The 144,179-nt window shown below is 46.7% G+C and overlaps 1 protein-coding gene across 2 annotated transcripts; it reads right to left on the minus strand.

Annotated features, from left to right (window-relative positions):
* Positions 1-14,489: 14,489 nt before the first annotated feature.
* Positions 14,490-94,553, minus strand: BRD7 (bromodomain containing 7). Of its 2 annotated transcripts, none has more exons than XM_073576177.1 (16): positions 94,283-94,553; positions 89,647-89,849; positions 83,742-83,871; positions 82,144-82,198; positions 54,773-54,917; positions 53,854-53,964; positions 53,607-53,779; positions 43,548-43,671; positions 43,237-43,303; positions 42,362-42,469; positions 21,936-22,071; positions 18,704-18,815; positions 18,467-18,584; positions 17,805-17,948; positions 14,730-14,873; positions 14,490-14,631 (listed from the first exon to the last, which is right to left on the minus strand). In XM_073576177.1, exons 1-16 carry the CDS (start codon positions 94,488-94,490, stop codon positions 14,570-14,572), a joined length of 2,040 nt encoding a protein of 679 aa, XP_073432278.1. In that variant the 5' UTR covers positions 94,491-94,553; the 3' UTR covers positions 14,490-14,569. The 2 variants fall into 2 exon arrangements, with proteins under 2 accessions (XP_073432278.1, XP_073432277.1); XM_073576176.1 differs by having other exon boundaries at positions 43,237-43,309; positions 94,283-94,551.
* Between the last annotated feature and the right edge of the window lie 49,626 nt (positions 94,554-144,179).

Raw genomic sequence — 144,179 nt, forward strand, 5'->3', positions numbered from 1 at the left:
GTCAGTGCGGGCAAGCAGGAGACTGTGCGTGCACACAAGGCCAAGTTAGAAATTTGAAAAGGCTGCCATTGTGGTGCGCAGAGGGCGCCTCCATCTGTGTGTGACGCTGTCCTGCCTGTACCAGCGTCAGTGAACACTCACAAATTCCAGCAGGATACTCTCCTCTTCACCGCTGTGATGCTGGACATTGGAGTCACCTCAGCTCTTCATCCCTCCATCTCAGGGACTCGGGCGAGTTCCAATATGACAAGTTTTTGTGCTGTATATACAGCTGTTGCACCTATAGAATGTACACTGCTCAAAAAAAAAAAGGGAACACTAAGATACCACATCGTAGATATTACTGAATGAAATATTGCAGCTGGAAATCTTTATTCATTATATAGTGGAAGGTGTTGAGAACAAGAAAACCTAAAAATTATCAATGTAAATCAATATCACATGGAGGTCTGGATTTGGAAGGATACTCAAAATCAAAGTGGAAAAGATGGATTTTTGGTTCTTACCGTAAAATCTCTTTCTTGGAGCCTTCATTGGGGGACACAGAATACCATGGGTGTATGCTGCTGCTAGGAGGCTGACACTATGCAAAACAAGAACATTAGCTCCTCCCCGGCAGTATACACCCACCGACAGACACTAGGCACCTCAGTTGGTGCAAAAGCAGTAGGAGAAGCAACGGAAACTCTCTAAACATATGTACCAACCCAACAGGGGACTCAAAGACCCAACACGGTACAATTTAAACAGGGAGGGTGCTGTGTCCCCCAATGAAGGCTCCAAGAAAGAGATTTTACTGTAAGAACCAAAAATCCATCTTTCTTTATCGCCTTATTGGGGGACACAGAATACCATGGGACGTTCCAAAGCAGTCCCAAGGGCGGGAACAGCAATAAGGAACGAAAGAACAGGAAAGGCTTAGGTCGGCCGGTGCGCCACCGCCGCCTGCAGAACCTTCCTACCAACAACCGCATCAGACGAGGCCTGGGTATGAACCCTGTAGAACCTCGCAAATGTGTGCAAGGACGACCAGGTCGCGGCCCTGCAAAGTTGCAGAGCCGAAGCCTGGTGTCGAACGGCCCACGAAGCTGCCACAGCCCGGGTGGAGTGAGCTCTCACTCCCGGAGGGGGCCGTTTTTCCTGAAGTCGGTATGCTTCCTGAATGGTAGAACGAATCCAGCGAGCAATCGTGGATTTGGATGCCGGAAGCCCTTTCCTGTGACCTTCAGAGATGACCAGCAATGAATCGGATTGACGAAGTGAAGCGGTCCTAGCGAGGTAGACACGCAAGGCTCTAACAACATCCAGCTTGTGGAGTGACCTCTCAAGAGGGTGAGAAGGAGCCGGACAAAACAATGGAAGAACGATATCCTCGTTGATGTGAAAGGAGGAAACCACCTTTGGCAGGAAGGAAGGAACGGGCCTGAGGACGACTTTATCCTGATGGAGCACCAGATAAGGAGAACGGCATGACAAGGCCGCTAACTCAGAAACTCTTCTGATGGATGTAATGGCGATCAAAAAGGTCACCTTCCATGACAAAAGCGACAAAGGAATGTCCTGGATGGGCTCAAACGGCGCCTTTTGGAGAGCGCCAAGAACAAGATTGAGATCCCACGGTTCTATTGGTGAATGATGAGGAGGAGCCACATGAGCGACTCCTTGGAGGAACGTCTTAACCTGCGGTAAGGAAGCGAGCTCTCTTTGAAAGAGGATAGACAAGGCAGAAACCTGGCCTTTCAGGGTACTGAGAGACAGACCCGAATCTAAGCCAGACTGGAGAAAACCCAGTATGGACGGGATGGAAAAAGCCATTGGAAAAACTTTTTTATCGTCGCACCAACGGAAAAAAGCCTTCCAACACCTGTGGTAAATGCGGGAAGAGGCTGGCTTCCTGGCTTTGATCATCGTCTGAATCACCTGGCTGGAAAAACCTGATTCTCTTAGAATTGCGGCCTCAATGGCCATGCCGTTAAATTTAGAGACCGAGAATTCTCATGGTAAAGGGGGCCTTGCGAGAGAAGATCCGGACGGACTGGAAGTCTCCAGGGAACGTCCGCGAGCATGTTCACCAGTTCCGCATACCAAGGCCGTCTCGGCCAGTCTGGAGCCACAAGAATTACTGGAACGCCTTCCGATTTTATCTTCTTGACCACTCTTGGGATCAAGGCAAGAGGTGGAAAAAGATAAGGGAGTTGGAACTGGGACCACGGAATTACTAGGGCATCGCAAGCGACGGCTAGAGGATCCCTGGACCTGGCTACGAAGCGCGGAACCTTGTGGTTCATCCGAGATGCCATGAGGTCGACGTCCGGAGACCCCCAGCGCTTGCATATCTGATCGAAGACTGAGGGATGGAGAGACCATTCGCCTGACGCTAGGCCTTGACGACTCAGAAAGTCGGCTGCCCAGTTTTCCACCCCTGGAATGTGTACGGCGGAGATTGCTGGGACGAAACGTTCCGCCCAGCGCAGAATCCTGGCCACGTCTGACATGACTTGGTGGCTGCGCGTGCCGCCCTGATGGTTTATGTACGCCACAGCCGTGGCGTTGTCCGACTGAATGCGGATCAGCTTGCCGACGAGAAGGGGTTGCCAGCGAAGAAGGGCCAGAAAGATTGCTCTGATCTCGAGCAGATTGATAGGAAGAAGAGCTTCCTGAGGGTTCCAGTGTCCTTGAGCCGTCCTCTGATGAAAAACCGCTCCCCAACCCAGGAGGCTGGCGTCGGTGGTGATGACTTGCCACCGAAGAGGGAGGAAGGACCTCCCTTGGAGGACTGATGTAGGCATCGTCCACCAAGTGAGGGATTGCCTCACTTTGAGGGGGAGAAGGATTGGCCGGTCTAAGGACCTCGTCGTCTTGTCCCAGGCTGAAAGGAGGGACAGCTGAAGAGGACGAAGGTGGAACTGTGCAAAGGGCACTGCTTCCACGGAAGCTACCATCTTCCCCAGAATTTTCATGCAGACTCGAAGGGGAATGGGCATTGGTCGTTTGAGGGCTCGAATCCCCTTGAACAGAGCCGCAAATTTCTCCCTCGGAAGAAACACCCGGGCCAGGTACGTGTCGAACTCCATGCCTAAAAAGGTTAGACGCTGAGTGGGGCTGAGGACGGACTTTTCTTTGTTGACTAACCATCCGAGACGGTCGAGAGTATCCAGAGTTATCTGAAGACTTAGGAGACAGTCTTGACGGGACGAGCCCTTGATTAAGAGATCGTCCAGATAAGGAATGATGAGAATCCCTCTGGATCGAAGGATGGCCATGACCGTCGCCATCACTTTCGTGAAAACACGGGGAGCGGAGGCTAGGCCGAAAGGGAGAGCCGTGAACTGGTAATGATCGTCCTGAATCGCAAATCTGAGATATTTCTGATGTTGCAAGCAAACAGGGATGTGAAGATAGGCATCCCGTATGTCCACAGAGCAGAGGAATTCTCCGGGTTCCATTGAGGCTATTACCGATCGAAGAGAATCCATTTTGAAGTGAAGAATCTTCACGTGGCGATTGAGCAATTTGAGGTCCAGGATTGGCCGCAGGGAACCGTCTTTCTTCGGGACTACGAAGAGGTTTGAGTAGAACCCTGAAAACCGTTCGTCTGAGGGAACGGGAACAATCACTCCGGCGGAAAGAAGGGAGGAGACGGCCTGAAAGAATCCTGGAATGTGGGACTGATGTCTTGGCGGACGAGAAAGGAAAAAACGCCTGTCTGGCGGGGAAGAAAATTCGATCTTGTAACCGGATGCGATGATTTCTCTGACCCAAGCGTCGTCGACAACCGACAGCCAAGCGTCCACGAAAAAGGAAAGTCTGCCTCCCACCCTGGAAAAATTTCCAGGTGGGGGTGCCCCTTCACTTGGAGGCAAACCTACCGAAACGGGCACCTGAGGACCTGGAGTATTGTCCTCTAGATCTCCAGCGGGGAGCGGGCTTGTAAGAAGGTTTCTTCTGCTCTCGCTCCCTAGAAGCGGAAGGACGATCTCTCTGTGGACGAGAACGGACGAAAGGGCCGAAAACCCTTTCTATTAAAGAAGCGTCTTGGTCGAGACTGGGGGAGAGAAGTACTTTTACCCTCAGTGGCATCGGAAATTATTTGATCCAGTTTGGCCCCAAAGAGCCTAGAACCATGGAAGGGCAGATTGGTGAGCGACTTTTTTGAGGTGGTATCCGCATTCCATGACTTTAGCCAAAGAACTCGGCGTACAGCTACTATATTGCTGTTAGCCCTAGCTACACAACCGGCCGCATCTAAGGAGGCGGCTAAAAGGTATTTACCCGCGTGATTAATTTGATCTGCCAGATCTGCCAGCTCATCCTGGGGAGCTGCCGCTAAGATGCCCCTGCGAAGAATCTTTGCCCAAGCCGAAATGACTTTAGCTACCCAGGAGGAAGCGAAAATAGGGCAGAGGGAGGCACCGGAGGCCTCAAAGATAGACTTCGCCAAAGATTCTAACTGCCTGTCCGTCGGATCCTTAAGCGATGCACCGTCTGGAAGGGACAGAACTGTCTTAGAGGCTATGCGAGAAACGGGAGGGTCCACTTCAGGGGCTTTGGTCCATTTAGAAAGCAAATCAGCCTCAAATCGGTACAGAACATCCAAATACCTGCGGCCGGAAAAACGTTGCTCAGGGTGCTCCCAATGTTTGGCTAGAGTAGTATCAAACTCGTAGTGGTTTGGAAAAGTTTTAGATGGAGTATTTGACCGTTTAAATGGGACAGAACATTCCTGAGGAAGGGGCTTGTCCTGCTTAATCTCCAGGGTTTGGAAGATGGCTGAAAGTTGACTATCGACCATACTTCGTGTTTTAGACATGTCATCTGCTTCTGAACTAGATCCTGATTGTGGATCGTCGTCTGACCCAAGGTCGTCCACTGAAGGAGACGGACCCCTGGGTGAAGCAGACGGGCCTAGCGAACTGGAAGACGAGCCCGATAGGAGACGCTTCCTGGACATCCTATTCGGCCTGTCCCTCTGAAGGTCGCGGTCAGGAGCGGACGACTCACCCTGAGAGGCGGTCGGAGCAGCGGTGGCTGAAGATAGCTGAGGCAAACGTTCTAGGACCTGGACCAGGGACTGAGAAACTTTGGTCAGATCGGATACCGACTGAGACATGGCTACGGCCCATTCTGGGAGAGGAGAAGTGCCCCCATCACGGGGATCTGTGTGCTCCTGAGAGGCCGACATAGCTGAAGGACTGCAGGACGGGCAGAAAGGAGATGGCTGACCTGAAGCCCACTTCCTTTTACAGCGCGCACAGGCGTAATGAGTAGCGGTGGGCCCGAAACAGAGATCCCCTGCAGGGTTGGGCATAAGGAAAACTGCGCTGAATGTCCGTGGAAATTGGGGAAAGAACTGCGGAGGAGGGCTAATATCTCTGCATAGAGCAGAGCCTACCTAGTTCCAGCAAGCAGCAGAAACGCTGAAGTGTCCCCCAAGCAGCGCAGAAAGCAGGACCGAAGAAACAGGAAATGCCTGATGAGGTGAGCGGTGGGCGGAGCTTAGCGGCTGAGCCGCAATTGGAGCAGAGATGAAGGAAGGGGATGAGGAGCCCTGTGATGGGCTAGAAAAGGCGCGAGGAAAGCGCGCTCAGAAAGAGGAGGAGGCGCTCTGAGAGCGGGCAACAAAGTGAAAGTGAAAGAAAAAAGCAGCGCTGCAGTCCCGTGATTAAAACGCCCAGGAGGAGAAGAGAAAGTCCCTGTAATGGAGGTACTGGCGCGCAGGAGAGCTGTGGGAAAACATGGCCAGCTATGAAAACAGGGAGAGAAAAAACCCCTGTATTCAGCCTTGTAATATGAGTGGAGAGGCGCGCGGCTGGTGAGAGCGGCGCCCGACAGGCAGGGTGAGGGGCGGGAAATTCAAATCCTGGTGATGTCCAGTTACCCACCAATGTGCCTTTTGGGGATGCTGCGGGCTGGAGGGATCGTTCAGGCACCTACCTGAAGTCCCTGAAGAGGATGACCACAGGGGCCTCTCACTAGGGTAGTGGCCGCTGTCCTCTGTACCCGCTTTCTGTAGAAGACGGCATTAACCTCTTGATGGCGAGGGGAATCTTGCGATCGCCGTCTTCCTCTCAGCCCTGTCCCGAGAGAGGGGTGAGGAGGGGGATTTTTGGCAAGGACCAGCCACCTGTCCGCATCCCATAGCACCCGGAGGTGATATGGGACAAAGTCCTGCCAGCGCACTGAGAGTTGCGATGTGGGATCACCACACTGCTCGCTCAGCCGCCTGATATGGGAAATCAGAGTGAATTTTCACAGTTTCCCGACTTGAATCTGCAAAATAAAAGACAAGAGAATTAAAAAGTTCACACTAGAACACCTAAAGAAAGAAAAGGTTAATTGCGGATCTGGGAAGATCCCGGTCCGCCTCCTACAGACACTAAGCACAAACTGAGGTGCCTAGTGCCTGTCGGTGGGTGTATACTGCCGGGGAGGAGCTAATGTTCTTGTTTTGCATAGTGTCAGCCTCCTAGCAGCAGCATACACCCATGGTATTCTGTGTCCCCCAATAAGGCGATAAAGAAATCAAATTACAGGCTGATCCAACTTCAGTGGAAATGCCTCAAGACAAGGAAATGATGCTCAGTAGTGTGTGTGGCCTCCATGTGCCTGTTTGACCTCCCTTTGATACCTGGGCATGCTCTTGATGAGGCAGCGGATGGTCTCCTGAGGGATCTCCTCCCAGACCTGGACTAAAGCATCCGCCGACTCCTGGACAGTGTGTGGTGCAACGTGACAATGGTGGATGGAGCGAGACATGATGTCCCAGAAATGTTCAATCGGGGAACATGTCTGGGGAACGGGTGGGCCAGTCCAGTCCATAGCTTCAATGTCTTCATCTTGCAGGAACCGCTGACACACTCCAGCCACATGAGATCTGGCATTGTCCTGCATTAGGAGGAACCCAGGGCCAGCATATGGTTTCACAAGGGGTCTGAGGATCTTATGTCGATAGCTACTGGCAGTCAGGCTACCTCAGGCGAGCACATGGAGGGCTGAGTGGCCCTCCAAAGAAATGCCACCCCACACCATTACTGACCCACTGCCAAACTGGTCATGCTGAAGAATGTTGCAGGCAGCAGATTGCTCTCCACGGCATCTTCAGACTCTTGTCACGTCTGTCACATGTGCTCTGTGTGAACCTGCTTTCATCTGTGAAGAGCAGAGGGCGCCAGTGGTAAATTTGCCAATCCTGGTGTTCTGTGGCAAATGCTAAGGGTCCTGCACGGTGTTGGGCTGTGAGCACAACCCCCATCTGTGGACGACGGGCACTCAGACCATCCTCATGGAGTCTGTTTCTAACCATTTGTGCAGACACATGCTCATTTGTGGGCTGCTGGAGGTCATTTTGCAGGGCTCTGGCAGTGCTCCTCCTGTTCCTCCTTGCACAAAGGTAGAGGTAGCAGTCCTGCTGCTGGGTTGTTGCCCTCCTACGGCCCTATCCACATCTCCTGGTGTACTGGCCTGTCTCCTGGTAGTGCCTCCAGCCTCTGGACACTACGCTGACAGACACAGCAAACCTTGCCACAGCTCGCATTGATGTGCCATCCTGGATGAGCTGCACTACCTGAGCCACTTGTGTGGGTTGTAGAGTCCGTCTCATGCTACCACGAATGTGAAAGAACAACCAACATTCAGAAGTGACCAAAACATCAGCCAGAAAGCATTGGTACTGATATCTGTGGTCCCACCTGCAGAACCACTTCTTTATCGAGGGTGTCTTGATAACAGATAGAAATGATTGGCAATTCCATTTGCACAACAGCATGTGAAATTGATTGTCAGGCAGTGTTGCTTCCTAACTGGACAGTTTGATTTACTTGGAGGTATATTCTGTTGTTTAAGTGTTATCTTTATTTTTTTGAGCAGTGTATATACACTGCTGTATATCTATTATGTAGGTGATCTTGTGATTATATACAGCAGTAGCAGCCAGTATCACCTATATTGTACAGTGCTGTGCTAATTAATTGGGACAAAGCATTTTTTAAAGTACAATTGTAAGTTGGTTACCAGTCAGTGATTCAAACCAGTTTTAACTGCTTTGAACAGGCACTCACACCGGTTCAAAGCAGTTCAAACTGGTTTGAATCACTGACTGGTAACCAACTTACTTTAAAAAAAAAAAATAAAATTGCTTTGTCCCAATTAATTTGCACAGCATTGTATATACAGCAGACTATATATGTTTTCTAGGTGACACTGCGGTCTGTGTGTGTGTGTGTGTGTACGTACACACACACGCTGAAGAGCCCAGCGCTGCCCGGGCATAGTAACTGGTTAGTTATAGCAAATTATAATTATCCTCCATCCCATAGTCCTGTGCCCATATACCCATCATACACCCTCCATCCCATAGTCAACCATTATGACATCATAATGAGTGGCGGAGCTTGCAACCTACTATGACATCAGCGCCGTCATGGCAACCATTATGACATCATAATGAGGGGCAGGGCTTGATACACACTTTTTCCCCATTATGTAGATAGGTGCAAAATTGTTTGGTGAATTGGAACACGCGGGGTTAAAATTTTGCCTCACAACATAGCTTAGGACGCTCTCGGGGTCCAGACGTGTGACTGTGCCAAATTTTGTGGCTGTAGCTGCGACGGTGCGGATGCAAATCCCGGACACACACACATACATACACACACACTTGAGCTTTATATATTAGATATATTTTTTTTCTTCCATTGTATGTTTCGTTTTCTCACCTTAGTGTATTAGCATCAAGTGTCCATGTGGACTTGATTAGATTCTGTGGCCTTTTCCCTTGTAATTAATCCCCTTCTGTGTCTGTGATTGGTGTTGCTGCTGTCCCTCCCTCCTGAGCACACCTGGCCTATTACATGTGAACTTAGCTATAAATGTGAGGTTGTAGGTCTGTCTCCAGAAGGATGTCTCTGTAAGGATGCTGCAGAAATAATACCAGAAAGATACAGAAGGTACGAAAAAAGACATCACCAATGAACAACTTTTCAATTACTCCCCTCCAACCGACAGCACATTATGATTACTAAACCTTTTACAGTTTGGCATTTATTAGTCCTCACTCTCCTTCGCTAGCCCCAGAAACTTCAAACCACAAAAGCATCTCCCTTTCCCTCACCACCTGACCTCCTCTGCTGACCTTCTCCTCAACCTCAAAGCTATCCTTAACAAAAAAAACCAAAAATAAACAGACACTCTCCCTCTCTCTGCTGCCAACATACCTCCCCGTAAGACCCCCTCGTACCGTTCCCTATCTAATATGAACTAACTCCAACATTTAAACCATGCCCTTGATGCCTACCCCCCTCTCTCTAGAGCACTCAGGAATGCCTGCTCCTTCAGCAATAAGCTTCATGTGATTCATTACCTTTTTATCGCAATCTTGCCTCCCTCACAGAAACATGGATGACACCCTCTGACATCACCTCCCCTGTGCACTGTGCTACAGCGGCCTCCACTTCACCCACACTCCTCACCCCAGCCACAGAGATGGTGGAGAAGTGGGTCTTCTCCTTTCTACTAACTGCACCTTTAACCCAATCCCACCTCTATCTTCCCTTATCCTCTTTTGAACTCCACTGTGTCCTCATCTACTCTCCCTCCAACCAGCCTTCATATACCAGCCTCTGGCCCTGCCCACTGCTTTTATTGACCAATTCGATACCTGGCTTCTTCACTTTCTTTCCACTGACATTCCCACTATCAGCATGGGTGACTTCAACATCACCACTGATACCCTTCAGTCAACAACCTCCAAACTTCATCTCCCTCCCCCCCCCCCCCTGTATCAGTCTGTGATTTAGTTTGCTTACTGTAAGTGATATCTGTAATTTGTATGTAACGCCTTCTCAGGTGCTGCACCATGGAATCAATGGTGCTATATAAAAAAATAACTCCTGTCCCTTACTTCATCCTTTGGACTTCCACAGTGGTCCTTCACAGAAACCCACACAGACATACATTAGACCCGATCTTCACCCACCTCTGCTCTCTATATAACTTCACAACCTCCCCTCTCCCCGACCACCATCTACTCACTTTCTCATCCCTGTCCTCCTCACCTGTCACCCATATCCAGCAACACACGCGCACCCCTAGACACTTGCACACTATCTGACTCTATTCTACCACTGTCCTCCATATCTTCACACCACAACACAGACAGTACCACTACTTTCTACAATGCCACTCTCGCATCAGCTAGTTACACGGTCACCCATCTCATTAATGGCAGAGTGTGACACATCAATAGAAACCCTGACACAATAACATCGAGTAAAAGCTCCAGCCAGTGGCCAGAGTTGCAGAGCGACATTGGAAGAAAACAAATTTGTCAGATGATTTCACTACATTCAAACAGGCAACACTCACTTTCAAATCTGCCCTCACCTCTGCTAAACAGGCCTACTTCACAACCCTCATATCTGCCCTATCCTACAACCCAAAACAAACAGTTATTGAAAACTTTTAACTCCATCCTCCGCCCACCACTGCCCCTTCCGACCTCCCTATCTCCACTGAGAACTTTGCCACCCACTTCAAAAATAAGATCGACTAAACAAGGCAAGTCTTCATTGTTCAACCACCACAACCCCTTTGTACACCAGACCAATGCCCAAACCCCATAACCTCCCTCTCCCAACATCACCGAAGGGGAGCTTGCTCATCTTCTCTCCACATCACACCTCATCACTTGTGCACTTGACCCCATCCCACCTCCTCCCCAACCTCACCACCATTCTTATCCCATCCCTAACCCACCTCTTCAAACTATCACTAACTTCTGGTACCTTCTCCTCTACTTTCAAATATGCCACAATCACAACTATCCTCAAAAAGCCAACCCTACCGCTATGTCCAGCTATCACCCCATATTTTTGCTCTCATTTGCTACCAAACTCCTTGAGCAGCATGTCCATGCTGAACTTTCCTCACAATTTGCATCTAACTCGCTCTTCAACAACCTAAAATCTGGCTTCCATCCCCACCATTCCCACTGAGACTGCCCTGACCAAACTTACTGACAACTTACAGCCAAAGCTAACAGATAATTCTCTATACTCCTCATTCTAGACCTGTCCTCTGCCTTCGACACAGTTGACCACTGCCTCCTACTACAGATCCTCTCTTCCTTTGGTGTCAAAGACTTTGCCCTATCCTGGCTCTCCTCATACCTTACCAACCGCACATTTAGCATTTCCTACTCTCACACTACCTCCTCATCCCACCCTCTCTTCAGGTCCGTCAAGGCTCTGTTCTAGGACCCGTTCTCTTCTCAATCTATACCCTTGGCCTGGGACAACTCAAAGTCCTATGGCTTCCCGTTCCATCTATATGCTGATGACACTCAGATCTACCTCTCTGCTGTCCAGAATTCACAGAGTGTCCATCAGTCATACCCACCTTCTCCTCTCGCTTCCTCAAACTCAATGTGGACAAATCGGTATATCTTTGTACCGTGTCAGCCAGTAGATAGAAAAATATTCAGAATTGAGAGTCCTCAGTGGTTGATACCTTTTAATGGCTAACTGAAAAGATGGTAACACATTGCAAGCTTTCGAGACTACTCAGGTCTCTTCTTCAGGCTAGACTAATACAAAATCTGAAGAGTCACATATTTATGCACAATACAACACAGAAAAAAATGCAATGGATAAGACAAGTGACGTGAAGCAGAACTATCAATATGGGAGAGGGAGAAACATAAATATTGGACCAGTACATAGATAAGGAGTCCGGATGTTTTATAGTCCTCTGATTGGGGTCTCCTAATGTGTTGTGATGCCCCCACCAGGTGTTGAAAGCAAATTCCTTAATTGATGTAAAAAGACATAAATCCATGCGATACATTCATTCCAGCACTGAGAGTGTCAAAGGTCGTCATAAATTTATACTCCCAAACACGTCTCTCTCTCTCTGAGATGTGAAGTTACCTTTCAATACCAGTAATTTCATATCCATGTTGCTGTGATCAGGGATTCAAAAATGTTTTGCCACAGGTAGATCCATTCTTTTTTCTCTTATTGTGTGACGATGAGCATTCATCCTTGTTCTAAGCTTTTGCCCTGTCTCCCCCACATACAGACCCCCAGTTGGACATTTAGTACAACTAATTAAGTACACCACATTAGATGTGATGCAGCTGAAAGTACCTGGGATCTTGTAGTCCTGATGTGAGTTGGGGATCTTTATCTTGTCCGTGGTCATTATAAATGGACAAGTTTTACATTTTTTCTGGTTGCAAGGAAAGGTTCCTGCAGCTGTTGGAGAGGACAAGGAGCTTCTGACAATGATGCTTCTTAGATTTGGGGGCTGCCTAAAACACAGCAGTGGGGGGTCTGGAAAAATGGATTGTAATCAGGCATCTTTTTGTAGTAAAGGTTGTAATTTCCGTGCAGCTCCCTTTAGCACTTCCAGATTTGGGTTGTAGGTGACTACTAGAGGCACCCGGTTATTTTCTTCTTTAGCTTTGTAATGTAGCTGGTGATTCCTTGACATTATGGTGGCTTTTGTAATTTGGTTTTCAATTGTTCTGGGATGGTAGCCCTGATTCAAAAAGGTCTTTTTGAGGCGACCAAGGTCCCAGGTACTTTCAGCTGCATTACATCTAATGTGGTGTACTTAATTATTTGTACTAAATGTCCAACTGGGGGTCTGTATGTGGGGGAGACAGGGCAAAAGCTTAGAACAAGGATGAATGCTCATCGTCACACAATGAGAAAAAAAGAATGGCTCTACCTGTGGCAAAACATTTTTGTATCCCTGATCACAGCACATGGATATGAAATTACTGGTATTGAAAGTTAACTTCACATCTCAGAGAGACAGACGTGTTTGGGAGTATAAATTTATGACGACCTTTGACACTCTCAGTGCTGGAATGAATGTGTCGCATGGATTTATGTCTTTTTACATCAATTAAGGAATTTGCTTTCAACACCTGGTGGGGGCATCACAACACATTAGGAGACCCCAATCAGGGGACTATAAAACATCCGGACTCCTTATCTATGTACTGTTCCAATATTTATGTTTCTCCCTCTCCCATATTGATAGTTCTGCTTCACGTCACTTGTCTTATCCATTGCATTTTTTCTGTGATGTATTGTGCATAAATATGTGACTCTTCAGATTTTGTATTAGTCTAGCCTGAAGAAGAGACCTGAGTAGTCTCGAAAGCTTGCAATGTGTTACCTTTTAATGGCTAACTGAAAAGATGTTATCAACCACTGAGGACTCTCAATTCTGTGAACAAATCTGAACTCATCATCTTTTCTCCATCTCGCATCACCTATAGAATATATATACAGCAGTCTAAACAATATACAGGGGATACTGCAAATGCTGTTTTCACGTGATATAGGCAACACTTTTATATACTGTATTTTGCAAGTTATAAGACGCACCCAAAAATTTAAGAAAAATAGTGGTGCTTCTTATAATCCATGTGTCATATTGCAAGAGTGGAGCGTTGCTGCAGACCCCTGGCTGGGATGAGGGGGTGTTCCGATGTGCGCCACTGCGGCTGAATATGTCTGCGGTGCGGGGGGCTCCACCGGCATTTTGTGAAAGCCGTGAGGCCCCACCACGCAAATCCATTACTGCGATACGTTGTCCTCCGAGAAAATAGCCACCGGCGGCAGCATACGTTTAGATTAAGATCTCGGCAACAAGATCTCGGGTGCCGAGTTCTCAATCTGAGCGTGCGCCGCTCCCAGCAGCCATTTTCCCGCAAGCCACCAAATCGCAGTAATGGATATGCAGGGGCTCCAGGCTTTCACAAAATACCGGCAGTCTCCCCCCCCTCAGCCAATTTTCACCTGCAGCGGTGCACATCGGAACACCCCCTCAATCCTGGCCTGCAGCAACACGCCACTCTTGTCGCCTCCAGCAGTGACCCTGGGACCCTGCTCCATATCCGCATTATAAGACGCACCCCCATTTCCCCAAAAAAATTTTAGGGGAAAAAAGTGCGTCTTATAATCCAAAAAATACGGTAGTTTGATCCGAGTGTTGTCAGAGTCATCTGTTTTTCTCATAAGTGCAGAAGAAAAAAAAAAGTTTGCCTCCTATGTGACAGTTTGTGAAAGTTGGATGTTAGAGTGTGACTCGCATTGCTAGTTTTGGTCTGATGTTCGGATCAGAATTAGATACGTCTCTGTGATTTTCTGTGAACTGTCAAATATAACAGGCATGTGAGTGGGCCCCATAGCACTCTTACAATAAGATAGGCTATCACAGGTATATGAACATCAGCTGCCCGAATTAGGCCTAAGGCTCGGTTCACATGCATATAGTGCTCTGCGCTGGGCAGAGTGTGGGAAGTTACCCTTGAATCCCCCAAAAAACACAATTTGGATGGAACTCATCAAGGAAGCCGCCCACTTTTTTTGTAACTTGTGACAATCTCCCATGTAGCGCTCAGCAAAGAGCACAGGATAAATGGGATATGACCCCAATTTGCACTTCCCATACTTAACTCAAACTAAAGATAAAAATTTATCAAAACCATGGACCCGTTTTTATTGGTATTAAAAGATACATATTAATTTACAATTTTGTGCAGTTTTCTTCAGATTTACGTCACCATTGGTGGGCACTCATTTCCAGTGCTACAAAACATGGTGCCATCTTGAGGACCTGTTGGAGGGGAAAAAAAAAACAAACAAAAAACAGTGTATAGACAAACATGGCTGATGTGTTGGATATGTCAATATTTGTATATTTTGTTGATGTACCTGAGGTCAGATTCACCACCATCTCTTCTGTGCTGACGTAAGGGGAGATGATGCCCATTGCCTTTCGAATGCCAAGAACACTAACAATGTCTCCTGGATGCACCTGCTGGGCTAATGCCTTCAGGTTTTCATGAACTTTATCCGCTGTTACCAAAAACAAAGTGTGAGGACGTGATTACATTTATAAAACCTACTTTTAGGGACTTTGACTGTCCATTAGGTAACACACATTTATGCCGTTTCAGAGCCAAAGCAAACGTGTGTGATCCGAATCTACAAGTAAAAATACATTTACATGAACCGACCAGTGGCACGATACGAAAATGATACCGATCGGCGGTTGTTTACGCGGAAATAGGCACTGAAAAGATGAGCAGTGAGCGATCGTTCAGAGCACATACGCTGCCAAAACTGTCAGCCGCACAAGTCCTGTTTCCACAGGTCGATGCACTGTCGAAAACCATGATCACCCAGTGAACGAGAGTTTTGCTTGTTTATTGAATGACTGGCAGCCTGTTTACAAGGAAAGATATTCATAAACTAGCATTTAGCAATGCTCACTCATGATCATCTTATAAATGGCCCATTATCATGATGGATCCCACCACTGCCATGTAACATGCGTCACTTTTTCATTCTCTAATGCAAGTTTCCAAGATGCTCTGTGTGCGATAGACCTTCAGTTATTAGATTGCCAATCTAGAGGCTATAAAAAAAGTGCACTCTACTTTCATAACCAGTGATGGCTGGGGAACAAAAACTGCTCTAAAAAGTTAGGACAACGAGGTGTCTCCCTTCTGAGCAACTTACTGTCTGCTGTCAAGCCTGATCCATCAACAGTTACACGAGCAGGAGGGATTACAGTAAGAGGGGTCCGTGCCTCCAAACCTGACGGCTTTCTGGCCTTTACAGAGGTCACTCACTTAACTGCTATGAAAATGGAGCACGCTAGTCAACATTCTATCCACCTGTCACTTTCAGGGCTTGTTTCTAACGTCGTCTTCTAGTAAATTACCCATGTATTTATCTTCTGCACTCATCACTATAACCCAGCTGTCACACGGCTTTGTCATGTATAAAAGTACAGACAGAATGCATTAATACAATGCAATTCATTGGGGGATATAAGAAGTCAGAAGCACATAAGGCCGCCAGCTTAGGCCTCTTTCACACTTCCGTTTTTTACAATCAGTCAAAATCCGCCAGGTTTTGAAAAAAAACGGAGCCGCAATTTTTTTTTGCGGATCCGTTTTTTTCCCCATTGACTTTCATTATTGGCGGATTTTGACGGATTGCCGTCCGTTGCATCCGTTTTTGTGCGGATCCTCCATAATGTTGCTGTCCGTCAACATCCTCAAAGATTTCCAAACGGTGCTTGCAACGTTTTTTTTTTGCCGGCGGATCCTCCAGACACTGATTTAACCCGAAATTCTGTATGGGTGCCGGAGGAAAAAAAAAATCTCTCTCTCTTCCTTTAAATTTCCTCATTTTGCGGATCCCTCAAAAAACAGATCCTGTGGCATCCGTTCACATCAGTTAAGAACGGATCCGCTTGTCCGCCTTTTTGGCGGATTTTAACTGACACAAAAAACTGAAGTATGAAAGAGGCCTTAGCCAGCACAGGACGTGCCCCCTGCTCTTCTGCGTTTCCAATGGGGCGGTCGGGTAAGAGGATCAAAAAGTGGAAGAATAGCATGAGTATCACGTGCTATACAGCACTGTGTATTTATGTTACATTTTCATTCACACAGATACGCTTTAACATCACTGGTGACTTTACAGTATTGAGAACAGCTCAGGAGCCAAGAGGGAGGCGAGCAGATAACTAATGTATAAGAATCAATGGGCTGGAGAGAGCCAACTGGGAAGCTAGGAGTTAACTTCCCTCCCAGAATGTAACTACAGAGCATGTCAGGGTCTGGTGGCTGAGCTCCTTGAAAAGCAGCTGTACACTATGCAAGATAAAAGCTCAACCAGCAGGAGAACAACAGATTACATTAAAAGAAGCAAGTTTGCAGATGACTTGCTATTTCTGTCTCACTAATGCAATTTAATAACCTTAGAATAATCTTTTAAGTATTTGTAGTGAAAGATATATGCTGGGGAGGAAGAATAGAGCACAGTAGGGCTTTATCCACATTAAAGTCCAAGTAAGTATCAGATTGTGCTGACCTGATAAAAACTACATACCAGCATAAAGACTTTCAATCAGCTGCTGCAGATCCACGGGTTACGGTGTAACCATGAAAAGTCTGGGACAGAAGACTTCTATCACAATAATTAGTAGTGTACAGAGCATCTTGCAAATTTGCACTTGAGAAAAGAGTGAAATTAGTGCATAGTTACATGCCCATATAGCGCTCTAAATATGAATTGTTCAAAATATCACTAATACTTTTTCTGAACAGTTAAAATTAATCCAGGAAACTACTGAAAAACATCTATAAATATATGATTCAAAATGAAAATTAGAGCGAAAATCAGAAGGCTACACCAAAAGTGTGTCCAAACACCTACCTGAGAAAAGCCTGTCCTGATATAACCATGTAATAAAAAAATAGTGTGCTTTCTAGTCAGTGCTTTGTTTTTTTGTTTTTGTTCCTAATACGGAGCACCAAATCTACTGCAGACATAAGCTGGCCACCAAAGAATGCAGCAAGCTTCCTCTAAAGTCAATAACAATATGCCGAAGGCTCCTAAGTAGGGAAAAGCAAACCCGTGGAAGGTCGCCTGCTGGCACCAATCTGAAGAGAGTAGTCCAAAGTTTCGTTCAGGACTTTACCCGAACCCCATGAAATCTATGGAGACATAAACTTTGAAGCTAGAAAATTCTAGGTCGCTCTTCTCTAAAGTCCGCTATTAAGGCCGCCACGTCCCGCTACAAAAGGCCGCCTTTTCTTCCTACAGAACTTGGCGCTCTGAATCAGAAAAACCAACGTCAACCACTATAAAACTATATTAAGAAACAAATCAGCAGGAGATTTTGCACTTCTACACGTCAGAATGATAGCAGGCAGAGATTCCCTTTAAGCCATTTCAGGACATTGAAGTGCCAGGAATAATCTTAACCCTTACCGATCTGGAGTTCCTTGGTTGATGGCGCCAGGAGACACACCATGTTAGGAGGAGGCTTTGTACTCAAACGATCGTTCTGCACCTCTTGCAGCTCCCGTATCAAAACCGTGGTTTCATCCAGTTTCTTCTGAAACTTTTCTGCTTCTGCAAAAATATTTGACCAATCCGAAATAGTTTAGTCACTTAATAGCATCTGTGGTTCACGAAAAATAGTGAAGCAGGGGGCATGTATCACTATTGAAGGCATTTTCCACCGTCTTCTCATCACACTTGAGCCATACGGTTATTATAAAATATAGTAAATCTAATCATACATAAGAAAACAAACAAAAAAAAACAACCTAGCACTCACCATTTAGGATAATCACAAAATAAGACAGGACTACTCTTCCATTAACGCAAAAAAAAAGTGCAGTGTGACTAATAAGAGTGATGAATGACTACAGCGGACTGGTCTGCCATATTCATCAGTGGAGCATTTTTCTGGCTGAATGTTTTTTGAAGCTTCACGTTTTGCTTCTATTAGTCAAAGGCCACAATATTTTTGTACCATTGGGGCCAATGGTAGAGCGGAGCCTTCTCTATAAACAAGCAAAGTCCGCTGACACATCCTATAGAATAGCCAGTACAGAAACATTTTAGAACTTTTCCAGTGTAATTACCTTCATTGTCAAATGTCTCATCAAACATATCGAGACCGAGCACAGACTTCAGACTGGCGAACTGCTCAGACGTGCTCCTCTCCGGCTTTGCTACTTGTCCACTCGTAGTTGTCTTTACCTTACAAAATAAATAAATCTATGAACCCACAAGAAAACTATAAATGAAGCTGTAAAGTAACTCTTGTGTTCTGAATGATGGCCTACAGGGCACAGGGATGTACTTATTATCATACTTACTGTATTCTGGTCCCGCTGACTTCTGGAATACTGTCCGCCACTAAAGGCATCCAGCATGCAGTCCGCCATGCCATAAGGTTGGGTTTTTGACATCTCCAAGAAGTCTTGCATGCTAATAAAATAAAGATAACTATTTTTTTGATACATTTTCTTGCAATTGGGATAATACAGGGGATGTTCAGAAGTAAAATACTGACGTCCTTCCCTCAGGATCAGAAACCCAGTGATCACCAGATACCTGTTCCCACACTGTAGCTGGGACTTCACACCTCTGTACACGGTGTACTGACAGTCTCAGGTGCTGCCGCTCAGCTCCCATTCACTTCAATAAGAAGTATGTCGCATTATCTGAGAGCGGCCCCTGCACCGTGTACAGAGCTGATGTGTTCTGACGTCCAGTGGCCGTGGACGTGACCCTGGACATTCACTTCCTAAATCCAAAATTAAAGGTGTTGTCCAGGATTAGAAAGATAATGGAGTTGAACTAGAATCCCATACACAACCGACGGTCGGGGGGTGGTGCAGTTTCTGAAGGAAACAAACAGCCATGTTTGTCTAATTTTATACAACCACCTTTAGCAACATCCTAAATAGCCTTCATTAAAATGTTCCTACCGTTTTGTCGCTGAACAACGTGATGATGTGTATTCTACCAAAAGTGACCACTGCAGCCAATCCCTAGCCTCAGCTGGTTACCACTGAGTGACTGGCTGTTGTGGTTACATGTGAGCGGACGCCTCATTACTGCAGATAACAGTGATGGATTGCAACTACAGGAGAGTACTTTTATTATTTTATCCGATTTTGATCTTTTGGGCAAACCCCTTTAAATAAAAGCTAACCACCAACATATCTATTGGGAGTCTGAGATCCGCCTACTATCTCATTAAAGCCTGGTTTGCTTTCACATTCAATTTCATGTCACTTGAAATACTTTTGTTACAGTCACTGACATATATGCTTAAAGGAATATCTAAGCCTTTATAAGAATTGAAATTCCCTTTTTCACCACAGTATCGTTATTCCGTTTGTACAACCAAGCATTGCAGAGTTGACTAGCAGGGCTGAGCTGGGTTTAATACCTGCTGTTAACAGATCGGTGATGGGAAACTGCAAAGGCCGCTCTGTTGATACATATGGCAGAAGATAATGCAATGCTGCTCTGTTGGTGCACATGGCAGAGGATCAACTCTGCTTCCTGATTAATCCACCTTTCTCCTTGCTACTTTATCACATATGCCAATCCCTTCACTGGCTCTCATTTCTCCAACAAATCCTGTAAAACTACTAACAATGACTTACAAGGAAATCCAAAATCTGTCCTCTCTCTAAACTGACCTCCCGATAACGTTCTACAGTCCTCGTTATTGTATGTTCCTCAACAAGTCGTCTCCAAGATTTTTCCTTCTTCAATTCAGCTCCCCAACATGTCCCATTGTCTTCCACGACCGAAACCGTCAGACGTAACCAAAAACTCTTCAGAAAATTCTACATCTAGCAATATTTCCACTACCAATGAGCTGCCGCAACCCTCCGGCCTACTGTCTCCTCCCCGATTACCCTGCAGACTGTCAGCCATGAGGGCAGGGTCCTCTCTCGCTCTGCACCAGTCAGTCGCTGTTGGTTCGTTCACTGTATTTTGTGTCTGTTTTCTATGCAAGCCCTTGTCACATGTACAGCATCCTGGGAGTAATGGAGCTTTAAAAATAAATAATGCCAACATACTGCGCAGCACTTTAATGAATAAAATAAAGAGATGAACACCAATTGATTGGCTACTGCTCCAACATCAGAGTGAGAAACCTCAAAAAATATTTTTAGGTATGCAGCAACTGGGTGACATGTGTCATAATATCCACCCGTCAGGCTACCTAGGGTAGGCCCCGGAGGAACTGTATAGACCGTGCTGTACAGGCATTTCCATATCCAGAGGTGCAAAACATGCAGCCGCGAGGACTTGAACATATTATTCGAGCATGCCAAAGACACTCTGTTAGCACCCGAGCATGCTCAGATAACACCTTATCCCAGCACGTTTCTCGAGATTTCCAAGCATGCTCAGGTGTTTGAGTATTTTGGATGTGCTCGGAGATTAGTTTGTGTCTCCGCAGCTGCATGATTTGCGGCTGCTAGACAGCCTGAATACATGTGGGGATTCCCTAACAAACAGGCAATCCCCCACGTGTATTCAGGCTGTCTAGCAGCTGCAAATCATGCAGAGACACAAACTAAATCTCCGAGCACGCCCAAAATACTCGGAGGAAATCTAGAATAACGAGTATACTTACTCATCACTAATTATAAGTGCTATTGACACGTTCATGTTTTTTTCAAGGGTCGTATGTCTGTGCAAATGCATGTCCAATTTTTTTTTGTCAACATGGATGAATACAAGTCTATGGGTCTATGAAAAACAAGCACAGCACATCTATGGCACTTGTGTGCCGTGTTCAACTTTGCAAAGTATACGAGAAGCTTTGTAATTTATTAAATTATCCATCTGTAAAAAACACGACACTGATGGTAAAAACGGACACAGGCCATACACTGATAACACACCGGCCCAAAACACTGGATTTCAACACGCATGTCAAAAAAATAGTACTGGTGTTAATCAGACAATGCATGGGGCCTTACACCGATCTGTTCTGCAGCTTACAAGCCAGCTATGTGGCACTCCAGAAGCCACTGATTATGTCTCCGGTTGCTACTGGAACCATCAGCTCCCCACAATTGTGCTGCAGGGAACTGATGGGAATGACAGTGGATGCGATCTCGCTCTGCGACACACTACTTGCAGCGGTCGCTATGGACTGTGGGATGTAAAAAAATGAATTGAGTGCTGCAAAAAATGACAGCTCTCCACTCCCTGTGCGATATCTCTCTCTGGAAATGGAACACCGTCAGGCAGCAGAGCCTCAGGATCCTAGAATAAATCACTTGTTTTCGTGTTCTACTGGAAAGTGACACGTCAATCGGGACATGAAAAAGCAGCCAGTGTCTTACCCCAACACCTAGAACAAAATGAACTCTTGGGACGCATATAAAATATTTATGTACCTCATTATTTTAATCTTCCTGGCTTCTTTTTTATTCCTTTCATTCATGGTCCTCTTCAAAATTTTGGAAACTTTGAATGGTTATGTTCATTCATGTAGCATGAGATTCCTTATTACGTAGAACCCCCCACCCACCGAAAAAAATAGAAAAAAAAAAAAAATCACAACTCTACCTGAAGGTGTCCTGAAGTTTGGGGTCTTCTCCATACGTTGTGTATATAAGGTCAGAGTCATCCTTACTGATGTTTGCAAACGTTGAGTCGTATGAAGGGGCGTAAGAGGTAAATGGTCCGTAGTTCAAGTATAAAACTAAAGAGGAATCACACAGAATTTCCTTAGATTCACAATATTTAGTCTCACAACCTCTGAAAGTAAAAGCTACAAGCAGCGGAATTCTAAGGCCCCTTTTACCGTAATACATAGCAAAAGCTCAAATCTTATTTCTTTAGGTCTAAATCTGTGAAACCTAAAAGGTGAGCTCTTCCTGGCCACCAGAAAGAGGCCAAACTATTCAGAATATAAATAGGAAGGAATTTTCAGTAATTATACTACAATATACTGGGGAAAAAAGGAAAAAAAAACAAAAACAAAGTTTTCTGCTGTCAAGTAATCTGATACTTTATCTTTATTCCTATTTTGTCTCAAACTGCAAATGAAACAGATTAATACAGTTGGGTCCAGAAATATTTGGCCAGTGACACAAGTTGTCATTTTAACTGTTTAAGCACATACTGATTAACAAAATATAGTTACGATATAGTTGTATATAATTTGAGGTTATTCACATCCTAATTGGAGGTTTAGGAATTACAGCTCTTTAATATGTATCAGACTATTTTCCAAGGGACCAGAAGTAATTGGACAATTATCTCAAAAGTTCATTAAAGGAGCTGCATTGACTATTCCGTCATTAACCCATCATCAATTAAGAAGGTAAAAAGGTCTGGGGCTGATTCCAGGTTCGGCATTTGCATTCTGTTGCTGTGAACTCACAGCATGTGGTTAAAGGAGCTCGCCGTGGAAGAGAAACAGACCATCACTGGGCTGAAAAAGAAGAAATACAGCCCATGATATTGGAATGGAGCTCTGGTCGGTGCTTTTAGGACTAATTTTAGGTCCCAAAGAGAGGCTCAAAGCTGAGGACATACATATACCAGAACATTTGACTGCTCTGAAAAAAAAAAAAAAAAAAAAAGGCCCTCAGCGCCGCAGCTCAGCTTGGAATTTTAGGGTGCTCTATTTAACCCTTTCTCCCACCCTCTTTATACAAACTCCAGAATAGGAGTTCAAGGTACCAGGTTGTTTTCTATAAGTTCTGACCTTGAAACGTTTAAGAATTTTTCCCATATTCTAGCATAAAGTTCGGTTGTGATTTTTTCCTGGCGTTCATAAGGGTGGAGATTAGATTTTCTGAGCATCCTCTAGCAGCTAGAAGTTTCCGCTCAAAGCAAAGCTGTCAAATGGAGACCCCTCACGTTGGGATGTAGTATGGGCACCTGGGATCTCCGGAAGTACCCACAGATATCCCACGGCCAATCGGCGTAGCCAGGTGAACCAGATTCTCCTGAGCCACAATGGGGCTACTAGTATCACTTGAGCATGGTCTTTCCTGACCTTCCTTAGCACTATCGGTATGCATGAACTAGTTCTCCAGGACATCTGTGTAGGAGGGCGTCTACTCCGTAGGGAAGGTCTTTCGGTTTTAAAGGAGAAGAATTTTCAGATTTTTCTGTTTGTTTTGCTTGCAAATACACGGGTATTACATACCTGGTAATGTGTTTTTTCATGAGACATGACGGCACCACGAGAGAGGGGATCCGCCCAGCGAGGACAGGAAACCTTCAAGATAAAAGGGGCGGCTCCTCTCTCCGCATCAGTTGTTTTACAGAGCACGAGAGGAACTCCGCAGGTTAGTGGACACATAAATAATACATATTTTATACTGCTAAATTTCCCACACCAAGGGAGTGTATAATACTAACAAAACACCCAACTAATGACGTGATCAAATAGGGCGGGAATATAAGGGTGCCGTCATGTCTCATGAAAAAACACATTACCAGGTATGTAATACCCGTGTTTTTCCATGGTACATGACGGCACCACGAGAGAGTTACAGAGATTTGTATTCTCTTTAGGGGGGGATCACTGCCTGTAACACTCTTCTCCCAAATGTGAGATCAGAGGCAGCAGATAGGTCTAATCTGTAATGTCTGAAAAAGGTAGATGGAGAGGACCAAGTGGCCGCCTTACAGATTTGGTCGATGGAGACGTCAGCTCTCTCCACCCAGGACGTTGCCATGGCCCTCGTGGAGTGGGCTTTTAGGCCCTCTGGAACAGCCCTGCCTGCACTACCATATGCTAACATGATGGCATCTCTCACCCATCTAGCTATAGTCTGCTTAGAGGCTTTAAGGCCTTTTCTTGCCCCCTGGTATGAGACAAATAAGGCCCTCTGTTTTCTCCAAGGTCTTGTCATGTCTAAATACTGTAGGATACATCTCCTAACGTCTAAGCAATGAAGTCTCTCCTCCTTCTGTTTACCGGGGTTAGGACAAAAAGATGGTAGGACTATCTCCTCAGCCCTGTGGAATTTCGACACTACCTTAGGGAGGTATGCTGGGTCTAATTTTAACACAACTCTATTGTCCATGACCTGAGTGTATTGCGGGTCTGCTGATAGTGCGTGTAAGTCCCTAACCGTACGGGCCGATGTGAGTGCCACTAATAAAGCTGTCTTTAAAGTTAACACTTTATCTGATGTTGCATTTAGTGGTTCAAATGGACTCTCTGTCAGAGATGATAGAACCAAATCTAGATCCCAGGGAGGAGGCATAGGAGACGGGACAGAGTCAGCTCTAGTACAGGCCCGGATAAATCTGGCCACCCATCTATTGTTTGCCAGGTCATAGTTGAATAAGTCTGCCAGGGTTGAAACGTGAACTTTGAGGGTGCTGACAGCTAACCCCAACTCTAAGCCCTTCTGCAGAAACTCCCGTACTGCCCCTATCAGTACTTCTCCCTCCTGTATCGGGCCTGATGTAGATAAAAATTTTCTCCATATCCTTCCATAAATTTTGGTAGTCACTGGTTTTCTGCTACTGAGTAAGGTGGATATTAACCTCGCTGAGAAACCTTTTTTCTCTAACAGTGACCTTTCAAATTCCAGGCTGTTAAATACAGCGTGGACTTCGGAGGGTAACTGAAGGGACCCTGTGTTAGCAGGTCGTGGTCCTCTGGGAGCACCCATGGGTCCGCCACCGACATCACTCTCAGCCAGTAGAACCACGGTCTTTTCGGCCAAAAGGGAGCTATCATAATTACTCTGGCTTGGTCCTCCCTGATCTTCCTCAGAACTGCTGGAATGAGGCACACTGGAGGGAAGGCATACATGAGACCTGGTGTCCACTTCATCCTGAAGGCGTCTACTGCCAACGGCCAGTCTGCTGGACTTGGGGAGCAAAATTTTTGAACCTTCTTGTTGGTTTTTGAGGCGAAGAGATCTATGATGGGTTTCCCCCACATATGCACAATCCGTTGAAAAATGGACTATCTTAGGCGCCATTCTCCTTGCCTCAGGTGGTTCCTGCTCAGAAAGTCTGCCTTCAGGTTGTCTACGCCTCGAATATGCAGGGTCGATGATGAAAAGAACTGGTGTTCTGCTAGATTCATGATCCTTTTTGCTATTCGCATCAGGGACCGAGAACGGGTGCCCCCCTGGTGGCTCACATATGCGACTGCTGTACGGTTGTCTGATAGGACTCTCACATGATGTCCTCTTAGGTGTGTCAACAATCCCTCCAGCGCTCTTTCGATGGCTAGTAGCTCCCACTCGTTTGAGGATAATTTCTTTCCTCCTGGAGCCAGGGATCCTAGAGCCACCGTGTGTCTAGATGGGCTCCCCAGCCCCATGGACTGGTGTCCGTTGTGACTACTCTGGAGGCTGTGTATGTCCAGGGCACTCCTCTTGGAGAGGACTCTATCTGTAACCACCACTTGAGTGACTGGAGTACAGGGTCCGGGAGGGTGAGCTTCTGCTTTAACTGCCCCTAAAGCCTCAGGTCGTTTTGTAGAACACACCACTGAAGTTCTCTTGTGTGAAACTGTGCCTATTTTACTGCTGATATGCAGGAAGTTAGGGACCCCAACACTGACATGGCCCTTCTCAGAGTTTTTTTTTTTTTTAATGTTGCCATGATTAGATTTTTGATCTTCTCTTTTTTCTCCTCTGGGAGGCGACACTCCTGTACCACCGAGTCCAATGTTAGGCCCAAAAAATTTTGGATCATTGCTGGTACCAGTTTAGATTTTTTGAGGTTCAGTTGCCAACCCAGGGTCTGTAGTGTCTCCATCACTATTTTGACTTGTTCTTGACAGTGAGAGAAATTTCTTCCCACTATCAAGAAGTCGTCCAGATATGGTATCACCAGAGTGTCTTTTTCCCTGAGATGGGCTGTGACCTCTGCAATTAATTTTGTGAAGACTCGGGGAGCTATCGCTACACCAAAGGGAAGAGCCCTGTATTGAAAGTGACGCCACTGAGACCTTATCTGAACCGCCACTCAGATATTTGCGGTCTTGTTGCCGGATCGTGACATGATAGTAAGCATCCTTGAGATCCAGGACTGCCATGTAGCACTGAGGATAAAGGAGCTTCACCACTGACCTTATCGCTTCCATCTTGAATGATGGAACTATCAGATATTTGTTAAGGCCTTTCAAATTTATAATCGTCCTCCAGGAATTGTCTGGCTTTTTTCTAAGAAATAGGGGGGAGTAAAAACCTTCTCTTTTTCCGGAATTTCTTCCAGGACCTGTTTTTCTAGAAGTGATAATACTTCTCCTTCCAGACTTTATTGTTTTTCTTGAGATGACTGTACTGGAGTCTGCATGTATCTTCGTGGCGGCCAGTGGTGAAATCTTAATTCCAGACCCGACCCTACTATTTGTCGGATCCAGGTACTGGATGAGATCCTCTCCCAGGCTGGGAGGAAGTGAGAGAGCCTTCCCCCCACCTGAGAAGGACCGTCACTGGGAGGGTTTTTTTGGTGTCTTTGGAGGGCTTGTCGAAATAGAAGCCTCTCCCACCTCTGGCTCGCTTGTCAGAATTGTTTCTGTCTCGATCCCTGTACTGCTGTCTTCTGAATTTTCGGCCCTTCTGAAAGGAGCGCCAAAAGGCCTGAAATGGCTGTTTTGGGAAATTCTTCTTTTTGTCGCCGGCTTTCTCCAACACGTCATCCAATGGCGGTCCAAACAGGAAATTTCCCTCACATGGCAGAGAGCAGAGTTTCATCTTTGCCTGAGTGTCCCCCGGCCAGCATTTGAGCATACTGCCCGGCGTCCTACATTGGTTAAGGCCGCTGACTTTGTTGCTAGCCTGGCTGAATCTCCTGAAGCCTCAGCAAGAAAGAATGCCACTGCTCTGATGGCCAGTAATGCTTCCAGAATAGATTCCTCTGTTTGCTCTAGCTGGTCTTCCAGGTTTTCCACCCATATTTTCAGGGACCTAGCCACAAAAGTGGCTGTGATGGCGGGCCTTAGTGCCCCAGCCGAGACCTCCCAGGCCATCTTAAGACAATTGTCTGTCTTTCAGTCCAGAGGTTCTTTTAGAGAACCTAAATCCTCAAAGGGTAGGGAGGATTTCCTGGCGAGTTTTGATATCACTACATCAATTTTTTTTTTTGGAGCTCTATCCCAGGATGAGGATGCCTCTTCCTCAAAGGGGTACCTCCTTTTTAGGGAATTGATTATCTGGGACTTCTCTGGATTTTCCCATTCCCGTTTTATGAGTCCTTCCAGTTGTTCATTAATAGGGAAGGCTCTACGTTTTTTTCTTTTGTAGTCCACTAAACATGAGTTCCTGAGCTGTCTTTTCTGCTCGCTCATCTACCAGCTATCCGTATCCGCTGATTGTAATGCCCTCACTAATTTGCAAACCTCTGTTTGAATTAGGGATCTCAGACTGTCAGAGAATGAGGGTGTCTCTTCCGATACTATCTTGTTAATACAATCCTGGCACAATCTTTTATTCCAGGATGCTCCTAAGGGACTATTGCATAAAGGACATTCTTTTATTTTTATTTTTTTTACTCTTCTTAGGGACCTCCTATACTCCACCTCGCCCAAGTATGTAAAATAGGGGAGAGAGGAGACAAGAGAGAGAGAAAGAGAACAGACATTAGAGTGCTGGACTTTCTCGAAGTTCACTCACCACTAGGACGCTTCACAGAACGGATACCGGATCTGGAGGCTGCCTGGTCTTGTCACTGTCTCCCAAAGAGACTAGGGACCCCTCCTTTTTGCGGCGACGATCCGTCCGTGTGCTGCCCGAGTGGCTCCCACTGCTGCTGCAGCGTGTCTGGCTCTTCTCCTCTGAGCGCAACCGCCTCTCCTTCGCCTCCTGGTGCAGCTGCAAGTGCTCTGGCGAAGGGCTCTCCATTTTATAAACTGCTCAACTGCTGCTGTTTTGTGATGAGAGCAGTCACATCTAACCAAATAATGGTGTGGTGACGCCTGCCAGCACTTCCCTTCCTGGTTATGCCCCCATGCCTGCGCACTATAGCTGGGCTATGCGCACACCCGGCAATCACATCCGGTGCGTGCTCTCCCCCCCTTCGGTTGCATGCGCGCTCTCTTCCAGTGCCCATGCTCCCTTCAGGCGTAAGCACAGCCGAAGCACGCACCAGGCGATGCGCGTTCCCCTGACCCGTGCACCCTTCACTTCCGGTGCGCGTCAGGGGTCACTTCCGGTATGCGCCTGGAATGCTTCCCGTGCGTACTTGCGGTCTGTTCTCGGTGTTCCGACGCCATGGACCTCCCGAGCAGCTCTCTTATAGCGCAGTTTATCAGCCATACCTTGCACTGCCACCACTGTTTCAGTGTACCGTATCAGAGAGACCCGCTGTCGCCCGTCAAACCTGCCAACTGGTCTTACCGGGAGAAGCAACTGCACTACCACCACTGACAACGGGTACTGGATCGGAGAGCCCCGCTATCGCCCGTCATACCTGTAGTCCAGCCTTACCAGGTGAAGCATCTCCACTGCCACCACTGAAATCAGGTAATTCCTCATCAGGGCCATTTCTGTAGTGCCTGTCTCAACAGGGAGGGTACCCACATAGCCTCCGTGGAGCTTTAATTCTGCCTTGACACCGATGTGTCTCACAGGCTGCATGGCCACTATATGTCGTCAGGGATGGAGCACGGAAAGTGGCCTCCGTGGACTTCTATGGGGCAAGTTTTGGTCATTTTGGAGGGTACACGAACCATGGTCTCCGAGGCATCATTACTTCACCCTGGCAATTGCCTCACGGGCTGTGGCCATGCACTCGCTCAGGGGGGACATAGGAATATATGGCCCCCTGAGGCGACTACCGGTACCTGGTGACGGGTGTAGCAGACCAGTGCCTGCCAGTAATCACCCGACCCAAGCCCAGGCATCCTCTTCTTTCTTCTAGAATCTTCAAGAGCTTTTCATCTTGAGGGTTCCCCATCGAGGACAGGAAACCAACTGATGCGGAGAGAGGAGCCGCCCCTTTTATCTTGAAGGTTTCCTGTCCTCGCTGGGCGGATCCCCTCTCTCGTGGTGCCGTCATGTACCATGGAAAAAAGTATATTTGTGGCCTCCCCCAGCGATCTGTGACCTTTTGGAATACCCCTGGATTTAATGACCACTCGTTCTGGTCTATCAGGTGATGACTGAGGTAATGTGCCTCTGAGTTCCCTTCCCCTTTTAGGAAGCATGTCGATATTGATCTTAAAAGTGGTTTTCCCATGAACAAAAGTTACGGTAATTTTAATCAACAGATCTTGGAATAATAACAACTTCTTCTACAATTGGATGTGTTTAAATAAAATGTTCCTGTGCTGAGATAATCTTACAAATGTGCCGCTGCTGTGTAATGGCTGTGTCTGACCGTGCAGGAACATGGCCTGATCATACCAGAGCACCTGGGTGGGGGGGTGGACGCAAAAGAGAATACAGACATTACAACATGGGATCACAGCTGATTCTTTGAGGCAAGACAGTGTTTATAAAAAAAAAAAAAAAAAAAAAAAAAAGCCGTGAAATGTTTTACCTCACAAAAATAATCAACTGTGATCCCCTGCTGTAATGTGTGTATATTCTCCTTTGCTTCCTCCCCTGCCCATGAGCTGTAGTATGATCAGACCATGTTCCTGCATGGTCACACACGACCATTACACAGCAGGGGCACATTTATAAGATTATCTCAGCACAGGAACACATCAATTGTGGAAATTATTATTATTCCAAGATTTATTGATTAAAATTAACTTTTGTTTGTGGGAAAACCCCATTAAGTTTACTTTGGCTAAGGTAATTAACCCACTCGCTTCGGTCAGGAGATCTCTGGACCTCGTGATTCCTGTATTGTTGTCTGACAATTTTTACATGGTGCCCTGTTACATCTGGTGGGATTTCTACCAGAGCAAGTCTGATGGCTGCTAGTTCCTTACTGTTGGAAGAAGATTCTTTCAGTTTTTGAGGCCACCTCCCTTGAAGGATTTTACCGTCCGTGTGTACTCCCCAGCCAAAAAAGATTGGGTCTGTGATGACTACTTTGGGATTCCTAATGTCCCATGGAACCCTCGCCAACCCCGAGAGAGATTTCTTTTGAATTGCCACCATTTTAGAGAGTCTTTTGAGATGTTTTTGTCCCGATGCCCCTCGGATTTTTCTTTCTGTCTCAAAATTTCCCGCTGGTTTTCTGAAGTGGGGTTGTGGGGCGAGTCACCACAGGGATGCATGATGTTGTTAGGGTCCCCAGGATTGACATACAGTTGTGCTCAAAAGTTTACACAACTGTATGTCGACTCGACCATGCAGCCCATTTTTCTTCAAGTGCCTCCTTATTGTGCATCTTGAGTTTTCAGAGAGTCCAGTATTTCAGCTGATGTTATTTGTGGGTTATTCTTTGTATCTCGAACAATTTTCCAGGCATTTGTCACAGGTGAGGATGTTACGTTTAGTAGCCATTCAAACCCATTTGTGTCAACTTCTGCGCACGTTATCAGGCAAAAATCACCAGGGTATGTGAACTTTTGATCAGGGTCATTTGGATGTTTTGGGTTGTCATTATAATTTAAAAAGAGAAAACACAGTAGTCTGACAGTAAATGGCTTCACCCAACCACTAACCATGAGTGGAGAATAAGATTTGGTGTTATCATTCATATTCTCTGAAAAAAGGCCTTGAAAGCAAAAATTCTACCAGGGTGTGTAAACTATTGAGCACAACTGTAGCCTTTGTTAGGGTGGTCACTGAGTTTTTGCTTAATTTGTGCACTAACTTGCACACTTATTTTTTTCTCTGGAAGAAAAGAGGTTTGGCTTTCGGAATTTAACAAAATTCCCAGGAATATTTGGAAGGAAGTACATATTAGTTTGTATAGTTTGTATGTTCTCCCCGTGTTTGCGTGGGTTTCCTCCGGGTACTCCGGTTTCCTCCCACATTCTAAAGACATACTGATAGGGAATTTAGATTGTGAGCCCCATCGGGGACAGTGATGATAATGTGTGCAAACTGTAAAGCGCTGCGGAATATGTTAGCGCTATATAAAAATAAAGATTATTATTATTATTATTATGATATTAGGAAGTTTATTAGCTTCCCCAAAGAACACAGCATCTCCTTGACTTGCTTTACTGCTTGATTGCAATCTGCTTCTGATTTCCTTCCAAATCAGGGACGCACAGAGCCATACCAGGCCGTGCCCCTGGTATTCCATCAGAGGGACGAAGAGCGCCCTGCCAGTCCATGCCCTGGAACGTATGTCATCCAATGTGCCAGTTTCCAGAGATGCACTGCGTTACCCAGAAGGGACATCAGACGCTCTGCCGAGTTCCGGGGAAACATCACACAAAACCAGGCCTTGCCCCCGCAACGTACATCACACTCTCTGCCGGCTGCCAGGGATGCACTGTGCCCAGCCAGGTAGTGCTCCCGAGAAAGATGTCCCTGCTTCTTCCTGTGCTCAACCGCCGTCAGGGACCTTTGGATGCCGATCCACGTTGGTGATGCTGGGACCTTGGCCTCAGATAAGACTTCATCACTCCCCGGTAGCACCAGGGAGCTGTAGAGTCTCCCTCAAGGACAGGAATCCACTGAAGTGTAATGGAGTACTCTGTCTTTTAAAGCTGAAGGGTTTCCCTTCCTTGGGGCAGATCCTCTCTTTCCATGGTGCTGTCATGGAGAATGGGAAAAAAAATACCTTCACAGCATCCACCCAAGTGAAGAACACTCTCCAGGAAGTAGGTGTTTCAGGATCCAAGTCTACCATAAAGAGAAGACTTCATGAGAGCAAATACAGAGGGTTCACCACAAGGTGCAAACCATTCATCAGCCTTGAAAATAGAAAGCCTAGATCAGACTTTGCCAAAAAAACATCTTAAGAAACCATCCAGTTCTGGAAATGCATTATTTGGAAAGATGAAACTAAGATCAACCTGTACTAGAATGATGGGAAAATGAAAGTCTGGAGAAGGTCTGGAATGGCTCATCATCCAAAGCACAGCACATCCTGTGTAACACATGGTGGAGGCAATGTGATGGCTGGGCATGCATGGCTTCCAATGGCATTGGGGCACTAGTGTTTATTGATGATGTGACTGAACACAGAAGCAGCCGGAGGGAATGTGAAGTGTATAGGGCGATACTCTCTGCTCAGATTCTGCTAAATGTAGCAGGTTGATTGGACGGCGCATCACAAGACAGATTGACAATGACCCAAAACATACTGCGACAGTATCCCAGGAGAAGGCAAAGAAGTGGAATATTCGACAATGGCTGAATCAATCCCCAGATCTCAGTCCCATCAAAAAGCACTTCACGTGTTGGAGACTAAAATTAAAAGATATTCCCATCTCCAAGACCCTATCCCAATATGTAGAAGATGTAATATTAGCAAATACCTCCAATTACAAATGTAGTATAGTTTTTCTGATTCACCATGTCTCTTTCCTCATGTGCAGGCATTGAAGGATCTTAGGTATCCATGATTACGACCACTAGCAACTAGCTGTCACTATATCAGTGGTCGTAACCATGAATACCTAAGGTCCTGCACATGAGGAACGAGACATAGCGAATCAGAAAACAGGATTTTTTGGGTTGCTTGCCGTAAAATCTGTTTCTCGGAGCCTTCATTGGGGGACACAGAGACCATGGGTGTATGCTGCTGCCACTAGGAGGCTGACACTATGCACAAAAAAGGTTAGCTCCTCCTCCGCCGTATACACCCCACCGACCGGCAGGAAATTCCTCAGTTAGTGAGAAAGCAGTAGGAGAAGTAACGGAATAGATTGAAAACAGAACGAACAACTCAACTGTAACCAATCGACAAACATAAGAACAGGAGTTGTAGAACATGGGAGGGTGCTGTGTCCCCCAATGAAGGCTCCGAGAAACAGATTTTACGGTAAGCAACCCAAAAAATCCTGTTTTCTCGTTCGCCTTATTGGGGGACACAGAGACCATGGGACGTCCCAAAGCAGTCCCTGGGGTGGGAAACAAACTTCCATCAGGCCAGTGGACTCACCACCGCGGCCTGCAGAATCCTTCTACCTAGGCTGGCGTCCGCCGAAGCGTTGGTGTGGACCCTGTAGAATTTCACAAAAGTGTGAACCGAAGACCACGTTGCAGCTTTGCAAAGCTGCAGCGCGGAAGCTCTGTGGCGCACCGCCAAGGAGGCACCCACCGCCCGGGTAGAGTGCGCTCTGATCCCTGAAGGAGCTGCACGATGCTTGACCCGGTATGCCTCCAAAATTGCCGATCTGATCCAGCGAGCAATAGTGGCCTTTGAGGCTGGGTGACCTTTCCTTGCACCGTCTGGAATGATAAACAGAGTCTGACTTCCGCAAGGAAGATGTCCTGGCTAGATAGACTCTCAATGCCCTGACCAGGTCCAGCTTGTTCAAGGATCGCTCCCGAGGATGAGCTGGGCTCTGGCAGAAGGATGGCAGAACAATGTCCTCATTGAGGTGAAACGAAGATACCACCTTCGGACCTGAGAGATGAAAACCGTGCGATCTGTAGTGATCGGACGCCCTGCTGCAGGGAAAGAATCTTGTCTTGTGGGAGAAAAACCCTTGACCGACGAGTGTCGAAAAGAAGGCCCAGAAACACAAGGCGTTGAGTAGGGATCAGACAGGACTTTTTCCGGTTGACGATCCACCCAAAACTGGACAGGGTGTCTAGAACGATCGCCACACTTAGGCGGGCCTGATGAAAGGAGGGAGCCTTGATCAGAATATCGTCGAGATACGGAAAAAGAACAAGACCTCTGATCCTCAACAAGGCCATCAACGCCGCCATAATCTTCGTGAAGACCCTGGGAGCGGTGGCGAGCCCAAAAGGGAGCGCGAAGAACTGATAATGTTCGTGGTGAATCGCAAACCACAGGAACTTCGGATGTCCGGGAAATATGGGCACGTGTAGATAGGCATCTTGGATGTCTATGGAACACATGAATTCCTGCTCCTCCATGGAGGCAATCACCGAGCGAACCGACTCCATCCGGAAGTGGCGGAGGCGAACTCTCTTGTTGAGTAACTTGAGATCCAAGATGGGTCGAACCGCCCCGTCCTTTTTCGGCACCACAAACAGGTTTGAATAAAACCCTGTGAATCGTTCCGATTCGGGAACGAGCACAATCACCCCGGAGCTGAGGAGAGAGGCGATGGCCGAACCCCGGGATCAAGGCAGGATCCCGTGGCGGACGGGATGGAAGAAGCGATCCCGTGGAAGAGAAACGAACTCTATTTTGTATCCTGTCGATACAACCTCTCTGACCCAAGCGTCCTCTACTGAGGCGAACCAGACGTCGCTGAAGAAAAGAAGTCGACCTCCCAATTGGAAGGGACCCACGGAAGACCGATGATAGTCATGCGGACGTAGACCGTCCAGATCTAGATCTGGGTGGTCTTCCCTGGGAAGAGTGGGACCGCCAGGACGGAGTGGGCCTGAAGGAGACCTCCTTTCTTTCCTGACGTGCTTGTGGCCTTTGCTGGTTGGAAGGGTTTTCCGCCGCATTGAAACGGCGGAAAGACCGAAAGGGACGGAACTGACGCCTTGGAGGAGGTCTGCGAGGCTTGGATTGGGGGAGAAGAGAACTCGTACCTCCGGTAGCGTCCTTAATAATCTGGTCCAATTGGGACCCAAAGAGACGCACTCCTTGAAAAGGCAGATTAGTCAGAGACTTTTTAGAGGACAAGTCCGCCTGCCAGGCCTTGAGCCAAATTGTACGTCGGATTGCCACGATGTTGCTTGACGCCTGAACCGCGCAAGATGCGGCATCCAAGGAAGCAGAAAGCAGATAATCCCCCGCATGGGAAATCTGATTGGCGAGATCGGCCAAATGCTCCGGTTGTGCCTTATCCAGAATGCCCTGCCGAAGGTCCTCTGCCCAAGCGGATATAGCCTTTGCTGCCCAAGATGAAGCAAAGACTGGACATACCGCCGCAGATGCCGCCTCAAAGGCAGACTTTGCTAGGGATTCTATGATTCTGTCATTAGAATCTTTTAGAGACGCTACACCCGACAGCGGAAGAACAGTATTATTAGAGAGTCTGGATACGGGAGGGTCCACTGAAGGAGAAGCGGCCCAGTTGTCCGTGAGCTCTTTAGCGAACGGATACAGCACGCCGAGACGCTTTCCTCTTTGAAAGCGTCTAGTCGGATCTTCCCTTTCCTTGGTAAAAATCTTCCCAAACTCGGAATGAAAGGGAAACACCCTGGAAGGTGTTTCCGCCCGTCTGAACGAAACCTCCTGATCTGAGGATTTCGCAGGGGCGTCAGTGATGTCGAAGGTATGGTGAATCGCGGCAATGAGGTTCTGCACCGTAACCTTCATGTTCGCATCCTGATCCGAATCCAGCTCTAAGACCCCTTCAGATTCCGAAAGCGCTTCACCTGACTCGGGAGAGGAGGCCCGAGAGGGAGACTGCTGGGGAGTATGGGGTGAGGTAGGGCGAGGAGAGGACTCCGCCTGGAGATCCTGCCTGGGTCTCTTGCGACTGACACTGGCTGGCTCAGATGGGACGTCCTGGGACGTGCTAGGTCCCGCAGAAGCTCCCAAGGGCAACTTATCCAGAACGGCTACTAGGGACTGAGACACCTTGGTGAGGTCTGCCACCGACTGTGATAGGGAGGAGGCCCAACCCGGCAAGGGGGGCTCACTCACCCCTGGGGCTATGGATGGCTCCTGAGCGGCGTCGGGCTGGATTGGATTGCTACAGTCCAGGCAGAGGGGAGAGGACTGACCCCTGAGGTAGTGCCGGAAGGTTGGGGGACAGAGGGCGGAGAAGGGTCAGTCTGCCGTGCAGAGCTACTCACGGTCCGGTGTCCCAAAAGCGATGCTGCTCGACCTGTCCGGGGATGCAGATCAGGGAGAAGTCCGGCTGGCCGTCCCAAAGAGGCAAAAAGCTGCTTGCAGAAACTGCTCAGGGGCTGGGGAGCCTCTCCAGCTGCGTCCGGCTGGCAGGCTGTGAAGATGGCGCCTGCCTGTAGAAAAGTGCGGGTCCCGGGGAAGGGCGGAGCTCCTCGCAGGGTTAATAATTGCTGCCCTCTAGCCATAATATGCTGGGCAGGAGAGGGAAAGGCGGGGGGAGGGCCTGGGGAGAGCGGGAGAGAAGCCCGCTTAGTAGAAAGGGGCGGAGGGCGTGGCCGCGACGCTGCGGTAGGCCCGAACACAAGCCGGGGCCTAAATTATTTGCGGCGGCCGCCTGTCAGCAGCCGGTCGGCGCGGAAGACGCGTCGCAACACCAGGCCGCGTCCCTGCCCAGAACTGCCCGACTCCAGCGCTACCCCTGCCGAGATGGAAAAAAGTGGGGGGAAGCGCAGAACGAGGCCCGTGAAGACCCGGGGCCTGCATGGATGCGGTGACCGTGGGGGGATGCGGGGCGTGCAGGGACCCTAACGTGGTCCCCCTGGCGACCGCTCCAAGAGAAAACGCCGGGGGAAGACTGACATACTCACCCAGGCAGGGGGCCTTACAATAAAGGTACCTGAAAATCCCACGCTGTCTGTCTCTATGAAATCCGCGCCTCATCCAACCTTCAGTCTCTGGTAGGCGAGAGGGTGGGAGGCGGGGTGCAAGGACCGTCCGTGCGGCTGGCACCTACTTGTGCGAGGCTCCTGGTCCTGCTGCGGAGACCTATGAGGATACGGGGTGGCAGTACACGCCGTACTCATAGTCTCTTTGTGGGAGTACGGATGTGACTGTTCACTCCGTATCCCTCCGGACCCTGCAAAGAAACGACGCACACTGAGGTAGATATGGGTCTAATAAAAGACCCGTGTCCACCTCCTACTGACACTAAGCTAAACTGAGGAATTTCCTGCCGGTCGGTGGGGTGTATACGGCGGAGGAGGAGCTAACCTTTTTTGTGCATAGTGTCAGCAGCGTACACCCATGGTCTCTGTGTCCCCCAATAAGGCGAACGAGAAAACTATACTACATTTCTAATTGGAGGTACTTTCTATTATTACTACACCTACTATATATTGGGATAGGATCTTAGAATGAGAATACCCCTTTAACCCCTTCACCTCCAAGGGTGGTTTGCACGTTCATGACCGGGCCAATTTTTACAATTGTGACCACTGTCCCTTTATGAGGTAATAACTCTGGAACGCTTCCATGGATCCCAGTGATTCTGACATTGTTTTCTCGTGACATATTGTACTTCATGTTAGTGGTAAAATTTCATTCAAATAACTTGCGTTTATTTGTGAGAAAAACGGAAATTTGGCGAAAATTTTGAAAATTTCGCAATTTTCCAACTTTGAATTTTTATGCCCTTAAATCACAGAGATACGGCACACAAAAAACTTGATAACTAACATTTCCCACATGTTTACTTTACATCAGCACAATTTTGGAACCAAAATTTTTGTTAGGAAGTTATAAGGGTTAAAAGTTGACCAGCGATTTCTCATTTTTACAACACCATTTTATTTTTAGGACCACATCACATTTGAAGCCACTTTGAGGGGTCTATATGATAGAAAATACCCAAAAGTGACACCATTCTAAAAACTGCACCCCTTAAAGTGCTCAAAACCACATTCAAGAAGTTTATTAACCCTTTAGGTGCGTCACAGGAATTTTTTTGAATATTTAAAAAAAAATGAACATCTAACTTTTTTTCATAAAAAAAATACTTCAGGTTCAATTTTTTTTATTTTACCAAGGGTAACAGGAGAAATTGGACTGAAAAAGTTATTGTGCAATTTGTCCTGAGTTTGCAGATACCTGATATGTGGGGGGGAACCACTGTTTCGGTGCATGGCAGAGCTCAGAATGGAAGGAGCGCCGTTTGACTTTTTCAATGCAAAATTGGCTGGAATTCATATTGGACGCCATGTCACGTTTGGAGAGTCCCTGATGTACCTAAACAGTGGAAACCCCCTTTTAGTGACCCCATTTTGGAAACTAGACCCCCCCAAGGAACTTATCTAGATATGTGGTGAGAACTTTGAACCCACAAGGGCTTTACAGAAGTTTATAACGTACAGCGGTACAATTAAAAAATCATATTTTTTCCACAAAAATGATCTTTTCACCCCAATTTTTATTTTCCCAAGGGTAACAGGACCCTAAAAGTTATTGTGCAATTTGTCCTGAGTACGCTGATACCCCACATGTGGGGGTAAACCACTATTTGGGCGCATGGCAGAGCTCGGAAGGGAAGCAGCGCCATTTGACGTTTTTGGCTGGAATTGAGATTGGACACCATGTCGCGTTTGGAAAACCCCTGATGTACCAAAACAGTGGAAACCCCCCACAAATGACACCATTTTGGAAACTAGACCCCCTAAGGAACTTATCTAGATGTGTGGTGAGAACTTTGAACCCCCATGGGCTTCACAGAAGTTTATAACATAAAGCCATACAATTAAAAAATCATATTTTTTCCACAAAAATGATCTTTTCACCCTCAATTCTTATTTTTCCAAGGGTAACAGGACCCTAAAAGTTATTGTGCAATTTGTCCTGAGTACGCTGATACCCCACATGTGGGGGTAAATCACTATTTGGGCGCATGGCAGAGCTCGGAAGGGAAGCAGCGCCATTTGACGTTTTTGGCTGGAATTGAGATCGGACACCATGTCGCGTTTGGAAAACTCCTGATGTACCAAAACAGTGGAAACCCCCCACAAATGACACCATTTTGGAAACTAGACCCCCTAAGGAACTTATCTAGATGTGTGGTGAGCACTTTGACCCCCCCAGTGCTTCACAGAAGTTTATAAAGCCCGGGCGTGAAAATAAAAAATTCGTATTTTTTCCACAAACATGATCTTCTAGTCACCATTTTTTTATTTTCCAAAGGGTACCAGGAGAAATTGGACCCCAAAAGTTGTTGTCCAATTTGTCCTGAGTATGCTGATACCCCATATGTGGGAGAAAACTACTGTATGGGCACACGTCGGGGCTCGGAAGGGAAGTAGTGACGTTTTGGAATGCAGACTTTGATAAAATGGTCTGCGGGTGTCATGTTGCCTTTGGAGAGCCCCTAATGTACCTAAGCAGTGGAAACCCCCCACAAATGACACCATTTTGTAAACTAGACCCCCCAAGGAACTTATCTAGATGTGTGGTGAGCACTTTGAACCCCCCAGTGCTTCACAGAAGTTTATAACGTCCGGGCGTGAAAATAAAAAATTCGTATTTTTTCCACAAACATGATCTTCTAGTCACCATTTTTTTATTTTCCCAAGGGTACCAGGAGAAATTGGACCCCAAAAGTTGTTGTCCAATTTGTCCTGAGTATGCTGATACCCCATATGTGGGAGAAAACTACTGTATGGGCACACGTCGGGGCTCGGAAGGGAAGTAGTGACGTTTTGGAATGCAGACTTTGATGGAATGGTCTGCGGGTGTCATGTGCGTTTGGAGAGCCCCTGATGTACCTAAACTATTTAAACTCCCCACAAGTGACCCCATTTTGGACACTAGACCCCCCACGGAACTTATCTAGATGTGTGGTGAGCACTTTGAACCCCCAAGTGCTTCACAGAAGTTTATAACACTCGGACGTGAAAATAAAAAAAATCATTTTTTTCCACAAAAATGATATTTTTGCCCCCAATTTTTTATTTTCCTAAGGGTAACAGGAGAAATTGGACCCCAAAAATTGTTTTGCAATTTGTCCTGAGTAGGCTGATACCCTACATGTGGGGGTAAAACACTGTTTGGGCGCATGGCAGAGCTTGGAAGGGAAGGAGCACCATTTGACTTTTTCAACTCAGAATTGGCTGGAATTGAGATCAGACGCCATGTTGCATTTGGAGAGGCCCTGATGTGCCCAAACAGTGGAAACCCCCCAATTATAACTCCAACCCTAACCCCAACACACCCCTAATCCTAATCTGAGCCCTAACCCTAGCCCTAACCCTAATGGGAAAATGGAGATAAATACTTTTTTTTTTAATTTTATTATTTTTCCCTAACTAAGTGGGTGATAACGGGGGGTTTGATTTACTATTTATGGCGGTTTTTATATTTGGCAGCTGTCGCACGCTAAAAGACGCTTTTTATTGTAAAAATAGTTTTTGCATCACCACATATTGAGAGCTATAATTTTTCCGTATTTTGACCCACCGAGTCATGTGAGGTCTTATTTTTTGCGGGACGAGTTGATGTTTTTATTGGTACCATTTTCGGGCATGTGACATTTTTTGATCGCTTTTTATTCCTATTTTTGGGACGCAGAATGAACAAAAACCAGCGTTTCATGAATTTCTTTTGGGGGGGGGGGTGCGTTTACACCGTTCCGCGTGCGGTAAAATTGATAAAGCGGTTTTATTCTTTGTGTCAGTACGGTTACAGCGATACCTCATTTAGGTCGTTTTTTTATGTTTTTGTCGGTTTTATGCAATGAAAATTATTTTATATAAAAAATAATTATTTTTGCATCGCTTTATTCTGCGAGCTATAACTTTTTTATTTTTTCGCTGATGATGCTGTGTGGCGGCTCGTTTTTTGCGGGACAAGATGACGTTTTAAGCGGTACCATGGATATTTATATGCGTCTTTTTGATCGCGCGTTATTACACTTTTTGTTTGGCGGTATGATAATAAATCATTTTTTGCTTCGTTTTTTATTTTTATTTTTTAAGGGGTTCGCTAAAGGGGTTAACTAATGGGACAGTTTTATAGGGCGGGTCATTACGGACGCGGCGATACCTAATGTGTACTTTTATTGTTTTTTTTTTTATTATTTCCAAAAAATGGATTTATTGGGGGAATATTTTTTTTTTTTTTCTAATTTATTTGGCGATTTTTTTTTTTTATTATTTTAACAGTTTTTTTTATTTTTTTTTTTACTTTATTAAATAGTCCCAGGTGGGACATCACTGTCCTGTGACAGATCGCTGATCTGTCACATCACAGATCACTTTGACAGATCAGCGATCTGACACAGGCACTGCAGAAGGCTTCCTCATGCCTGCGCTTTGCAGGCACTGAGGAAGCCAGCTTCCTCAGGCCCCCGTCGCCATCTTGGATTCGGGGGCCTGGAGGAAAGGAGCCCCCCGCAGCAGCGCTGCACATTGCGCTGCCGTGGGGGGCTCAGGGAAGCACGGAGGGAGCCCCCTCCCTGCCGATGCTTCCCTTTAACCCCCGGTACACCACGATCATGTTTGATCGCGGTGTGCAAGGGGTTAACGTGTCGGGGGCGTTCCGTGACCGCCCCTGACACATTGTGCCGGGTGTCAGCTGTGATAATCAGCTGACACCCGGCCGCGATCAGCGGCGCTCACCACGTGGGCGCCGCTGATCGCGCTAGACGTACTATCCCGTCCATGGGCATAGGGGCCCAGGTCCATGGACGGGATAGTACGTCGGATGGCAGAAAGGGGTTAAAGCAGAAAGACCCACAAACAAGCAACAACTGAAGTCAGCTGTAGTGAACACGTGGCAAAACATCACAAAGAAGGAAACTCAGCATTTGGTGACGTCCATGGCTTCCAGACTTCAGGCAGTCATTGCCGGCAAAAAATTATCTTGAAAGTATTACAAATTAACATTTTATTTATGGTAAAGGTAATTTCTCCTACTACTTTTAAGCACCTGAAATGAAGAGGCTTTGTAGAAAAATGGTTGCAATTCCTAAACGTGTCACAGAATATTTTTCTTCAGCCCCTTTAATTAAACTTGAAAGTTTCCACTTCAATTACAACGGAGTTGTTTCATTTTAAAATTAAAAAAAAAAAAAGAAAAAAAAAAAAAGTGTACGGCACAGCGAAATCACCAAGATTCTGTCACTGGCCAAATATTTCTGGACCCAACTGTATAGAAAGAAATGTTCCACGTAAGTCCTAGGAACCAAGTCCTGATTACAGTGGAAAAGCATGGAGTAGAAAAAAAAAAAAGATAAAAAATGATATAATAAAGTCGCCCCAATAGCCTTTTTGTTCCAATCTAAGGGAATAAGAATTCAATAATGATTTAAACTACATATCTTTAATGACGACCTATAGACTTGCTGGCTTATGGTTTTAAAACTAGGACAAAGTGCAGGTGAAATAACGTAACGTTGGGGCTTGTACATGCCGGTGGGGCAGAGAGCTTACTTGGAGTGACTTTGTTGCGTTTATCCTCCTTGAAGCCTTGAAGCGAGTTCACTCCTGACTGCAGCCGACCAGCTGATGACCCCAGGATGGCCGTGCCCTGCCCGGAGTCTACAGGAAACAAGGTGGAAAAACTGACCTAAGGCAGCGCTTCTATACAGAAAATCATTAGGATCCTCCCTAGAACATCAGCTCCATGGAGCAATCACTGAAAAGCTTCAAACACCTCCTTTTCCCAAAATTCTCCAGTCTGCTTGAACATTTAGTATAATTTATGGTGTTGCGGGGTCTAAATGGAGCAAAGCCTTAACACAGCTTGTTCAGCTGACAGCTAGGCTTCACGACCCCCGCAGACACTGAAGAGCTGGAGAGCGCACTATTCTCCTAGGGGAGAAGGTAGAAAGACATGTAGCAGAGGCTTCTCCTCCTTGAGAAGGAACGGATGGGGCATGTTAAAATTCATACACTGGTCCATGAATTGGGGTTACTACTCTGATGTGACGAGTGTTCTATAGTCTCCATGTCTAGAGAAGATTAATTTCACCTAATGATTAGTGAGGAGCGAGCATACTCGACGCTCTCCAAGTATTTGCATGTGCGTGCTAATTTAGTTTCTGTCTCCATAGCTGCATGATTTACGGCTGCGAGACAGCCTGAATACATGTGGGGATTTCCTAACAAACAGGCATTCCTCACATGTATTCAGGCTGTCTAGCAGCCGCAAATGATGCAGCTACGGCGACAAACTAAATCTCCGAGCGCGCCAAAATACTTGGAGATCACCCGAGCATGCTCAGGAAATCTTGAGTAATGAGTATACTCGCTCATCACTACTAATGATCAACATTTCCATTTATTAGGCTATAGGGTGCACATACCGAATGCAGTTTCTGTGGGATTCAGCAGGGCCAGGGTTGTCGATCCATCGGCTTTCCTTCTCTCAAACTCAAACTAAAAAGAATTAGACATTTCTATTTTACTTACATGACTGCGGTGGGTTTATTTTTTTTTTTTACAGGTTTACGCTGACTTTTTTTTGACAATCATGTCTGAGAATAGCCAACGACGGTCAGCAACACTTTCTACAAAATATAGGTGCATTACCGAATGTGAATCTGCATGATAATGAGGAGGGTTTCTCCTGAAGTGGAGGCAGGACCTGCAGAGTTCACGCGATTATAGTCCTTACCTGACTAGAGATCCATCTCTTTGATAATTTGCCAAAAGAGTCTCTAATGATTTGGTCAATTTGCTCCTGATTCTTTTCTCCATTTCCATCATTTTGTTTGTCCTCCTGCTGTTCTTTTTCTTTTCTATACGGAGTGTGAAATAAAAAAACAGCTAAAAATAAATCAATTAAAAGCAGCAGATTTTACAGTTATTTACATTCCAATACCATCTGTACATGGAAGGATTAGTGGGGATTAATAGGAGGTACACATGCCAGCTTAGTTATGGTACCGTTACACTTAGCGATGTACCAGCGATCCCGACCACGATATGATGCGGTCAGAATTGCTGGTGCATCGCTAAGTGGTCGCTAGTGAGCTGCCACACAGGCAGATTTCACCAGCGACATAGCAGCGGTCAGGGATTGCTACTTACCTGTTAGACAAGGCGATCCTGACGTCCTCCCGCCCGCGTCCACGCGTCGCTCGTCGCCACAGCAGGAAGCTGACGACGAGAAACGGCCCAGGACGTTCTCGCGCGATCAGCGATAACCAGCGGGGGAGACAGTCGGAGGTAAGGATCACACATAGCGATATCACTAGCAATATCGCTACTGCGTCACAAAAACCGGTGACGTTATAGCGATATTGCTATGTGTAACGGGCCCTTTAGAAGCACTCGTGTACATTAATGCATTTGGCAAATCTGAATTCCTGAACACCTGGAGAAAGGTAAGTGATGCAATTATGGTTTCCTGGAGCCGATACCAGGTTTTTACAGCTCTCAAACATACTTGCAGCAGTCTGACAAATTCTCCTCCTATTGGTGGCTACATACATTGATTCACAGCATTCATCTTGCAGGTTATTCCTTTAGGCTTGTCTACAAACCCCATGTTTCACCAGTGTAGCATCACATGACCCTCTATATTTCCCCACCTAAACTAAAACGTTATAAATATACAGTTTGGGAATCTAAACTGTGATCTCCTACATTATAACTGTGTGACAGGCACTGTGCAGTCATCATCTTTATCTGTGATATTAGCTTCTACCCCGCCTCTCCATAGAAAACTTCAGCGGTACAGTCCATACAATTGTATCATACATAAACTTATATTGATTGAGATAGTGACGCCATTCAGAGTAAATAAAAGGATAGGAATTTGCAGTGAGCCACCAAGTGATTACATGACTATACGGGAGACACGTATACCATTTATTTCCATATAGAATTAAACGTTAAATGGAAATACTAGCTTGAATTATAAACACTGGGTTACTAGTGACAATATATAATGATACAAAAAAAAACTCTGGAGTACAACTTGTGATTTGCATTATATTGTTCTTTTGACATCTTTTCTTTGATTGGACACACTATTTGACTGCTATTATATTTGCATGTATGTCTGTGAGCTGTGTGCCCCACCAAAGGGATTGTGTTACGGTTTATTAGTAGTAGTCAGGGTCATATGACCTTTTTTTAGTGGTGGCCCCCTTTTCTTACAAGTACATTAGTGGAACAATTTCTAAATGCCGTGATCTGGTCTTTGGCCTAAGAAAGACCACAGTCTCAGAACACGTTTCCATGCTTTTTACACTAGTGCAGTCTCTTTCCACGTGTCACTCTGTAATGTCTTTACTGTCTGCACACGTCCCCTCTGCATTTACATGCTGCCCCCTGGAGGCTCACACTGGTGTATAACACGGCCGGGTGCCATCGGATGTTTGATCACATAGCACTCGGCCCCATGTTATACTAAGAGCCAGTGCAGAACAGCGATTACTTTCTTATGCCGAGTCAGCATGAGAGAAGTCACAGCATCATGCGGGTGCATCCCAGACTCCGCTCATTCAAACCCATACAAGCCTATGGGCGCATGTGAAACATCGGGCTGCACTCTGAAGTCAGTCCAGTGCAGTCCGACATACGCAGAGACAGGTAACGGAGGAGATAGAGAAATTACTTTCTCCGTCTCCTCCTCCGCTGTGGAGCACAGAGAACTGACACTTGGATAACGCTCACAGCAGAGCAGGAGCCGAGGGTCATTAGCTCATCGCATCTGATGCCATAGGCTAGAGGGATTCCTGCAAAAGTAGGAAGAGCAAAACCAAGACTAACCCAAACCAAGGGAGGGCGCAGCAACCCCAATGAAGGCTACGAGAAAGACGCTATAGAGTGTACAAAAATCTTTATTTCTAGGTTGCTTAATTGGGGGGACATAGAAACCATGGGACATCCTAAAACTGTCCCAGGGGTGGGAAGACTAATACCAGTACTGCAGAAGACGACTAGCAATCCCCCTGGTCACTACCGCTTGTAGCACCCTTCTGCTAAGGCCTGTTTCACACTTCCGTTTCTGACAGTCAAGATCCGCCGAATTGGACAAAAAACGGATCCGCCATTTTTCTTTACGGATCTGTTTTTTTCCCCCACTGACTTTCATTATTGGCGGATTTTGACTGATGTTGATCCGTTGCGTCCGTATTTTTGCGGATCCGCCAAAATTTGGGCGTCCGCAAAGATTTCAGAACGGACCATGCAACGTTTTTTTTGGCCTACGGATCCGGCAGACACTGATTTAACCCGCAATTCTCTCTGGGTGCCGGATGAAAAATCTCTCTCTCTCTCATCACCTGAGTCAGTAGCTGCTCCCGCCTGCATCATCGCCCGATCTGCTGCTCCCGCCTGCATCATCGCCCGATCTGCTGCTCCCGCCTGCATCATCGCCCGCGATTCGCCCGATCTGCTCCCGCGACATCTGCTGCTGCTCCCGCGATTTGCCCGATCTGCTCCTGCGACATCTGCTACCGCGATTCGCCTGATCTGCTCCCGCGCAGATTTTGTCATGCTGCTCCAGGATTGACGCGGTATGTCTCTTTAAAATTTCACCATCGGCGGATCCGTACATCCGCCGATCTGCTCACACACGTTCCTGTCAGTCCGCCTGCGGATCCATTTTCCTCTATTTTGGCGGATCTAGACTGACAGGAAAAACTGAAGTGTGAAACAGGCCTAAGACTTGCACCCATACACCAAAGGTAAGAGCTCCACAACAATGTAGATAAAAGCTCAGGAAGCTGCACTATGGAATAAGGACACCTGGAGGTGCAAGACCCGGGAGACTCCTACCAGAACGGAGAGGTGCCCTGGCAGGGGCATTCTAGCTTAGCCCGATCTTCCACATTGGCAGCTTGAATCCAGGGGACAATTGTAGCCTTACAGGCGGTCTGACCGCTGCCAGAGCAACATAGGGATGACCCACAAGGCAGCCAAATGACTGAATGGAGCAGTGATTGACAGGTAGAGCTCTGAGTACACCAGATTGTGCACGAATCTCTCAGGCAGAGGCGAACTAACCAAAGGAAAGATTGCCAATTTTTTTTTTCAGATTGAACTCTGACCAATATTATTCAACGGGGCAGTGCTGTTCAGCGTTATTTTTCTCATACCTATTCGAAATGAGAAAGTAAAAAAAAAAAAAAAAAAACATGCCATGATGTGCAGTGCAAGTCGGTGTTACGTGTTACAAAACCACTTAGCACCCAGAATATGTTGTGCAGTTATATGTATGTATAATAGGTTCTATGTGAAATGCATGTCCCTAATGCATCAGCCCACAGGCTGCGCCCCTGGGCAGAGGGGACACGATATTCTCCTTTTGTCCGCCCTCCCCCCTCCTTTATAATTCCCACAGTAAACATCGGCAGGCTCCGGCCACCTGCGGCTTTTGTAATGCATGTCTGGCCTGCCGCTTTTCTATTGGCCTGCCCTCTGTATCTGTGTGATATATTCTGTGTCCTGTGAGTAAAGTGTTGTCAGACTGGAAATACGTGGAGAAGCAGTGATCTTTTACATGCGCCCATGTAACCAAGGAATTCCAGCCAGCGTCATTCATTCAGACTCCAGCCAATGCAGAGCGGACCTCCGAAAACACGGGGTGGTACTGAAAGAGGTACTTCAGCTTGGTAGACCCCGTTACACTGGCGGCAGACAGCGGGATTTGATACCCCTTCTACAGGAGGAAAGGAATGAATGGAAAATAACTACCAGAAGTTAAAGAGGACTACATTAAAAGATCTGGTGGAAGCCCGAGGGTTGATCGCCAGCAACAAAACAAAAGCGGATTTGATAGCAGACATCATGGAACATGACCGTGCAGCGCCCCCCAATGTGAACGTGGAGGAGACCGAATTCCAGAGGGAGGTAAAGAAAAGACTGGCGCTCTATGGCCTAAACCCTGCAGTAGAGATCATACGAGAGGTGATGGCTGATGTGCGTACTGATCTGAAGGAAAAGATGGCCGAGCGGACCAGGATAGAGCTAGCCAAGACGGAGATGGCAGAGCGGACCAAAGTGGAGCTGGCCAAGATGGAGTTTTGAGAGCGGAGAGAGGAGAGCCAGCGAGCAGGGGGAGCTCTGGCCTTCGACCAGGTACCTTCAACAGTAAGCCACAAAAAGATCCAGTATAATGCCTTCTGACAATTGGGGGAGGCAGAGGAAGACATTGATGGCTTTCTGCAGGACTTTGAGCGGCAGTGTGCCCTTCATCAAGTTGAAGCCGGAGGAACGGGTTCAGATTCTGGCCAGCAAGCTGACAGGCCGGGCAGCGGACGCCTATCGCACGGTACCTGATGAGGACTGTATGGACTATGAGCGGATCAAAGAAGTGATCTTGGCCCGGTATGCGCTGACACCAGAGGCCTACCGCCAAAAGTTCCGCGGACTTATAAAACGCGTAACCGATACCCACTTTGAATGGGCCTGTAAATTACGGCGGTCACTGCTACAGTGGGTACAAGGGAGCCAAGCAACCACTAAGGAGGACGTCCTCCAGCTCTTCCTGTTAGAACGATTCTTTAATGGACTAAACACCGAGACACAGGAATGGCTTCGGGACAGGCGGCCAACGACTCTTGAGGAAGCCGCTCGTCTGGCCGATGAACATCATGATGCCAGGAGGCCGCAGTTGTCTGGATCAAAGGTGGTCACTAGGGGCCCGCCCATGGACCTGGAGGGCCCCAAACCACCGAAGATTGTAGGGGGACCAACTAGAAACCCGGCCTACCACAGTCCCCCTGGGGCGCGATGCCACACCTGCCGTCAGCTGGGCCACCTGCAAAGACAATGTCCCAACCGGACTCAGCATACCCAGTGGCCAAAGGCGAGAACAGCTACCTTCAGCCGGGCTGCTGTACACTGCTACCAAGGCGAAGCTGACCCGGCATTGGGGGCTACGTCTAACCAAGGGGTGGAAGAGATGGAGGAAGTGCTGCATGAAGTAGACCCAGTGCAGGCAGCCCGGGCAGATAATCGACAACAGCATCGACAGGTCGTGTGGATTAATGGGAAACGTATGCAGGGACTAAGATTCCGGGGCAACTTTGACCCTTGTGAAGCCTCATCTTGTCCGGCACCAAGAGAAGATGGACCGGACAGTGGCAGTCCGTGTAGCAGGGGGAGCTATACATCGACTACCCACTGCCAGGATTCACCTGAACTGGGGAGTCGGGGATGGCCTTGTTGAGGTCGGCTTGATGGAGGATTTGCCTGCAGACGTCTTGCTGGGAAATGACTTGGGGCCCATGTTGTCTGCATTCTCGGCGGCCCCTCTGGCTGAGACCTATCCTGTGACCACCCGGAGACCAGCTCGAGCTGCGGAGGCGGAATCACACTCAGAGGAGGCCCAATCCCAGCCCTGCACGTATTCCCATAGTCAGACACATTTCTTGGGCCACCCCAGATGAATTTAAGATGGAGTTACTTGAGGATCCTTCATTAGAGGGATATCGTGGGAAGGCACAGGAGGGGAGAGGAGTACTGGAAGGGGAACAGTTTGTATGGGAGCAGGGACTCCTCTACCGGATCACAGAGCAGCACCACACAGGGACGAGCCCCACTATAAAACAACAGCTGGTAGTTCCCAAGAAGTATAGGCAGGAGTTACTGCGAATCTCTCATGATATACCCTTGGCCGGGCACTTCGGCGTCAGTCGCACCAGGCATCCTCTGACACAAAACTTCTTTTGGCCAGGGGTAACCTATGATGTTCATCAGTACTGCCAGACCTGTGACAGTTGTCAGCGCATTGGCAAGAGGGGGGGGATCGATGCAAGGCCAAATTACGCCCCCTCCCCATTGTGGAGGAACCATTTAGCCGAGTAGCGGTTGATCTGATAGGGCCGTTAGCCAAACCCAGTCCATCAGGGAAAAAGTATATATTGACAGTGGTAGATTATGCCACATGGTATCCAGAGGCGGTTGCGTTACCTAACATACTGGCAGAGACGGTGGCGGCCGCCCTGCTCCAGGTTTTCTCACGGGTTGGATTTCCCCGGGTGATTATCTCGGACCAGGGTACCCAGTTTACAGCAGAGGTGACCAACCAACTGTGGAAGCTGTGCGGCGTAAAGTCCATTAGAAGCGCCCTGTACCACCCGCAAACCAATGGGTTGTGTGAACGCTTTAACGGCACATTAAAACAGCTTATTGGGACTTTTACCAGGACCTACAGGGACTGGGAGAAATTCTTGCCACACCTCCTGTTTGCCTATCGGGAGGTGCCCCAAGAATCCACGGGGTTCTCCCCGTTCGAGCTGGTATGCGGGAGACGGGTAAGGGGCCCCTAGACTTAGTGCTGGAACACTGGGAAGGGGAGGGCCTCATAGAAGGGGTACCTATTGTACCCTATGTGCTGGAATTCCGGGACCGCCTACAGGAGCTGACCCAGGTTGTACGTGAAAACCTGCAGGCGACACAGCGGCGCCAGCGCGTATGGTACGATCGGAGGGCCAGAGAGCGCACTTTGGAAATAGGACAGAAGGTCCTGGTGTTAGAGCCCACTAAGCAGAATAAGTTTCAAGCTGCATGGCAGGGGCCCTACCAGGTAGTGGGGAAAATAGCCGACACAACCTATAATGTCGCCGATTGTGACGACCCCAGGGTTATCCGCATGTTCCACGTGAATATGCTGAAGCCCTACCGGGAGCGCCCTGAAGAGGTAGTGGCCATCTGTGCATCTGAAGCAGAGGATTTAGCTGGACTTCCCTTGCCGGATGTCTTAGGGGAAAGGACTCAGTCTAAAACATGGGACCAGGTACACTTGGGTGAAGACCTAGGCCCCCGGGAGAGACAGCAGGCGGAGGCGTTGTTGAGGCTGCGACAGAGGATGTTTTCAGAGAGACCGGGGTACACTCGCCTGGCACAACACAAGGTTGAGACCCAGTATCAGACCCCCCTGCGACAAAACCTCTTCCGTGTCCCTGAGTCGGTACGAGAGGGGATGCGACAAGAGATACAAGAGATGTTGTGTTTAGGGGTCATTGAAGAGTCAGATAGTCCCTGGGCATCCCCCGTAGTGTTCGTGCCCAAGAAGGATGGGACTACACGGTTTTGTGTAGACTATCGTAAGCTCAATGAGAAAACAGTGACGGATGCATACCCCATGCCGCGTGTGGATGAGTTGTTAGACCGGCTGGCGGGGGCAAAGTATTTGACCACCATCAATCTATGCAAAGGCTACTGGCAGATTCCCCTTAGTCCTGACTCTATTCCCAAGTCGGCATTTGTCACCCCGTTCGGCTTATTCCAATTTCGAATTATGCCATTCGGGATGAAGAATGCCCCGGCGACCTTCCAAAGGCTGGCTGACCGGCTTCTGGATGGTCTCCAGGACTATGCTTGTGCCTACCTGGACGACATCGCCATCTACAGTGCGACATGGGAAGAGCATCTAAATCACCTAGAGACAGTATTGGACAGGATCCACCAGGCCGGAATCACCCTGAACCCAAACAAGTGTCACGTGGGCAAAACAGAGGTTCAGTATTTAGGGCATTGGGTGGGAAGTGGGAAACAGCAACCAGAACCAGCCAAGATTGAGGCCATAGCCAAATGGCCCATCCCACGCACTAAAACCCAGGTCATGGTGTTTCTAGGGACAGTGGGGTATTACAGGAAATTAGTTCCCAATTACAGCAGCGTAGCCAAGCCCCTCACTGATCTGACCCGTAAGAACCAACCCCGCCAGGTAACCTGGACCTCAGAGTGTGGGAAGCCTTCCGCCAACTAAAGGACGCCATCACCAATACCCCTGTATTGACCGCACCCGATCCAACTAAACGTTTCCTTGTTCACACAGACGCTTCTGTTTGGATTGGGGGCAGTACTGAGCCAAGTCGGGCCGGACGGCCAAGAACACCCGGTAGCTTACCTGAGTCGGAAACTACTGCCCCGTGAAGTAAGTTATGCGGCCATTGAGAAGGAGTGCCTGGCGGTAGTATGGGCACTGAAGAAGTTGCAACCACATTTGTATGGACGACAGTTTTCCCTCCTAACGGACCATAATCCCCTAGTCTGGCTTAATCGGGTCTCCGGAGACAACGCCAGATTGCTGCGGTGGAGTTTAGAACTACAACCTCTGGACTTCACCATCCACCACAGACCCGGCAAACAAAATGGTAACGCCGATGGACTAAGTCGGCAAACGGAACTTGTACCAACCCCATAAACTTCGGTCATCCCCAAACCGATTCGTTAAGGATCAGACTGTGTATGCCAATCGCGTCGCTGAAAAGGGGAGCCGTGTTACAGAACCACTCAGCACCCAGAATATGTTGTGCAGTTATATGTATGTATAATAGGTTCTATGTGAGATGCATGACCCTAATGCATCAGCCCACAGGCTGCACCCCTGGGCAGAGGGGACACGATATTCTCCTTTTGTCCGCCCTCCCCCCTCCTTTGTAATTCCCACAGTAAACATCGGCAGGCTCCGGCCACCTGCGGCTTTTGTAATGCATGTTTGGCCTGCTGATTTTCTATTGGCCTGCCCTCTGTATCTGTGTGATATATTCTGTGTCCTGTGAGTAAAGTGTTGTCAGACTGGAAATATGTGGAGAAGCAGTGATCTTTTATATGCGCCCATGTAACCAAGGCATTCCAGCCAGCGTCATTCATTCAGTCTCCAGCCAACGCAGAGCGGACCTTCGAAAACACGGGGTGGTACTGAAAGAGGTACCCCAGCCTGGATAGACCCTGTTACAGTCGGATGCCACTCACCCATTCAAGTCTATGGGTGTGTGAAAACATCAGACTGCAGTTGGAGGACATCAGAGTGTAATCCAATTTCTATGGAGCACAGAATGGAGAAATTTTGCCATCTTCTCATCACTCGTGCTATGATTCTGTCATCCAAGAGAATCGGATCACGCTATGGTGATTGGCGTGTCACTTACATAATCAGAGACTCTCGCATGAAGGAATCTACACTCGTGTGACCGTAGCCCAAGAATAAATGAGGCGGACAAATGCTATACCACTCTGCGTGGGAGAAGAGAGCAAGACGAGAGCGCCCCCCTCGGAGCCTCACTAAAGGGGGTGAAAAAAACAAAACAAAACACCCTACTGGAAAGCCAAAATGGACAGAGATCACTGATAATCAGGAAAGGAGAGAACTATACGGCGTCCTGAATATCTAGGTGTCAGCTGCCGAGGTGTAGCCTAATAGGGAGGAGTCGGATTTTCTCTAGGATGTACTTTTAGGCTGTGTGCCCACGTAGCGTTTTTAAGCGTTTCTGCAGCGCTTTTAGACAAGCGATTCTGCTGCAGAAACGCTTAAGGAAAGCATCCAATTGATGGCCAATGGTGCATTTTTAACCGATGTGGAAACGCTTAGCGATTAAAAACACAGCATGTTCATTCATTTTGCGGAATCACACGCGATTCCGCATATCATCACTTATATGGGCAAAAACGCTTAGGAAAACGCATGCAAAAACGCTTGACAAACGCGAGTCAAAAAACGCATGCGTTTTCCCGGGAGCAGGGTGTGCGATTCTGCTCAGGTTTATTCTGCTTTGGAATCGCTACGTGGGCAGATAGCCTTACAGCCTCCAGGCGGCAGCCTATAAACCCATGATCCTTCGTCTCCCAATAAAGTGACCGAGAAACAAAAACTGGCTAAAAAAAAAAAAAATCGCCCGGACATTCCATTTACCAAATAAGTGTTTTACACAACCTTGATACAAACATAACTACGTATGACAGTGTATGATACCATCTAAGTCACACATACCTTTTCAGGTCTTTGGAAGGACTTCGTAATGCCTTTATATCACTGGGGTCCATCGATTGCTCCGCCAGCGCTTCTGCCACCTCGGGATTACCCTGCGAGTCTCCCTTGTCCTTCCCGCTGCACTGAAGATCTGCCATGAACTCGATGCTCTGCTTCAGGCTCTGTATCCTCTCCTGTAACAGCCGGAGCAGATGGATGGTTATATGGCTACACTATTACCCACGCTCCGGAAAAATACACTTCTTACCTGACTGAGGATTTTCATTCCGGAGTTCAGCAATTTTTTGGCAGCCTTGAAGTAAATGGTTCCCGGCTTGTTGTAAATCATCGCATTGTGGCAAATTTGTTTGAAAGCTTCCTAAGAGGAGAAGAAATGGGCGTTAATGTAAAATGTCAGCTAATAAAGGTGCTGGTAGATCTAAAGAGCGGGGACACTTACGACACCTTATTCAAGGGCTGTGCCCGTATCTCCACTAAGCCTTAACTTTCAGAGCAGAGTTGCAATATCAGATCAAGTTCCCGGGCAAGACAGAACCACGAGAGGGTGGCGGATGGCGTGACATCTATTGTCAGTCTTTTCGTAAAAAAAAAAAAAAAAAATGCAGACTGTAAAAGTCTAACTGCATGCAACTGTTGACCATCACTATCCGTCAGCATTTGTGTCCCTTGTCCATTATTGAGTGCATATATTTACTGCGTTACTTTTTTCCCGATCCCACTATCCGTACTTTACTAGACTCCTACCTCCTGTATTTCTGTTCTTGAGCAGGCACTTTGACATTAGCAGCAATAGAATAAGTCATTGTACAGGGAAGCAGCGAACGTTAACATCACCTACTGCGAATGGTGGCTCCTGTATGATCTGTATACAGAGGTGCCGGCTTTCCTGATCATCGCGTCTTTGATGATAGACTACTGAAGTCTTCTGTACTAAACAGGAAATGTGAGTCTAGTAGAAGGCTTTGTGGTCAATGGAAAAACGTGCAGAGATTAGTCTCTGCCAGAGTTTCGAAGAGATTTAAATTCATATTTTCTTTTGTATTTTTTTTTTGGCAAATAGGTGGAGAACAGCAGGTCCTGCAGAGCTGAAACCCGGTGTAAATCCTTCCATACACAGAGGCTCGGTGGTCTTCACAGTAAGATGCTATGGCTGATCGTTGTCATACCTTAAGTTCTTCTATGGATTCAAACTCTCCGCTCCTAATCTTCTCCTTCATTGTACTGAAGTCCATCGGGTTCTTAATAATCATGGAATATCCAGGTGCAATGAAGTCCGTAACAGGGAATGCAAAAAAAGAGCTGGGGTCCTTTCTGGAAATTGCAAAGATACACAGACAAGTAACTAAAATATGGATAATATAAACATTAAATGATGATTTTACAAGTCCTTGATGACTCAAAAGGTAATGAGGATTGGCAGAGATGCACACCAAAGCGATACTCCAGGGACTACAAGATACCACCTCTTCACAGATGAAAGTCAAGAGAAAAGTTAAGTTACATCCGCTTTGAATGCCATGATTTTATATATCAGGACTAGAAATGACCAAATCAATTTACAGGGCTCTGGTCCATAGACCACGCGAGTCAAAATGCCAGCCTCAGCTGTCAGCCTTAGTAAGGCTGGTTATCAAGAATAGAAGGGTCCCTACACCGTATTTTTTAATTATTAGCGGCAGCAATAGTTCCATCAGCTGACGTCAGTGACCGGAGGTAAACTTTTTACCTCCGATCACAGTTGCGGGCTCACGCTGTTATTTGACAGCGTGGGAACCACTGTTCTCTGACCGGCGTTAATGATTTTACCGCCGATCAGAAGCAGTGCTTGTCACACCGAACTGTAACACGGACTTCCTGGTGAAGTCCGTGTTTGGTGTCTGTGCCAGAAGAATAGATGTTCGGTATGGATGCAGAACTTCACTGTTCGGGTTCGCCCATCTCTAGTCAGCAGTAAGAGTGATCACTTCTATAAAAGCAGAAGTTTAGGCAGTTTGCTGGTCTACAGAATTCAGTAGTGTTCAGAAAATACTATGAAGTCCTCTTTATATCTTTATTAGGGATGAGTGAACATGCTCAGTGATACTCTGTCAACACTCGAATATCACCGTGCTCGATACTCGGCGAGTAACAGGCGGTGCTCGATGTAAAACTCAAATCCCTGCATCGCATCTTTGGTGCCTGTTACGCAGCCAATAAGCATGCGGGGATGGCCTGTGAGTCAGTCACTAATGCTGTAGCCATCTTGGTTGTGGATTTACTGTGACTGGCAGGCTGTGTAACATTAGCAGAGGTTATAAAAGGACAGGCATCGCTCGGCACTGACGCCATTGCACAGCTCTGTGACTCTTCGTATTGGGGGAGAGAGTGCTTGTCTAGGCCTGTGTGTGCACAGTCTAACGAATCAGCGGCCTGTAGTGCAGATACTGGTGCTGAAGCTGAGCCGTCATACAACCAGCCCTTCTAAGGGCTAATCGTTTGTATCACATACAATCTGCATTCAGCCTAGGGAGGAAGGGAGAGTCGCAGGAGTAGGGAGAGTGACAGAATCCAGTCTATCAGGGATTAGGATTGTGCAGTCCCCGTTGGCAAATATGTAGCTGCAGTTTTTTTTTTGTTGGTGCTGGAAAAACTGAATATATTTTGATCCATCAAGTATTACATACTTTAACCCCTTTGAGACGAAGCCCATTTTCACCTCAATGACCTGGCCAATTTTTACAATTCTGACAACTGTAACTTTATGAGGTAATGACTCTAGAATGCTTCAACAGATCCCATTGACTCGGAGTCTGTTTTCTTGTGACATACTGTACTTTATGATGTCGGTAAAATTTATTCGATAGGACTTGCGTTTATTTGTGAAAAAAATGGAAATTTGGCAAAAATTTAGAAAATTTCCCAATTTTCAAACTTTTATAAATCAGTCATATCACACAAAATACTTAATAAATAACATTTCCCACATGTCTGTTATACATCAGCACAATTTTGGAAACAATTTTTTTTTTGTTAGGGAGTTATAAGGGTTAAAGTTGACGAGCAATTTCTCATTTTTTTCAAAATTTTACAAAGCCAATTTTTTTATTTTTAGGGACTACATCACATTTGAAGTCACTTTGGGGGGGCCTATATGACAGAAAATACCCAAAAGTGACACCATTCTAAAAACTGCACCCCTCTAGGTGCTCAAAACCACATATAAGAAGTGTATTAACCCTTCAGGTGCTTCACAGGAGCAGAAGGAACGTGGAAGGAAAAAATGAACATTTAACTTTTTAGTCACAAAAATGATCATTTGGCAAATTTTTTTCCACAAGGGTCAAAGGAGAAAATGGACTGCTAAAGTTGTTGTGTAATTTCTCCTGAGTACACAGATACCCCATATGTGGGAGAAAACCACTGTTTGGGCGCATGGCAGAGCTCGGAAGGGAAGGAGCGCCTTTTCACTTTTTCAACGGAAAATTGGCTGGAATTGAGAGTAGACGCCATGTCGTGTTTGAAAAGCCTCTGATGTGCCTAAACATTGGAAACACCCCCAGAAGTGACCTCATTTTAGAAACTAGACCCTTCATGGAACTTATCTTGCTGTGTGGTGAGCACTTTGAACTCCCAGGTGCTTCACAGAAGTTTAGATCACAGAGCCATGAAAAAAAAAAAACAAAACAAAACAAAAAAACAAACAAACACATTTTTCCCCCAAAAAAGATCTTTCAGCAATTTTTTTTTTATTTTCACAAGTGTAAAAGGAGAAAATGGACCGCTAAAGTTGTGCAATTTCTCCTGAGTACGTCGATACGTGGGGGAAAACCACTGTTTGGGCGCACGGCGGGGCTCAGAAAGGAGGAAGTGACGTTTTGGATTGCAGACGTTGATGGAATGGTCTGCGGGCATCATGTTGCCTTTGGAGAGCCCCAGATGTCCCTAAACAGTGGAAATTCCCCACAAATGACCCCATTTTGGAAACTAGACCCCTGAAGGAATTTATCTAGCGGCAAAGTTTTATAGTAATGATTATAATGCTTTTGGTTTTACTGGTGTATGAATTTATAATGTGGTGTTATGTGCAAGATATAGGAGGTGCATCAGATTATAAAAGTGTGTCGTGTCAACAGGGTATAAACTAACTTTATTAATTTGTGGACGTGTGGTACGCGTTGAAGCAATCCTTAATGGAAAGGCCAGGTTTAAACTGGGTCCTTTCAGATTCTCCTCTTGGAACATACTCTACACATTTTTTTTCTCTCTCTTTTTCAACTTTGTTATCCTACAAACAAAAAATAAGGTTAAACGTGTAAGATATTAATTTGTATTTCTCTGATGACTTTTAATCTTGTCATGTGAGCTTTCTGATGAGCCTGAACTTTGACACTGGGTGTCATCTGAGCCATTGGGCGTCGTTTTCAAATGCTGATGTGTACTTAAACCCTGTATGCCTATGGCTCTTGTACAATATTTGTGGTATGTCCTGATGAAGGGGTCACCTGAACCCTGAAACGCGTAGAATAAACCACGCTAAAACCTCTACAATATTTGGAATTCTTCTTGCAGCAGCGCAGGGATGATCCTTCCTACCTAAGTGTATGCTTCAACCAGAACCTGCACTGACCTGTGGATCTGCACCAGCCGCCATTAATATATGTCTTTCCTTCACTCTCACCAGGTGAGTAGCTTTCTTGGTGGGCAACTCTATTTAACGTTTGATAAGACCCTATTAGCGCTTTTGTGTCTCCCTCTTTTCTCTGACATACTTTGGTTTTTCGAATGGCACTGTATGGTTGGAGGACCTGATCTGAGAGATCTACACTCCCATGTATCGATTGTAATAAAAGACACAATCTGGCTTTGGGACTTGTGTTGTGGTCCCACAAACAGTGACAAGGGAGCTGTTATCACAGTGCATAGTGGTCAAGGTCAGGACATCCCTTTTGTCCATATACTTGACCACCAGCATTTAGTCTCCCAATTAGCGGCTTAGGGAGGTCTCGCTGATTTTTTCGCACGGTGCCACATGCAGATGTACCTCTGGCAGAGAGGGTCTTGAAGAGCAGGATGCTGGTGTAAAAGTTATCAATGTACAGGTGATAACCCTTATCCAGCAGTGGGTGCAGCAATTCCCACACAATTTTCCCACTCACCCCCAGGACAGGGGGCATTCAGGCGGGTTAATTTTACTGAGCAGGTATTGTCGTAATTTTAGCCTCCCTTTGAAATGAACCAGAGATTCATCAATAGCTATATCCCTATGGGGTGTGTACGCCTGAGCAAATTTTCTGCTGAAGTGGTCAACCACTGGCCGAATTTTATATAGATGATCAAAGTTTGGATCGTCTCGTTGAGGACTCTGTGCATTATCACTATAATGCAAAAACTTATGGATCGCTTCAAATTGTGTCCTTTTCATGGCCATGAGGAATACCGGTGTACTCCAGTATTGCCGAAGCTTCGGTATTCGGATTATGCCCATATGCAGCACAATTCCCCAAAATGTCATAATTTCTGCTGCAGTTACAGGGGTCCATCTGGCGTATGATGACGTGGGATTTTGGGTGAAAAAATTGATGGGCATACAGGTTTGTCTGGGCCACCATAAGATTTATTATTTCATCAGACACCAGGGAGACACAGCAGAGGCAGGGGTACACTGTTGAAGGTGTGGGCCAATTTCATGACACCGGCCCAGGGCCTGATGACAGGGTATTTGTGAAAAGGAGGGAAACGTTATTAAAGATGGTCAAGCAATACTTGGCCGACCAAATGAGCATACCCTCTAATTCCTCTGCGACTCACCTATTGGGTCTCAAAGCTGGACACCTGGCATGAGTGGTCCCTCTATGCCTTGGAGGTGTTGTGCTGCCCTGCCGCTAGCATCATGTCTGAGCGGGTTTTTAGTGCCGCTGGGTGGGGTCATAACAAACAGGTGCTTTCACCTGTCAGAGAATGCAGACATGCTCATTCTCATAAAAATGAACAAAGCCTGGATTAGCCCACACTTTTCGACACCACCAGATGACTGCACCACGTAAAAGGTTTGTAATATTCAATATTTCAATGAGGCCTACCAGTTGTTGCCTTTCAGGAGTCTATGGATGACCTGAAAATCATTTATGCCTGGCTTAGCACTTTCTGCAAAGCCTTTAATACTGTATAATTACATCAACTACACTTTCAAAATATTTTGTTCAAAATGCTATGGATTCAACAACTCATCCGTACAACACAGTTAGGCTGCGTTCACATGTTGCGGTTTTTTCGCGTTTTCGTGGCAGTTTCTAACGTGCGATTTTGCCGCAAAGATGCAAAAAAACAGCACCCCATGCAATCCTATGGGATTCCGCAATGCTGTGCTAATGCTGCGGATTTTCCCGCGGCGGAATCGCATCGCGGAAAAATACGCAGCATGCTCATTATTTTGCAGAATTGCGGCGATTCCGCCCACATAGGATTGCATTGTTCCGCTTACTTTCTGCATGTGGCTGTGCCCACCATGCGAAAAGTAAGCAGAACATTTGCGGATGGTACCCACGGTCCGGAGGAGAGGAGACTGTCTTCCGGGTACCATATCCCTGTAAAAAATAGAATTTAAAAAAAAAAAAAAAAAATCGTGTTATAGTCACCTTCCGATGTACCTCGCAGCCTTCCCGGGCTTCAGCGATGCATTGCGATAATGACCGTTGCTGACGTTGCAGTCTCGCGAGACCACTACGCCATCAAAGGTCATTGTCGCAATGCATCACTGGGAACGGGACCTGCCGGAGCATCGCGAAGCCATGGGGACGCTGCGAGGGACATCGGAAGGTGAATATAACCAGATTTTTTTTTTTATTTTTAATTATTTTTAACATTAGATCTTTTTACTACTGAAGCTGCATAGGCAGCCTCAATAGTAAAAAGTTGGTCACACTAGTCAAACACTATTGTTTGACGAGTGTGACCAACCTGTCAATTAGTTCTCCAAGCGATGCTACATATCGCTTGGAAAACACTAGCATTCTGCAAGCTAATTACGTTTGCAAATCGCTAGTTTTTCCTTGTGAAAAATCGCAGGAATTTCAAATGAGATTTTCCCGCAGAATGGAATTCCGGAATTCCCGCGGTAACTTCCGCAACGTGTGAACTTAGCCTTATTGTTGCATAACGGTGGTATGTAAAACATACAAAAAGTGTAGAAAAATATTTCAGAATTAGATTACTCATCCATACAGTATTGCGTGCTTTGTGTCCCAGTTTGGTGGTATATAACAATAGAAAAAAAGTGTTTGAAAATTTTGCTCGTTTCTTCAAGTTTCTTACCCATAAACTATTCCGTGTTCTGGGGTACTTTTCAGATAAATAAGACTAACACAAACAAACAAAAAATAATAAAGTTTAAAAATTTTGCTGCGTTACATTTCTCAGCCATGCAGTATTACATGTTACTGGTTACATTTCGCTGGTATATAACCATTCAAAAACTTTCAGAATTTTATCGGTATTATTTTTCTCACCCATAGACTATTCCGTGGTTGGTCTGTACATTTCCTTGGTATATAACCCTTAAAAGTGCATATCCTTTATAAGTCTAGGAGACCAATACAGGACAATTAACAGAATGTGCATGGAGCCTCCTTTATGTCTAATACAGGGTGGATCAAACCTTTATTTTTTAAATAACAAAAATAATTTTGGTATAAATTATTTCTGAAATCCTTTTAAAAGTTGCCTTATATACAAGTCATTATACTGTAAAAAAAAAAAAAAAATGCTTTTCCTGTAAAATACAATTTCTCGTCAGTTTGGAATGTTTTATTATCAATCCTTAACCCCTTCACGACCAATGACGCCACCAGGGCTGTGGAGTCGGAGTCGGTGCTCATTTTGGTGGAGTTGGTATAAAATGGACCGACTCCTAAAATATATAATAAATTGGGTACAGTAGTTCAATGCAGAATGTGCTGAATATTTTTTCATAGGAATTTGGGAAAGTTATGAAATGTCCTATAAATGACTATTCCTGATCTAAGGCTACATTCACACACAGCGTTTTTCCTGCGTTTTTTGAGGATACGTTTTTCAGTTGCAAAACCAGATCAGCTTTTTAAAAAACTGCATCACCTGAAAGGTTTTTGAGCTCATAGATAATGTTTTCAATATCAGAAGCAGATTAGAAATCTGCTCTATCTATCCATTTATCCATATCTGTCTATCCATATCGTATCTGTACCAAAAAGAATGAAAACCGGGTAGCACACAGACTAACACTCCTTCTTTTTAGCATTAGTCAGGGACACCTCATAGCTGCCCAAAAGGAGGCCCAGGACAGGCACTGCTCATCTTCAGTAACATCAACTGATAGTTGGAATAAATAGACTGCATTCACCACATCTTCTTAAGGTGCAGGCTTTATTTTCAAGTGTAGGGGTGTGAAGTATGAGGTTCTGCAGCAGCTGAGGTGTGCAGTATGAAATTCTGCGGAACAGTATGAGATTTTGCCCCCCCCCCCCCCAGGTTTGATCCTGGCCACGCCCATAGTGTGAATGTAGCCTGAGGCTCTAGGCTTTGTCTTAGCCGAGATAAGTCATAGTGTGTGTGTGTGTGTATATATATACACATATACACACACACACACACATATATACACACACACACACACACACACACACACACACACACAGTACAGACTAAAAGTTTGGACACCTTCTCAATCAAAGCGTTTTCTTTATTTTCATGACTATGAAAATTGTAGATTCACTCTGAAGGCATCAAAAGTCTTAGTTACTCACCGGTTAACGGTATTTTTCGGAGTCCATGACAGCACCACCTGAGAGAGGGGATCCGCCCTTTAGGAACAGGAAACCTACAGATACAAAAGGGTGGCACCTCTCCCACGCATCAGTTGGATTACAGAGCACAAGAGGACTTCCAAGGTTAATGCATGATTTATGTACAGTATTCTTTACAATTATAACTTTTATCACCAGTGAGCATATGCAAGAAAAAAGACGTGCACACCCCAATTAAACTATAAGGGAGGGAATATACGGGTGCTGTCATGGACTCCGAAAAATACCGTTAACCGGTGAGTAACTAAGACTTTATTCGGTCGTCCATGACAGCACCACCTGAGAGATTTACAGAGAGTAATATCAGCTTTAGGGAGGGACTACAGCCTGCAGCACCCTTATACCAAAAGAGAGGTCTGCAGAAGCACCCAAGTCTAGCCTATAATGACTATAAAAGGTGCTCGGAGAGGACCAAGTGGCCGCCTTACATATCTGGTCGATGGAGACTTCTGATCTTTCGGCCCATGAGGTTGCCATTGCCCTGGTAGAATGCGCCCTCAGCTTTCCGGGTGGCGACCTGCCCTTTGATGTGTATGCTATTGCAATCGCCTCTCTAATCCATCTGGCTAGTGTATTTTTTGATGCTCTACAACCTTTCCTGGGGCCTTGATGAGAGATAAATAGGGCATTATCTTTCTTCCAGGGATCGGTGACTGACAGATATTCTATGAGGCCTCTCCTGAGATCCAGGGTGTGTAGTTTCCTTTCTTTTTCGTTAGTTGGATTAGGGAGGAAGGATGGCAGAACTATCTCCTGTGTCCTATGGAAACTAGAAACTACCTTTGGCAAGTACGCTGGATCAGGTCTAAGTATTACCCTATCCTCTTTAAACTGTAAATAAGGAGGACACCTAGATAAGGCCTGAATATCGCTTATTCTGCGAGCTGATGTTAGAGCTACCAGGAAGGCTACCTTGAGGGACAGGTTTTTTAGGGAAGCCGACGAGATAGGTTCGAATGGAGTCTCTGTCATAGCAGTGAGGACTAGGTTCAAGTCCCACGGCATAAACCTATCCTTCATTATTGGCCTGGATCTACCTGCTGCCTTAATGAATCTGCTTATCCAATAATTACCAGCAATGTTACAGCTAAACAGAGCCCCCAAGGCTGACACTTGTACTTTAAGGGTACTGGTAGAGAGTCCCATGTCTAGACCTTTTTGTAGGAACTCTAATATCTGCATTATAGGTGCTGAATCCCCAGCGATTACTTCTGAGTTTTGAAGGAATTTTTTCCAAATTCTAACGTAAATTTTGGTGGTAATGATTTTCCTACTCTTAAGTAGGGTGTTAATTAGGTCTGCGGAGAAACCCTTCTCTTCTAATAATGACCGTTCAAACTCCACGCCGTCAGATGAAGGACAGCCACCTGAGGATGGAAGACTGGGCCCTGGGACAGGAGATCCGGGATGTCCGGCAGAACCCAAGGATCGGACACCGACATGGTCCTGAGGCATGAGAACCATGCTCTCCTGGGCCAAAATGGAGCGATGACTATAACCCTCGCTCTGTCTTTCCTGATTTTCCTCATCACCAGGGGTAGAAGAGATAGGGGAGGGAAGGCGTAGGCTAGTTTGAAGTTCCAGTTTATCAGGAAGGCATCTACCGCCAGAGGATTTTCTCTGGGATTCAGGGAGCAGAATTGTTTCAATTGCGTGTTGTCTCTGGTGGCGAATAGGTCTACCTCTGGATATCCCCACTTTTGAACAATCAGATTGAATATGGAGGTGTTTAAAGACCATTCCCCTTGCTTTAGCCGATTGCGGCTTAAAAAGTCTGCCGTGATGTTGTCTTTTCCTTTTATATGCAATGCTGTTAAAGATAGGAAGTATTGTTCTGCTAGCTGGAACAACCGCTCTGCTACAAACATCAGGGGTCTGGAACGGGTCCCGCCTTGGTGATTGATGTATGCCGCGGTGACCCGATTGTCGGAGAACACTCGCACGTGATGGCCCTGTAGGTACACAAGCTTTTTAGCCGCCTGTTCTACCGCTGTCAATTCTTTTAGGTTAGATGACATTCTTAACTGATGATGTTGCCATTGGTCCTGGACTAAAATTTCACCCATATGAGCTCCCCAACCGTAAGGACTAGCATCCGTGGTGACTATGCGGGTTACGTTATACTCCCAGGGTACCCCTTTTGATAAGTTATCTTTGTCTAACCACCACTCTAGGGACTCCCTTGTGTCACGGGATAAGGTTAGCTGACCCTCCAAGTAACCTCCAAGGACTTTTTGATGTAATAAGACCTCGCTCTGTAGTTTCCTTGCATGAAACTGGGCCCACTGGACTGCCGGGATACAGGCTGAAAGAGAGCCTAGAAGGGACATGGCTTTTCTGAGGGACATGGTGGGGTTATTGGAGGCGTTCAGGATCTGATAATGGAGGCGAACAAGCTTGTCCGGAGGCAGACGGCATTCCTGTTTTTCAGAATCCAGGGTTAGGCCCAGAAATTGTTGGACTTTCATTGGCTGCAACCGGGACTTTTTGACGTTCAGCAACCATCCTAACCGTTCTAGGGCAGACATTGCCTTTTGTAGCTGTTGTAAACAATGGTTCGCCGTTTTATCTACAATAAGAAAATCGTCCAGGTAGGGAATCACCAGAATGTTCGATTCACGTAGATGGGCCATGACCTCCGCTATTACTTTAGTAAATACTCGGGAAGCGACTGCCACTCCAAAAGGGAGGGCCGCATATTGGAAATGTCGAATTGACCCATCCAACTGAGGAACCGCTGATGGCCTGCATGGATGGGTATATGGTAGTATGCGTCTTTTAGATCTAACACCACCATGAAGCAGTTTTGGAACAGCAATTTTATTGCAGGCTTAATCGTTTCCATTTTAAAGGGACGTATGACCAAAAACTTGTTGAGGGCCTTAAGGTTAATTATTGTCCTAAAGGAGCTGTCCGGTTTGCGGACCAGGAACAGAGGGGAGTAGAATCCCTTCCCCCATTCTTCCTCTGGAACCTCTATCAGGACTTTCTTAGCGCACAGGTTATGAACCTCGGCTTCCAGGGCAGCTTGTTCTGCAGCAGACGACCTGAGTGGGGTGATTTTAAATTGATCAAGGGGAACCCTAGAAAACTCTAGTCGTAGTCCCACGGCTATTATCCCCAATATCCAGCTGCTATTGGAGATCAGAGACCAGGATGGGTAGAAGGCAGCTAGTCTCCCTCCTACTGGGGCAACTAGTCATTGGGGCGGCTTCTTCGTATCCCGAGCTGGACCTTCCTGGCGCCCTCCCCCAAACATGAATCCTGTACCTTTCCTTTTTTTGTCATCCCATCTGCCCTGATCTCTGGACGGCCTTCTCCGGAAAAATCCTTTCCTGGCAAAGGGACGTCTGTAAGAGGGGTTCGGGAGACTGGGAAATTTCTTTTTGTCATCTCCAGCTTTCTCCAACAATTCGTCCAAGACGGGGCCGAATAGGTACTCCCCCTTGCAGGGAATGGAACAGAGACGGGACCGGGCTTGAATATCTCCTGGCCAGCATTTTAACCAGAGCGCTCTTCGCGCTGCATTAGACAGACCTGCGGCTTTAGCCGCCATTCTTGCAGAGTCTGCAGAGGCATCGGCTAAAAACGCCGCGGCATTTTGAATGATGGGCAAATTTTTCCGAATAGATGATCTTGAAGCTCCATCTCTTAGTTCGGAATCTAGCTGATCTAGCCAGACCATCATAGATCTGGCTGTACAGGTGGCAGCTACCGCTGGTCTTAACGCGCCTGCTGACATCTCCCATGTCCCTTTAAGGAAAGAATCCGCTTTTTTATCTAACGGATCCTTCAGGGAGGCCATATCGTCAAACGGTATGGCGGATTTTTTAGATGCTTTGGCTACTGCTGCATCTAGTTTCGGGGCTTTATCCCATCTGTTTACTACCGGGTTATCAAAGGGGTATCTCCGCTTAAAGGCTGGTGGCATGGAGCCCCTTTTCTCCGGTCTCTTCCATTCTCTATCAATTAGGCTCTGAACCTTTTCGTTCAATGGAAAAGCTTTACGTTTTTTGGGGTCCAACCCCCCGAACATTATGTCCTGTGCTGAGAGTTCCCGTTTTTTTTCCGCTACCCCCATGGTGGACCGTATAGCTTTCAATAATCTGTCCATCTGATCTAAGGGGAAGCAGAACCGGCTAGAGTCTTCATCCGAGGAAGACGACGAGGAGGCCGAGGAGTCCGAGGAATTGTCCCCCTTCCCAGGGGCGACTGAGGCCTCCGAGCCTGAACCACTAGCCTCTCTTCTCCTAGAAGGTTCTCTTTGAGGTAAAGCTTTCATTTCTGCCCTGATCATGTCTCTCAGGTTTGAAGTGAAGTCAGGTGTCTCTTCCGCTACCTGCATAAACGGGGGAGAGTATAAGGGCCTGACAATCTACCCCTGGACTCCCTGTCCTTAATAACTCCTACCGTCTGCCGTATGCATGGCTGGCATAACTTTTTAGGGTGGCCATCTGGTAGGGGGGAACTACAGAGGGCACATTCCCTGTGTTTCTGTTTTCCAGTAACCTTCTTCCCCTGAAAAAGAACATAAGGGAACACTGCATCAGGGTATATTCACGGAGATCTCTTACCCATGCAGATGAGGCAGGTACCGGATCACGGAGGGAGGCAGGGGGGTCCTTTCTGGAGGAACTTTCGCGGCTCTGGTCGCTAGTTCGTCTCTGTTTCTTCTGCTGGCTACTCGAATTGGCCTGTTTCTGCGGCCGCTCCTGCGCTTCGTCCTGCTGCACTAAGGGGGCTTCCAACGTATCCATTGCTGGGGCCTTCAGAAGCACCCCAGCGGCGTCCCCATCTGCCTTATATGGCCTCCTGTCCGGGTCAGCAGGCAACCTGCCATAGCACCACCCACCCGGCTTTGCGTTCCCTCCCCCATGCTCCGGCCCCCCTTGCGCCGGGTCGCCGCGCGACCCCCGGACCGGCATGCACCCGCGGCGCGCGCCGGAGGTCGGCCGGCACCCGACTTCCGGTATCGGCGCTATCGCTCCGCCCCTTCCGCCGCTCACAGAGCCCTGCGGGAGCGCGCGCGAAGGAGCCGCGCAGCCCTGCCCGGAGTGCCAGCCCCCCCCCCCCCCCGCCCGCCGCCATGAGCCCGGCCAGGGGACAGCACCGACCGGAAGGACCGGGCCTGGGGAAGCGCACCGGGGCATACATACCAGGCGCTGGCTTTGGAGACGGCATCCACCGGACCCCTGCTCCACCTGCTTCGTCCACTGCCGTGGTGACCTACCCGGCCCCACCGTGGCGCTTCCAGGGACCCCGCACTGACCGAGGTAGGAGACCCCCTCGCTACCTGGGTCGGTCAGCCGGCCTGGGTATTCAATGAAGATTCCATGACGGACGATCTGTAGAGAGTCCTGTCCTCTAGGAACAGGAAACCAACTGATGCATGGGAGAGGTGCCACCCTTTTGTATCTGTAGGTTTCCTGTTCCTAAAGGGCGGATCCCCTCTCTCAGGTGGTGCTGTCATGGACGACCGAATAAACAATAAATTAACACATGTGGAATTATATAATTAACAAAAAAGTGTGAAACAACTGAAAATACTGTATGTCTTATATTCTAGGTTCTTCAAAGTAACCACCTTTTGCTTTGATTTCTGCTTTGCACACTCTTGGCATTCTCTTGATGAGCTTCAAGAGGTAGTCACTGGAAATGGTTTTCACTTCACAGGTTTAATAAGTAGGATTTCTTGCCTTATAAATGAGGTTGGGACCATCAGTTGTGTTGTGCAGAAGTCTGGTGAATACACAGCTGATAGTCCTACTGAATAGACTGTTAGAATTTGTATTATGGCAAGAAAAAAAGCAGCTGAGTAAAGAAAAACGAGTGGCCATCATTACTTTAACCCCTTACCTACAATTGACGTAATATTCCGTCCATGTGACCCTGGACCTAATTACCATGGACGGAATATTACGTCACCGCGATCAGCGGCGCCCACGTGGTGAGCGCCGCTGATCGTGGCCGAGTGTCAGCTAATTATCATAGCTGACACCCGGCACAATGTGTCAGGGGCGGTCACGGACCGCCCCCGACACGTTAACCCCTTGCACACCTCGATCAAACACGATCGCGGTGTACCGGGTGTTAAAGGGAAGCATCGGCAGGGATGGGGCTCCCTCCTTGCTTCCCTGAGCCCCCCACGGCAGCGCAATGTGCAGCGCTGCTGCGGGGGACTCCTTTCCTGCAGGTCCCCGGATCCAATATGGCGACGGGGACCTCCGGGGGCCTGCAGAAAGCTGGCTTCCTCAGTGCCTGCAAAGCGCAGGCATGAGGAAGCCTGTGCAGTGCCTGTGACAGATCGCCTGTCACAGTGATCTGTGATGTGACAGATCAGCGATCTGTCACAGGACAGTTATGTCCCCCCTGGGACATTGTAATAAAGTAAAAAAAAAATTAATTATATATATATATATATATATATATATATATATATATATATATATATATATATATATATATATTATATCCCAATAAATTCATTTTTTGGAAATTAAAAAAAAAAAAAAAACACAATAAAAGTACACATATTTGGTATCGCCGCGTCCGTAACGACCCGCCCTATAAAACTGTCCTGATAGTTAACCCCTTAAGCGAACCCCTTAAAAAATAAAAAAAAAACGAAGCAAAAAATAATGATTTATTATCATACCGCCGAACAAAAAGTGCAATAACGCGCGATCAAAAAGACGCATATAAATATCCATGGTACCACTGAAAACGTCATCTTGTCCCGCAAAAAACGAGCTGCCACACAGCATCATCAGCAAAAAAAATAAAAAAGTTATAGCTCGCAGAATAAAGTGATGCAAAAATAATTATTTTTTATATAAAATTGTTTTCATTGCATAAAAGCGCCAAAACATAAAAAAAAACGACCTAAATGAGGTATCGCTGTAACAGTACTGACCCGAAGAATAAAACTGCCTTATAAATTTTACCGCACCCGGAACGGCGTAAACGCACCACCCAAAAGAAATTCATGAAACGCTGGTTTTTGTAAATTCTGCGTCCCAAAAAACGAAATAAAAAGTGATCAAAAAATGTCACATGCCCGAACAGGATACCAATAAAAGCGTCAACTCGTCCCGCAAAAAATAAGACCTCACATGACTCGGTGGGTCAAAATATGGAAAAATTATAGCTCTCAATATGTGGTGATACAAAAGCTATTTTTACAATAAAAAGCGTCTTTTAGCGTGCGACAGCCGCCAAACAAAAACCGCCATAAATAGTAAATCAAACCCCCCCGTTATCACCCCCTTAGTTAGGGAAAAATAATAAAATTAAAAAAATGTATTTATTTCCATTTTCCCATTAGGGTTAGGGCTAGGGTTAGAATTGGGGGTTTCCACTATTTGCGCACATCAGGTGCTCTCTAAACGCAACATGGCGTCTGATCTCAATTCCAGCCAATTCTGCGTTGAAAAAGTCAAATGGTGCTCCTTCCCTTCTTCCAAGCTCTGCCATGCACCCAAACAGTGTTTTACCCCCTCATGTGGGGTATCAGCCTACTCAGGACAATTTGCAAAACAACTTTTGGGGTCCTATTTCTCCTGTTGCCCTTAGGAAAATAAAAATTTGGGGGCAAAAATATCATTTTTGTGGAAAAAAAATATTTTTTTATTTTCACGCCTGGGCGTTATAAACTTCTGTGAAGCACTTGGGGGTTCAAAGTTCTCACCACACATCTAGATAAGTTCCTTAGGGGGTCTAGTTTCCAAAATGGTGTCATTTGTGGGGGGTTTCCACTGTTTTGGTACATCAGGGGTTTTCCAATCGCGACATGATGTCCGATCTCAATTCCAGCCAAAAACGTCAAATGGCGCTGCTTCCCTTCCGAGCTCTGCCATGCGCCCAAATAATGGTTTACCCCCACATGTGGGGTATCAGCGTACTCAGGACAAATTGCACAATAACTTTTAGGGTCCTGTTACCCTTGGGAAAATAAAAATTGGGGTGAAAAGATCATTTTTGTGGAAAAAATATGATTTTTTAATTGTACCGCTGTACGTTATAAACTTCTGTAAAGCCCTTGTGGGTTCAAAGTTCTCACCACATATCTAGATAAGTTCCTTGGGGGGGGTCTAGTTTCCAAAATGGGGTCACTTGTAGGGGGTTTCCACTGTTTAGGTACATCAGGGACTCTCCAAACATGACATGGCATCCGATCTGAATTCCAGCCAATTTTGCATTGAAAAAGTCAAACGGCGCTCCTTCCATTCTGAGCTCTGCCATGCGCCGAAACAGTCGTTCCCCCACACATACCAGGTATCAGCGTACTCAGGACAAATTGCACAATAACTTTTCCAGTCCAATTTCTCCTGTTACCCTTGGTAAAAAAAATTGAACCTGAAGTATTTTTTTTGTGAAAAAAAGTTAGATGTTCATTTTTTTTTTAAATATTCAAAAAAATTCCTGTGACGCACCTAAAGGGTTAATAAACTTCTTGAATGTGGTTTTGAGCACTTTAAGGGGTGCAGTTTTTAGAATGGTGTCACTTTTGGGTATTTTCTATCATATAGACCCCTCAAAGTGGCTTCAAATGTGATGTGGTCCTAAAAATAAAATGGTGTTGTAAAAATGAGAAATCGCTGGTCAACTTTTAACCCTTATAACTTCCTAACAAAAAAAAATTTTGGTTCCAAAATTGTGCTGATGTAAAGTAAACATGTGGGAAATGTTAGTTATCAATTTTTTTGTGTGCCGTATCTCTGTGATTTAAGGGCATAAAAATTCAAAGTTGGAAAATTGCGAAATTTTTTACAAAATTTTTGCCAAATTTCCATTTTTCTCACAAATAAACGCAAGTTATTTGAATGAAATTTTACCACTAACATGAAGTACAATATGTCACGAGAAAACAATGTCAGACTCACCGGGATCCATGCAAGCGTTTCAGAGTTATTACCTCATAAAGGGACAGTGGTCAGAATTGTAAAAATTGGCCCGGGAGTTAACGTGCAAACCACCCTTGGTAGTGAAGGGGTTAAGAAATGAAGGTTAGTCAGTCCGAAAAATTGGGAAAACTTTGAAAGCTTCCCCAAGTGCATTGGCAAAACCCATCAAGCGCTACAAAGAAACTGGCTCACATGAGGACCGCCCCAGGAAAGGAAGACCAAGAGTCACCTCTGCTGCGGAGGATAAGTTCATCCTAGTCACCAGCCTCAGAAATCACAGGTTAACAGCAGCTCAGAATAGAGACCAGGTCAATCCCACACAGAGTTCTAGCAGCAGACACATCTCTACAACAACTGTTAAGAGGAGACTTTGTGCAGCAGGCCTTCATGGTAAAATAGCTGCTAGGAAACCACTGCTAAGGACAGGCAACAAGCAGAAGAGACTTGTTTGGGCTAGAGAACACAAGGAATGGACATTAGACCAGTGGAAATCTGTGCTTTGGTCTGATGAGTCCAAATTTGAGATCTTTGGTTCCAACCACCATGTCTTTGTGCGACGCAGAAAAGGTGAATGGATGGACTCTACATGCCTGGTTCCCACCGTGAAGCATGGAGGAGGAGGTGTGATGGTGTGGGGGTGCTTTGCTGGTGACACTGTTGGGGATTTATTCAAAATTGAAGGCATACAGAACCAGCATGGCTACCACAGCATCTTGCAGCGGCATGCTATTCCATCCGGTTTGTGTTTAGTTGGACCATCATTTATTTTTCAACAGGACAATGGCCTCAAACACACCTCCAGGCTGTGTAAGGGCTATTTGACCAAGGAGGACAGTGATGGGGTGCTACACCAGATGACCTGGCCTCCACAGTCACCAGACCTGAACCCAATCGAGATGGTTTGGGGTGAGCTGGACCGCAGAGTGAAGGCAAACGGGCCAACAAGTGCTAAGCATCTCTGGGAACTCCTTCAAGACTGTTGGAAGACCATTTCTGGTGACTACCACTTGAAACTCATCAAGAGAATGCCAAGAGTGTGCAAAGCAGTAATCAAAGCAAAAGGTGGCTACTTTGAAGAATCTAGAATATAAGACATATTTTCAGTTGTTTCACACTTTAAATTATATAATTCCACATGTGTTAATTCTTTGTTTTGATGCCTTCACTCAGAATGAATCTACAATTTTCATAGTCATGAAAATAAAGAAAACTCTTTGAATGAGAAGGTGTGTCCAAACTTTGGTCTGTACTGTATACATGTACATGTATACAGTGTATTACATATTTACAATTTATTACAGTTTTTTGTGTTCTAAAGTTGTATTCCAATAAATAGATATTATGTTCTATCTAAATATCTTGATTATTGGATCATAGAAATGATTAAATGTCTGATGTTCACATTGTACTACAATAAATTTTTCACTTAAATATAAGCAATATACATATGTGGGAGTCGGAGTCGTGGAGTCGGGAGTTGGAGTCGGTGTAAAGGAAATTGAGGAATCGGAGTCGCAGGTTTGGCTTACCGACTCCACAGCCCTGGACGCCACATAGGCGTCATGAAAACCTGTGCCAATCTAACCAGTGACGCCTATGTGGAGTAATGACTAGAGTTGAGCGACTTTGGTCGGATCGGGTTTCATGAAACAAAATTTGAGTCGGATGAAACTGGTCCGACTAGGGCAAAAAAAAAGTCGGAGTTTCGTCCGAAACCCAACCCCAATGCAAGTCAATGGGGAATAAAAGTCGGTATTGAGTGGATGGGGTCGGGTTTCGGACGAAACTCCGACTTTTTTTTGCCCTAGTCGGACCAGTTTCATCCGACTCAATTTTTGTTTCATGAAACCCGATCCGACCAAAGTCGCTCAACTCTAGTCATGACTTTAAAGCCCCCGTGGGTCGGGTGACCGGGGTAACTAAAAGGTCACCCGACCCGCAGATACAGGGGGCTTTGTTCTTCACCACAGGGGGCGTGGCTTCGCCCCCACGTGGCTACGATCGCTCTGATTCACTTTTAACAGCCAATCAGAGCGATAGTAATATTTCATCAATGAAAATTGATGAAATATTACAATCCAGCCATAGCCGATGCTGCAGTAGCATCGGTCATGGCTGGAAACAGTAATGTGACCCCCCCACACCGGCTGGCGGGGGTGATGTGCCACCACTGTCATCATCAGCTCCCCCCGCCTCCCTCCGCAGTCCGATCACCCCCCCTCCCACCCCCTGGTGCCTACAGAGTGCCGCTTTCGCTCCCGGTGTCTCGCAGTCCCGGATCATGGGCGCCGCCATCTTGGAAAATGGCGGACGCATGCGCAGTGCGCCCGTCCGAATCTGCCGGCTGCAGATTCGGTTCATTCATTTTGATCACGCTCACAGTGATCAAAATGAAATGAAAAGTAAATAAAACCCCCCTCTATCACCCCCCATAGGTAGGCACATATAATAAAATAAATAAAATATTTTTATTTTTTCATTAGGGTTAGGGCTAGGGTTAGGGTTGGAATTAGGGTTAGGGTTGGAATAAGGGTTACAATTAGGGTTAGAGTTGGAATTATGGTTAAGATTAGGGTTAGGCTTGTGGTTAGGGTTATAGTTAGGGTTGGGATTAGGGTTAGGGGTGTGTTGGGATTAGAATTGAGGGGTTTCCACTGTTTAGGCACATCAGTGGGTCTCCAAACGCGACATGGTGCCACCATTGATTCCAGCCAATTTTGCGTTCAAAAAGTCAAACTGTGCTCCCTCCCTTCCAAGCCCCGATGTATGCCCAAACAGTGGTTTTCCCCAACATATGGGGTATCAGCATACTCAGGACAAATTGCACAACAACTTTGGGTGTCTAATTTCTCCTGTTACCCTTGGGAAAATAAAAAATTGGGGGCTAAAAAATTATTGTTGTGGAAAAAAAATGTTTTTTTATTTTCACGGCTCTGCGTTATAAACTTCTGTGAAGCACTTGGGGGTTCAAAGTGCTCACCAGACATCTAGGTAAGTTCCTTGGAAGGTCTAGTTTCCAAAATGGGGTCACTTGTGAGGGGTTTCTACTGTTCAGGCACATCAGGGGCTCTGTAAACGTAACAACGACCGCAGACCATTCCATCAAAGTCTGCATTTCAAAATGTCACTACTTCCATTTCGAGCCCTGACGTGTGCCCAGACAATGGTTCTCCCCCACATATGGGGTATCACCGTACTCAGGACAAATTGGACAACAACTTTTGGGGTCTAATTTCTCCTCTTACCCTTGTGAAAATAAAAAAAATTGCGAGCTAAAAAATCATTTTTTGAAGAAAAAAAAAGATTTTTTATTTTCACAGCTTTGCGTTATAAACTTCTGTGAAGCACTTAGGGGTTCAAAGTGCTCACCATACATCTAGATAAGTTCCTTTGGGGGTCTATTTTCCAAAATGGGGTCACTTGTGGGGGTTTCCACAGTTGAGTCACATCAGGGGCTCTGCAAAAGAAACATGACGCCCACAGACCATTCCATCAAGTCGGCATTTCAACACCTCACTACTTCCCTTCCAAGCCCCGACGTTTGCCCAAACAGTGGTTCACCCCATATATGGGGTACCAGCATGCTCAGGACAAACTTAACAACTTTTGGGGTCCAATTTATCCTGTTACCCTTATGGAAAAAAAAATTGTGGGCTAAAAATCATTTTTTGGAGGAAAAAAATGATTTTTTATTTTCACGGCTCTGCGTTATAAACTTCTGTGAAGCACTTGGGGGTTCAAGGTGCTCCCCACACATCTAGATAAGATCCTTTGGGAGTCTAGTTTCCAAAATGGGGTCACTTGTGGGGGGTTTCCACAGTTTAGCCACATCAGGGGCTCTGCAAAGGCAACATGACGCTCACAGACTATTCCATCTAAGTCAGCATTTCAAAATGTCACTACTTACCTTCCGAGCCCCGACGTGTGCCCAAACAGTGGTCCCCCCCACATATTGGGTACCAGCGTACTCAGGACAAACTGGACAACAATATTAGGGGTCCAATTTATCCTGTTACCCTTGTGAAAATAAAAAATTGTGGACTAAAAAAATAATTGAGGAAAATTTTTATTTATTTTTTTTTTTTTTTAAATTTTCACGGCTCTGCTTTATTAACTTCTGTGAAGCACCTGGGGGTTCAAAGTGCTCACTACACATCTAGATAAGTTCCTTAGGGGGTCTAGTTTCCAAAATGGTGTAATTTGTGGGCGAGCTCCAATGTTTAGGCACACAGGGGCTCTCCAAACATGACATGGTGTCCGCTAACGACTGGAGCTAATTTTCCTTTCAAAAAGTCAAATGGCGCTCCTTCCCTTCTGAGCCCTGCCGTGCGCCCAAACAGTGGTTCCTCCCCACATATAGGGTACCAGCGTACTCAGGACAAACTGGACAACTTTTGTGGTCCAAATTCTCCTGTTACCCTTGTGAAAATAAAAAATAGTGTGCTAAAAAAATCATTTTTGAGGAAAAAAAATGATTTTTTTATTTTCACTGCTCTGCGTTATAAACTTTTGTGAAGCACTTGGAGGTTCAAAGTGCTCCCTACACATCTAGATAAGTTCCTTAAGGGGTCTAGTTTCCAAAATGGGGTCACTTGTGGGGGGGTTTTCACTGTTTAGGCACACAGGGGCTCTCCAAACGTGACATGGCATCCGATAACGATTGGAGCTAATTTTCCATTCAAAAAGTCAAACGGCGCTCCTTTCCTTCCGAACCCTGCCGTGCGCCCAAACAGTGGTTTATGATGACATACGAGGTATCGGTGTACTCAGGAAACATTGCCTCACAAATTTTAGGATCCATTTTATCCTGCTACCCATGTGAAAATGGAAAAACTGAGGCTAAAAGAAAATTTGTGTGAAAAAAAAGTACTTTTTTTTTACGGATCAATTTGTGAAGCACCTGGGGGTTCAAAGTGATCACTATGCATCTAGATAAGTTCCTTGGGGCGGTCTAGTTTCCAAAATGGGGTCACTTGTGGGGGAGCTCCAATGTTTAGGCACACAGGGGCTCTCCAAACGCGACATGGCAACCGCTAAATATTCCAGCATATTTTCCATTCAAAAAGTCAAATGGCGCTCCTTCCCTTCCGAGCCCTGCCGTGCGCCCAAACAGTGGTTTATGACCACATATGAGGTATCGGTGTACTCAGGAGAAATTGTCCAACAAATTTTAGGATCCATTTTATCCTGTTGCCCATGTGAAAATGAAAAAAAATTAATGATAAAAGAAAATTTTTGTTGGAAAAATTAAAACGTCCATTTTTTCCTTCCACATTGCCTTAGCTGCTGTGAAGCACCTGAAGGGTTAATAATCTTATTGAATGTAGTTTTGAGTAGCTTGAGGGGTGCAGTTTTTAGAATGTTGTCACTTTTGGGTATTTTCTGCCATATAGACCCCTCAAAGTGACTTCAAATGTGAGGTGGTCCCAAAAATAACAAAAATGGTTTAGTAATTTTTGTTTCCAAAATGAGAAATCACTGGTCAACTTTTAACCCTTATAACTTCCTAACAAAAAAAAATTTTGTTTCCAAAATTGTGCTGATGTAAAGTAGACATGTGGGAAATGTTATTTAGTAACTATTTTGTGTCACATAACTCTCTGGTTTAACAGAATAAAAATTCAAAATTTGAAAATTGAGAAATTTTCAAAATTTTTGCCAAATTTCAGATTTTTTTCACAAATAAACAAAAAATATTGACCTAAATTTACCACTAACAAGTTAAACAAGTGGAGTAAAAGTGTGACACCATTGCTCTCAGCAGTGATCTAAGAGTCAGAGATGGTTCCAGGGGTCTTCCTCATGCTGTTCTCCTTCCACACAGCACTTTTCCCATCCATTTGAACATTTTCACTGTTCCCCAGACCTCCTTGTAGGGTCTGACAAAAAAAATGCACGGATTTCCCATTGACTCCCATTATACTTGTTACTCGAAACGAGAATGTGAGTATTGGGAATAGCTCGATTCGAGCAACGAGCATCCGGGCATGATAGTGCTCACTCATCCCTAATCTTTACATAAAGTCAAATGTTGAGGTCATCAATCCAAAAGCTAAAGTGTGGCCGAAACAGGGTCATGCTACCGGACAGCGATTCCAAGCACAGCAGCAAATCTACATCAGAATAGCTGAGAAAGAGAACAATGAAGGTGTGGCAACGGCCCAGACACTGCTAACGCCAATGTTGTGGCAGTGTCTTAAGCGAGCGGCGCATGTACGAATGTACACAAACCTCAATGAACTTAACCCCCTTTCAACCCCCAAATCACCATTTAACAGCAGTCATTAAGGGGCCTTATCTCTTATTTTATTGTGCCGAGGAACCAGTGTTTTGTGCCCTGATAAGTAAAAATGCCGCAGGTGTCGGCTGTAGAGTACAGCTGATATCCTGCCGTCGCAGGTGTCGGCTGTAGAGTACAGCTGATATCCTGCCGCCGCAGGTGTCGGCTGTAGAGTACAGCTGATATCCTGCCGCCGCAGGTGTCGGCTGTAGAGTACAGCTAATATCCTGCCGCCGCAGGTGTCGGCTGTAGAGTACAGCTGATATCCTGCCGCCCAGGTGTCGGCTGTAGAGTACAGCTGATATCCTGCCGCATCGATCCAGAGCGGTTATAGAACCAGTCAGGGCTCCTTTTTAAACCTGTCCGCATGACGCAACCTAGAGACACATAATGATATAAAATGTTGTGACCCACCTGTGGTGTCAATATGGTCACTGCTCCCCTCGAAGTCATTCAGAGATGTATATGGGGGTTGGGTTCTGCTGTTCTGGAACCTCAGGGGCTCTCTCAGTTTAACATGGCACACTCCAACCATTCCAGCAAAATCTGAACTCCTCTTCCCTTCTGAGCTTTGCACTGTGCCTCAAAAGGAGTTTTCGACCACATATTGCGGACCAACTTTTAACCCTTCTAAGTTTCTAACAAACTAAATGATAAAACTTAATGCTGAAGTACACATATGGTAAATGTAATTAACGATTTTGTCTGACCACGCTCTGATTTAATATCATAAAAATTAAAAGTTTGAAAATTGAAAAATTTCTCACATTTTTGCTAAATTTCCGATATTTTCACAAGTAAATCCAAGTCATATCAAACAAATGTTACCACTAACATGAAATACAACATGTTATGAGCAAGTCTCGTGATTACTGGGATCCGTTGAAGCGTTTGAGTTATTACCTCACTCAAAGTGACACTGGTCAGAACTGTAAAATTTGGCCTGGTCAGGAGGGTGAAAACAGGCTCAGGGAGGGGTTAAAGATAAAAGCGAAGTTGGTAAGTTGCCTATTTTTCAGCAATTTATTTTGATTAAGTAAAAAAAAAAAGCAAAACAATGACTTAAATTTACTGCTAACAAAGTACAATATGTCATGAAAAAAACTTTTAAAGGGTTTATTTTTCCCACGAACAAAAGTTGATTTTAATCAATAGATCTTGGAATAATAATAACTTCCACAATTGGATGTGTTTAAATAAAATGTTCCTGTGCTGAGATAATCTTATAAATGTGCCCCTGCTCTGTACTGTGTAATGGTCGTGTCTGACCATACAGGAACTTGGTCTGATCATACCACATCTCCGGGGCGGGGGGGAAAGCAAAAAAGAGAATATACAGACATATGACAGCAGGGGATCACAACTGTTTTTTTTTTGTGAGGTAAAACATTTGCCCGTTTTTAAACAAAGTTTTACTTCAAAGAAAGAATTACCATATTTTTCGCTTTATAAGACGCACTTTTGTTCCCCCAAATTTTGGGGGAAAGTGGGGGGTGCGTCTTATAAAGCGAATCTGTGTGCTGCTGTGCTATAGAGTGGGGGGGGGGCGGCTCTGGCATGGAGTCAGGGGGCTGGATGGGGCTGCAGAGACAGAGGGAGATCCTGTGCTCCCGCTCATTAGGCTCATGTAATATTCACTGCACCCGCTGTCCATCACCTCGGTGCTGAAACAGTGCCGCGGTGCATATTACATGTGCCTGCACTCACCCCCAGTCACTATAGACACTTACCTAGTGATGATCGCTCCTGCTCCCAGCTCCCCCGTGGCTTTCCTGTGTCTAGTCTGCTGTCATCCTCCTCCTGCAGGCAGGGTGAGCAGCAGCAGCAGCTCATTCAGAAAGCTCATCGCTTCAGGACTTTGCATGATGTGACCATAGGACCTGCGGTCACATGACTCCCAGTGTGCACTGCAAGTCACATGACCGCAGCTGAGCAGCTCCTATTGGTTACATCATGGAAGGTCCTGTAGCTACAATGAGCTGCTTGAATGAGCAGCAGCTGCGTGTGTCCTGCAGGAGGAGGATGACTCAGCACAGACACAGGTAAGCCACAGGGGAGCTGGGAGCAGGAGCCATCATCAGTAGGTGAGTTAACTGTTTATTATTTTAGCATGTGCTTGCCAGCAGGGTGGAAATATAGGGACAGGGGCCATGTGTGACAGCAGGGGGAAATATAGGGATGGGGGGACAATGTGTGCCATCAGGGGGGAATATATGAACAATGGGCTATGTGTGCCAGCAGGGGGGAATAAAGGGATGGGAGGGGGCAATATGTGCCAGCAGGGGGGGAATATATGGAGGAGGGGACAATGTGTGCCAGCAGGGGGGAATATATGGAGGGGGGGGGACAATGTGTGCCAGCAGGGGGGGAATATATGGAGGGGGGGGACAATGTGTGCCAGCAGGGGGGGATTATAGGACTGGGGGGACAATGTGTGCCAGCAGGGGGGGATTATAGGACTGGGGGGGACAATGTGTGCCAGCAGGGGGGGATTATAGGACTGGGGGGGACAATGTGTGCCAGCAGGGGGGGGATTATAGGACTGGGGGGGACAATGTGTGCCAGCAGGGGGGGATTATAGGACTGGGGGGGACAATGTGTGCCAGCAGGGGGGGATTATAGGACTGGGGGGGACAATTTGTGCCAGCAGGGGGGGATTATAGGACCGGGGTGACAATGTGTGCCAGCAGGGGGGGATTATAGGACCGGGGTGACAATGTGTGCCAGCAGGGGGGATTACAGGACCGGGGTGACAATGTGTGCCAGCAGGGGGGAACATAGGGACGGGGGGGCTGTGTGAATGCCAGCAGGGGAGAATATAGGGACAGGGGGACAATGTGTGCCAGCAGGGGAAATATAGGGACGGGGGGCCGTGTGTGTACCAGCAGGGAGGCATATAGAGGGGGGCCATGTGAGTGCCAGCAGGGGGGCATATAGTGACTGGGGGATAGGATGGGGGGCTATGTGCCAGCACAAGGGGGCCATGTGCCAGGATGGGGGTTATATAGATACCAGGATGAGGGACATATATATGATTTGTAAGACGGACACTGGCATTATAAGACACACCTCTATTTAACATAAAAAAAAATTTTTTTCTCTTTTTCTTCACCAAATTTGGGGGTGCGTCTTATAATCAGGTGCGTCTTATAAAGCGAAAAATACAGTATTTGCGATCATATGGTTTAATGTCAGTACAGTTTTTTTTCTCCCCCCTGTAAGTACAGAAAATGATTAACATTGCTGCTAAAGGGGCGGGGTAGAGAGGCGCAGCAAGCTATTGAGTCATTATGTGTACTTTTTTTTTGCATATTCGCCTCGTCTTTGGTAAATAAGGACAGGGGGTAATTTCTCATGTATTGTTCATCTGAGGTTTTATTTACCCAATTTAAGATCTTTGAAGGACCAGATGTTTTTCATGTTTTGATATATAAAACCATTACATTTTATATACTGTATTTTTCGGACTATAAGATGCACACTGGACAACAGAAAATAGGAAAAAAATATTAATATTAAAATTACCCGTGTGATGTAAAGATCTTGGTGGTCTGTGTTTGGTGCTCTAGGGTAGAAAAGGGGGATAATGATCGATTCTGAAGTGGTAGAAGTGTATGGGGGGGCTGCACAAAAACAATAAAGGGCCTTATATACTGTCCAACTGTGAGCTAAGGCCCCAGTACCGTTTACCTTGGTTGTATTGTACCACAGTTCATAAACAGCAGAAGTCTATGTTGTGGAATCAGCTGTGTGAATGGCATCTTACACGTGTAATGGCTCTCATTTATGCAATTTACACTCCTTATAAATAATGTAGCAGACGGCATTTTAATCTCCACACTATAAAGGCTACTGATTGTAGACTTTATATTACGCTGTCCTGTGTTACACTCCTGACCACACAGACACGTGGGCCAACCAGAGCGGCATCACATCTGTAGCCCATATGCTGCACAGAGGCACAAGTGGAAATGGCTTTTTTTGGGAGGCCAAGACTCTCCTGCCAAGTAGCTTCTTATCCAAGTGTGACAGTTATTCTTCTGCATCCTGTGCAGCAGAGATTCATTGTAGTAACCCTCATGAGGACGTCAGCTTCATGTAACCTGCTCCAGGAGCTGCACCAACTACACAGACAGAGAGAACCATGCAGCCGCTCCACTATCCCAGTGCATAGGAATGCTCTACCCTATGATTTAGGGAAGCAGCTGGGTGGTCCGGCACTGACTGTGGACTATAAGACACAGACATTTTAGTAACACGCTATCTAGTTAAAAGGGGTGTCTTATAGTCAGAAAAATACGGTACTTTGATTATATTGCACCAACATATTCTGTAGTGTTTTACAGGCAATATGTCTCCCTACTGGGGATCACAACCTGCGTTCCCTGTAAGCATGTGTTTTGTCTGGGAGGATGGCAGACCCCCGCTACTTGTGGCGTACATTTTATTATTCATTTATATAGCATCATTAATTCCATGGTGCTGTACATGAGACAGGGTTACATCAAAATACAATATATGCAGGGTAATCTCACCTTTGTAGCTGCCTCACCAGCTGATTCAATGCTTCCTGCAGTGGAGTTTGGTCTTCTGTATGTAATATAAGAGCAGAATATATCTTGATAAAGCGAGCCTCACGATCATCATGTTTTTAATTTATATTTGAGAAGTGGAATATACTATACATATACGCCAGCAATATACAGGTACAGTGCACTCACCCCCTGCAATCAGACCTATGATATATGGGACGGAGTCAACAAATGAAGAATTCTATTGCACATCCACCATAGAAGAAATGAAGCATTACACAAATAAAAACAAAAAAAAAAAAATCAAGGGGCTGTAAATAATATACATGGACACTGGTTCATACAGAGTGAGTAGAACCCAGTGGTGTTTATTAAAGACATCGGAGGCTTACCTGTGGTATATGCTGCTGAGATCCGAGAGGTGGTAGAAACGTTACCATTCTGGTTCTTTTACCGCATGGATGGCTATGGGTTTGTCCAAAACCAATATTGATTTTCAAACTAAAATGTCTGTTTATTTTAATAAGAACAGTTTTTCTAACATAGGTTGATTAAAAAGTCCCCACATTTTTATCTCTATTCCAACTGCTTTATTGTACTTTTTTACCTAATTATAATTTTCACCAAAGTGCACCGTCAGTGGGCACTGCAAGGCGATATCCTGGAGAACAGAGACCATCTCCTTACAATGCGCACTGACAGTGCACTCTGCTGCTGACTCATCACTTATAGTTAGAGTCGGCGAGGGAGAGCACTGTCACTGTGCGCTGAGAAGAATATTGCACAATAAGAAGGGAGCTCGTACAGAGCACAGGTCGGAATTGACAACCAATGCATGCTCAGTAGAGCAGGGACTAGCCGCCCCCAGACGTCACTGATGACGCTTTGCTTCAGAATGGGGACAGAGGCTGTGGCAGTGACGGCAAGACACTGCTCCCCGATGACGTCCCCTTTTGGTAGATTCTTGAACGAAAAGTCATCAAAACAGAAATTGGAAAAAAAAAAAAAAATAAAGCATTTAGATTAGGGAGGGAAAGGTAGGGACTTTTTGATTAAACCATATTAGAAAAACTACTAACATTTAGGATGAAAATCAATATTAGTTTCGGTCCACCCTTTTAAGCAGAAAAAAATAGTTATGAGAGCTGCTTTTATTGGGGAAATATTGGTGGATTTCACAGTTGTTGGCAATGGTGTTATTTGTGGAAGGACATTTCTAACGCTGCCATTATCCCCTATTATCAGGCACATCGCTAACGCATGCCATAATCGGCATGGGCTAGCGATGAGCCATCATTCTGTGACGGAGCCTCGGACGCGGGCTGCAGCGTCTGAGGCTCTGTCACCGCTAGCGCAGATGAAGCATCTGCGCTAGCGGTATAGCATAACACGATCAAGTTATGCTATAGTGTTAACGCAGCCCGTCAAAGCTATGCGTTGAACGGGCTGGGCTGCCTTAACGCAGTATGAACCTGGCCTAACATAATAGATGCAGCATTGTTGGATACCCTAATAACCATCCAAGAAAGCAATCAGCACTACGGCAAAACAGATCCTGCGATAATTAGGGGGGAGGGGGTAGTCTGAGAGGGTTTTCTTACCTTCTGGTTTTGCCAAGGAGGATTCTGGAACAGCTACGGCTGGTACATCAGCTCCAAGTGGTGAATGAAGGGTGCGATCCTTATTCTTGTCACTTTCATGGGAGGTTTTATCCTTTTTCTTTTTATCGTCCTGAAAATATGAAAACCCCCCAAAGACCCTGTATTTAGCAGTAAGTAAATGTTCTAACTTGCGCACACGGAAGAACGTGTTATCACTGAGCGGTTATCGCCTAAAAATGCGCCACATAGACAAGCATGGAGACCAGCAGGCAGGCGTCCATACCGACCCATCTCTGTTGTCTGCGTAATTCACAAGCTTCACGTTTGCTTCAGATTTTCACTAAGGAATCCAAAAATACCAGCCAAAAATTACGTCCCGTATAGCAGGTCAATACTGGAGCACACTTTATGTAGAGGAGTTTTTACATCCGTCTGTCTGTGCAGTTACCACCATGTTTGAGACAACCTCAGATTTCTTGTGGCGGAATTATCCATTGAGCAAATATTGGCTTCTACAGCCGGTGAATGTTCGCTCTCCCAATTCACCATGAATTAGGTCTCCGGAGGTCAGACATTATCTGGACACCAGAGACACACTACAAGTCACAATGATTCGTTGCTGGAACCTAGTCTAAAACCAGAAAGGTGTCTCCTACACCGGCCGGGAGAATGAGGGTACCATGATAGAGTTCTGCCAGAGGCATTATGCTGACGCAATGACAAGCAGATCCCAAAAAACTGTGGATAAGCTGCTAAATATTTCCTATGTGGGAGCAAACACCAGTAGTGAACAATTTACAGGGTTTGTCCACTATCTTACAAGTTAAACTTACTGGACCTAGGGTGGTGTAAAGAGAAAAAAAAACAAAAAAAAAAAACCCATTGTCGGGGCTCCCGTAGATGTTAATATTTGGAAAGCAAATGGTGGCATTTGTGTATAATCTGAAGCATTTACGCAATTGATCCTGCCCAATTTTTTGGTCTCAGGGGCACATGGTCATACTGCACAGGGAACGCTCTAAAAACTAAAGGGGTATTATATCCTGTGACATTAGTGGAATACTATAAATGTCTGACAGAATTTGTACCTACTTCCAGGACTCTTCCCTCCACTCTAATGATGCGTTAACACTGCTTTGTGACGAGGATTTAGAAACTTTGAACATTTCTCAGTAAAACTAATAGGAAGCCTAAATAGCATTTAAAGTAAATTCTTTATATGCATTTGCAGCAAAACCAACCTCTAAATCCTTCCAAAAAATCTGTGTGAATAGGTCCTGGAGGAAGAAGTCGAGTGTTCCCATGGATCTCTACCACACATGCTTTTTGGTTAAAGGATTCAAAACTTCCATAAACTCCAGTGGAGCCACAGACATGAAGACCACCTGTCCAATTCACATCCTACTTTCTGGAACTCAACGGGTGTCGAGACCCCTGATGTAGGAGGCATCCAGAGATGTCTGCACAGGGCACCATTACTACTTGCCAGCAGGGGCTCCTCGGCTGCTGCCACTCCTCTTCTGTGTGAGGCTGCCCACATACAGTGGGTACAGAAAGTATTCAGACCCCTTTAAATGTTTCACTCTTTGTTTCATTACAGCCATTTTGTATATTCAAAAAACTTCATTTTCTTCTCATTAATGCGCACTCTGCACTCCATCTTGACAGAAAAAAACAAATGTAGAAATTTTGCAAATTTATTAAAGAAAAAAAAAAAAACAGGATTTTTGGGTTGCTTACCGTAAAATCTGTTTCTCGGAGCCTTCATTGGGGGACACAGAGACCATGGGTGTATGCTGCTGCCACTAGGAGGCTGACACTATGCACAAAAAAAGGTTAGCTCCTCCCCCGCAGTGTACACCCCACCGACCAGCAGAGAATTCCTCAGTTAGTGAGAAAGCAGTAGGAGAAGTAACAGAATAGATTGAAAACAGAACAAACAACTCAACTGTAACCAATCAACCAAAGTAAGAACAGGAGTTGTAGAACATGGGAGGGTGCTGTGTCCCCCAATGAAGGCTCCGAGAAACAGATTTTACGGTAAGCAACCCAAAAATCCTGTTTTCTCGTTCGCCTAATTGGGGGACACAGTGACCATGGGACGTCCCAAAGCAGTCCCTGGGGTGGGAAACAAACTTCCATCAGGCCAGTGGACTCACCACCGCTGCCTGCAAGATCCTTCTAACTAGGCTGGTGTCCGCCGAAGCGTAGGTGTGGACCTTGCAGAATTTCACAAACGTGTGAACCGAAGACCAGGTTGCAGCTTTGCAAAGCTGCAGCGCGGAGGCTCTGTGGTGTACCGCCCAGGAAGCACCCACTGCCCGGGTAGAGTGCGCTCTGATCCCCGGAGGGGCCACTCGATGCTTAACCCGGTAGGCCTCCAAAATTGCCGATCTGATCCAGCGAGCAATAGTAGCTTTGGAAGCCGGGTAACCTTTCCGCGCCCCGTCTGGAATGACGAAAAGAGAGTTTGTCTTTCGCAAGGAAGTCGTCCTAGACAGACTCTCATCGCCCTGACCAGATCCAGCTTGTTCAGGGACCGCTCCCGAGGGTGAGTTGGACTCGGACAGAAGGACGGCAGAACAATATCCTCATTGAGGTGAAAGGAGGACACCACCTGCGGAAGAAAAGAGGGCGGAGGCCGCAGAACTACCTTGTCCTGGTGAAGTACCAAGAAAGGAGAGCGGCAAGAAAGAGCCGCCAATTCTGACACGCGCCGGATGGAAGTGATGGCCACCAGAAAAGCTACCTTCCAAGAAAGGAGAGAAAGTGAAACATCCCTGAGAGGTTCAAAAGGAGAACCTTGCAGAACCTCAAGAACCAGATTAAGATCCCATGGATCCACGGTCGCTCGATACGAGGAGCCTTGTGAGCCACGCCCTGAAGAAAGGTTTTGACCTGAGGGCGGGAGGCCAACGTCTTCTGAAACAAAATGGACAGCGCCGAAACTTGACCCTTCAAGGAAATGAGAGCAAGCCCTGCATCCAGCCCTGCCTGAAGAAACGCCAGAACGGAAGGGAGCGAAAAGCACATGGGCGCGATGTTATTGGCCTCACACCAAGTGAAATAGGCCTTCCAAGTACGGTAGTAAATTTTGGAAGATGATGGCTTCCTGGCTCGGATCATGGTATGAATTACTCGACCGGAGAATCCTGCTCGTTTCAAAACCTCGGTCTCAACAGCCATGCCGTTAAATTGAGCGGCCGAGAATTGGGGTGGCAAATCGGGCCTTGAGACAGATCTGCCTGTCTGGAAGCTTCCAGGGGGCATCCGCGAGAAGGTTGACAATGTCCGCGAACCAAGACCTTCTGGGCCAATTCGGGGCGATGAGAATGACTGGAATTCCTTCTGCTTTGATCTTCTTCAACAGCTTGGGAAGAAGAGGTAGGGGAGGAAACAGATAGAGGAGCTCAAACTGCGACCAAGGAACGGCCAGAGCGTCAGCGCCCACTGCGAGGGGATCTCGAGCCCTGGATACAAACTGTGGGACTTTCCTGTTGAGGCGAGAAGCTAGCAGATCTACGTCCGGGGTTCCCCAACGACGGCAGAGCTGAAGAAATACCTCCGGATGTAGGGACCACTCTCCTGCCGCGAGACCCTCGCGGCTGAGAAGATCGGCGGCCCCGTTGTCTACGCCGGGAATGTGTACCGCAGAGATTGTCGGTACCGAAATCTCTGCCCACCGAAGGATCTTGGACACTTCTGCCAGGGCTGAGACACTCCGTGTCCCTCCTTGGCGGTTGACATATGCCACCGCTGTGGCATTGTCTGTCTGAGGAATTCCCTGCCGGTCGGTGGGGTGTACACTGCGGAGGAGGAGCTAACCTTTTTTTGTGCATAGTGTCAGCCTCCTAGTGGCAGCAGCATACACCCATGGTCTCTGTGTCCCCCAATAAGGCGAACGAGAAAATGAAATCTCACATGGTCATAAGTATTCAGACCCTTTGCTCAGACACTCATATTAACGTCACATGCTGTCCCTTTTCTTGTGATCCTTCTTGAGATGGTTCTACTCCTTCACTGGAGTTCAGCTGTGTTTAATTAAACTGATAGGACTTGATTTGGAAAGGCACACACCTGTCTATACAAGACCTCACAGTGCATGTCAGACCAAATGAGAATCATAAGGTCAAAGGAACTGGCCAAGGAGCTCAGAGACAGAATTGTGGCAAAGCACAGATCTGGCCAAGGTTACAAAAGAATTTCTGCAGTACTCAAGGCTCCTAAGAGCACAGTGGTCTCCATAATCCTTAAATGGAAGAAGTTTGGGACCACCAGAAGTCTTCCTAGACCTGGTCGTCCAGCCAAACTGAGCAATCGTGGGAGAAAATCCTTGGTGAGAGTGGTAAAGAAGAACCCCAAGATCACTGTGGCTGAGCTCCACAGATGCAGTAGGGAGATGGGAGAAAGTTCAACAAAGTCAACTATAACTGCGGTCCTCCACCAGTCGGTGTCAGACATATGATAGCCCGCATAGAGTTTGCTAAAAGCACATAAAGGACTCCCAGACTATGAGAAGTAAGATTCTCTGGTCTGACGAGATGAAGATAGAATTATCACCAAAAAGTTCTAAGCATTGTGTGTGGAGAAAACCAGGCACTACTCATCACCTGCCCAATACAATCCCAACAGTGAAACATGGTGGTGGCAGCATCATGCTATGGGGGGTGTTTTTCAGCTGCAGGGACAGGACGACTGGTTTTAATTGAAGGAAATATGAATGCGGCCAAGTACAGAGATATCCTGGATGAAAACCTCTTTGCTCTGGACCTCAGACTTGGCTGAACGTTCACCTTCCAACAAGACAATGACCCTAAGCACACAGCTAAAATAACAAAGGAGTGGCTTCAGAACAACTCTGTGACCATTTTTGACTGGCCCAGCCAGAGCCCTGACCTAAACCCAATTGAGCATCTCTGGGAGACTTGAAAATGGCTGTCCACCAACGTTCAGCATCCAACCTGATGGAACTGGAGAGGATCTGCAAGGAAGAATGGCAGAGGATTCCCAAATCCAGGGGTGAAAAACTTGTGGCATCATTCCCAAGAAGACTCATGGCTGTATTAGCGCAAAAGGTGCTTCTACTTAATACTGAGCAAAGGGTCTGAATACTTATGACCATGTGAGATTTCAACTTTTCTTTTTTAATTATTTGCAAAAATATCTACATTTGTTTTTTTTCAGTCAACATGGGGTGCAAAGTGTACATTAAAGAGGAAAAAAATGAACTTTTTTGAATTTACCAAATGGCTGCAATGAAACAGAGTAAAAAATGTAAAGGGGTCTGAATACTTTCCGTACCCACATTTAGTTAACCTGTTAGACCAGCATTTTTCCGTCCATATGGTTGGTGGTCATACAGAATGGCATACCACCACGTGCCCCCAGGCTGCGGTTCCTGCGCCCCTGCCTTACAGTATGCACACTTAGCTTAGATGCCAGGATTTCCCGAGCGTTACAATGGCAGCATTGTGCAGATTTTACCAGCAAAATCTTATCCTCACAATGTAGAGAATATCTACAGCGAGTATTGACCAATGCTGCTGGATTGCAATCCACGGCCTACAAGGTTAAACACGAGGCAGAAATCCGTGACACAGTCTGCAGCAGTTCTTGCTGCTGCGATTTTCCTGTATGATTGCAGATCAGAACATCTGGTAAGTAGTGATGAGTGAACATGCTCAGGTAAGGTGTCATCCGCCATGCTCAGGTGATAAACGAGTGTCCTGGGCGTGCTCGAAAATTATGTTCGAGTCCCCATGCTCCGATAACACCTTATCCCAGCACGCTCACTCATCACTAGCGATTGGTCGTCATATTGCGAAGACTTCAGTTATTAGCGGATCCTTCAATGCTCCATAGCACAAGATTTGGTTTTACAATGATCCAATAGAACGTCACCCACCTTTTTCTTCTTCTTCTCCTCTCCAGGAGCGGCTACTTTCTCGTTTTTCTTTTTTTTCTTCTTCTTCTTATCCTTATGCTTTTCATGGTCAGACTTGTCTTCATGGAAGCCTTGTGGAAGGGTGGCAGCTCGGGCTGTGGAAAGCTCCTTCACCTCCCCAGTGCCCACTTTCAAGACCAGCTTTAAAGGTTTTTCCACGTATTCTGAAAATTACACCAAAAGGAGAATGAAAATGATATGTAGCAGTAAGAAATCTCCACCGTTATACCCAAAATGGTTCTGTGCTCCTATTCATAACAGCCATGATGAAGTGTCTGCAAAGAAGCACCGGAGCTTGTACTACACGGCTGTCTAGGGTCTCTCTTGGTCACAAAAAGGGTCCACGTATGGGAGATCGCCCACTTTTTTTTTTTTTGTACAATTATATTCACTGCTAACAAATTAGGACATTGTGTGCTGAACATTGCAAAGGATAAGGGAAGCCTTGTAATTTATTCATCCATCTGTGAAAAACACTGACGGCAACAGCGGAGGCGCAGACCAGAGAAATATGTAAAAAATGTAGTCTGTGGCTGCCAAGTGATGAAGCAACATCACATGTAATCCATTCAGAGCAGAATAAAAGTTGTGTTTTAGAGATGGACGGACCCCTTGATGTTCAGGTCTGGCTGAACAGTTAAAAAAAAATAAATATATATATATATATATATATATATATATATATATATATATATATTTGGGTACCAGAACCCCATTCACTTGAATGGGAGCCCAAACATCTAGTGTTTGCCACGCTGTTAAGTGCATGACAGCACGGCAAACACCACTTCTGACAGCCGCAGTTCTCATGCTGTCAAATGACAGTGTGAGCCTGCAGCTGTGATCGGAGGTAAAAGGTTTACTTCCGGTCACTGGTGTCAGGCTGATGGGACTACTGCTCCCCTCAGCCAACACCTGCTGGTGCTAATAATATTGATAGCCGGAGCGGCTGATGGGAGTACTAATCAGCCCATGTAAATAATTTAAAAAAAAACAAAAACCTGGCGTGGGTTCTCCTGTATTTCTGATAACCAGCCAGGCAAAACTCACAGCAGGGGGCTGCAACCCTCAGCTTTAGCAAGGCTGGTTATCAAGAATAGAGGGGTCCCCACTCCGATTTTTAAAATTACGGTACTTAACTAAATTAAAAAAAAAAAAAAATGTTGTGGGGCCCTCCCATTTTTGACAACCAGTGAAGATAAAGCAGACAGCTGGGGGCTGGTGTTCTCAGTCAGGTAAGGGGTCATGGATATTGCTCTCCCGCAGCCTAATAATAGCAGCCCGCAGCCGCCCAAAAAAGAAGCATTATTAGATGCACCAATTCTGGCACTTTGCCCGGCTCTTCCCACTTGCTCTGTAGTGGTGGCAAGTGAGGTTCATATTTGTGGGGTTGATGTCACCTTTGTATTATCCGGTGACATCAAGCCCATGGATTAGTAATAGAGTGGCGTCTATATAAAATTTTATGGTAAATAAAGACACAGCCAGAATAAGGCTGTGTGCACACGATGCAGATTTGCAGCGGTTCCGCAGCGGATTTTACCGCGCAGAAACGTTGCATTTCTGCATTATGATGTACAGTAGCCTTAAAATCAATGTAAAAAAAAAAAAATGCTGTGCAGACGCTGCGGATTTTTCCGAACGGTTTTCCCGCGGTACAAAATCCGCAGCATGTTACTTCTTTTGTGCGGTTTTCCATCCCCCCTGTCACCAAATCCGCAGGGGGAAAACCGCACAAAAACCGCATGAAAAATGGAAGAAATCCGCAGGAAAAATGCAGGTCATCTGACCTGCGGTTTTCTTCCATTCTGCACGGAAAAATCCGCAGGGCTCAAAACTCCGTCTGCACTCAGCCTAAAGTCTTTTATTTGAATATTTGAAATAATACAAAACACACTTTTCTACTTTTGTTTAAAAATAACAAATACAGTTATACTCACCTAATGCCCATTCCATTGAATCCCTTGTCTTCTGTAATAAATAGAAAACGAAAAACAACAATATCCCTCACCTGCCCATCCTTCTGTCCCACGCTGTAAATAATAATAAAAAAAAATGGAGTGGGGACCCCTCTACTCTTGATAACCAGCCTTGCTGAAGCTGATGGTTGCAGCCCCCCAGCTGTCAGTTTTGCCTGGCTGGTTCTCCAAAAAATACAGGGGAACCCACGCCATTTTTTCTTTTCTTTTTTTTATTTATTTATTTACAGCACAGGCTGATGAATACTGCCATCAGTTGCTCCTGCTCTCACTGTTATTAGCGGCAGCAGGCATAGGCTGATGGGAGCAGCAGTCCCATCAGCCAGCTGAGCGCTCACACTGTCATTTGACAGTGTAGGAACCACGGCTCTGGCCGGCGAGGATGATTTTACCACCAATCAGAAGCAGTGTTTGCCTCTCAGTAGAAATTCTCCACAAACACGGAGGGCTTAGGGAGAACATTAGTCTAATCAGAGAGGACATGCAGAAAATAAGCCACAGTCAGCAAGTTGGAAGAAACCGTGAGTTATGTTGACGACCAAATTCCGACAAAGATTTCAGACAGGTCGTCAGAACATCGGTGTCCTTCCCAACAAGGCTGATGACCGAGAATAATAACATATGTTCAGTCGGGGTTCCTGAAAAAGCGGAGGGTCGGAATTCAGTTGATTTTTTGAGTCCTGGCTGACTACAATGTTCAGTAAGGACTCCAACGCAATTCTATGCTATAAAAGAGTTCACAGAGTTCCTACACGTCCTGTGCCACCGGGGGCGCCACCGAGGTCTGTACTCATCAAATTGCTGCACTTTATATATAGAGACATTATCAAAGGAAGCAAGCATCAGTTCTCAGAAACGGACATGGGGCCTAATAACCAAAGAGGAAACAGACCCTAAAAAGTTACTTTTACTGATATCTGAAAAGTATTTAAGACTTAGAAATCCTAAAACACATCAGACAAGAGGCATCGTAGGGAAAATAGCACTGATGGAGGGGCTCCCCCACACGGCTCACAGAGGGGCCCCCCACAGACACACGGCTCACAGGGGGGCTCCCCCACACACACACGGCTAACAGGGGGGCTCCCCCACACACACACGGCTAACAGGGGGGCTCCCCCACACACACACGGCTAACAGGGGGGCTCCCCCACACACACACGGCTAACAGGGGGGCTCCCCCACACACACACACGGCTAACAGGGGGGCTCCCCCACACACACACACGGCTAACAGGGGGGCTCCCCCACAGACACACGGCTAACAGGGGGGCTCCCCCACAGACACACGGCTAACAGGGGGGCTCCCCCACAGACACACGGCTAACAGGGGGGCTCCCCCACAGACACACGGCTAACAGGGGGGCTCCCCCACAGACACACGGCTAACAGGGGGGCTCCCCCCCACACGGCTAACAGGAGGGCTCCCACCCACAGACACACGGCTAACAGGGGGGCTCCCCCCCACACGGCTAACAGGAGGGCTCCCACCCACAGACACGGCTAACAGGGGGGCTCCCCCCCCCCACAGACACACGGCTAACAGGGGGGCTCCCCCCCCCACACGGCTAACAGGGGGGCTCCCCCCCCCACACGGCTAACAGGGGGGCTCCCCCACACACACACGGCTAACAGGGGGGCTCCCCCACACACACACGGCTAACAGGGGGGCTCCCCCACACACACACGGCTAACAGGGGGGCTCCCCCACACACACACGGCTAACAGGGGGGCTCCCCCACACACACACGGCTAACAGGGGGGCTCCCCCACACACACACGGCTAACAGGGGGGCTCCCCCACACACACACGGCTAACAGGGGGGCTCCCCCACACACACACGGCTAACAGGGGGGCTCCCCCACACACACACGGCTAACAGGGGGGCTCCCCCACACACACACGGCTAACAGGGGGGCTCCCCCACACACACACGGCTAACAGGGGGGCTCCCCCACACACACACGGCTAACAGGGGGGCTCCCCCACACACACACGGCTAACAGGGGGGCTCCCCCACACACACACGGCTAACAGGGGGGCTCCCCCACACACACACGGCTAACAGGGGGGCTCCCCCACAGACACACGGCTAACAGGGGGGCTCCCCCACAGACACACGGCTAACAGGGGGGCTCCCCCCCACACGGCTAACAGGAGGGCTCCCACCCACAGACACACGGCTAACAGGGGGGCTCCCCCCCCACAGACACACGGCTAACAGGGGGGCTCCCCCCCCCACAGACACACGGCTAACAGGGGGGCTCCCCCCCCACAGACACACGGCTAACAGGGGGGCTCCCCCCCCACAGACACACGGCTAACAGGGGGGCTCCCCCCCCACAGACACACGGCTAACAGGGGGGCTCCCCCCCCCACAGACACACGGCTAACAGGGGGGCTCCCCACCCCCCACACAAGGCTAACAGGGGGGCTCCCCACCCCCCACACAAGGCTAACAGGGGGGCTCCCCCCCCACACGGCTAACAGGGGGGCTCCCCCACATGCTGGGGTGAATGGCTGCCCTCCGCCACCGGCTGCACACAACCAGACACGTCTCCTAGGACTCCCCCGCTGATCCCCAGATGCTGGGAGTTGTAGTCCGCCCCGCACTCACGGCTCTCCGCTCTCTCCGCCTTCCCCTCGTGCTTCTCGCCTTTGTGTTTCTTATGCTTCTTGCCCATCTCTTCTCCCGCCGCCGCCGCCCCCCCCTTCAAGATCTTCCTCCGTATCCCGGTGATGACGTCACGCCGCCGCACTGACAACTCTTTTTGTTTTGCTTGATTTAGTTTCGGTTCGGCGGAGGAAACCATAGAGACGTTCATTGATGCCGGAACAAAAGTCAACTGCAGAATAAGTGTGGAATGCTAAGCGCTCCCCCTGCCGACAGCAAAGAGTACTGCAGCTTAGTGACACGAGCGCTCCCCCTGCAGACAACAAGCAGTATTGCAGCTCAGTGACACGAGCTCTCCCCCTGCCGACAACAAGGAGTACTGCAGCTTAATGACAAGCGCTCCCCCTGCCGACAACAAGGAGTACTGCAGCTCAGTGACAAGAGCTCTCCTCCTGCCGACAACAAGGAGTACTGCATCTCAGTGACACGTGCTCTCCCCCTGCCGACAACAAGGAGTACTGCAGCTTAATGACAAGCGCTCCCCCTGCCGACAACAAGGAGTACTGCAGCTCAGTGACAAGAGCTCTCCCCCTGCCGATAACAAGGAGTACTGCAGCTCAGTGACACGAGCTCTCCCCCTGCCGACAACAAGGAGTACTGCAGCTCAGTAACACGAGCTCTCCCCCTGGCGACAACAAGGAGTACTGCAGCTTAATGACACAAGCGCTCCCCCTGCCAACAACAAGGAGTACTGCAGCTCAGTCACACGTGCCCGCACCCCCTGCTGACAGCAAGGAGTACTGCAGCTTAGTGACCCGAGAGCTCCCCCTGCCGACTATAAGCAGCTTAGTGACCTGAGCGCTCCCCCTGCCGACCACAAGGAGTACTACAGCTTAGTGACCTGAGCGCTCCCCCTGCCGACCACAAGGAGTACTGCAGCTTAGTGACCTGAGCGCTCCCCCTGCCGACCACAAGGAGTACTACAGCTTAGTGACCTGAGCGCTCCGCCTGCCGACCACAAGGAGTACTACAGCTTAGTGACCTGAGTGCTCCCCCTGCCAACCACAAGGAGTACTGCAGCTTAGTGACCTGAGCGCAGCTTAGTGACCTGAGCGCTCCGCCTGCCGACCACAAGGAGTACTACAGTTTAGTGACCTGAGCGCTTCCCCTGCCAACCACAAGGAGTACTGCAGCTTAGTGACCTGAGTGCTCCCCCTGCCAACCACAAGGAGTACTGCAGCTTAGTGACCTGAGTGCTCCCCCTGCCGACCACAAGGAGTACTACAGCTTAGTGACCTGAGCGCTTCCCCTGCCAACCACAAGGAGTACTGCAGCTTAGTGACCTGAGTGCTCCCCCTGCCAACCACAAGGAGTACTGCAGCTTAGTGACCTGAGTGCTCCCCCTGCCAACCACAAGGAGTACTGCAGCTTAGTGACCTGAGCGCTCCCCCTGCCGACCACAAGGAGTACTACAGCTTAGTGACCTGAGCGCTCCGCCTGCCGACCACAAGGAGTACTACAGCTTAGTGACCTGAGTGCTCCCCCTGCCAACCACAAGGAGTACTGCAGCTTAGTGACCTGAGCGCAGCTTAGTGACCTGAGCGCTCCGCCTGCCGACCACAAGGAGTACTACAGCTTAGTGACCTGAGTGCTCCCCCTGCCGACCACAAGGAGTACTACAGTTTAGTGACCTGAGCGCTTCCCCTGCCAACCACAAGGAGTACTGCAGCTTAGTGACCTGAGTGCTCCCCCTGCCAACCACAAGGAGTACTACAGCTTAGTGACCTGAGTGCTCCCCCTGCCAACCACAAGGAGTACTGCAGCTTAGTGACCTGAGCGCAGCTTAGTGACCTGAGCGCTCCGCCTGCCGACCACAAGGAGTACTACAGCTTAGTGACCTGAGTGCTCCCCCTGCCAACCACAAGGAGTACTGCAGCATAGTGACCTGAGTGCAGCTTAGTGACCTGAGCGCTCCCCCTGCCGACTACAAGGAGTACTACAGCTTAGTGACCTGAGCGCTCCCCCTGCCGACCACAAGGAGTACTACAGCATAGTGACCTGAGCGCAGCTTAGTGACCTGAGCGCAGCTTAGTGACCTGAGCGGTCCCCCTGCCGACTACAAGGAGTACTACAGCTTAGTGACCTGAGCGCTCCCCCTGCCGACCACAAGGAGTACTGCAGCTTAGTGACCTGAGCGCAGCTTAGTGACCTGAGCGGTCCCCCTGCCGACCACAAGGAGTACTGCAGCTTAGTGACCTGAGCGCAGCTTAGTGACCTGAGCGCTCCTCCTGCCGACCACAAGGAGTACTGCAGCTTAGTGACCCGAGCGCTCCCCCTGCCGACCACAAGGAGTATTACAGCTTAGTGACCTGAGCGCTCCGCCTGCCGACCACAAGGAGTACTGCAGCTTAGTGACCTGAGCGCTCCCCCTGCCGACCACAAGGAGTACTACAGCTTAGTGACCTGAGCGCTCCCCCTGCCAACCACAAGGAGTACTACAGCTTAGTGACCTGAGCGCTCCGCCTGCCGACCACAAGGAGTACTACAGCTTAGTGACCTGAGTGCTCCCCCTGCCAACCACAAGGAGTACTGCAGCTTAGTGACCTGAGTGCTCCCCCTGCCGACCACAAGGAGTACTACAGCTTAGTGACCTGAGCGCTCCGCCTGCCAACCACAAGGAGTACTGCAGCTTAGTGACCTGAGTGCTCCCCCTGCCGACCACAAGGAGTACTACAGGTTAGTGACCTGAGCGCTCCGCCTGCCGACCACAAGGAGTACTACAGCTTAGTGACCTGAGTGCTCCCCCTGCCGACCACAAGGAGTACTACAGTTTAGTGACCTGAGCGCTTCCCCTGCCAACCACAAGGAGTACTACAGCATAGTGACCTGAGTGCAGCTTAGTGACCTGAGCGCTCCCCCTGCCGACTACAAGGAGTACTACAGCTTAGTGACCTGAGCGCTCCCCCTGCCGACCACAAGGAGTACTGCAGCTTAGTGGCCTGAGCGCAGCTTAGTGACCTGAGCGGTCCCCCTGCCGACCACAAGGAGTACTACAGCTTAGTGACCTGAGCGCTCCGCCTGCCGACCACAAGGAGTACTACAGCTTAGTGACCTGAGTGCTCCCCCTGCCAACCACAAGGAGTACTACAGCATAGTGACCTGAGTGCAGCTTAGTGACCTGAGCGCTCCCCCTGCCGACTACAAGGAGTACTACAGCTTAGTGACCTGAGCGCTCCGCCTGCCGACCACAAGGTGTACTACAGCTTAGTGACCTGAGTGCTCCCCCTGCCAACCACAAGGAGTACTGCAGCTTAGTGACCTGAGTGCTCCCCCTGCCGACCACAAGGAGTACTGCAGCTTAGTGACCTGAGCGCAGATTAGTGACCTGAGCGCTCCGCCTGCCGACCACAAGGAGTACTACAGCTTAGTGACCTGAGTGCTCCCCCTGCCGACCAAAAGGAGTACTACAGTTTAGTGACCTGAGCGCTTCCCCTGCCAACCACAAGGAGTACTGCAGCATAGTGACCTGAGTGCAGCTTAGTGACATGAGCGCTCCGCCTGCCGACCACAAGGAATACTACAGCTTAGTGACCTGAGCACTCCCCCTGCCGACCACAAGGAGTACTACAGCTTAGTGACCTGAGCGCTCCCCCTGCCGACCACAAGGAGTACTACAGCTTAGTGACCTGAGCGCTCCCCCTGCCGACCACAAGGAGTACTACAGCTTAGTGACCTGAGTGCTCCCCCTGCCGACCACAAGGAGTACTGCAGCTTAGTGACCTGAGCGCAGCTTAGTGACCTGAGCGCTCCGGCTGCCGACCACAAGGAGTACTACAGCTTAGTGACCTGAGTGCTCCCCCCTGCCGACCACAAGGAGTACTACAGCTTAGTGACCTGAGCGCTCCCCCTGCCAACCACAAGGAGTACTACAGCTTAGTGACCTGAGTGCAGCTTAGTGACCTGAGCGCTCCGCCTGCCGACCACAAGGAGTACTACAGCTTAGTGACCTGAGCGCTCCCCCTGCCGACCACAAGGAGTACTGCAGCTTAGTGACCTGAGCGCTCCCCCTGCCGACCACAAGGAGTTCTACAGCTTAGTGACCTGAGCGCTCCCCCTGCCAACCACAAGGAGTACTACAGCTTAGTGACCTGAGCGCTCTGCCTGCCGACCACAAGGAGTACTGCAGCTTAGTGACCTGAGCGCTCCCCCTGCCGACCACAAGGAGTTCTACAGCTTAGTGACCTGAGCGCTCCCCCTGCCAACCACAAGGAGTACTACAGCTTAGTGACCTGAGCGCTCCGCCTGCCAACCACAAGGAGTACTGCAGCTTAGTGACCTGAGAGCAGCTTATTGACCTGAGCACTCCCCCTGCCGACTACAAGGAGTACTACAGCTTAGTGACCTGAGCGCTCTGCCTGCCGACCACAAGGAGTACTACAGCTTAGTGACCTGAGCGCTCCGCCTGCCGACCACAAGGAGTACTACAGCTTAGTGACCTGAGCGCTCCCCCTGCCGACCACAAGGCGTACTACAGCTTAGTGACCTGAGCGCTCCCCCTGCCAACCACAAGGAGTACTGCAGCTGTGACCTGAGCGCAGCTTAGTGACCTGAGCGCTCTGCCTGCCGACCACAAGGAGTACTACAGCTTAGTGACCTGAGCGCTCCCCCTGCCGACCACAAGGAGTACTACAGCTTAGTGACCTGAGCACTCCCCTGCCGACCACAAGGAGTACTACAGCTTAGTGACCTGAACGCTCCCCCTGCCGACCACAAGGAGTACTACAGCTTAGTGACCTGAGTGCTCCCCCTGCCAACCACAAGGAGTACTACAGCTTAGTGACCTGAGCGCTCCCCCTGCCGACCACAAGGAGTACTACAGGTTAGTGACCTGAGCGCTCCCCCTGCCGACCACAAGGAGTACTGCAGCTTAGTGACCTTAGCGCTCCCCCTGCCGACTACAAGGAGTACTGCAGCTTAAGGCCCCATCACACACAGCGAGATCGAAACTGAAACACAGAGAAACACAGTACAACAAACGTGAAAAAATACTCTGCTGTAAAAAAATAATAGTAAAAAAAAAAAAAATGTATAAAGCCGTTTTACACAGCGTGTCCACATCAGACATTACCTCCCTGAATCCTGATCATATAGGGACTGTTCACATGGTCAGGTTTTAAATACATTGGATAGGACTGCTCTGATGGGTACACCTTGGCGTTTGGTAGCGCGGCTTTGTATACATTTTTTGCAAAAAACGTATCAGCTAAATACCCTGTTTTGTTATCATCTTTTTACTAGCACTTGCTGTTTATTGTTAGATTTTTTTTTACAGCAGAGTATTTTTCCACGTTTGTTGTACTGTGTTTCTCTGTGTTTTTATTAGCACACTTGCAAGATGGTTCCCAGCCAAGTGCTGGGAGTCATCCTGTATAAAAGAATCCCTCTCCCTTATGAAGTCACCAAGCAATTAGTTGAGTCATTAGGTAGTTAGTGTTCTACCAGTGCAGTTATGAGGTCCCCTGGTCCTGGTGCGGCCAGTGTCCTGAACCGGAATCCCTGGTCCCAGTGCAACCAGTCCTGTTCCCAAAGTCCCCTAGTCCCAGTGCAGTCAGTTCCTGAACATTGTGCCCTGGTCTGGGAGTGGCTAGTCCTGAATCCGAAGTGCCCTGGTCCCGTTACGGCTAGACCTGTTCCCAAAGTATCAAAAAGAGGATGAAGAGGAATTAATACCATAAAATCCCCAAAAAAATTATTTAATATATATTTAAAATTCACATTAATTATAAAATTGGGGACAACAAAATGCAAATGAACCCGGTCATGGAGGCTGCAGTGATTAAAAAAAATGCATAAAAATAGTGGACTTTGCGCAAAAAATTTTTTTTTTATACATGAAAAATCTCTAGATGATAAAACAGTCTAAATATAAAGTGCTAGCAAGTGCATACATAGCCGGAGCAACAGGCTTATTTGAGACCGTAGAACATAAATAAGTGGTTACATAGAGAAAAGGATAATTTGCACAACCTGTATACAAATCATTTAGTAAGGTCCCAGCTATACTTCCCCAAAAGATGAATGTAAAGTGCCCTCAATTATTTTAGCCCAAATATGCAGATAAGGCGTGCTCAAAAGGTGCACCGGTAAATTAAGTAAAGGTGGGACACAGGGTGAATGGGAAAATAAGAGGATATAATTGCTGGATCTAAAGTGTCATACCTCCAATGGTCCTTGTAAATAACCTCCCTTCTTATTTAAAAGACACTGGGGATGCTTTGAAAAAGATTGAAGGAATATCAATAGATAATGATATTTGGTTGGTAACTATGGACGTTGCGTCTTTATACACTTCAATTTGGGAACAATCCATTTTTTTCACAAATCCAGTGGCATATATCGAGGGGGCCCTACTATGGGCCCAATATATAGATGACATTTTGCTCATATGGCAGGGCTCAGAACAGGACCTCTTCGCTTTTGTGAATATTCTAAACGATAACAAGTTAAACATCAAATTGACGTGTAAATACAGTCAAACTAATATTGATTACCTGGACATTGTGATTTCAAAGAGTAGCAATGGCATCCTGGAGACCAATGTCTTCCGAAAAGAAACCGCGTTGAACTCCTTGCTCCATGCTAAATCATCACATCCTCTACCTCTCATTAACGGAATTCCCACTGGCCAATTCCTGAGAGCTAAAAGAATTTGTTCCAACGAGCAAGTGACGCGCCCCAGAGGCCGTGGGATCCTCGGCGCCTAGCCCGTTATCTTCAATGGGAAATATCACAGTGGCAGTGACCCAGTCCGTGGCCTCAGGTGGTCATGTAAAAGGGGTAGAATTGAATGGGGATAAAGTCTATGAAGTGATTCGTGACGCCACCTGTGGTTCTGGTCAGGTTGACCAGCGCTGCAGTGTTGCTTCTCTGGGACAGATGTTGGGTGCAGCTGAGATGTTGAAGCCCTCCACAGGTAGAGCTGTAGTCCCAGGGCAGAAGAGATGAGTGCGTAGATGGTGAGGTAGTGTGGAGAGGAAGATGTAGCAGTGCTGGATGAGTGGTGCAGAAAGAATGCGGAGGACAGAGTGGCATGTAGTTCAATGGGCTTTACTCACAGTTCTGCTATACACACAGAGGCCCGCTTCAGTGCTGCGTCCTCCAGGTGATGGGTCCAGCCAACTTCCAGATAAGATGAAATGCACCTTTCCAGCTTTCCCTGTCAGTGTGTGCCTTTCCTGGCCGTCTCCACAAAAATGCTGCTTTTCCCGCCTGACTTCCACTCCGGCACCTCACAGTTATCGTTCTGGGCCAGCAGCTGCGAATCCTGTTCAGATAACACCTCACCGTTTCTGTGATTCTATATAGCCACCTTTCCGGTCAGACTAACTGTGGTAGGGGCGATGGTCCATAAAGTAACCAAAGCTATCGGCTTGCTAGTGGCACCCAAAGGAATGCGATCTAGGCTAGGGGCCGTTCCCTTTGCGACCAGTTTCTCCCTCCACCCGACCTGTAGTCAGCGTGGATAAGGGACCCAAGGGGAGTTCACTCCAGCCGTGTCCCAGAAGAACCTTCTTTCCTAGGGAGCTTCCATTGCATTCCAATCCGTCCAGCAGCCTCTAAGCAGTAGAGCTGCTGCAGACACGTAATTCTTTTTTCTCTCCCTCAGAGGGATCTGATCTCATTCTCTATCCTGCTCCCGCTCTAAGCTAAGCTCCGCCCACCTCCCAGCACTCTTCGTGTTCCAAGCAGGGAGCCATAAAGGGTGCTCTGCTACACTACTGGTGTGTGTGGGATGTGGGTGTTGGAATCTGGTCGGGTGCACTCACCTTACCTGGTTGTGGGATACCACACCTCTGGGTGAGGTGCAGTACCTCTGTGGCGACTGGACCCTCAGGGGTGCCACACAATCATTTTTTGAACAAGCTAATCTTCTATCGAACAGATTCAAGGAACGCGGTTACTCAGAAAGAAGCATTAAAAAAGGATTCAGGAGAGCAAAAATGGCACAAAGAACCGATTTGCTGCAACCAACCATCAAATCAACAAATGAATCCAAGGTACGATTCATTTCAACTTATAATTATTAATGGAGGGAAATGAAAAACATTTTGAAAAAATACTCGCCTATTCTTCAAATGGATCGAACATTCGTGAAACATATCTGATTATCCGTCAATTACTTACAGGCGATCACCTAACCTTCAAGACCAACTTGTGCACAGCTGTTATTCTAGGCCTCAATTGAACAAAGCTTTTGGAACTAAGGGGCCCAGATAGGGATTTTACCCTTGTGGAACTTGTTTAGCTTGCGCTAAGGCTGGTTTCACATTTGCGTTTTTTTGCGCTGGAAAAAAACGCATACGTGCGCATGCGTTTTTTCCCCTATATTTAACATGGGTGCGCATACCTGCGCGCTGGCAAGCGCACGTATGCGATTTTCATGCGCTGCGTTTTTTTGGGGTGTGCGTTTGTATTTTACAGACGCAGCATGTTGCATTTTTTGGCCCTGCAAAAAAGCGCATGCGCACGTATGCGCACGTTTTGCGCTAAAAATGGCCATTATAGCCTATGGATGCGCATACGTGCGCACTGGCATGCGCATGTATGCGTTTTTTTAGCGCTGCGTTTTTTTGGTAGTGTCCACTTGTTGTACTAGTTATAATCTTCTAAAGTCAAAAAAAAAAAGTCTATATAAAGGAGGTGCCTGCCAAAACTCTGCCACTACTACACTGACAGATTGGAGAGCAGACAGTCAACAAGGAACCCATCTTCTATCAGCGAAGAATGTGAGTATATTACATTATATGCCTGTCCTTTTAAATTATGTATGTACTAATGATTTTTATTATTTTTACATGCAGTATGTCTTCAGAATCCGAGTATTCCCCATCGCGGCAGGAATTGGCGCAAGCAGACCGTGAGGTGATTATTTTCGTGCATCTGGTAAGTATATCTGCTGCTTCTCCAAATCTCTTACGTTTTTTTCAACTTTAAGACATCGTCATCATCATCTTCTTCTGCGGACGGGACTAGTGAGGGCGAAGAGCAGGAGCAGCGAAGCCAAGTCCCGGTGGTGATACGGAATGTATGTATCAAATGATTTGTAATGTTCTTTATTTTTTATCTTCTATTTTTACTCTTTTTTATGTTTCTTTTTTTGTAACTTTTTATTCAATTTAAATTTGATTATTCTAATGAATGTGTTTTGTCTAGGTTCCACAACGGGATGAAGACGTCTACCTGGATAATGAGCAGCTCATCAGCCTGGTCCAGGAGTGTTTGCCGTTGTGGGACAGCCGTGACCGGCTGCACAAGGACATTGTGGTGACCCGGCGGCTATGGAATGAGGTGGCCGCAGCGTTGATGGATGGCTGGGACAGCGCCACAGCATCCTCCAAAAAGGCGTTTAGTGAGTATTTCCCTGCTCTGTATTGTGCCGCAGTGACTGTTGTCCTTGACGGCACTGTTGGGTTTCGTGCTAGGCATATTCTAGCAGGAAACCCAACAGTGTCATCGGGGTCTACAGTGACTGCTTTGAGTATTGTATTGCTACATTGTGCCGCAGTGACTGTTGTCCTTGACGGCACTGTTGGGTTTCGTGCTAGGTGTATTCTAGCAGGAAACCCAACAGTGTCATCGGGGTCTACAGTGACTGCTTTGAGTATTGTATTGCTACATTGTGCCGCAGTGACTGTTGTCCTTGACGGCACTGTTGGGTTTCGTGCTAGGTGTATTCTAGCAGGAAACCCAACAGTGTCATCGGGGTCTACTGTGACTGCTTTGAGTATTGTATTGCTACATTGTGCCGCAGTGACTGTTGTCCTTGACGGCACTGTTGGGTTTCGTGCTAGGTGTATTCTAGCAGGAAACCCAACAGTGTCATCGGGGTCTACAGTGACTGCTTTGAGTATTGTATTGCTATATTGTGCCGCAGTGACTGTTGTCCTTGACGGCACTGTTTTTTTTTTAACAACAGTGGACAAAGTCCGAACACGTTGGCGTTCGATCAAGGACCGCTTCAACAGTGATGTTCGTGCTGAGGGCCAGGTTCGCAGTGGATCTGCGTCAAGGACCAGAACTAGATACCGTCACTATCACGCGTTGCAGTTCCTAAGACCGGTCCTTGCCACGAGATCGTAAGTATTATAAATTTTGGGTTTTTATTTTTATTAATCTGTGTTTTTCTAATCCACAGCTGATGCTTCTTGTAAAGGCATGGTAGTAATGATTTTCCTTTCTTCCACAGCACCTGGAGCAGCACCCTGCAACCTGGCCCTGGAGCGGTCCTTCCTCGGACGTCCTCTGACCCGTCCCAGCCATCCGACAACCAGGAAGCACCTTGCAGGTCAGCCACACACACAGCTGGTGACCAGGAAGCTGGGCCATCAGGTGTTCCCCTGTCCCAGGTCTCTGCCACTGGTTATGCGGGCACTACCCGCCAGCGGCAGAGGGCCTTGGACAGGAATGTCTTGCCCGAGTTTATGCATTTGAGCGAGGCCTTTAATTCCAGCCTCAAGTCACTGTCCGACAGAGTTGAAAGCGGTTTTGCACTCATGGAACGTGGTTTTAACCACTTTGAACACCGCTTCAATTCTGTAGAACAGCGCCTTGACCGTCTGGAGGCCGACCTCAACAGACCAGCACACCATTTTTTTAGTAAGATTGAAAAGGGCATGGCGGAACACCTTAGTCCTGAGCAACAGCTGAATGTGCTGCAGGCCTGCAACAATGCTTTCTTGCAGGCTATGCAGCATAATCGGTACGGTCAGCAGTCAGTGGTGTCATTTCCACCTGTGCCACCATTGACTCGCTTCACCTCACTACCGACTTGTGCTGCATACCACTGCACGGACACCTCTATTCAAAGCCAGGACACCCACCGTTACACCACCACAAGTCTGAGTGCAGCTGGTCACTTCACCGACACCACCATGGCAAGCGCTGCTCCTGTCTGGAGCACCACCGCCACTCCCATGCATGCGTGGAGCTCAGCCACCACTAGGCAAACATGGAACAGCCCTGCCGCTACAACAACATGTAGTAGCCCTGCCACCACCACTCTGCAAACCTGGACCATCACTGCCGCCACCAGTCCTCCTGCAAGGACGAGCACTGCCAACGAAGAGCAGCAGCAGCAGCCACCTCAGCAGCAGCAGCCACCTCAGCAGCAGCAGCAGCCACCTCAGCAGCAGCAGCAGCCACCTCAGCAGCAGCAGCAGCCACCTCAGCAGCAGCAGCAACCACCTCAGCAGCAGCAGCAGCCACCTCAGCAGCAGCAGCAGCCACCTCAGCAGCAGCCGCCACCTCAGCAGCAGCAGCCACCTCAGCAGCAGCAGCAGCCACACCAGCAGACGGGGGACCTACACTCAATATTTGCCCCTAGTTCAATGCGAAATCTATCAAGGCGGGCATTGGGCCAAAGTCGGTCCAGGCACACAAGCCTACGGCGACATGCCATTACAACTAATGTACCTGAACAGATTTCCTCTCCTCCAAGTGTTCCTAGTTTAATTCCCTTAACTGGACTACCTTCCCCCACAAGTTTTGTTGCCCCTTCCCCTCAAACACCGTCTTCAACTGCAAGTGTTGCATATTCCCTGCACACCCCCAAATTGAAACCATCTGCCCCCAAACGCCGGAAAAAATAATTTTTTGGTTTATTTTTGTGATTAAAAATAAATTTACATTTGTGGTTCACCATTACAAAGTTTCATTAATGTTGTTTGCGCCGCTCACACACACTGATGGGTAAATACATGTTAAAAACCAACCCAAGGCCTAGTATAGTCATATGTGAAATAACACGGACTAGTATAGTCATACCAAGGCCTAGTGTAATAACTCGAGTTTTACCAACTTGGATCTGGTTTCATGAAAAACAAACTGTTGAAACTTGTCTAAAAAATAAGTTTCTTTCTAGTTTCACCAGTTTGTTTTTTGTGAAACAAGATGCTAGTTGTTAAAAATCGAGTTATTACAGTAGGCCTTGGTATGACTATACTAGGCCGTGGTATTTCACATATTACTATACTACTAGCCCCAAGGCCTACTATACTCATATTTGAAATACCACGGCCTAGTGTAGTCATTACAAGGCCTAGTGTAATAACTCTAGTTTTACCAACTAGAATCTGGTTTCATGAAAAACAAACTGTTGAAACTTGTCAAGTTTCACCAGTTTGTTTTTCGTGAAACAAGATCCTAGTTGGCAAAAATCGAGTAGGCCTTGGTATGACTATACTAGGCCGTGGTATTTCACATATGACTATACTAGTAGGCCCAAGGCCTACTATACTCATATTTGAAATACCACGGCCTAGTGTAGTCATTCCAAGGCCTAGTGTAATAACTCGAGTTTTACCAACTAGAATCTGGTTTCATGAAAAACAAACTGTTGAAACTTGTCTAAAAAATAAGTTTCTTTCTAGTTTCACCAGTTTGTTTTTTGTGAAACAAGATGCTAGTTGTTAAAAATCGAGTTATTACAGTAGGCCTTGGTATGACTATACTAGGCCGTGGTATTTCACATATTACTATACTACTAGCCCCAAGGCCTACTATACTCATATTTGAAATACCACGGCCTAGTGTAGTCATTCCAAGGCCTAGTGTAATAACTCTAGTTTTACCAACTAGAATCTGGTTTCATGAAAAACAAACTGTTGAAACTTGTCTAAAAAATAAGTTTCTTTCTAGTTTCACCAGTTTGTTTTTTGTGAAACAAGATGCTAGTTGTTAAAAATCGAGTTATTACAGTAGGCCTTGGTATGACTATACTAGGCCGTGGTATTTCACATATTACTATACTACTAGCCCCAAGGCCTACTATACTCATATTTGAAATACCACGGCCTAGTGTAGTCATTCCAAGGCCTAGTGTAATAACTCTAGTTTTACCAACTAGAATCTGGTTTCATGAAAAACAAACTGTTGAAACTTGTCTAAAAAATAAGTTTCTTTCTAGTTTCACCAGTTTGTTTTTTGTGAAACAAGATGCTAGTTGTTAAAAATCGAGTTATTACAGTAGGCCTTGGTATGACTATACTAGGCCGTGGTATTTCACATATTACTATACTACTAGCCCCAAGGCCTACTATACTCATATTTGAAATACCACGGCCTAGTGTAGTCATTACAAGGCCTAGTGTAATAACTCTAGTTTTACCAACTAGAATCTGGTTTCATGAAAAACAAACTGTTGAAACTTGTCAAGTTTCACCCGTTTGTTTTTCGTGAAACAAGATCGTAGTTGGCAAAAATCGAGTAGGCCTTGGTATGACTATACTAGGCCGTGGTATTTCACATATGACTATAATAGTAGGCACAAGGCGTAATATATACTCATATTTGAAATACCACGGCCTAGTATAGTCATTCCAAGGCCTAGTGTAATAACTTGTAAGTTGGAATGGAGCAGATTACATTCATCCACTCAATGCTGACTTGTATTCCCCATGGACTTTCATTGGGGTTGGGTTTTGAGGGTTGTGTTTTGAGAAAATCACATACTTTTTTTCAACTAGTTGCACAATTTTCTCTTGAAAAAAATTGGTTTCCTGATTCATGGCCTGCAGCTTTGCTCGTTCCAATATATTTCACGCAGACTAGCAATGCTGCATTTTAACTCATATGTGTATTTACCTGCCCAGGTGTGTGAACATCAAAAAATTCAGTTATACATGGGAAGTTTTTTATTTAATTGGAGTTTAAAAAATATAGTGCACTCAGTAATGGTATCAAATAAGGTTTTTTATTACCATAAACAAACAAAAACATTACACCATTTCATCTTGCCAGTGCACCCGTCCTACATCAGAAATAAAGTAGGCCGCAAATTGGTCCCTCATTTGGCCAACTTCAACGGATGACCTGAGAGTGTGCTGAGTGAATTCAGGCAATGGGTTAGGAGCATCATCGTCCAGTTCAAAGGTCGGGTGCTCTTTAGCCATCACAAAGTTATGTAGAACCACACAGGCCTTCACCACCTCATCGACTGTTTCAAGTTTAAGATTAATGGCCGTGCCCAGAATTCGCCATCTGGAGACAAGAATCCCAAAAGCACACTCGACAGTTCTTCTGGCCCTGGTCAGCCTGTAATTAAATATTTTTTTGGTGTGGTCCAAGTCCCGGCTGGAGTAGGGTTTCAGTAAGTTTCCGCACATTTGAAAAGCCTCATCGCCAACCATTACAAAGGGCAGTGGCGGAGCTTCGGTGTGAGGAAGAGGCCGTGGCATAGGGAAATTAAATTGGTTGCCATACAACCTCCGGCCCATGTCTGAGTTTTTAAAAGCCTGTGAGTCATTACCACGGCCAAATGCTCCAATGTCCACTGCTACAAACATACATCCGGCATCCGCAATCGCCATGAGTACTATTGAAAAGTACTTTTTGTAATTATAGTACTCAGATCCCGTTCTTTGGGGTTTGATGATCCGTATGTGTTTACCATCAACAGCTCCCAAACAGTTGGGAAAATTGCATACTGTCCAGAATTTGTCAGCAATTTCCATCCACTTTTCGGCGGTGGGCAGGGGCATAAATTCTGGACAAAGAACATTCCAGAGAGCCCGGCAGGTGTCAGCAACAATTCCAGACAAGGTAGAGATTCCAATACGGTACTGGAAGTGTAGTGAAGATAGGGTTTCTCCAGTCGCCAGGAATCTGTGAACAGACAAAGAAGTAAAATTAATATTTATGTATATTATTTGAAAAAACTATAAAATAAAATATTAGTACATTCACGAAAACTAATTACCCAAGGTTTTGAATACTAAATTTAAAAAAAACCCATCAGACCGCACCCCTTGGTTTTTAAAACATACCGTAATGTCACCAGTAGCCGTTCCTCAGGAGGAATCGCACGACGGAGCTGTGTGTCCTGTCTCCGGATGGATTGTTGGACACGAGCAAGCAAATCCATGAAACTTTCGTGGGACATCCGGATATAATCAGTAAATTTCTCCGGGTTTGACTGGAGCTCGCTGTAGAGGGTGTGGTATGCCCCACGGCTCTCCCGGAGTTCAACAATCGGATGTATCCACATACGCCGCCGTCTTCGCTGCCTCTCTCTCTTCCTTTGTTCATGGCAAGCAACTGCATACGCCTGAGCCATCGCGATGTCCAAATCCAAGTTGAAGTGAAAACTCTTCCAGCGTAGATCCATGGTCACGAGAAGAATCAAGCAAATGTGAAGAATACTGTAGACAGGGTCTATATATTAACATACCACACCCACAATGAAGTCCCATTGGTCTTGTGTGTTGTTGAATGGTTGTTTTTTCTTTTTTGTGGGGTTTTTCCAAAATCTGTAAAAAAACGCAAACGCACAAAAAACGCATACAAACGCACAAAAACGCTGCGTTTTTTTCCTGCATGCGCATAAAAATGCTTGAAAAAAACGCAGCGTTTGTATGCATTTGTATGCGTTTTTTCAATGCGTTTTTTTGCGGGAAAAACGCTCTGCAAAAAAAAGCAAGTGTGAAACTAGCCTAACATGTCAAGAGCCAACCCGTTTCAATCAAGAGACGGTAAGAGAGAATTTACTATCACACAGCGTATTACCTGTGACTCTATAGGCGTAGTTTACTACGCAGTATGTCCATGCCACCAAAATTTATGTAGGACTCACATCCAGGGCGCTAAAGACTAGAGTAAGAGAGCATTATTGCGATATTTTGAACGCACAGGATGTGGACGATTGGACTACTTTAAAACCAATACCTAAACATTTCAAAATATTCCATAACTGCGATGCTACAGTCCTAAGGTCACAGGTATCGATAAAGTGCACCTAGATTTACGGGGAGGTAATTGGAGGAAAACTCTTGCATAATTGGAGTCCCGTTGGATCTTTAAGATCCAATCAGTTCAACCGTTGGGATTAAATTAAATCTTAAGCTTTGCCCCTTTTCTGTAAAAATTTGCTCCTTTTTTCGTGTATTTTTTATATTTAGTTTCTAACTTGTTTTCTTTTAACTTTTTGTATTTATATATACATCTAGTGCTCGCCGTTTGGAATGGAGTGGTCTGGATGGGACTTGCTGCCTCTGGATTCATCTTCGTCTTTTGAGGATCTATATTAGAAAAATGAAGAAATTCCATAAATAAATGAAAATATAATAAATATATAAAGGGACATTTATTAAGGTTACTATATGTGGATTTTTAGCTTTGAATAATTAATTTTTTTTTTCTCAGAATACTGTAATGTCTATATGGCATTTGTATTTTTTATATAATTTGTTGCACTAATTTCGGTATCTAATTATTGATGATATTTTCTGGGCTAATTATTTATATTTGATATTTTTTATATAATTTACAATTGTATATTTTTTTGCACTTTATTGCTAATATTTATTTACTACTTTGTTAGTAATTTTTTTTCACATATATTCTTATTTGCACAGCATTTGCACTTTGTTAAAAATATTCAGTGCACTATTTTAGTCAGAGGTATTTTTTTATATATGAAAAACATTATTCAGTGCACCTTTTTTGTTTGCAATATCTTTTCACAATGTGTAATCATAGAAATGTAATTATGAATTTGTATTTGCACCTTATTAATATTAACTGGTGCACCTTTTGTTGGTAATACAGTAGTTATATGTGTGGAAGTGAATTTGCATATTATTCATCTCTATTTATACACAGTATTTGCACAAAGTATGTTTATTTTATTTATTTATTTTTTAATCCTTTTGTATGAGGCTATGTTCACACGTCGTGTTTTTTCCGCCGCGGTTTTTAACGCAAAAAAAACCACAGCATCCCATTCGCTGTGCTCACCATGCGAAAACTAAGCAGAACATTTGCGGATGGTACCCACGGTCCGGAGGAGAGGAGACTGTCCTCCAGGCTCTGGGCACCATATCCCTGTAAAAAATAGAATTAAAATAAAAAAAATCGTCACATTCTCTCCTTCCGATGTCCCTCGCAGCGTCACCAGGCTTCAACGATGCTCCGGCAGGTTCCGTTCCCAGTGATGCATTGCGGCAATGACCTTTGATAACGTTGCGGTCTCGCGAGACCGCAACATCAGAGGTCATTGGCGCAATGCATCACTGGGAACGGGACCTGCCGGCAACATCGCGATGATCGGGAACGCTGCGCGGGATGCCAGAAGGTGAATATAACCTAATTTTTAACATTAGATCTTTTTACTACTGATGCGGCCTCAATAGTAAAAAGTTGGTCACACTCGTCAAACACTATGTTTGACGAATGTGACCAACCTGTCAATCAGTTCTCCAAGCGATGCTACAGATCGCTTGGAAAACGCTAGCATTCTGCAAGCTAATTACGCTTGCAAAGCGCTCGTTTTTCGTAGGAAAATTGTGGGAATTTAAAATGCGGTTTTCCCGCGGAATGGAATTCCGGAATTCCCGCTGTAACTTCCGCGGGAATTCCGCAACGTGTGCACTTAGCCTAATAATGTAATTTATTTAATATATAATACATAATGTACATGCTGTTTATTAATGATCTTCTTTCTTAAATTATTTTCCTGACACGATGCGTCTACAAATCCCAGCGTTCTCAAACTTCAGTGGTGAGCGCTTTCACAGACTTCCTGTTCCCTGCCGTCCGGATCTCCCCCATGCTCTGACGCGTTGGGCTGGGGAGGGACCGGACGTCATGTGATGCTGACCCGTGCCGACGTCAGATGAGACGCGTCTGCGGAAGCGCCGCCATCAGACTGCTGCCACCAATGACTCATAAGCCCTATAAATACACTCAAGAAGGAGTGACCAAACACGCACGCTGCCTTTGGAAAAAGCTTAAAACGTGAAATGCGCGCCGGGGTGCCACGGCCATTGGAGGTATGACACTTCAGATCCAGAAATTTATCCTCTTATTTTTCCATTTACCCTGTGTCCCACCTTTACTTAATTTACCGGTGCACCTTTTGGGCACGTGTGGCGCCCCTGAGGGTTCAGTCGTCACAGAGGTACTGCACCTCCTCCTGAGGTGTGGTACCCCACCATCCAGGTAAAGTGGAGACACCTGACCACACTCCAACACCTGCACCCCACACCACAAAGTAGTGTAGCAAAGCACCTTCGGCGGCTCCCTGCTTGGAGTATAGCATAGCACCCCTTGGTGGCTCCCTGCTTGGAACACGAAACGTGCTGGGAGGTGGGTGGAGCTGAGTTTACATAAAAAAGAGCGGGAAGAGGATAGGATTTAGTTAGTTAGTCACAGGAGTCTGACAAGGTTAGTCTGTGAAAGGAGATCCCCTGAGTGGGATGGAGGAAGGAAGTGCTGCAGCCAACCTCAGTGATCTGGGTCCGCTGAAACAAGAAAGGAACATTGATAGAAAGCCTGACTCTCCATAAGAAAGAAAGGATTAGTACGGAACGTGAGGAGAATAAGAGAACAAGGACCAGGGTTAGAGAAGAACCCTTCCCAAGTTCGAAGCACAAGGCCGGGGTCCGGTCCCCAAGGTTGTATGGATACTAATGGTCCTGCAGCAGACACCGGAGGAATAGAAGTAGTGACCACTTTATTCCCACACCAGACTTGGGGGCACAACAGCAACGACAGTGAGCTGGGACTAGGTAGAAGGAGTCCCCGAAACAGGCTACAGCTGTCTGCCTTACAAGTAGAATTCTTAGGAACACAGGAGGAACTCCAGTGTAACTCAGTACTGTGAGTACTTCACTCAAATGCGCTAAGAGGGAGATGTTCAGAAAAGGCACATATGCTGGCAGAGTGTTGGAAAGGAGTGCTTCATCTTGCCTGGAGGTTGGCTGAGCTCCTGACCCAGAGGACACGGCACGGATGCGGGCACCTGTACCACAACAGACTGTGAGTAAAGCGTTGGAACTACATGCCCCGGTGTCCTCCACTTATTCCTGCGTCAGCCTGCCTGACACCGCTACATCCCTCCTGCGCCCGACACTACACCATCTAAGTGTCACTTCACCTACACTGCCCTGGGACTACAGCCCTGCCTGTGGAGGGCTAGAACATCATTGTTGCACTACACCATCTGTCCCAGAGGATCTGTCTGCAGCGTCGGCTTAACACCTTCCTTGCCGAACACCACAGGTGGCGTCACGAATCACTTATAAACTTTCACTACCATAAGCACACTGAAACAACCCCTTTTGCAATGGAGCCCCAGGGCCATGGACTGGGTCACTGTTGCCGTGACAACTCCCGTTGAGAAGATCAACCGGTCAGGTACCGAGTACCCCACGGCCCTGGCGAGTGAGGGCACTCCACACGCATTATCTGCATATTTGGGCTAAAATAATTGAGGGCACTTTACATTAGTCTTTTGGGGAAATATAGCTGGGACCTTAATGCATGATTTGTATACAGGTGGTGTATTTTCGCCTGTTTAATGTACTTTGTGCAAATTATACTTTTCTCTATGTAAACACTTATTTATGTTCTACGGTTTCAAATAAGCCTGTTGTTCCGGCTATGTATGCACTTGCTAGCACTTTATATTTCGACTGTTTTATCATCTAAAGATTTTTCATGTGTAGGAGGAAGGGCCCCCGCCGAGTGTCCGGGCCGGAACCAAAGGGATCGTCATCTAGGTTCCTAGGGGGTCTGTTTCTGGGGAGCAGAGTTAGGGTACGGACTGCTGAGACTTCCATGACAGTTGGGGGAGGAGCCTATATAAAAGGGGCGGAAGACGCCAGTCAGGGCGAGTCAGCAGAATGGAAGAGAAGGAGCAGGAGACAGAGAGGGCGCCAGGGAGCCAGAGCCTCAAGCAGTAACCAGAGAGAAGGACAGCGACAGGAGGGAGACTCTCGGTGGACCGCAGAGAGACGGAGATGAGCCAACCGACAGAGGACCACCACTTCACTCCAGTCTGCGGCCGTTGCCGCCTCATTACTGCCCGCGGCAGCGGCCTTCCCGCTACAACATGTGGCCGTTGCCGCCTCACTCCAGCCCACGGCTGCGGCCGTTGCCACCTCGCTCCAGCTCGCGGCTGCGGCCTGCCCGCTGCCACCCGCGCCTGTTGCCGTTCCACTCCAGTCCGCGGCTGTGGCTTGTGCATTACCACCCGCAGCCGCCACCGCTCCGATCCGTGGTAGAGGCCGGGCCATCGCCTCCTGCGGGTCCCCTGGTGTAGCCAGTGGCTGTGCTGGTGGCCCAACAACCGCCACTCAGCAGCGCCACTGATCGCCCCTGTCCAGGGGCTGCGGCTTCCACTCCCAAGTGGTATCCCGCTGCCTCCACTGGGGGACACCCCACCAAAGAACTCTTCTAGGGCCTGTTGTGCCCCTACCTCGCCGGGCAAAGGAACGCCCAAAGACTTCACCAGATCCTCAGTGGTTGGGCTCAGTGGCTGTGACGCCGAGGCACCTTCGAGCAGCACACCATTGGACGTCAGGACGGCTAAGTGACACATAGTAACTAAGGACTTGTAGTCGGCCATACCGCGGCCCTATAGTGACCGGCCTTTGCCGGGGTAGTCGTGTTCTCAAAATAAGTGTTTGCTTGTATTTGTTCCCTGCAAGGACAACTGCTGTTATTTTGTTGGTTGCTTAGGATAGCCTTACCGGCATCTAACTATAAAAGTTACTACCAAAAGTTCAATCCGTCTCGCGACTCATCACTGCATCCCGCGTACCTGCCATGACTACACATGTATAAAAAAAATTTTCTTGCACAAAGTTTACTATTTGCATTTTGTTGTCCCCATTTTTATAATTAATGTGAATTTTAAATATTATTAAATATTTCTTGTATTTTATGGTATTAAAGCCTCTTCTTCTTTTTGATAGTTTTGTATTTGGAGGTTACCATTAGGCATATATTGATTCTTTGAAGTCTGTTCCCAAAGTACCCTGGTCCCGGAGTGGCCAGTGCCTGAACATTTTCCCCTGGTTCTGGAGTGGCCAGTCTTGAATCTGCAATCTCCTTGTGATGGTGTGGCCAGTTCTGTTCCCAAAGTCCCCTGGTCCCAGTGTGACCAGTGCCTGAACATTGTCCCATTATCTGTGTGCAGCCATTCCCTAATCCAGTTTGGCTGGTCCTGTTCTCAGTCCCCAGGTCCCAGTGCGGCCAGTGCCTGAACGTTGTCCCCTGGTCCCAGGTGTGGCAGTGTCTGAACGTTGTCTCCTGGTCCCAGTTGTGGCCAGCGCCTGAACGTTGTCACCTGGTCCCAGGTGTGGCCAGTGCCTAAACGTTGTCCGCTGGTCTTGGAGTGGTCAGTCCTGTATTCGAAGTTCCCTGGTCCCTTTGTGTCCAGTCCTGTTCCCAAAGTTCCATGGTCCCAGTGCGACCAGTGCTTGAGCATTGTTACCCTCTCCGTGTGGGTACAAATCTACTCACAAGGTGATGACAAATGTTAACAAAATGTAGGAAAACTAAGGGGGCATTAGTAAACCAAAGGGCATGTCAAGGTTTTCATAATGCCCTTCATGAGTGTTAAAGGCCATCTTCCACTCATCGCCCTCCTTGATACTAATCAGATTATAAGCTTCCCTGAGGTCCAGCTAGAGAATCTGATTTTTACCAATCTGATTAAATAAATCGGGAACACGTGGGAGGGGATTATGGTTCTCAATAGTAATCTGATTTAACTCACGAAAATCTAAACAACAATGCAGGTCCCCATCTTTCTTTTTAGAAAAGGAGAACTGTGCTGCTACGGGGGCGAAAAGGAGGGTCTAATACGTCCTTTAGCAAGACTCTCAGAGATGTAATTCTTCATGGCCTGTCTTTCAGGGCCAGACAGATTGTATAATCTGGTTTTGGGCATTTTCGCTCCAGGGAGCAAGTTTACGGGGCAATCATACACATGGTGGGGAGGCAGTTCCTGGCACCCTTTTTCTGAGAACACATCCACAATATCAGACAGAAGACAGGGTATAATTTTAGTGGAAACAGTAGAAATGATGGTATCTAGGCAATTATTCTTGCAAAAATCACTCCATTAGACTATTTCTCTTGACTACCAGTCAATAACCAGATTATGCACAGTTAGCCAGGGAAGACCTAGCACAACAGAAGTAGGGAGACCTTCCAAGATACAACAAGAAAGGAGCTCGCTGTGAAGAGTTCCTATTCGCAGTGTGAGGCAGTGACCGGTGTCACATGTAGGTGTCGCTGTGTGTTCCCCCTAGAATGTGCACAGAGGCGTATTAAGGCCATGAGAGTGCATTGCAGTCACAGGCGTAGCTGTGATTACAATGCAGAATAAAAGTCAGTATAGGTCTTGGACATTGCGGTTGTCCAAGGTAGATTTAGGGAAAACCTACTGGGCTTTTGGGTTTTGAAACAGACTACAGGATGTTAGTGGTGCAGTCCGTTTCATTCCAAGCCGGGGTTTTCCATGTGGCCTGTGGCCACAGATTCCAGTTAAAAGCCCTGCAGTAAAGGGTTTGGGTGTGTCAGGGTCAGTGTCAGTTTGGTGTTTGTAAGAGTGCAGAGCAGAGGACTCTGCAGAGCTCCACCTGTGTGAGGGAACACAGGCAAGCAGCCAAACAGCCAAGGGAGCTGAAAGGCCTGGCACCCACAGTGTACATGGTGGTGCAGTTGCCAACGGCAACCGGTCATGGAAGTCGACTGGCGTGTTTAGTGACAGTAATCTGGAGGATATGTGCCCAGCTGTGAACCGGAGGTGGACTGGCTGCAATCTGGAAGTGGACTGTCCTGTTTCTTGGCTGCGACCCGGAGGATATCGTGTACTGTGTTTTGCTGTGAGTAAGCATTAAAGAGACTTTTGTTTGGAACTTTGTTGGGTCACAGCCTCATCACTGCTCAGTGTGGATACCGTTGCACTACAGCAGGTCCACATTATGCAATACTTGCGTAAGATTTCCCTGACCGAGAGGTGCAGATGGAGTGCCTGCTAGGACCCGCAGGGTACTCGGTACCGGGCATTTCACTCCTTAAAGGGGATGTTGCTGTGACAGTGACCCAGTCCATGGCCCCGGGCTTCCATGGTAAAATGATGTAAATGAAATTAAAGGAAAAGGGGTTTTTTAAAGGGGAAATGTTTGTGACGCCACCTGTGGTTTGTGGTCAGGGGGGAACCACCGCTACAATGCAGATCCTCTGGGTCTGGTGGTGAGGCAGCAGAGTTGGTATAGCTACCCACAGGTGGAGCCGAGTCCCAGGGCAGATGTAGAATGTTCAAGATAGTAATGATGTAGTATTTGGCAAGGGATATAGCAGTGCTGAGTGGGTGTTGCAGGAAGTACTTGAAAGGACACAGTCAGGTGCAGTTTCCAAAGCTTTACTCACAGTTCTGCAGGCAAAGTGTCCAGGGCGCTGGCTACAGATGGTGCTGGAGATCAGATTGCCTGAAAACAATTTGGGTTCCACCTTGCCAGGAGGATTTAGAGGCCTTCCTGCTGCGCTGTCTGTTCCTGGCCTCTGCTGCTTATAGCTAAGCTGCGGCCCTCTTCTCTGTGTTGTTTTTCCAAGCTGTATAGCAGGCAGAGTGAGCCCTATCAAGGGCTCCGTCCCTCCTCACTGGCAGCCCTTTCTCTTGTGTTACTGCTGTGCTGGCAGGTGTCAGTATGAACAGAGAACATGCAATTCTTTGTTCTCCAGATGCGACTGTCGGGTTTGGAGTCCCCAACTGATCCAGGACTCTGACGTCCTCTTTTATCAAAGCTCTGCTCTAGGTGAGCTGTAGCATACAGCTCCTCTCCCATGAGCTTCTCTCCACATGTCCTCTCTTGTCCCTGTCTACAGACAGACTCTCCTAACTCCTTCCCAAGCCAGAATGTTCCAAGGAAGCTCCCCTGAATTCAGGTGTTAGAGCTACCCCTTCTGGTCTGGAGTAGGAAAAGTGTTGCATGCTGTGTGTTACCTGGCAAGGGGTCTCCTCTGTTTCCAGGCATGGCATCAACCCCTGTAAAGGAAGCAATGCCACTGTGGCAACTGGACTCCTGGGGTGCCACACAGAGTCAGCTGCAAATATGGGGATGGGCTTCGTCAGAGTACTAGAGTGAAGACCAAAGTCCCATGTGACCTGAGCATCCACCATATTGGCTCTTGCCCCACTATCCAAGAGTATACATATTTTCTCAGTTTTCATACCAATAACCACTTCTGCGGTTAAGAAAAACTGAGATACACATGCAGAGATATACACCCAGGTTGTTATCCTCCACGCAATCTGGAGTTGGAAGTTATCCAATGGCTTTTTGTGCTTTGGTAAAGAAGAACAGACCCCAATAGAATGTCCCTGTTGACCACAGAAAAAACACAACCCCGTTTTGCGGCGAACCGCAAGAGTCTTATACGGAGGGGAGGCCCCTCTCCTAACTGCAACGGTTTTTCAGAACACACAGAGACAATCTCGGTTTTAGGGAATACCATAGGGGACGGAGTCACGACAGGTCTATCCCTGAGGTGGCTATTTATGCGTATGGCTAGAGCCATGGCGGCCTCCAAAGACTCAGGAGTTTTGTAAAGCACCAGTGTGTCTTTTAATCTTTCAGACAGGCCCCGACAAAACTGACTGAGAGAAGGTGCATGGTTAAAACTTTACTATCTACCTCTGCCTGGAACAATGTAATATAGCAGCGCACTTATGGAAACTGGTACATAACCCAACAATGAATGGTGCTTGCTACGGAAGCCCTGATTTAAATTCCTTCAAAATTATAAAGAACTCATGTTTCCTTTGCCCTGCCTCCATATACAACATATGCCATGTTGGTTGAAGTGAAAATTTAAACAGATAGAGCTCATTATCATTTTGAGGTTGAGGGGGACATAACTTTGGAACAGGGCGGCACAGAAGAAAAAAAGTCTGTTTTATATAATCAGTGGAACAGCACAAAATGCAAGGAAAGGTCCTCTTTAAAGGCACTTTCTCACACTACATGTACTGAAATCTATATAACAGCAATACGTATTTCTTTATATGGGAAACTGTAAAGATATAAAATATACTTCAGAACTTAAAACAAACATTATTTTATAAGATTCTCTATAAAAACACACGTAACAGGAATTACATAAAGGTGATTATTACACGTATTGAGACGCATCTGCCACATCTTGCGGCTTGATAAAAGGCTGAGAAGGGCAGAAAAAAAAAAGGCTGGTAATCCATAAGTGATATAGATAAAACACACTTGCAAGTTGAAAGCCTGAACAAAGAAGGTCTCCTGGTGAGAGAAGACTAGAAGATCATGAATATAAAATGAGAAAAAAAGACTAGTGAAACCTCCAAGCTTCTTAAATTACCTAAAGTGAGTAGTAGAGGTGTCTGGCACATACCTAATTATCTGAAGCCAAGTGCTTTCTTTACCCGTAAGATGTTCCAGAGATTCAGAATTATCCTTTTTTTTCTCCTTCAATAAAATGAAACAATTGGGGATAAAGTGACATTGAAGGGAACTGTAGACTATGATACTCAATGCAAAATATCAGCAACCTAACAAACAATGACTTTGAAATTTCATCAGAGCAATGGAAATACATGCACGACAGAGGTTTCTACATGGCCACTTTACAGGAGTTACCCAGTAAAAATCATCTCTCGTGATAACTTGCTGATCGGTGGGTGTCACACGGTCAAGTTCTGCACCGATTGGCATATAGGGTATCTTTTATCCCCATTACAAAATGTCTTGGCGAGTCAGACACGTGACTGCCGCTCCATTCATTCCCAAGGGGCTGCCGGAAAAAGCCAAGAGCACCATTTGCCCGCACCATAGGGAATGAATGGAGGAGCAGTCGAGCATGTGCACTGCCACTACATTCTAATAGGGATCAAAGTTCTCCATCCTGCTGATCGGTGCTGGTCCCAACCAATTAATAAAATATCATCTATTTTTTTTTTTTAATCCACCAAAATCTAAAAATAACCTTATTCTCCAGGTAAGAACAATTACTGCGAAATTCCAAAATTTAGATCGCCAGGTCATTTTAGTGCACAACGAAAGCCGTAAATTCAAAACCCAAAAAAACAATTGCGGAATTGCGCTTTTTTCACTTTTGCACCCCACTTGGAAATACTTTTCACATTTTTTTAGTACAGTATGCAGAAAATGAATGGTGTCATTCAAAACTACAAAAAAATTTGGTTCCAAAGTAAATTTTTTTTGTGAAAAAAGTACAAATTTTTCCTTTCACGCTGTTTTAGTTCTCGTGAAGCACCTGAAGGGTTAATAAACATCTTGAATGTGGTTTTGCGCACCTTGAGAGGTGCAATTTTTAGAATGGTGTCACTTTTGGGTCCTTTCTGTTATATTGACCCCCCCAAACGCACTTCAAACGTGAGGTGGTCCCTAAAAAATGGTTTGGGAAATTTTGTTGGAAAAATGAGAAATCGCTGGTCAACGTTTAACCCTTATAACTTCCTAACAAAAAAAAAATTATATTTCCAAAATTGCGCTGATGTAAAGTAGACATGTGGCAAATGTTATTTGTTAACTATTTTGGGTGGCATCACTGTCGAATTTAAGGGTACAAAAATGAAAAGTTTGGAAATTGCAAAATTTTGAAGATTTTTGCCAAATTTCCGTATTTTTCATAAATAAACACCAATCATATAAAATAAATTTTTACCGCTAACATGAACTACAATATGTCATGAAAAAACAGATTCAGCGGGATACGTTAAAGCGGTCCAGAGTTATTACCACATAAAATGACAGTGGTCAGAACTGTGAAAACTGGCTTGGTCATTAACGACCAAATTGACTATGTCACTAAGGGGTTAAATAAAGGGTTACAATTCATGGAAGAAGGAAGTGTAAAACAACAACAGTGCTGTCACACTTACCGCTCCCGCTCCCGCTGGTCCCATGCTCGCCGCCTCCACCGCGCTCTCAGCTCCTGCCGCGTCCTCCTTCTCTGGCTCCACGCTGCCCGTGACCTCCGGGCGCGCCCGCCGTTCCAGCGCGCCCCTGCAGCAGGCGCGCGCCCGCCGGCACTCCAGCCTCCTGCCCCGCAGCTCTGCCCGGGGCGCATGCGCAACTCACACCCCAGGTCTTAGCACTGGCTAGCCGGTCCTTCTCTCCGCCTCCATGACCCTGCTGATCCGACCCGGAACTCATGTCCCTATAAAAGGCAGCCTCTCCTCTGGATCGCTGCCTAATCGTCTATGGTATTCCATGACAGACTCTCGGGTCCACCTAATCATGCCTAGCACCCAGCCTTGCTTTAGCGCACCGCCTCGCTTCACTAGCTAAATTCTCACCGCCTTTGCATTTTCTTCCAGAGCCCGCCGGTCCAGTCCGTTCCTGCCTCCTCCCGTGTGTTCCTCTCCTGTCTGACCCTGCCTGCTCCTGTGCCCCGGTCCTCCTCTCCATTTAGCCCTGCAGCGGTCCTTCCTGTGTCCTTCGGACGGTCCTGTCTGCATTCCATTCCGGTGACTGACGGTCTACTCCTCCAGTTATCCTCAAGGTATCAGCTTCCGCGGCGATAGTCTCCTCCGGGCCTGCCCAAAACGCTCCCTGTATAGGGGGTGGTACTCCTGGCCCGCTCGCCCGGGGGTAGGTTCATCGTCGCGGTCCTGTGGGTTCACCCTTGGAGTCCTTCCAGCCTCACAGAACGATCAGGCCATGGACCCCGCTGGTACCCCGACCCCGACCCAGAAGGAACTTTTGTTCCTATGGGAAAATCAGGCGAGGATCATGTCTTTCCTCAAGACCATGGAGTCCCGCCTCTCGTCGTTGCAGGCCTCGTATCCAGGGAGTGCCACCCAGATCGCTGGTCTCCAACAGGAGCTTGCCCAGCAGCGTGAAGCTCACATCCTGAATTACATGGCCTTGGTGGATAACTGCCTGCTTGCCCTCCAGACCGCGGCCCCAGCACAGCTTGCAGTTCCGTTTCCATCTCCTCGTTTGGCTAAACCCCCGCGATACAGTGGCGACCCCAAAACGTGTAGAGGGTTTTTAAAGCAGTGCCAGCTACACTTTGAGTTGCTGCCACAACAGTATCCCACCGATCGAGCCAAGGTGGCGTTTATTGTGTCCCATTTAGAAGGAGAGGCCCTAGCTTGGGTTAACCCCCTCTGGGAACTAGATGACCCCTTAGTTGCTCAACTCTCCTCTTTCCTGGACACCTTTCGTAAGGTGTTTGATGAGCCGGGCCGCCTGGCCTCTTCCACAGAATCACTGTTCAATCTTCACCAGGGCATGCTCTCGGTAGGTCAGTACGCCATTCGGTTTCGCACCCTGTCCTCAGAGTTGGGCTGGAACAATGAGGCCTTGGTGGGAGCCTTTTGGCGGGGTCTCTCAGGTCGAATCAAGGATGAGTTGGCGGGTCGTGATACTCCCACCTCTCTGGAGGATCTGATCTCTTTGGCCCCCTGCATCGACCTACGCTTTCAGGAACGATCTCGAGAGCTCGCCAGAGAGAGAAGGCCTCCTCGCGCTCCACTGGCTACCCGTAGTCCACCCCGTTACCGCCCAATGTCAGCTTCCACGGTCCCGGTACCGGAACCCATGCAAGTGGATCGCCTCAAACCGGTAGAGGAGCGCCGGAGAGAAAGGGTCGAACAGAGGCTCTGTTTCTATTGAGGGAGTGCGTCTCACTTTCCTCGTTCCTGCCCCATACGTCCGGGAAACGCCTCCGCCTAGGACAGGTAAGAGAGGCCTCCCTAGGTAGTTGTGACTCCTCTCTACCCTTGACTCTTTCTGTCCTTTTGCATCTAGGTACTAAGCGTTTTTCTGGATGGGCCTATATTGATTCTGGGGCAGCTGGTAACTTTATCCAACTTGAGGCGGTTAGGAGTCTTCGGATTCCTGTCAGATTCCTGGAGACCCCTCGGCAGATTGCGTCGGTCGACGGCCAACCCCTCCGGGAGTCCGTTACTCAGGTCACAGAAGAAGTGGAACTTCAGGTCGGAGCCTTGCACCGGGAGAAGATAGTATTTTACGTGCTGCCTTCTTTATCCCATACCATTCTTTAGGGCCTTCTCTTGATAAGAACACACGAACCTATCCTGGACTGGCGTTCTGGAGACGTCCTGCGGTGGGGCCAACCTTGCCAAAATAAGTGTCTGCTCACCGTACAGCCGCAAAATTCCTCACGTTCTAGGATGACGTCTACCGAGCTACCTTCCGCCTACTGGGCCTTTTTGGACGTCTTTGACAAGAAGGAAGCAGAGACCCTGCCTCCACATCGTCCATATGACTGCCCCATTGACCTTGTCTCCGGTTCCACGCCGCCTCGTGGTCGAATCTATCCGCTGTCCCCTTCCGAGACTCAGGCTATGTCTGAATAAGTCCAGGAAAATCTGGCCAAAAGCTTTATTCGCAAGTCGTCCTCACCCGCGGGAGCCGGGTTCTTTTTTGTCAAGAAGGATGGGTCCCTTCATCCCTGTATAGACTATAGAGGTCTCAACGATATCACCATTAAGAACAAATACCCCCTTCCTCTCATTCCGGAGCTATTTGACCGTCTACGGGGTGCACGGATCTTCACGAAATTAGATCTCCGGGGGGCCTACAATCTGGTCTGGATCCGCTCTGGCGATGAATGGAAGACCGCCTTCAACACCCGAGACGGCCACTATGAGTACCTGGCTATGCCCTTCGGCTTGTGCAATGCCCCCGCAGTGTTCCAAGAATTTGTTAATGACATATTCCGAGACCTCCTCTACGTCTGTGTGGTGGTTTACTTGGACGACATCCTGGTGTTTTCCCCGGATCTGTCTACGCACAGAAAAGATGTACGCCAAGTCCTACTTCATCTGAGAAAACATCGTCTCTATGCCAACCTTGAAAAATGCGCCTTCGAACAGTCGTCACTGCCGTTCTTGGGTTACATCATTTCCGACTCTGGCTTGTGCATGGACCCGGGAAAAGTGACCGCCGTACTCAATTGGCCGCGTCCCCAGGGAATCAAGGCAATCCAGCTGTTCCTGGGATTTGCCAACTATTACCGGCAGTTTATTCCACACTTTTCCGCTCTGACCGCTCCAATCTCTGCTTTGATCCGTAAGGGAGCCGATCCTCACCACTGGTCTACCGAGGCCGAGAACGCCTTCCGAACCTTGAGGCAAGCCTTTGCCACAGCTCCCGTGCTACACCGTCCAGAGGCTAACAAGCCATTCACCCTCGAGGTGGATGCCTCTGCCACCGGAGCCGGTGCGGTTCTCTCTCAGAGATCTCCTTCCGGACAGTTGGTCACCTGCGGCTTTTTCTCCAAGACATTCTCCCCTTCAGAGAGAAACTATACCATCGGAGACAGAGAACTGCTCGCCATTAAGCTAGCTTTGGAGGAGTGGCGATATCTTCTGGAAGGAGCCGTACACCCACTCCAGATCTTCACTGACCACAAGAATCTAGCATATATTCAGTCTGCACAAAGGCTTAACCCTCGGCAGGCCAGATGGGCGCTATTCTTTACCCGGTTTGATTTTGAGCTCCATTTTCGTCCTGGTGATAAGAACCTCAAAGCGGATGCCTTATCCCGATCCTTTCTGGTCTCTGATAAAGAGGAGGAGCCTTCACACACAGCGGAGCCTAGCAAGCTTATCGTAGTCGCTCCTATTAACCTGACTTCCTTACCTCCCAGTAAGACTTTTGTCCAAGACAACGACAGGAGGCGAGTTCTACATTGGGGCCATGCCACCAAGTTAGCAGGCCACGTCGGTTTCAAGAAAACGCTCTCCCTCGTCTCTCGCTTTTATTGGTGGCCCTCCCTGCCTCAAGATGTCCGAAGTTTCATCGCCTCTTGCCCATCTTGTGCCAAGAACAAGGTTCCTCGGCAGCGACCCTCCAGTCTCTTGCATCCACTTCCGGTTCCCTCGGTCCCGTGGCAACATACTGCGATGGATTTTATTACGGATCTGCCTCAGTCCTCGGGCCACACCGTCATTTTTGTGGTCGTGGACCGCTTCTCCAAGAAGGCTCACTTCACCCCTCTACCCGGATTACCTTCTGCTCTCGAACTGGCGAGAATTTTCATATCTCATATCTTCCGGATCCATGGCTTCCCCAAGCACATTGTCTCGGACAGAGGGGTTGTTTACCTCGCGATTCTGGAGGGCCCTATGCAAGATGATGGAAGTAACGCTGGACTTTTCCTCCGCTTACCATCCTCAATCTAATGGTCAAACGGAGCGTACGAACCAAACTCTCGTGACGTATCTCTGACATTTTTCCAGCGCCCACCAGAACGATTGGTCCAGCTTGCTCCCTTGGGCTGAGTTTGATTACAACAATCATCCCAGCGAATCCTCCACCAAATCACCCTTCTTTATTGTCTATGGGCAACATCCTGGTGTACCTCTGCCAGTACTCCCGGCCTCGGGTGTGCCGGCGGCCGATCTTCTGACCGAGGAGTTCTCCAGGGTCTGGCAGGAGACCAAAACCGCACTTGAACGAGCACGTGATTCAAGAGACATGCCGACAAAAGACGCCTAGATTCTCCGTTGTACCATCCTGGGGATAAAGTTTTTCTATCCTCAAAATTTGTCCGACTCAAAATTCCCTCTTATAAACTGGGTCCCCGGTACATCGGTCCTTTCGAGATTTTAGCTTGTATCAATGATGTTGCCTACAAGTTAAAACTCCCTGCTTCGCTACGGATTCCTAACTCGTTCCATGTGTCCCTCTTGAAACCGGTCGTACTCAATCAGTTCCACGCTTCTGCTGGCCGTGCCCCCGCGCCCGTTTCTGCACAGGATATTTTTGAGGTTAAGGAAATTCTTGCCATGAAAAGGTCCAGAGGTAAAACCCTTTTCTTAATTGACTGGAAGGGTTTTGGCCCAGAGGAAAGATCTTGGGAGCCCCGGGAGAACATTCAAGCCCCTCAAATTTTAGCGAAGTTCCTTTCCGACCTTAAGAGGAGGGGGCGTAAGAGGGGAGGTACTGTCACACCTCCCGCTCCCGCTGGTCCCATGCTCGCCGCCTCCACCACGCTCTCAGATCCTGCCGCGTCCTCCTTCTCTGGCTCCACGCTGCCCGTGACCTCTGGGCGCGCCCGCCATTCCAGCGCGCCCCTGCAGCAGGCGCGCGCCCGCCGGCACTCCAGCCTCCTGCCCCACAGCTCTGCCCGGGGCGCATGCGCAACTCACACCCCAGGTCTTAGCACTGGCTAGCCGGTCCTTCTCTCCGCCTCCATGACCCTGCTGATCCGACCCGGAACTCATGTCCCTATAAAAGGCAGCCTCTCCTCTGGATCGCTGCCTGATCGTCTATGGTATTCCATGACAGACTCTCGGGTCCACCTAATCCTGCCTAGCACCCAGCCTTGCTTTAGCGCACCGCCTCGCTTCACTAGCTGAACTCTCACCGCCTTTGCATTTTCTTCCAGAGCCCGCCGGTCCAGTCCGTTCCTGCCTCCTCCCGTGTGTGCCTCTCCTGTCTGACCCTGTCTGCTCCTGTGCCCCGGTCCTCCTCTCCATTTAGCCCTGCAGCTGTCCTTCCTGTGTCCTTCGGACGGTCCTGTCTGCATTCCATTCCGGTGACTGACGGTCTACTCCTCCAGTTGTCCCCAAGGTATCAGCTTCCGCGGCGATAGTCTCCTCCGGGCCTGCCCCAAACGCTCCCTGTATAGGGGGTGGTACATCTGGCCCGCTCGCCCGGGGGTAGGTTCGTCGTCGCGGTCCTGTGGGTTCACCCTTGGAGTCCTTCCAGCCTCACAAGTGCAAAAAATTAAAAATGTTCGAATTCTTATTGTAAAATGCAATGTTGATAATAACTGGGATAGCCACTAGATGGCGATCCTCCATTGGCCTCGGTTTTTTCTTGATTTCTATGAGCAACAAATGTCACCAAATGTTCATTGATCATAACAAAGCGCCGATATGAAACATTTCTATTTAATATTTTCAGCCATCGGTAAAATTTATTTAATTTATTTTATTTTCTGAGACTAATTAAATTAAAGTTTATTTCTAAGCTACCTAAAGTTTATTTAATCGAATTGTTCTATTCTTTTGCTGTAGGGATAGTTCATGGAGCAGTGGGCTGAAGCACGGCTTGGGTAAAGACGTTCTAATGGTATGAGGTCGCACAAAACTCCCTATGGACATTCCTGCAACGTCTGCAGCCGAGCCTAGGACTTGAGTCGGGGCAATGGAGAGCACTGACAACCCTTCCGTACAGTGGAAGTTGGGCGTGGAACCATGTGATGGAAACGTTGCGAGGCTCAGGCATGCTGCGGAGCCGGATTGAGAAACCCTGGGGTAATCTGTGCTGAAAGTGAGAACAGGAATGAGATGTTCTGTGAGGAGGAAGCAAGTGACAGAGAGTGCTGTGCCTGATACTGTGTGTTAGAGACTGATCAGTAAAGATGAACTTGTTAAAAGGACCGGGTGCCCCCTATTGAATGTGCGGCAGTTCCTGGATCGTGAAGACAGTGGAGACCTGTGGTCAAAACGCGAGTGAACTGCATAGCACTGACAGCACATGGGAACTGGGATACCATTTAGTGTATTTGTGGGGTGCCAGGGTGTGGGAGAACAACAGCCCCTCGCCCATGACTACCGCCCTGCGCACCTTACACAAGTGCCACCAGTGCGAGGACAAACACAGCGCTGGTCGATATATCTCTGTTTAATAGCATCTTTTGGCATGTCCAGGCGATGAGCGGGATTAATAATAACTACACTAGGTTTTTGTCCTGATGAAGAGGTCGAAACGCGTTGACTCTGTAAACCTGCTAAAATAAAGTTTTCAAGGATAATTATTTGTTGGTCAAATTTTATCAGCAGCGCATCAAGTGACACTTCCCCCGGATATGTTTTCTTCCTAAGTCCTGTGGACTCATCTGCAATTTATGCATTTTGCTTACGTGCAACCCTACCAGGTGAGCAGAGCAACCCTACCAGGTGAGCAGAACCATTTTCTGTTTCTCTGCATGTTTTACAGTTAAAACCCTATGTGGCGCTCTTTTATTTCCTAGTTTTCCACATTTACTCACGTTTCTTCTGATGTTTCCTTTCTTTTCATTTTTTTATTTTAAGAACCAATAGTCTGCAAAAGAAACAGACACATGAAGAGGGCAATGGAGTACAACACGTCCATGTGTTATCTGTAAAAAAAAAAATTGTAAAGAAGCAGGAAAACAAGTATGTGAAACTTGGATGTCGTAGGGTTAATGCAAAAGAGCGGCGCCAGAAGACTGCAGCATCTGGTTGCTCCTACTATACTAAGAAGAAGCACTTCTCCAGTGTATTAAACATGTTTATTTCTTCCAGCAGAACAAGGGTTAATCGGCCATTTTGGAAAACTCCTACATTCAGCTGTGCTCGGTTAGCCACTCCTTTTCCCTATAAAATCTTGTCTCTATTACCAAGTCATTGTCAGAGTTAGCAATAGCTACATGATCTTGGAGTGGGAGAAGTTGGTGTTGTGAAGGAGTGCTGGAGGAATTTATTAGCGACTGTTGCCTGGTTTGTACGCTTGGAAATTCCTTATCCTTCCCTGTTTTGCTTTCATACCCCTCCCTATACACCCTGGTGAATACCTCTGTTATATGTGAGTGTATACTTTTTGTGTGTGGAGTTTTCAGTTTACCCTTGTCTGTGTTACCCTGTCTGTAGGGTTGGTGTACTATGGTACGCAGTAGCGCCTCTCTTCCTTGGCTGGGGGAAAGGGACAGACGAAGGGCTGTTCAAGGAGATAAGGCAAAGTTGGGGGCCCCAGCATCTTCTCCATCTGAAGTATCCCTGGGAACAGGGCGAGCTAGTGCGTCCCCTAGTGTTGGGCCATGAAAGGTGTTCCCTGGTCACAGATCACTCGTCAGTCAAATCGTGAACGAGAAAGAGTAAATCTTCTGCAACAACCTATACCTTGCTAGCCACAGTGATCACCCATTAACACTGCGTTCAAAATTATGTAAATTTGATTTAAGTGTCATAAAGATGTAATTATTTGTTTTTCATATAAACTCATGGGTGGTTTTGCGTCTCAGTCTTTGGATCACTGAAATCAATCTCAAACACCTGTGATAATTAGTTTGCCAGATGAGCCCAATTAAAGGAAATCTACTTAAGAAGGAAGTTCCACATTTTTAAGCAACCACAGGCTTCAGACAATATGGAAAAAAGGATCTCTCTGCTGCCCAAAAGTGTTGAATAGTGTGATATTTGGTCAAGGTATAAAAACAATAGATATTTAATGGAAACTTAAGCTTGATCATTGTAGTATGAAAAGATTTATGCCTGATACAGAACACAGGTGGGTTTGTGAAGATAAAGGTATAATGAGGAAGGTATCTGCCAAATTCAGAATTCATCAGATTAACTGAGCTGCTACTAAAATACCATTATAAAGCAGAAAACAGGTATTTGAAGCTGTGGGTGCCTCTGGAGTTCCACAAACCTCAAGTTGAAGGTTATGCCAGAGGCTTGAAGTTGTGCATAAACCTACTATTCGGCTACCCTAAACAAGGGTGCTCAAGAAGAAATGATTGCAGTGGGCCCAGACATACATGAAGACTCATTTTGAAGCATACTTTTCATCGATCAGTGCTGTAATACCCTGGATAGTCAAGATGGATGGAGCAGTAGATGGTAGGTGGATGGTCACCATGTGTAACGACTGGTACGCTGATCGTTGTTTGAGAATGGGATATGGCACTGCTATGAATGACTCTGACCATGATATGATACTAAACCAACTTTTCTTTATAACTTGTGTAAAGGATAACAGGATTTTACTTATCAACAAAATATGGGCCACAACAGCCACAATCTACAGAATACAAATTATGTAGGGTGAGAGATCTCAAGTGTCAGCTTCACGGACAGGAGCAAGACTACCCCAAAACTATGCCACTCCCTCCCTCATTCGGTACAGGGCCTATCCAGGATTCTAACATGATTGTTACATGTGGTCCGGTCCTCTCAGATATACAATCTTACACCTGCCTCCCGCATTAATTATAATAGATTCCAGGTACCATGTTTTCCCCTTGATATATGTATATATATTTACACGACTAGTCACTTGAACCAACACAATATGTACACAGTGCACTGTCCTCTTTGCGAGCTCTCAGAGTGGACATCATAAAAATGTACTCAAACGGAAAACAACTAGACTTGTTATTCTGATGTCCGGCCACTAGATTTAATCAGCTTTCTAGGTCAACAAATCCTCTGATATAAGTGCAGATGAAGATTCAAATGTCACAGTAGTATTGCACATAGCTCTTCTATGGCATTCACGTTTTTATCATAGCCTTGATATACAGGAGCTCACACAATCTCCACCAGTCCATGGGTAGTCTCAATAACAGGAGGGTTCTTGGATATGCTGAGACTTCTACCTAACTCCCCCTAACTAAGTAAACAGTCGATGACCAGTCACACATCTCAGTTTACTCACGGGAGCCGCTCCCTCTGATTCACACGGTCCAATTTGCATCTCTTCAGGCTCTCGATCCTTCTGAATCTCTCAGGCAGGGCTTCTCCTCTCAATTTACCTCATGAAAGCCAGACACTACCACTTCCGTTTCCAGATCTTTTTTCTCTTGTTCAAAGGTGACCTTTAGTGACCGAACTAAGTTATCGCAGCATTATTTCTTATAACAGAAAACATTGAAAACATTTACATGCTACAAATGTCCCAACAAGGCAGCAACGTCAGTAAGGAGGAGGAGTCATGTTTTAGGCTGGAATCATTGGGAGAGAGATTGGAAGCTCCTTTAGGTTCCCTGAAGGTATGGAAATGACCTCGGCAAAGTATATAGAGTTCCTGAGTGACCACTTTCTTCCATGGCATAAAAAGAACAGTGCCATCCATAGCTAAATCAACTTCAAGTATGACAATGCACCATCTCATGCTGCAAAGAAAACCTCTGAATCATTGGCTGTTATAGGATTAAAAGGAGAGAAACTAATGGTCCTCACTCATCCTCTCCTGATCTCAACCCTATTGAGAACCTTTGGAGTATCCTCATGCAAAAGATCTATGAGGGTGGAAGAAGTTCATATGAAAACAGCAGCTCTGAGAGGCAATTCTGACATCCTGCAAAGAAATTCAAGCATAAAATATCTAAAAACTCACAAGCTTCAAGATTTTTGAAAGTCTTATCAAAGAAGTGAACTTATCTTAACATGTAGCTTGGCCTGCTAAGATGTTTTTGATTTAAAAAGCTTTTGATTTTAGTAATGTGACCTCTTAATGCTGCAAATTCAACAAATGACCATTTTCAGTTCTTTACAACCTATGAAATGTCTGGAAATTCTGTTGCACATAATAAATTGGAGCAGTGCAGTTTGATGTTTTTTTTTGCATCAACCTTTTAAGAAAATTAGAGAAAAATATTATTTGCATAATAATTTAGAACATGGTGTATATAAATGACTGACTGCTCTTACAATTCAGGATGTCCTACAAAAGTGACTTAAAAAAAAGATGAATAAGTGTTTTTAATTTTTGGGCTGTCTCTATTTCTTCATGACTGCAAGGAGTGTTAATTCTTAGTCTCCTTTTTTTTAGAAAAAACCTCGGGCTACTTATAGCCAAAACACTCATAAATAAAACAGTTGACACTCTTGTGTGTCAAGGGTTTGGTCACTGGAGATGAGCGAACTTGTTTGGAAAATGTTTGCCAATCTCAAATTTGGCACATTTGGATTGGTGTTTGGATTCCAGAGCATTTTTCCTCAAAGTCGGCATAATTTGGTCACAGTTCGGTAAATGATCTCGTTTCCACTTATGCTTTTGTTAGGACTTTGGCTGGGATAATGGTTCTGTAAGATGTGTAGAAGGAATGTGTTTTATGAGGGGAGGGTGTGTGTGTAGTTCATAGGAGCGACTGAGTGTAATTTTTTTTTAAATTAACTTAATGTGTGCAGCCGATCAGGGTGCAGAAACCATCCACAATGACCAGACACAAGGGCTTCTGTCATTGGCTGCCGAAGTCACATGTGCCTCTCCATATAAAAAGTGGATATGTTGTTTTGCTGGCACCATTTTGTCAGTGTAACAGCACAGAGAGGCTGCTCCTGCTGCTGCAAGTTGTCATATAGTTAGATAGGATCCTGTCCTGTCTAAAATTGACCTTCCACCATCTAACTAGTTTGTGCTAATAGTGTTGTGTAGGCAGGAGTCCACATTTCCTAGTCAAAATCGTTTGGGCTAATACTGTGTTGCAGACAGAACTCAGTATGTCACATTTGCTAATCAAAATCGTTAGGGCTAATATTGGGGAGCAGGCAGAAGGCCCCATTTCCTAACTAAAATTGTTAGGGCTAATATTGGGGTTCAGGAAGGAGGCCCCAATTTCTAATTAAAATCTTTTGGGCTAATATTGGGGTGCAACTAGGAGGTGCCATTTGCTCATCAAAATCATTAGGGCTAATATTTGGGTGCAGGTACCAGGCCCCTTTTCATAATCAAAATCATTTGGGCTATTACTGTGTTGTAGTCAGGACCCAGGAGGCCACATTTCCTAATCAAAATCATTAGGGCTAATATAATAACACTTGGGCAAAGTGCAAGGCGAAATTCTTTGTTGTACCTCCACCATGCTGCGCCGCCATGCAATTTATGTACACTGAAAATTGTGTCAATATAGACCAATAGCTCTGAGACCTTCTTGGACTGTCCATGACAAATCTCGTGGGCCAGCACAAGGAAAGTCTGCAGCCAATTGCTGAAAGACTTAGCTACCTTTGGTTTCTTGTCACCTCTCTCAAAACCATGCTCGTTATCAATAGTCACTTGATCCATGGAGACAACGGACCATACATCGACGTATTCTCAGAGTCAGATTTTTGTCCTAGTCTCCACACCCAGGTGAGTACCCACAGGAACCACCCAACAAAAAACAGAATCACTAGAAACTAAACCCTGTGCTACCAACATACCCGCAGGCTGAGAAGAGGCCTCCTAACCTGGTATTAATGGATGGTTGTGGAACCCATGTACACTTTCCAAACATATATGATTGACGTAAGAACCAAAAGTAAATCCTTAGTTGTATCGTGTGTGTTGCTGTGTGTACCATGCCTGTGGTATGGGACACTCACCATCTGTGCGACTCCAGATCTGTATCCTTGGTGATGCACCAGCTGGCACTGCAGGTTGTAATTGTTTGGACCTCTGAATGTTAGCCCTGCTCGCCCTCCGTGTTGACATTTGCTGCCTTGACTTGCTTGTTTCTGGGGAGGAGGTCGAAGTGACCGACTCAGACACTGACTCCCATGTACCAGCGAAGACCTACTCCCAACCCGATTTACTTCCGATCTGCGGTGACCATGTCTGCCACTCCCCCTTTGTTGTTTGATCAATGACGGAACCTGCAACAGAAAAATTGGAAGACAAAACTGCTCTTGTACTGTAATCCACCAGGTTGTGAGTACGGCTGTGTCCATGAGCACCTGGCTGGTATTGCACCTCCCCCTCCTCCATCCTTATGGTTCCTTCTTCCAGCAGCCCCACACAGCTTTGCGTTTCTGACCGTCGCTTCGACTGACCTGAGAGATCACCAGGCTTCATAATGTCCAAATTGTCTGCCGTTCGCAACTGCTGCTACTGACCCCTTCGTAGTGGTCCAATCTCCTCCATCTGCTCTTCCATAACTGGCATCATGACTCTTTCCTGACCAGCTCCAAACTGCTTTTATGACTGCAAGTCCTCCTGTGTTACTGTCCATTTAACTGCCCTTAACAGGCTGCCCTCAGTACCTGAGCTCGACAGCTGAGTTGTGCACGTGTCTACCTTTGGCTTGCACTGCCTTCCAGCGCTTATTCACCGCCACTGCCCTGATGGTAATTCCCTTGGGTCTTTCGTTCTGATCGGGCTCTCCTGACGTCATCAGACTGCATCTGGCGCCTCCAATGCCAGGACACTTGGCTAGGGCTTAGCCACTCAGGAGCTCTTGCGCGATGGCGTGGCCTGCCATGCCTGAAAGGTCTTTCATCATCCTCCCTCCTGTCCACTCTTTCTACCATTTGGGTCCCGAACAGCAGGTCCTGCAGCCATCAAAGTCCCTCCTGCCCTATCCTGGCCTGGACCTGCTCCTCCAATCATGACATTTCCTGTGGCTCTGTTGTTCCTCTGGTAAGCTGAGCTGTCAAAATGGCTCTTTTGGGTCCAAAACCATATATATATATATATATATATATATATACAGTGGGGAAAAAAAGTATTTAGTCAGTCAGCAATAGTGCAAGTTCCACCACTTAAAAAGATGAGAGGCGTCTGTAATTTACATCATAGGTAGACCTCAACTATGGGAGACAAACTGAGAAAAAAAATCCAGAAAATCACATTGTCTGTTTTTTTTTCATTTTATTTGCATATTATGGTGGAAAATAAGTATTTGGTCAGAAACAAAATTTCATCTCAATACGTTGTGATATATCCTTTGTTGGCAATGACAGAGGTCAAACATTTTCAGTAAGTCTTCACAAGGTTGCCACACACTGTTGTTGGTATGTTGGCCCATTCCTCCATGCAGATCTCCTCTAGAGCAGTGATGTTTTGGGCTTTTCGCTTGGCAACACGGACTTTCAACTCCCTCCAAAGGTTTTCTATAGGGTTGAGATCTGGAGACTGGCTAGGCCACTCCAGGACCTTGAAATGCTTCTTACGAAGCCACTCCTTCGTTGCCCTGGCGGTGTGCTTTGGATCATTGTCATGTTGAAAGACCCAGCCACGTTTCATCTTCAATGCCCTTGCTGATGGAAGGAGGTTTGCACTCAAAATCTCACGATACATGGCCCCATTCATTCTTTCATGTACCCGGATCAGTCGTCCTGGCCCCTTTGCAGAGAAACAGCCCCAAAGCATGATGTTTCCACCACCATGCTTTACAGTAGGTATGGTGTTTGATGGATGCAACTCAGTATTCTTTTTCCTCCAAACACGACAAGTTGTGTTTCTACCAAACAGTTCCAGTTTGGTTTCATCAGACCATAGGACATTCTCCCAAAACTCCTCTGGATCATCCAAATGCTCTCTAGCAAACTTCAGACAGGCCCGGACATGTACAGGCTTAAGCAGTGGGACACGTCTGGCACTGCAGGATCTGAGTCCATGGTGGCGTAGTGTGTTACTTATGGTAGGCCTTGTTACATTGGTCCCAGCTCTCTGCAGTTCATTCACTAGGTCCCCCCGCGCGGATCTGGGATTTTTGCTCACCGTTCTTGTGATCATTCTGACCCCACGGGGTGGGATTTTGCGTGGAGCACCAGATCGAGGGAGATTATCAGTGGTCTTGTATGTCTTCCATTTTCTAATTATTGCTCCCACAGTTGATTTCTTCACTCCAAGCTGGTTGGCTATTGCAGATTCAGTCTTCCCAGCCTGGTGCAGGGCTACAATTTTGTTTCTGGTGTCCTTTGACAGCTCTTTGGTCTTCACCATAGTGGAGTTTGGAGTCAGACTGTTTGAGGGTGTGCACAGGTGTCTTTTTATACTGATAACAAGTTTAAACAGGTGCCATTACTACAGGTATTGAGTGGAGGAAAGAGGAGACTCTTAAAGAAGAAGTTACAGGTCTGTGAGAGCCAGAAATCTTGATTGCTTGTTTCTGACCAAATACTTATTTTCCACCATAATATGCAAATAAAATGAAAAAAAAACAGACAATGTGATTTTCTGGATTTTTTTTTCTCAGTTTGTCTCCCATAGTTGAGGTCTACCTATGATGTAAATTACAGACGCCTCTCATCTTTTTAAGTGGTGGAACTTGCACTACTGCTGACTGACTAAATACTTTTTTTCCCCACTGTATATATATATATATACACAGTATATACACCCCGTCTATCACACCCCATATATCTGGTGCAACCCTCTTTTTCCCCGCACTTTTGTTAACCCCTTCCCCAACTCCCTTGCAGTCACTTGACGTTTCCTTTGTTGGTTCATGCCCTATTAAGATTGTAAGTTCTTGTGACCATGGCCCTCACTCTTTTTTGTTTAAGCTAACCATTCCTTGCATTGTAATGTCTGATTTTGCTTGTATGTGTGTAAGAAGAGGGACCGGACCGGGGTACCTCTCGTGTCAATTCCGGAACTGTCGGAGCTGTCATCATTGTTGCCCGAGGGAAAGCTTTTCGACCCGGACCAACCTTTGCACTATTCAACAGGGGGCGTGTCTTTAATAAAAGGGGCTGTGCGTGGGAAGTGAAGAGGAGACTTGGTGGGAAGACAGCTCGCGCAGCAGGGGAAGTTTGGTGCTCTGTCCTCCGAGCAACGTGACAGCGCAGGCCTGCGTTATAGACCCCCGACTGTCAAGTACAGTGACTGTGAGTAGAGACCTGCTGTGTGCCCGCTGGCTCCTGCATCTGAAAGTGCCAGACGCTCCGGGCCAGTTTTTGCTTCGACCGTGCCGCCTGAGACAGACCGGGTGACATGCATAGAACTGTGTCCTACCTCACACGCAGTTTTCTGCCAAGCTGAATTTCGCTCGGGCAGTGTCACAGACTACTCTTCACTCCGCATGCCGAATCCAGACCCAGGACCCTGCACAAGACTGCGAGGACTCATCGCCACCATTAGGAACCGGATCTTCAACTTCTTCAGGACGACCCTGGGATCATCATGCGCCGATTGCGATGGCACCCCCGTTGAAACTTAGGAGCAGCTAAGAAGCTGTCGGACTGATAAGTTTTACCCCTCATGAACAGTTGCTTTATCTATTGACATTGTTACCTTATCCCGCCCTTATACTGGGCCTTTTTCTCCTGCCATACCCCTGTTTGCCCATCACCTCCCTGCGTGGAGTATCCCCTTTGTTAATAAACCTGTTAACTCTTGTTCTGCCGCTTGTCCGTCACTGCATCCTGCTCACATGTGCGAGTGCGCCCTCTGAATTGGGAAATGCTGCAGAATATATTGGCGCTATACAAAAAAAACTATTATCAGGATCACAATCATAACAATAACTGTCTTAAAAAGTAGGGAAATGGGAAAGACTTTCTAGTGTACTGGAAATGTTTTCCAATCTCCTGCATGCTGAATAATCCTCCCAGAAATCAGAACTCTCTGGTGTTGGGATGCTTTGCCATGAGACAGAATGCGGGGGTCCTGACCCACATTCAGGAATCAGAAAAGTGGTGCGAAAGAGGCATGGTCATGAAAAAGAGGAGGGTTATGTAAAACTTACACCTGATTTTCCCACAAGAATATTTTAGAAAGATGGCAAGTACAATGTAAACAAGGGTGTAATGCCATTTTAAGCAGCATCAGACTCTCTGAATCTGTGGTGCTGCAGAGGATGTTATGTGGCGCCCCCAGGAGTATGGCTGCCACAGTGGCATTACCTTCCTCCCGGGAGGGTGATGTCATGCTTGGAAGCAATGAAGGGTCTCTCTAGCAGTTAACCATGTCATGCAGCACAGTTCCCACTCCAGGCCAGCAGAGGTAGCTCTGAACCAGGATTGGGGGAGGAGCGCGCTCTGAGGGCCAGGAGGGGAAATAGTTAGTGTGAGGAGGGCAACGAGTGTAGACATGTGGAGAGAAGCTGGAGGTTGAGCTGAGGAAAGAGAGCTCCCTCACAGTGAAAGCGCATGATCTGGAGCCTGGTCTCCATGGTTGTACGGATACTGAAGATCCTGCAACAGAAACCAGAGGAATAGGAAGCTGTAAATGCTCTATTCCCAACAAAGACTCGGAGGCACAACAGCGACGGGTGAGCCAAGAGAGATAGAGGGCTACAGCTGTCTGCCATACGAGGTAGTTCTAAGAGAAGATAAGAAGGAGGAACTCCTGTGTAACATTGTACTGCATGTACCTCAAGCCAGCGCTAGGAAGGAGACTACACAACCCATCTGAGAGAGAGATTCCTGAGTTGCTTCCAGGCTAACCTGCTCCTGTGCCATCTGTAATCAGGACCCTGGACTGCGTTTGCCAAGTAACGGTAAAGAAACTGCACCCTGTTGTGTCCTTGCCTCCTTCCTGCAACATCCTCAGCACTGCTACATCTCTGTGCCAAACACTGCACCCTCTTCCTCAACACCTACAGTTGTGGCCAAAAGTATTGACACCTCTGCAATTCTGTCAGATAATACTCAGTTTCTTCCTGAAAATGATTGCAAACACAAATTCTTTGGTATTATTATCTTCATTTAATTTGTCTTAAATGAAAAAACACAAAAGAGAATGAAGCAAAATGCAAAACATTGATCATTTCACACAAAACTCCAAAAATGGGCCAGACAAAAGTATTGGCACCCTCAGCCTAATACTTGGTTGCACAACCTTTAGCCAAAATAACTGCGACCAACCGCTTCCGGTAACCATCAATGAGTTTCTTACAATGCTCTGCTAGAATTTTAGACCATTCTTCTTTGGCAAACTGCTCCAGGTCCCTGATATTTGAAGGGTGCCTTCTCCAAACGGCATTTTTAGATCTCTCCACAGGTGTTCTATGGGATTCAGGTCTGGACTCATTGCTGGCCACCTTAGAAGTCTCCAGTGCTTTCTCTCAAACCATTTTCTAGTGCTTTTTGAAGTGTGTTTTAGGTCATTGTCCTGCTGGAAGACCCATGACCTCTGAGGGAGACCCAGCTTTCTCACACTGGGCCCTACATTATGCTGCAAAATTTGTTGGTAGTCTTCAGACTTCATAATGCCATGCACACAGTCAAGCAGTCCAGTGCAACCCCAAAACATCAGGGAACCTCCGTCATGTTTGACTGTAGGGACCGTGTTCTTTTCTTTGAATGCCTTTTTTTCTCCTGTAAACTCTATGTTGATGCCTTTGCCCAAAAAGCTCAACTTTTGTCTCATCTGACCAGAGAACATTCTTCCAAAACATTTTAGGCTTTTTCAGGTAAGTTTTGGCAAACTCCAGCCTGGCTTTTTTATGTCTCGGGGTAAGAAGTGGGGTCTTCCTGGGTCTCCTACCATACAGTCCCTTTTCATTCAGACGCCGACGGATAGTACGGGTTGACACTGTTGTACCCTCGGACTGCAGGGCAGCTTGAACTTGTTTGGATGTTAGTCGAGGTTCTTTATCCAACATCCGCACAATCTTGCTTTGAAATCTCTTGTCAATTTTTCTTTTTTGTCCACATCTAGGGAGGTTAGCCACAGTGCCATGGGCTTTAAACTTCTTGATGACACTGCGCACGGTAGACACAGGAACATTCAGGTCTTTGGAGATGGACTTGTAGCCTTGAGATTGCTCATGCTTCCTCACAATTTGGTTTCTCAAGTCCTCAGACAGTTCTTCGGTCTTCTTTCTTTTCTCCATGCTCAATGTGGTACACACAAGGACACAGGACAGAGGTTGAGTCAACTTTAATCCATGTCAACTGGCTGCAAGTGTGATTTAGTTATTGCCAACACCTGTTATGTGCCACAGGCAAGTTACAGGTGCTGTTACACAAATTAGAGAAGCATCACATGATTTTTCGAACAGTGCCAATACTTTTGTCCACTCTCTTTTTTATGTTTGGTGTGGAATTATATCCAGTTTGGCTTTAGGACAATTCTTTTTGTGTTTTTTCATTTAACAAATTAAATGAAGATAATAATACCAAAGAATTTGTGTTTGCAATCATTTTCAGGGAGAAACTGAGTATTATCTGACAGAATTGCAGGGGTGTCAATACTTTTGGCCACAACTGTATCTACACTGCCCTGGGACCAACAGCCCTGCCTGTGGAGGGCTACAACATCTCTGCTGCCTTACACCATCTGTCCCAGAGGATCTGTCTGCAGCGTCAGCTTAACACCTTCATTGCCGAACACCACAGGTGGCGTCACGAATCACTTATAAACTTTATTCCCAACTCAACCCCCTTTTACATGGGCACCCAGGGCCACAGACTGGGTCACCGCTGCTGTGACAATCCCCTCTGAGAGACCGGCCCGGTACCGAGTACCCCACAGCCCTGGGAGGGCGACCCAGTTACACCATGGCTCCTAGTGTCCATAGGGGTCCCAAAAGCCGCTATATCACATAACATATTAGAATTCTAAATGGCATATGCTTGGTATGGAGTCATGTCACAGATTTTACAGTGGCACCCAGGAGCTTCAAATAAGGGATTACCGAAAACCAGACAGAATTACTAAGCGCAACATTATGTGTATAAACATAAAAAGTTGCTAACAGTTTTCCCGATAAAATAAAATGTATTATCTTAATAGAGTATAATTTTGCAGATTTGAAGACCATAATTAATAGGAATTAATTGCATATTTAGAAGTCGCTCTTCAAAAACAACATCAAATGCAAAGGATGGAGAGGAGGGGGACGTTGGAAGAATGTCGAAAGATGAAATGAATCAGATGTTCATGAAAAAAAAAATCTTTAGAAAAGAAAATGGAAAGAGGTTTTGCAGGAAGACGTTGTAATGATAAAACGATGCCGCTTGCTGTTCAACTACACTTTTAACTGCATCTTTTCTGAAATAATGATTATGATTTCCACTTTCATCTTAAGTTTAATAGCATATGGCTTTTCCTGATTAACACCCCCTCCTGTTATTAATCAGTATCTTGCTATCATGCCTCTAATGTAGGCTGCGGTTGCCCTGCTGGTACACTAAGCTTTTTCGGCATCTGAGCCTATGGATATGTGCTGGAGGGGGAGAAAGGCTTGGCTTCTGTGTGCACTAGTAATAGGAGATTTTTCAGGTGCCCCCGTTGTGAACTTTATGCAGACTTTCATTATAAATTTAATATTTGTTTAGAATGAAACTTAAAAAGAACCCCTTGATTTTGCAAAGATTTCACACAATCCTTTTGACAATGCTGCTCTTTATGGCTTATTAAAAACAATATTGGGAAGGGGGTGAAAATTCATAGATTAAGAAAATAAATTAAAAAAAAATAAATCCCGACACTGCCCTAAAATGTCTCTGTTGAAGAAGCTAATATTTCTAGAAGCTCTCGAGCCCAGTTTTAGTAAAATTAAAGGGGTGTTCCACTTTTAAATTTTAATTGTCCATAGGCTTGCCCAGTGTAAAATAAATACTTTTGCTTAACTCAATGATTCCCGCACCCCCATTGCCACCCCATATCACACGGCTGCATTGGTGACCTCATGCATACAGTATGTGACCACTGCAGACAATCACTGGGCTCATTGGTCTGATGCCATCTACTATACATTTGGCTACATTGGCTACTGATGTATTGTCACCACTCCTCTGTAAACGAAGACTGGTGTAAGAAGCGGAGAGGCAACACTGGAGCAATGGTGGAGGAGTAAAGAGGATTTTGTTATTTTGAAAGGGAATCTGTCAGTAGGAATTCACACACCAATCTATTTTTATGCGTTTGTAACTCTTTCAAAGAGATTCCAGCAATACCTTTACAATGCTGTCCGTTCCTCCATAACGGAGAAATCAGCGTTTGAATTGATATGTAAATGAGGCTGAAGAGCTATGGTAGATCTGTAGCCTCTGTCACTCCAGCTCTATTTCACACCCAGCGTTGCCTCCTTCAGCTTAACTGACTGCCTCTGTGCTGTGTGCCTTCAGGCAATGGAGCTGCCAGACCAGCAGAAGGAGGCAGTTCTGGGCAGTTCTGGGGGGGGAATAGAACTGGAGTGACAGAGGCTTCAGATCTACCATAGCTCTACCATGTGGAAAACGGGATGGAGGTGTCATTCAATGCGCTGCTGATAAAAGCTCGGTAATGTAATAAACTTGAGGGCGTTTTCTTATACAGGTTTACAGGTCAATGCATTTCAAGGTCACACACAACCTCTTCATCAGGACAAAAACCTTGTACTTTCGTTCCAAGCAGAATACCCTCTAAGACGTTGCTGAAATTTCAGTGCCCCGATGAATCAGGAAAACTCTCTCTTTCAAGAGCTTGTCCAGGCTTTAGTTTCAAGTTGCATACAGTCTAGATCACGTGAAGTCATTATTTCCCTCTACTCCTCTTTGGTCAGACCTCATCTGGAATATTGTGTCCAGTTTTGGGCGCCACATTTAAAAAAAGACATCAACAAACTGGAGCAACTTCAGAGAAGAGCGACCAGAATGATGACCGGTCTGCAAACCATGTAAAATGAGGAAAGGTTACAGGATTTGGGAATGTTTAGCTTGCAAAAGAGAAGACTGAGAGGAGACTTAATAGCTGTCTGCAAATATCTAAAGGGCTGTCACATTGTAGAAGGATCAACTTTATTCTCATTTGCACAAGGAAAGACTAGAAGCAATGGGATGAAACTGAATGGGAGGAGACACAGATTAGATATTAGAAAACACTTTTTGACAGAGTGATCAATGAGTGGAACAGGCTGCCATGAGAGGTGGTGAGTTCTCCTTCAATAGAAGTTTTCAAACAGAGGCTGGACAGACATCTGTCTGGGTTGATTTAGCAAATCCTACTTTGAGCAGGGGGTTGGACCAGATGACCCAGGAGGTCCCTTCCAACTCTACCATTTTATGATCCTAAGTCTGCAGTCACTATGTGTGGGTGTAAGAGTATGTCAGGATCGATTTATGCCCTGCATCCCTTCCTGGCAAAGCAGGTACACTTGTTTGTGAATGATATCGGTTTATGCGTATTAAGATAAACAAAATAATGTGTAAGTTTTATAAATGAATTACAAATGTTGAATAATAAAAGTATTATTATTATCATATATTAGCATAGGGAAAGGATAGGAAACTAGGGTACCAGAGTAGGAACTAAATAAGACAGTAAGAATAGTTGGGGGTTTTAGAAGTACAGTGGAGGGCACTGTAAACCAGGAAATAGCTAGTTATAGTAAGATAAGGCTTAAGCATAGAAGAGAATAGCCCCTTTTAGGGGTTTTCCCAGTTGGGGAGGGGGCAAGGTTGTATAAGAGAAAGAATTTCCTGATTTAGATAGGGATGCAAAGAGAGTTGGAGTTAATACTGTTTGAAAAAGAAGTGCAGGAGGAGTTCAGGGCCAGTGGGTTAAAGGTTAACTGTGATATAAGGAGATGAAACGAAGGAGGGAATCAGTATCATGAGAAAGTCAGCGACCAACTTCAGTGGAATATCCCAGAACATCCGAGACCAAAGGCCTAAAAAGGAATGGAGGAGCCAACTATAACTATGTTCCAAGAGGGGACAACAGACGGGGATACATGGATAGGAAGCGGGGTTGTGTTCTCAAAAAATGCGGAGCCGGGCAGGACATCTCTGGGGCAAGAAGTGACAGCAGAGAGAGGGAAAACGCAGACGACAGAGACTGTTACCACTGTATTTCACTTTATTGTACGTGTGATCAAAACTGAATTAAAGAGTAAAGTAAAAGTGAGGTTTTGACGAGAAATCAGAAGTCTCTGCTTTACTGTTTGCCTGTATCAGTGACTGCAAATGTCGAAAGGACAGTCCACAGAACAAACAGTGAGTGTTCTCGAAATCACACACACTACAAGACAGATTAGGCATTATCTTTCATTTGTGGGATGCCAGAGTGTGGAAGAACAGTAGCCCCTTGCAAGGACTACCACCCTGGCCACCTTACATGTGCTGCAAGGATTCTCTGGTGGCGGCGTCGGGACCAGGCTGGCACGTGAACACAAGCAAGTGCTTTGATGGTCAAGTATAAGGACAAGGGGGATGTTCTTGTCTTGACCATAAGGTGCTGCCTGTCCCAGGAAATGGCAAACAATTGCGCTAATTCCCCGATACTTTTATTTACAGAGGGCAAAATAAATATTGAACACGTCACCAATTTTCTAAGTAAATATATTGCTAAAGGTGCTGTGGACATGAAATTCTCGCCAAATGTCGGTAACAACCCATCCAATCAACACAGGCAAAATTAAATCAAACCATAGATGTCCATAAATTAAGCTATGTTTAATAAAGAGAAATGACACAGGTATTGAACACACGAAGAAAGAGGAGCAAAAAAACATGGAAAGTCATGAGACCAGCTGAAATCTATCAGTAATTAGAAATCAATCCTGCCACTTAGCGAAAAATAATATCAGATGATTCCACTGATTCAACTGATGCTCTATAAAAAGGTGTCTCTTTACCATGGTGTTACACAAGAAACATCTCATGATGGGTAAAACCAATGAACTGTCTCAAGATCGTCACAACCTTATTTCTGCAAAACCTTCTGATGGCATTGGTTACAAAGGA

Source organism: Dendrobates tinctorius, unplaced genomic scaffold, assembly GCF_039654945.1.
Source record: "Dendrobates tinctorius isolate UK_male_01 unplaced genomic scaffold, ASM3965494v1 ptg000047l, whole genome shotgun sequence".
NCBI classification, from domain to species: Eukaryota; Metazoa; Chordata; class Amphibia; order Anura; family Dendrobatidae; genus Dendrobates; species Dendrobates tinctorius.

Excerpts from the sequence above, each read along its gene's own strand:
- BRD7 (XM_073576176.1), bottom strand. The coding sequence starts at position 94,490 with ATGAACGTCTCTATGGTTTCCTCCGCCGAACCGAAACTAAATCAAGCA. Across the intron at positions 53,965-54,772 it reads AATCCATAGAAGAACTTAAG|GAAGCTTTCAAACAAATTTG; the intron begins GTATGACAACGA and ends TTCTCCTCTTAG. Across the intron at positions 18,585-18,703 it reads GTCAGCGGGACCAGAATACA|GTAAAGACAACTACGAGTGG; the intron begins GTAAGTATGATA and ends TTATTTTGTAAG.